Source organism: Cibotium barometz, chromosome 18 (assembly GCF_041138505.1).
Source record: "Cibotium barometz isolate CiBa-2024 chromosome 18, ASM4113850v1, whole genome shotgun sequence".
In the NCBI taxonomy this organism is placed as follows: domain Eukaryota; kingdom Viridiplantae; phylum Streptophyta; class Polypodiopsida; order Cyatheales; family Cibotiaceae; genus Cibotium; species Cibotium barometz.
Genome location: NC_141063.1, coordinates 36,325,378 through 36,469,556, shown reverse-complemented (window position 1 = coordinate 36,469,556; position 144,179 = coordinate 36,325,378). Strand labels below are relative to the sequence as shown.

The following is a 144,179-nucleotide window of genomic DNA, read 5'->3' as shown; positions in this document are numbered from 1 at the left end:
CCATGCTCAAAAAACGGGGACGATTCCACCATTTTGAATTTCTTAATGAATTTTTCTAACGAGGTCAAGATACTGAACTAACCTTCATCTGAATAAACCAGATAGAAGGGAAACTATTATAGACTTAACTTGAAGGAATCAACGCTTTTTTCCTAATTGAATTAGGCACAGCCATTGATCTATTCATTTGAGAAGTCTTCAGGTTATTATTTAACTATTCGAGTTCTAAGCGTATTCCTATTGATCAATTTTATTATTAAAACTCTACTGATTCCATCCGGCCCATGGGTTATTAGCCACCGCCCAACCACTAGAATTGGTAGAACCAGACAAGTACTCACCCATCCATAATTGAATGCCTTTCTTAACTTTTGCTTTAGAATACAAATACGCACACACTCCTCTTTGAACTTTAACTTTTAAAACAATCCATTGAAAACAATTAATTGTTATAGATGTCATAACTAAAAATTTCCATTCAATCCTTGTTTCTCACAAAACAGTATCACTCTGGACTCTCCGTTGAGACCAGCAGGTCAGCAACGCTATCCAGTAATAGATTACAATAATTCTCTCGTCATCATACATATATATATCTTCCACGAAATACGCATGGGTGTCCTAAGCACCGCGAGCCCGTGCATCGCCTGGTCAGAACCCTCCAGGATCCTCCTTAGGTGTCCTAGCACTTCACTCAGGGACCGCTTCATCGGCCCTCGCCCATCGTACCGGAAGCACACCATTTTACACCATACCCAGGCTGGTCAAGACCTGGGCAGGTTTTTATTGCGTGAGCCGTCCTTTGAACACTCCCCGCCAGCTATTGTAACCAAACTTCCCTTAGAAAAACACATATACCAAATGCTCCCTCCAGCATTCTGGCATAAGATAGTCCTTTAAGAAAACAGGGTTTCTATGCAAGTTTTCAGTTTTGATTTTCTTTTGAATACAATGAGTATATCTTAATTCCGTATCCCAAGACTTCTAGATCACAGGTCTGGATTTCCAAGCAGAATTCCTCGAATTCTGTAATCTTGATCCTCATATCAAAATCAAAGGTCTCAATTTAATTTCAGATTCGGTGGGTGATTTGATTGAATTTTCCTGAACTGGTCACATCGTCTTTTCTTGAAACTGACGAAGGAGATTAAGTCGAGGTCATAGTCTGATTCAGGGTTTGAGTATGGAAAGGTTCTCCCTGAACTATCTTTCTCGAAGGGTAATATTTCAATTACTACTTTACTGAATTTCATTCATTGAGTATTTTAATTGAATTCAAAACTAAACACGTATTCCTATGAGGAATAAATTAATCATTTGTCTAAAATTCCAACTTCGATAGATCTTTTGAATTTTCTCATTACCATCCTAGAGAATATGAAACAGTAGAATTTTCCTTCAGAGAGTATTTACTTATTCATTTACCAATATTCATGGGATTTAAACAATGATTAAAGAGAACTCTCATTTTGATTTAAAAAAATTCTATATGCATCTATTTATGCATAAAATCCAACTTCTATAGAAATAACACTTTTATATAAAAGAAAATCCTTTTATGCATCTATTTATGCATAAAAATCAATTTTGATGAAACTAACACTTTTATAATAATAAAAATTCTTTTATGCATCTATTTATGCATAAAAATCCATTTTGATGAAAGTAACACTTTTATAAAAAAATTCTTTTATGCATCTATTTATGCATAAAAATCAATATTGATGAAAGTAACACTTTTATAAATAAAAAAATTCTTTTATGCATCTATTTATGCATAAAAATCAATATTGGTGAAAGTAACACTTTTATAATAAAAAAATTCTTTTATGCATCTATTTATGCATAAAAATCAATATTGATGAAAGTAACACTTTTATAATTAAATAATAATAATCAATATGCATCTTTCTATGCATAGAATTCAAATCTAATAAAAATAACACTTTTGTAATAAAAATATTTCTACTATGCATTTTTCTATGCATAGAATGAAAATAACACTTTTAGAATACACAAACGATGGGGATTACTCTTTTTGAATAATAAAAGGTAATATTTATTTCACAAAATTTAAGAAAATTTTGCCATAACCTCCTTTGTATGGCTGACCATTTTTCAAATTTTCCTAATTTTATTTTACTTAAAAATTATCCTCAATTGGTTTAAAGCATCCTAAGCTAATCAAATTCCACTTTTAAAAGAGAAACAATATGAAAAGTTTAATTCAAACAATTTGATTACTTAACTAGGATAAAGAAGGGCTGAATTTAAGAATGAGAGAGGGGGAAAGCCTTTGTAGCAAGGCATAACATCACATTATCATTTTCAAGATAACAAAAAAATTAAAAAACCATTAAAAGAATAAGAAAAAGTAGGATTTCTAACTTACATGAAATTCTGGGAGCTTTCCTTTGGCTTGATGGTTTGAGGGTTCTACTCTTGCTTGCAACAAGAGTGGCTACCAATTCTTTAGAAGAGGGAATGGTCAAAAACTAATGATTATTAAGAAATTCACAGTTTTTGGCTCTGGGGAGGAGTAGAGTAACAGTGCATAAAACACTATTAAGCTTCAACAAAGGGGGAAGCTTCTATTTATAGGAAACAGTGAGCTTCTAACCAAGCAAACTGATTCTAGAATTTTCCAGATCAGTTTGGTCAATTTTTGACCATTTTTGGGTCAGTTTAGCTTACTTTTTGGAACTAGACTTGAATTAGGAGAGAGGAGAGATGAAACATCTCAATTTTTGGGAATTTAAAACTCCACCACACAAGGCGCCTCCTTCATGAGGGAGAATCCCCACTCTTGAGGTGTCAAAAATTTATTTTTTTAGTATTTCCTTTGGTCCTTAGTCCACTCTTAATCTTATGTGAGTATTTACTCATTTTTGGGGGGGATTTTCTTTATTTCTTCTATTTATCTCCTCCAGACATTTGGATGAATTTGATTAGCCCCTCAAAACCTTAATTTAAAATTTTCAGAACCCCTAAGATAAGGCCTTTTGATAGATTATAATTGATTTCTAATGCACCTTCTGAAAATCTTTTTGAGCTTCTGTTTTGGGGGAATTTATTTTAATAAGAAGAGATATTTTTCCATCCAAAAATATATAAAATTTGAATAACCTCTCTCTAGAATATTTTCTCTCTCTCAGCCAAAATAGGTAGAAACAGGATCTTTTATATATCTGAAGAGGGATTTGATTACAGGGGAAGATACTGGACATCTTGAGAGGCTGGGGAGGAATCTTACAATGGTCATAAAAGAAAATACCTGCATCTACAAGCCTTACACTCCTACCTTCATACTGTAGTTATCCAATGTGTGGCATTTTGTACGTGTGTTGGGCTACTGGTGGCTAAGCTCTGGGGGTCAATTCTATCACATGATCTACTTCCCGAATTGGAGGCATCTCTGTTAGCTCTGTTGGGAATAAATCATCATACTCACTTAACCATTCTGGTTCTTTAGCCTTTAACTTTGTGTCTATTGGATTCATTTTGACAACGTAAATGAGCTGCTTCTTTCTAAGTCCTTTCAGTAACTTAGAAGCTTTTACTAATTGCAGAACTAGGGATCCTTAAATTTCGGTTCCTTGAACTTTGTTTCTGTGAAGGTCACGGAAGGAAATGGTTCCATTATGACAGTGAATGTTAGCTTGATTTTTGTGGAGCCAATCCATTCCAAGGATCTCGTCACTCAAAAACTCCCAAAGGTAGGACTCTGAAACTGACAGTCAGTTACATTCCCATCTAGATTAAACTGAATACGATCTGTCTTATGGTGAGTGAAAAGGATCTTTCCACTGGCCAATTCAACTTGCATAGGTTTCCCTTATTTCTATTCTAAGACTAGCTTACGCAAGCATCCAGGGAAAATAAATGAATGAGTACTGCCTGAATCAATCAAAAGTTTGAATGACTTACCCTTATACTCAACTCGAGTATGGATGACAGAGAATTGACGATTTGGCCCTTGGTTCTCAATTGCGGCATAAATCTGACCTCTTTCCTCTTCCACTACATCTGCTATTGTAATTGCTTTGGCTGCTGCAAATTGGGGCAGAACTCTTTGTCTTTGGTTACCCCAGTTCTGGGAGGGAGTTCTGAGATTACTCTGAACAAAGGCAGATGGTTGAGCTAGATTCCTCGTGGGATTGCCCTGATTTTGTCGAGGTGGACCTTGATTTGACTGATACGAAGGGGTTGGTCTTTGCATTCTGGGTCCTTGACTTCTCTGATAGCTTCCGCCATTGAGACTAGTTTGGCATTTTTCACTAAAGTGTCCAATGGCTCGTTCATTCCTCGAATGAATTTGGCCATCAGCTGCTCTTCATCCAAAAGTGGAGAATATTTGAGGAGAAGGGAAAATGCCTGATGGTATTCTTCAATTGTTCGGCTATCCTGCTTCAACTCCAAGAACTCATTCATTTTGGTTTCCAGGAAGCCCGGGGGACAGAACCTTTTCCTGAGGTATGCTTTAAGATTTGACCAGGTCTGGGTATTTCGATCGAGATGGTTTGTCTCGCAATGGTTCCTCCATGCGACCCTGACTGTTTCCACAATTTTTAATCTAGCGAGAGCCATCTTGCTCCTCTCATTATAACCGGTTACATCAAAGTACTCTTCCATTGCCTCAATTTTCCCACTGTTTCTCCTAACTTCTCCCCTTCACCCTTAAATGGACCAGGTTGGGATCAGTGTAGGGCTTTATGAATGTCCGGATCTAACTCTTCATCATCGGTAAGAGGATCCAGCTGCCTAGCACGGGCCGTGTGCCTCATGATTCTGACAAAACGAGATTTTTGTCAACTTAACTTTGTCATCAGATTTATGACTTTTTTTTTGAGATTTATCTCTTAAACAATTAAATATTCCATCATAATTCTAGAAAACAAGATTCTCTCTGATAAATTTGTTAACCAATATTCACAACCACAAATCAATTGGAATCTTTTGCAAAACATCATTTATTATCAAAAGTTTCTGATATATACATAGAGCGTCTCAGCTCCAAAAGTCACTGCCTCAATTGCGTACGCATAAAAAGGCGATACTGCGATGGGGACATGCTATGATATACACAATCCATTCACTGATAAAGGTGCTGTAATTCTACTTCTAGGAATAAAGCGGCTTAGAAGAGTAAAAATTCGGCAAGAATTTCTAAAATTCTGGGACAAATGATTAAAGAGTTGGACATAATGAACAACTCCTAGCCTTATCAAGATCATGGCTAGTGAGATATTCTGCCTAAGTCTTTGAAGCTGATTGGTATTGACGTTAATACATCGTCCTCCAGAGAACCACATGTGCTGACGTCGCTCTACTGGATCAGGGAAGTATATTTCTTCAAAGTGACGAGCGAGCCTCACTCTGCTTTCTTAGGATGTAGCAGAGTTGACGAGATTTTCAAAGGCAAAGGCGATTATATCCTGACTCTGAGAAAGTCCAGGAATGCTAGACAGATTTGGGATATCCATCTAAAAATCCAATTCAATTTATGAATTCATCTCAAACATAATCTTAGCACAGTGAAAACATTTTTTTTCGCAGATTTACTTTAAAATTTTAGGTAATTTCTGCTGCTGTTACATAAGTTTACAACAGCGCTCTGATACTAGCTGTGAGATCCCACTGCTCCCTCCGCACACCGGATTCCCAGTTGCTAGCAGCGAAAGTAGCTTCGTCTTGCGCGGGGCAAGGTTTCCCACTTGGGGCCTCGCCCTCGAATGTCCGGACACGAGACTAGACTGGTGGTCATTCTGAAAACCGAAACCGGGAAAATTTCCCTTGTCTCCGAAAAACAGGGACGATTCCACCTTTTTTTATTTTCTTAACAAATTTTCTAGCGGGGTCAAGAGACTAAACTAACCTTCATCTGATTAAACCAGATAGAAGGAAAACTATTACAGACTTAACTTGAAGAAATCAACGCTTTTTTCCTAACTAAAATCAGGCACAGCCGTTGATCTATTCATTTGAGAAGTTTTCATGTTATTATTTAACTATTTGAGTTCTAAGTGTATTCCTATTATTCAATTTCATTATTAAAACTCTACTGATTCCAGCCTAACGGCCCATGGGTTAGCCACACCCACCAACCACTGGAATTGGTAAAACCAGACAATTACTCACCCACACATAATTGAATGTCTTTCTTAACTTTTGCTTTCGAATACAGATATGCACACACTCCTCTTTAAACTTTAACTTATAAAACAATCCATTGACAAACAGTTATTGATTACAGATGTCATAACTCAAAATTTCCATCCAATCATTTTTTCTTAAAAAAAAACAGTATCACTCTGGACTCTCTGTTGAGACCAACGCATAGGTGTCCTAGGCACCACGAGCCTGTGCATCGCTTGGTCAGAACCCACCAGGATCCTCCTTAGGTGTCCTGGCACTTCACTCAGGACCGCTTCGTCGGCCCTCGTCCATCGTACCAGAAGCACACCATTTTAACTGTACCGAGGCTAGTCAAGGCTTTGCCACGTGAGTTGTCCTTTGTGAGCAATCCCCGCCAGCTGTTGCAACCGAACTTCCCTTAGAAAAACACATATACCAAATGCTCCCTCCAGCATTCTGGCTTAAGACAGTCCTTTAAGAAAATAGGGTTTCTATGCAAGTTTTCAGTTTGATTTTCTTTTGAATACAATGAGTATATCTTAAATCAGTATCCCCAAAACTTCATAATCATAATACTGAAATTCAAAACAAAATTCCTCAAATTGTGCAACCTTGATCCTCGGTCAGTTCGAAGGGTCTTAACTTAGTTTCAGATTAGGTGGGAGATTTGAGTGTATTTTCTTGAACTGGTCACATCTTCTTTCCCCGAAACTGACGAAAGAGTTTGGTCTTGGTCATAGTCTGATTCTGGTTCGAGTCTGATAAGGTTCTTCCTGAACTATTTTTCTCAAAAAGGGGTGATATTTTAGTTACTATTTTACTGAATTTTCATTCATTGAATATTCACTTAACTTATTTATAAATTAATCACGAATTTTGATGAAGAATAATTTAATCATTTATCTGAATTTTTTACTTCGATAGATTTTCTGAATTTTCTCTTTACAATCCGAGTGAATATGGATGATAGAAATTTCCCTTTGAGAGTATTTACTTATTCATTTATCAATTATTCATGGAAATTAAACATAGAATTAAAGAGAATCTAATTTTGATATAAACAGTCTTTATGCATCTATTTATGCATAAAATCCAACTTCAATGGAATTAACACTTTTATATAAGAGAAAAATCCTTTTATGCATCTATTTATGCATAAAATCAATTTAATAGGAATTAACGCTTTTAAAATAAAAAGAATTTCTTTATGCATCTTTTTATGCATAGAAATTAAATCTAATGAAAATAACACTTTTATAATTAAAAAAATTCCATTATGCATCTTTCTATGTATATAAATTAAATTCAATGAAAATAACACTTTTATAATAAAAAATTTTCTATTATGCATCTTTCCATGCATAGAAATTGAATTCAATGAAAATAACTCTTTTATAATAATAAAAATTCTATTATGCATCCTTCCATGCATAGAAATTAAATCTAATGAAAATAACACTTTTATAATAAAAAAAATTCTATAATGCATCTTTCCATGCATAGAAATTAAATCTAATGAAAATAACACTTTTATAATAATAAAATTTTATATTATGCATCTTTCCATGCATAAAAATTAAATCTAATGAAAATAACTCTTTTCTAATAATAAAATTCCTATTATGCATCTTTCCATGCATAGAAATTAAATCTAATGAAAATAACACTTTTATAATAAAAAGTTTCCATTATGCATCTTTCCATGCATAGAAATTAATTTCAATAATTAATATCAATGATATCCATGCATATTCATAAGTGAATATGTACATGGAGTAGATAAAAATATTTCTTTTAGAATGCACAAGCGGTGGGGATTACTCTTTTAGAATAACACAGAAATAAACTTTATTTTCCACAAAATACAAGAAAATTTTGCCATAACCTCCTTTGTATGGCTGACCATTTCTCAATTTTTACATTCTATTTCCAATTTAAAATTAATCCCAATTTGAAGTAAAGACTCTAATCTACTCAATTTTCACTTTCTAAAGAGTAAACAATAAGAAAAGTTTAAATCAATTTATTTGTTACTCATTTTAGGATAAATAAAGGCTGAATTGTTAAGGAAGAGAAGGGGGTGGCCTTTTCATCAAGGCATAACATCAAGATTCACTTTAATCAACTTAAAAAAAGCAAAGAAATCAGAAAACCATAGATTAAAAATTAAAAGGTAGAACTTTTAGCTTACATGGAGTTTTGTGAGCTTTCCTTTGGCTTAAGGGATTGAGGGTTCTACTCTTGTTTGGATCAAGAGTGGCCACCAATTCTTTTGGAGAGGATTTAGTAAAAAACAATTGAATTATCAAGTGAATTCAATGTATTTGGCTCTGCGCGAAGGAGTAGAGTAACAGTGCATAAACACTATTAAGCTTTTACAAAGGGGAAGGCTTCTATTTATAGGCAAAAGTGAGCCTCAAACCAAGCAAACTGATTCTAGAATTTTCCAGATCAATTTGGTCAATTTTTGACCATTTTTTGGTCACTTCAGCTATGGAACTAGACTTGAAATAGGAGAAATCCCCACTTTGAGGTGTCAAAAATTCATTTTTTTAATGTTTCCTTTGGTCAACATTTGGATTAATCTTAGTGGTCCCTCAAAACCTTAATCCAAAATTTTTAAAAAATCTGGACTCTTAGGCTAAGGTCTTTTGAGCAGATTATGATTTATTTCTAATGCACCTTAGGAAATTCTTTTTAAACTTCTATTTCGAGAGAATTTATTTTAATAAGAAAAGATATTTTTCCATCCAAAGATATCTAAAAACTGAGTTACCTCTCTCTTGAACATTTTCTCTCTCTAGGCCAAAACAGGTAGAAACAAGATCTTTTATTATTCTGAAAAGGGGATTGATTATAGGGGAAGAAACTGGACATCTTGAGGGGCTGGGGAGGAATCTTACAACAACTCTTAAGAAAAGCTTGATTTGCATTATAAACACTTAATTTAGAAACTTCTCAAGCTTGAGAGAGATTGAGAAGCTTAATTTAGAAACTTCTCAAGCTTGAGAGGGGTTGAGAAGTGAAAACATTGAGAATAGTAGAGAAAAACCATAAAATTATACTTTACCTCTTGTTTTTACTTGTTTCTCTATCTTAGAAGAAGCCCCCAACCAATCAATTGGTTAGTGTGTTGAAAGGAAAGCTCCAAGGATGGTTGAAGAGAGAGAGAGAGAGAGAGAGAGAGAGAGGCTCCACTCTCTCCAAAAGTAGATGATTTTTAAGGGATAATAAAAAATATCATTATTTTAATGTAATACTGGCATGGTATAGTTCACATATTTTTTTACAAAAGACTAAGAATCTATTTATAGGTGAGGGAGGCCTCTAACCAAGTCCAACTAGGTTCTAGAATTTTCTAGGTTTAGTTTGGCTGAATTTGGGACAAGATTTGGCTCCCTTTTGATTTGGTTTGGTGGTTTGATCCAAGAGAGAGGACAAGATTTGGACCTAGTTTGGCTCCCTTTTGATTTGGTTTGATCCAAGAGAGAGGAGAGATAAAAATATCATAAATTTTTTGAGTTAAAAACTCCACCCCATGTGTGAAATAAGAGCCTCCTTGAAGTCCCCCCTTTTCCTTACCAAGGTGTCAAAAATGTATCATTATACCAAAATATCTCATTTTTTTAGTAATATCTCCTAGTTTTTAACTAATAAACCTTGTACTCAGTCAACTCTTCATCTTATGTGGGCATTTACTCATTTTTGGGTATTTTCTTTCATTCATTGGATTTATCTCCTCCCCACACTTTGATTGATCCTATTGGCCTATAGGAACCTTAATTGGACCATAATCCAAAAATTTATGAAAATCTAGACCCTTAGGCTAAGGTCCTTTATACACATTTTCAATTAATTTCAATTGCGCATTGGAAAGTTCTTTTTGAATTTTTGTTTCAGGGGAACCCATTTTTGACACTAGGAGGATTTTTATATCCAAAAATATCTCAAATTTGGACTATCTCTCTCTAGACATTTTCTCTCTCTAGGCCAAAACATGGTAAAACAAAATCTTTCTTCTATTTCAAAGAGGGGAATAATTTCAAGAACAGAAGGGGAGGTTCTTACACCTATACACCTCAAAAGCTGGAGAGAGGAATCTTACACTCCTAGTGTAAGGAGAATGAGGACTGTTTTGAGGACACCTGCATCATTGATCTAGGTGTATGCAGGTCTACGAGGGCTAGGTACCCTGTTTGACAGGTTGAGATATGATGGATATACAATCCATCATTATGCTTACATGGTTAAAGCAATACAGGAATTAGAGCCCACTTGTTTTGAGCAGGCATTTGGAAATAAGAAATGGGAAGATGCCATGAATGAGGAGATAGTAGCACTGGATACAAATACAACATGGGAGTTAGTGCTTTTTGGATGTAAGTGGGTATATAAAGTTAAGCATAATGCTGATGGTTCAGTGAGCAAGTGTAAGGCAAGATTGGTGGCCAAAGGCTATGCGCAGACTTATGGCATTGACTATGAAGAGATATTCAACCTAGTTGCAAGAACGACAATCGTGAGAGCTATCATTGCTATGACTGCAGCAAAGGGTTTCTCTTTACATCAGATGGATGTAAAGAATGCCTTCTTGCATGGTGATTTGCAAAGAAGTTTACATGAGGCAGCCACCAAGTTATGAGAGTGATGCACACCCAAATTTTGTGTGCATGTTACGCAAAGCTTGTATATGGCTTGAAGAAGGCACCTAGAGCATGGTCAAACAAGATTAGGGAGTATCTTGTTACCATTAGATTTTAGATATCCAATGCAAATTTTTCACTTTATGTGAAAAAGACAGACAGAGGGATCATGCTATTAGTCATCTACATGGATGACTTGATTATCACTGGTGATAGTGATGTGGACATACATGATGTCGGGAGGATTTTAAAGCAAAAGTTTGAGATAGAGGATTTGGGTGAGCTACGGTATTTCTTAGTCATAGAGGGGGTGATATCACCTCATGGCATTTGGTTATTACAGAGGTAATATGGCTTGGACATGTTATCCAAGTATGGCATGATAGGATGTAAGCCTATTTTAGTGCCATTGGAGCAAAACACAAAGCTAGCAGATACAGGTGAGTTTTTGGAGGACCCCACTACATACAAGCGCATAGTGGGTAGCTTGATCTACATGACCATTACTAGGCCAGACTTGAGTTATGCTATTGGACTTGTGAGTTAGCTTCTTCAGGCCCCTAGGAAGCCACACTTGGATGCGACTAGATAGATTCTCAAGTACATAAAGTCCATAATTGATTATGGACTTTTCTATGAGGCTGGTATAGAGATACAGCTACATGGGTACACAGATGCTGATTGGGCTAGTAGTGTTGCAGATAGGAGATCTACCAATGGTTTTATGTTCTCATTTGGGAGTGCTGCTATGAGTCGGAGTAGTAAGAAGTAGCCAATAGTATGCCTTGTTGAGCATAGAGGCAGAGTACAGGGGTGTTGCTATGGCAGCTTGTGAGGTAGCTTGGTTTTAGAAGCTACTTGGTGATATGGATGAGCTGGTGGATAGGGAAGTTGTCATTTATTGTGACAACATGAGTAGTATACAATTGGTAGTAACCCTATATACAATTGGTAATAACCCTGTATACAATTGGTAATAACCCTGTATACCATGCTAGAACGAAGCACATTAAGGTGCACTATCACTTTGTGAGGGAGAAGGTTCTAGAGCAGGTATACCACATGAGTAGTATACAATTGGTAATAACCCTGTATACCATGCTAGAACGAAGCACATTAAGGTGCACTATCACTTTGTGAGGGAGAAGGTTCTGGAGCAGGTGATGGAGATCTAGTATATGTCAGCACAGAGGATCTGGTGTGGCTGACGTCTTCACAAAGGCATTGGGCACAAAGAAGCTCCACAGATTTAGGAGCTTACTTGGAGTGCAGTAAATGGAGTTGAGCTCGAGGGGGAGTATTCATATATTGAGCTCAACTAGTGCTACAATGGACATTGATCACCCACCTGGGTGACACCTTCAACACTTATGTCACTTGGTTGGTGAGCTTATGGTCGATATGCCGCCAGTGGATGATAGGTGGTGTGACAACCACTTTGGAGTACTAGAGTTATGGCATAGTTATAGAGCCAGCTCATATAGTTGGGTTCATACCCGACCATTTTGTATGTTGTTGTAGGAGAGTACTTTCCCTTTATGTATGTACTCTTATCTTTTAGTTATATGGTTGTAGATAAGAGAAGAAGAAAGAAGAAAATTCATCCATCCTGAAAGATCCTTGCCCCCTCCACGCAACGAATTCGGGGGTGCTAGCAACGAAAGTAGCACTTCTTGCATGGCCTAGGATCCTTCACTCGGGGCCTCGCCCACGGATATCCAGTCAAGAGACTAATCCCTTGGTTCTTCAAAAACCGAACCTAGAGAAACTTCCCTCTACCGGAAAGCACAGGCGATTCCACCAGGATATTTGTACTCTAACGTAGTCAGGGTCATTATTGACCAAACTGATCCGACCGAACCTATGAGTCACTTGTCAAATCAAGGAAGAAACTTGCACTTGGATCATAGAAACCAACGCTTTTTTCCCCCATCAATTTTTCTCGACGACTATTTCCATATTCATTCTCAATTTCTCAAATGAATTATATTCATTATTCCTCTTTTGAATAAAAGAATTCATGGGATTTAAAGAAATCAATTCTACCCATATTTTCTCTTTTGATAAATAATCATAAATTGAATTATACTAAAAATTCCTCTTCTTCTCATTTAATTTCTTGGATCTCAAATACCATGAGAATTCCTCTTTTTGCATTTAATTAATTGCATTCCAATGTCATAGGTATTCCTCTTTTATCATCAAATATTTCACATAAAGTAAAAATAAAATATCCCTTAATTCAATATGCTAGGAATTTCTCTTTTTTCATCTAAATGATGGAATTCCAAATGTCATAGGAATTCCTCTTTTATTATTTAAAATAAAATAAATTTATCTAAAATTCATCTTTGAATTTAAATACAATACTCATTAATTCCAATATGCTAGGAATTTCTCTTTTCCCATCTAAATGATGGATTTCCAAATGTCATGGAAATTCCTCTTTTAACATTTAAATATTTCTCATAGATAAAATAAATTTATCTAAAATTCATCTTTGAATTTAAATACAATACTCATTAATTCCAATATGCTAGGAATTTCTCTTCCGCTCTAATACTAGCTGATAGATCCCTGCCCCCTCCATGCAACAGATTCGGGGGGTGCTAGAGGCGGAAGTAGCACTTCTTGTGTAGAGGGCAGGATCCCTCGCTCGGGGCCTCGCCCATGAATATCCAGTCAAGAGACTAATCCCTTGGTTCTTCAAAAACCGAACCCAAAAAACTCCCCCTACCGAAAAGCACAGGCGAGTCCACCAGGATATTTGTACTCTAACGTAGAAAGGGTCATTATACTGACCAAAATAATCCGACCAAACCTGTGAGTCACTTGGTCAGATCAAGGAAGAAACTTGCACTTGGATCATAGGAACTATTTCCATTTAATAGCTTTTTCTAGGTTGATCCCGATAATGGGACTTTTTCTAAATTTCTACCAATTACTTGGCCTAATTAAAGGTTCTTTTTCTTGACGACTATTTCCATATTCATTCTCAATTGAATTATATTCAATATTCCTCTTTTGAATAAAAGAATTTATGGGATTTACAGAAATCAATTCTACCCATATTTCCACTTTTGATAAATAATCATAAATTGAATTATACTAAAAATTCCTCTTCTCATTTAGCTTCTTGGATCTCAAATAACATGGGAATTCCTCTTTTTGCATTTAATTAATTGCATTCCAATGTCATGGGTATTCCTCTTTTATCATCAAATATTTCTCATAAAGTAATTTCATCTAAAATAAAATACCCATTAATTCAATATGCTAGGAATTTCTCTTTTTCCATCTAAATGATGGAATTCCAAATGTCATAGGAATTCCTCTTTTAACATTTAAATATTTCTCATAGATAAAAAAAATTAATCTAAAATTCATCTTTGAACTTAAATACAATACTCATTAGTTCCAATATGCTAGGAATTTCTCTTTTCCCATCTAAATGATGGAATTCCAAATGTCGTAGGAATTCCTCTTTTAACATTTAAATATTTCTCATAGATAAAATAAATTTATCTAAAATTCATCTTTGAATTTAAATACAATACTCATTAATTCCAAAATGCTAGGAATTTCTCTTTTTCCATCTAAATGATGGAATTCCAAATGTCATAGGAATTCCTCTTTTAACATTTAAATTTTTCTCGTAGATAAAATAAATTTATCTAAACTTCATCTTTGAATTTAATTAAAATACTCATAAATTCCAATATGCTAGGGATTTCTCTTTTCCCATCTCAATGATGGAATTCCAAATGTCATAGGAATTCCTCTTTTAACACTTAAATTTATCTATGTAAAAAGATAAATTTACCTAAAATACTTCTTTAATTTTTAAATAAAATATACATTATTTTAGCATCCCAAGTTTTCTCTTACTTCATTGGAATACATGGATTTCCATTGTCATGGTGGGGATTACTCTTTTAACATAAAAATGGATTACTAGAAATTCTTCTTTTTCCTAATTAACTATTTATGCATAAACATAAAAATCAAATTTTCCATGATTATAATGAGAATCATTCATAGGCCACTTCCTTGGTCCCTCATCCACCATACTAGAAGCTCACCATTTAAATCAAACTGAGGCTGGTCAAGACCTCAGCCGACCTTGCTACGTGAGACGTCCTCCATTGACTCTCCATCAGCTGTTGCAACTTTATCAGTTAGGTCACCATCACGACCTCATTCACAAGACGGTTAAAAATTCTTCCCCAGCATTTTTGACATAAAATAGTCATTTAAAAACAGGCCATAAATACAGTCTCTATAATGAACTCTCGTCTTTCACATTGTTCCACATCCGTCCACATTACTTAATCCATATCTAATTCATATGTATATCCATTCTCATCCAATCACATCATTTTCCATCTCATCCAATCACATCATATGTATACCCATTTTCATCCAATCACATCATATGTATACCCATTCTCATCCAATCACATCATATTCCATCTCATCACCCATTTCCTTATTTATTCTCGTCACATCTCATCCACTCGCATCAACCCATATTCACATCCCATCACACCTCAGTCATTTCACATCTATCTCAATTTACATCACATCTCATCTCATTAATTCTTATCCCGATTCACATCTCATTCATTCACTCACATCGATATCACATCCTTTCACATACACATCCACATCCATTCTTCCACATACATAACCACATCCATTCTTCCACATACACATCCACATCCATTCTTCCACATACACATCCACATTTATTCTTCCACATACATATCCACATCCATGTCATCTCAACACCTGTTAGTTGGTGAAATGGCCCGACAAAGTAGAATGGTTTTGCAACTTTGAATTGTGAAACCGCACCACATCTGACCACACCTAGTGCTTCTTGAAATTCAAACCTTGCTCTTTAAGCCACTGGTTACAAAGAAAAAACTAGTGTTGGACAAAGAGGGTATCATGTTGCTTATCATCGGAAATGTAGAAATTCATCTCCTTTGACAATACTATCTTCCTTACTACTACGCTGATACGTAATATGAACAACAATTGTGCACTGATATGTATGCCAATGCATGGATTGTATCTCATTTTTCTCTTTGAATGATTAGTTCTCGATAAAATCTACCTGATACAATGGTATATGAAGGAAAGATCTTTAAGCACTCTCTGTATTGATCAGCTTGCCATCTATAAGTGAAATTGTGCTTGATGAAGGTTTTAGTGTGGACCTGTATCATCTTTGTCAGCTCACTAAAAGCCACATGCTTGAGGAACAACACTTTCCATTTACTTTGACCATGCTTGTTTTGAACTTGAATGTTCTCAAAGAGTTAAACTAGAACTATCTTTGTTGTCTCCTCTTGTTCGGTGGATAGAAGCAAAGCTTTTTCATACCACATTCATTGCACTAGCACATAAGACACTTGCATTGGTGAAATCTTGAATCCCACTCCTTTGTACATACACATGATTCCCACAACTGTGTAATCCGAAAGAGTGCTCAACAGCAAGACATTTGGCCCCAACCACATATGATTTGCAAGCATTGCACTCACGTGTACATGAATTCCCATGAAAACCAAAAGCATTTGAGTGCATGGTATTAAATGCATCTTTTAAAAACATTAGTTGTATGTGGTACATACAACAACATGTGTTCTGGTCTTTCAACTTTTGTACAAACCACGGCTTGAGCTTCTCAAAGGACCCTTGCCCAATTTGCACATGTGGGTGTGTGTCTCTAAACTTTAAAAAATACTCTGTCTAAAAAATCCAAGAATCCAATAAAAAACTTACGATCATAACTTTAAAAGACACAAACAAAATCATTAAAAATACCATGCAAATTTATTCACAAGTATGAATTGCAAAAAGATAACTATCCATATATATATATATATATATATATATATATATATATATATATATATATATATATATATATATATATATATATATATATATATATATATATATATATATATATATATAAGCATAAGAAGACACATATAGCTATATACCATAGATTGTGCTATATAGTAGAGATAGAGTAAGACATATTTTTGAATATTTGTGCACTAATTATATATAGCACAGACAGAGTAAGATTAAAATATTAATAGTTATATAGCATAGCAAATACATATGCATGCTATATTTCTAATGTGTAGTTCATAGCACACATAAGTGTATGTTAATGTGCTATTTTGTTTATTCCAGTGCTATATATAGCAAAGGGACATTTATGGACTAGCTATATAGCACACACATAGTTGTATAGCAGAGACAAAGCTATATAGCATAGACAAGGTATTATTAAATATAATAGCTATATAGCACATACATATGCATGCTATATTTTTTAGGTGTATTCATAGAACATATTTCTATGTTATTAATATATACAGTTGTGCTATATAGCACAGATAATGCCATATAGCATAGACTAAGTTATTGTGCTATTAATATATACAGTTGTGCAATATAGCACAAATAATGCCTTATAGAATAGACTGAGTTACTATGCTATTAATATATATAGTTGTGCTATATAGCAAAAATAATGCCATATAGCACAAATTGAGTTATTAGCTCATTGGCAGTAATTATAACACCTGTATATTCAAAGTCAATATGCTATATAGCTAGTTTGTTTATTGTATAGCCCAGAGAGCAACATCATAGCTATATATAGGAGATGTCTCCTATATATCAAAAGGACATATACACCATAAAGGTTGTGCAATGAAGCAAATATTCATGCTATATATATTATGTAGTTCATAGCACATATTAACAAAAGTTTTTATGCTATATAGCACAAAACAGGGACATGCACCAATAGAGCTATTCCTCAATGTTTGTGCACTAGCTATATAGCACCGACAATGCTATATATGATACATAGAGCCAGATAACATAAGAAGAGCTTGATATCTCATAGGAAATACCATGTGGTATGTACAATATTGTGTGTGCAATGAATAACACTAAAGTATGGTATGAGATATGTTTATACCTGAGATTCATTAAGTAAGTGCACCGTATGCTCGATGTATTGCTTGTAGGCAAGTCGTTGTCTCGCGACAAATGTCTTTCTAATTTGGAGACACCCTGGTGTGCTCTGTCCAGAATCTAACAACTATCTCCTTCACTACATGAGATAAATCGCCCCATAAGTGGACTTTCTTTTACATAAGTCCAACACCAACATGCTTGAAGATATAGCATCACTCTCAACTCTACACAAAGCAGAATAAAGATTTCTTGGATGAATATTAAGAAGTCTTGTAGCTTGAGAAAGACTAAGTTCTCTCCCAGGGGTCTCATTAACATTAACCCATTGACAAACATGCTTAGCGTGCTGCGTTTCAAGAAAAGCGCATCATTAGATTTTGTATTCTTTAACACCTGTAAGGAGCTTCTAAATACAGAAACAATGCCCATAGACTGGAAAAGTATATCATCTTTGCATTGCAAAATGCGCTCATCATTTTGAATTTCCTACATTATTTCATTCTTGTCATATTTCCCATAATGACTCAACTTTGTCATATTTCCCATAATGACTCAACTTTGTCAAAATGTGCTCAACAACATTCTCTTTCAACATGAATTTAAGGAAGGTTATCTTGTACTTATGTATGCAGTAAAAAAGAATACATAAAAATTGAAACTGATGTGTATGGGACCTTTCCAAATTTCTGAATTTACAACCTCGGGTTCAGTGAGGCTAGAAACTTGGATGGAATTTCCTTTGATTCCTTCGTTGAAAGATCCCTGCCCCCCTCCACGCAACGGATTCTCAGGGGTGCTAGCAGACAGCGGAAGTAGCACTTCTTGCATGGGATAGGATCCCTCACTCGGGGCCTCACCCATGGATATTCAAACAAGAGACTAATCCCTTGGTTCTTCAAAAACCGAACCCGGAGAAACTTCCCCCTACCGGAAAGCACGGGCGATTCCTCCAGGATATTTGTACTCTAATGTAGTTAGGGTCATTACTAACCAAACTGATCCAACCAAACCTGTGAGGAGTCACTTGGTCAGATCAAGGAAGAAACTTGCACTTGGATCATAGAAACCAACGCTTTTTTTCCCATCGAGAGGCACAGCCGTTAATTCTTTTTCCATAGAACAATTACTATCCGAGATTTACTTCATCTATCGTACTATAACAAAATTGAGTCTCATTTTACGGATCCATCAGTCTAGCCTAACCCCAAAGTCCCATGGGTTAGCCAACCACCCAACCACTGTAGTGATGGGATCCAATTAGGAATTTGGTTAGGTTTTGTCTCGGGTACCAGGGAAAAGAGTTCCCAAGGCCCCTAGCTGGATATTCATGCAAATTTAACGACGCCAGTCACACCACTTACACACCCAACATGAAATTGCCTTTTTCACAGATTCAATCATGTAATGAAACCATAGTGTCATTGATCATAATCCTCCAGAATATCCGGTTGAATCCTAATTTTCAATCATTCCTTCATCGGTGTACCTATGGCATCATTGGCAACCAAAACGCTCACCACCTTTCCCTCAGCAGGGGCCTTTTCAATAGTTCCTAGCTCATAGTACCCAACAATATATTCACTTATAAAAATCAAGATGGAATCTCCATTGAAGATCAGCAAGATCAACCAACAGATCCATATAAAAGAGCCATGGACTCATCCATTGAGGACCAGCAAGGTCAATCAACCAGATCCATGCCCGGTTTCAGAAAACAACTCTTACTCCTTGTTCCAATATTTTTCCCGACAAACGTGTGGGTAACTTCGGCGACCCAGAGCCCGAGCACCATATGGTCAGCACCCTCTAGGATCCTTCGCAGGTCATTTAGCGCTTCACTCATAGGCCGCTTCCTTGGTCCCTCATCCACGTACCAAAAGCTCACCATTTAAATCAAACCGAGGCTGGTCAAGACCTCGGCCAAACCTTGCTATGCGAGACATCCTCCGGTGACTCTCCGCAGCTGTTGCAGCTTTATCAGTTAGGTCTCCACGACCTCATTCTCAAGACGGTCAAAATGCTTCCCCAGTATTATTGACATAAAATAGTCATTTAAAAACAGGTCATAAATACAGTTTCTATAATGAACTCTCACATTGTTCCACATCTGTCCACATTACTTAATCCATATCCAATTCATATGTATTCCTATTCTCATCCAATCATATCATTTTTCATATGTATTCCTATTCTCATCCAATCACATCATTTTTCATATGTATTCCTATTCTCATCCAATCACATCCAATCACATCCACTCACATCTACCCATATTCACATCCCATCATTTTTCATCTCATCACATCTTTCCTCGTTTATCCTCATCACATCTCATCCACTCGCATCTACCCATATTCACATCCCATCATTTTTCATCTCATCACATCTTTCCTCGTTTATCCTCATCACATCTCATCCACTCGCATCTACCCATATTCACATCCCATCAATTTTCATATTTATTCCTATTCTCATCCAATCATCATTTTTCATCTCATCACATCTTTCCTCGTTTATCCTCATCACATCTCATCCACTCGCATCTACCCATATTCACATTCCATCACACCTCATTCATTTACATCACATATCATTCATTCACATCTATCTTAATTTACATCACATCTCATCACATTCATTTCACATCTTATCTCATTCATTCTTATCCCGATTCACATCACATCACATCTCATCCATTCACATCCCATATCATTCATTTACATCCGATCCACATGACATCACATCTCATACATTCACATCCTGATTCACATCACATTACATCTCATCCATTCACTCACATCGATATCACATCCTTTCACATACACATCCACATCCATTCTTCCACATACACATCCACATCCATTCTTTCACATACATATACACATTCACATCCATTCTTTCACATACACATCCATATCCATTCTTTCACATACACATCCACTTTCATTCTTTCACATACACATCCACATCCATTCTTTCACATACACATCCACACATCCATTTCCATTACATCACATCTTATTTTCATCTTATCACATCCTGTCACATCTCATACACATCTTATCACATTCTATTTTCATCTTATTACATCCATTCACATCTTATCGCATCCTATTTACATCTTATCACATCCATTTCACATGCTATTCCCATTTAGTAGCTTTTTCTAGTTTGATCCCAATAATGGAACTTTTTCTAAATTTCTACCAATTGCTTGGCCTAATTAAAGGTTCCTTTTCTCGAACAACTATTTCTATAATTTCTCAATTGAATTATAGTCAATATTCCTCTTTTGAATAACAGAATTCATGGGATTTACAGAAATCAATTCTACCCATATTTCCACTTTTGATAAATAATCATAAATTGAATTATACTAAAAACTCCTCTTCTTTCCATTTAATTTCTTGGATCTCAAATACCATGGGAATTCCTCTTTTTTGTATTTAATTATTTGCATTTCGATGTCATGGAAATTTCTCTTTTATCATCAATATTTCTCATAATAAAATACCCATTAATTGAATATGCTAGAAATTTCTCTTTTCCTATCTAAATGATGGAGTTCCAAATGTCATAGGAATTCCTCTTGTACCATTTAAATATTTCTCATAGATAAAATAAATTTATCTAAAATTCATCTTTGAATTTAAATAAAATACCCATTAATTTCAATATGCTAAAAATTACACTTTTCTCATTTAAATAAAATACCCATTAATTTCAATATGCTAAAAATTACACTTTTCTCATTTAAATATTTGAATTCCAATATGGTGGGAATTCCTTTTTCATCATTTAAATTTATCTATGCAAAAAGATAAATTTAACTAAAATCCTTCTTTAATTTTTAAATAAAATATACATTATTTTAGCATCCCAATTTTTCTCTTACGTCATTGGAATACATGGATTTCCATTGTGATGGGGATTACTCTTTTAACATAAAAATGAAGTACTAGAAATTTCTCTTTTTCCTAATTAACTATTTATGCATAAACATAGAAATCTATTTTTCCATGATTATAATGAGAATCATTCAATTAATCTAGGATGATTAATCCTAGAATATGGTAGGAAGTCCTCTTTTCATATTATGAATGAAAATGATTTATGTGTTAATTTTTTAGAAATTTTACCATAGCTTCGCTGCTATTACTGATAATTCTCAATTATTTTGAAAACATAAAGTTTAGTAATATCATATGATAGAATAACCATTAATTGGATCAATATACAATTATGGACTTGTTTCCTAAATTTTCCATGAATTAAATAGCATAAAAGCATTAAAAAGCCACTTATTTGGCCTCGATTTGACAAGCATAGAAATTACTTTTAGATTAGAGAATTGATTCATGAGAAGCTTCATTTGAATATAGAATAGGTCATAGGAATGATCATTCTTTGGGGGGGAGAGAGAAATGTTTTAAAAAAACATTTAATTTAAGCATAAATGAAAATTTATGTGTTTTATCACTACAATTCGTTAAAGAACTTCAATTGTATTAAAAAGCCATTCAATTGAATGCTTCTCAAGCTTGAGAGGGGTTGAGAAGAGAGAACATTTGGAGATTTAAAAAAAAAGACCATAAACCACACTTTACCTCCTAGATTGCTTGATTCTTTAATCAATGTAGAGGACCCCAACCAATCAATTGGTTTGGTATGTTGATGAAGACTCCAAGGAAGATTGAAGAGAGAGAGAAACTCCAATCCCTCCAATTTGTAGAGGATTTTTAGAGGATAATAGAAAATATCATTATTTCAATATATACTAGCATGGTATAGTTCTCATATTTTTTTACAAAGGGGTAAGGATCTATTTATAGGTGAGGGAGGCCTCTAACCAAGTCCAACTAGTTTCTAGAATTTTCCAGGTTCAGTTTGGCTGAATTTTCCAGGTTCAGTTTGGACAAGATTTGGACCTAGTTTGGCTCCCTTTTGATTTGGTTTGATCCAGGAGAGAGGAGAGATAAAAATATCACAATATTTTTGAGTTTAAAACTCCACCACACATGTGAAATAGGCGCCTCCTTGAAGATCTCCCTTCTCCTTATTACCAAGGTGTCAAATTTGAATCATTATACCCAAAATATCTCATTTTTTTAGTAATATTCATAGTTTTTTACTAATAAACCTTGTACTCAGTCAACTCTTCATCTTAAGTGGGCATTTACTCATTTTTGGGTATTTTCTTTTATCAATTGGATTTATCTCCTCCCTGTTGAAATATACAAGTGAATAGGGTGTGTGCAGGAACAAGCCCTTGGTTAGAGGCTATAAAAAAAGGATGTGTAAATGTGAAAGAACCTGTGAAAAGGTGAGAAGAATCTACTGGGAGAGAATAAAGGGTAGCATGAGAAGATTTAGGAAGTGTGGAGATATTCTGGGAGATATTCTGGGAAGAGATGGAGAGAATCGGGGAAAAGAGGTGGAGTGAATCAAGGAGAAATTAGTGGGATTTGATGCTTGGATGTAAACTCTATAAATTGAGGCATTGCCCTAATGAGAACTTGCTGGTTTTTTATTATCCATGCCTACATTAAGCTATTTGTTAATTACTCACTAATCACGTCTTAATTATTTGCTAATCACTTTGTTAATGATGTTGATTCTAGTGTTTGATCCACCATAGCTCATCACATTGCTCTAATTTCAACATGGTATCAGAGCCATGCCTAGAATCCATCATTTTGTGAGCCCATTATCTTGCTAATTATTTTGCTAATTAGGATTAGTAGAAAATTATAAATTTTCCCTCTTTTTTCAACTAGCCTCTGTACCCCCAGCCAGTGGAGGAGCTCCCTCTCCTTACACACTCAACCATTGCCCAAACCCTTCTAGCCCAAGATAGCTAACCCATAGGAGCTCCAGCCAGTCAAGACAGATGCACAAACCGCCGAGTATAGCTACCGATTTTTGCTGATTTGCTAGCACCGTTTTTCTGGAGAAGAATGGAGATGTTGTCTTGCTCAGCTACAATTGTTGTAATTCCTCATAGCTCCAAGGGTTTTTTTTTAATTTTTGTAATTTTTTGCATAATTAGTGTAATTTGCATAATAAGTATTTTTAGCATAATTAGTATTTTTGTATAATTAGTTAAAAAAATAAAATAAAATAATAAATAAATAAATAAATAAAATAGGTATTTACACACATATTCATGTTAGTTGTATTTAGTGGTTAGGTAGGGTTTAAATATATATATATATATATATATATATAATTAAAAAAATTCAGAAACTGGACACTGTAACTTGCTAAAAATAGCATATGCATCTACGCTCGGGAACCATACTAGGGGGACATAACACTAGTGCACCATCTAGGGTAACCACTCAAGGGAGCAGCACTCAATCGGTTGTTGGCAACTTGGAGAGCATTCTCGAGACATCTTCGGAGTCTCAAACAGAGAGCCTCTCAAGAACTGAGAGTGATATTTCAATGGACGTAAACGAGTCATTTGGCATGAATAGACCATCCATACCCATTGGTATGGCAGATTCTGCTAATCCATTTGAAATCCCAGATGGGGAGTTGATTGACAACATGAGACTCCATTTCTTGTATACAAACGCGCATGGCGGTGAGATCTACAAAGATCCAATGAGCCGGTTTGTTGTTAAAATTGCAGACATTAATTCTGCGTTTGAACCAACACCATGGGTAAACTACCAAGACGATATGTACATGGGTAGAAATGGAGTACGCTACGAGGTCACCAAAAATCCTAAACAAGTGGATGCTTTGGGTGTACTTCAACCTAGCGCACAAGCAAAGCAGAAAAAGGAGCTTCCATCGGACCCAAATGTGCCAGGAACATCGCACAGACCTGGTACGCCCATTTCTTTACTTGAAGAATTGTTTTCCGACAGGAATTGGGAGGATAGAGAAAGAACGGGAAAAGAAAAAGAGGCAAAGAAAAACCCATGGGACATAGTAAAAGAAATTCCAGTAGTTAAAATCTATCAAGACGACCCAATTAAAGAGGTGTATAGGGATGTGGTAGAAACCTACTACGCAACCACTAAGCACCCGAGCTTGGAGCTTCCAGTCACGCATACAATAACTGTAGAGCATCTAGAAGGTTTCACTAAGCGTGTTCATGATAGATGGGGGAACGACTTTAGAACCCTTGAATGGCCAGAGGTTAGGGAAATGACATGGAAAGGAAGACCCCTTTTCACTGAGGTGTCTACCTTAGACACGGCACGTCTAGATGAATCTGCCTTTTGAGGAGAAACACTAGCACCACCATGGGCTAGAACCCCAAGTGTGGCTCGACCAGCACCTTCCATGCGAACAACTGCTAATAAAGGACCAGTCTTTCCAACGATTGATCCTATGAGGAGACCCGAGGCTATTAGAGAATCTAGGGAAGAAGAAAGACCACGAGCAAGTGGATATGTACCTCCAAGAGAACCCCATAGACCAAGTGAACTGACATTTGAAGAGCCTAGAGTTAGAGGCCGAGACTCATATAGGAGACATGATGATGAATATTCTAGAAAAGTGAGACCATCTGCGCTGCAAAAGCTTGTCAAGAAGTATGACGGATCCGGTGACCCATATGACCATATAGCAGCTTTTAAGCAACCTATACATGCGGAGCAAGTCACGGATACGCATATGCAAATCGAAGGATTTGGCTTGACGCTAGAGAGTAAGTCTTTATCATGGTTTCAGACTTTAGAGCCTGAGGCAAAGCGGTCTTTTGATGGGTTGGAAAAGAGCTTTATAGCTGCGTTTTCAAAAATGGAAATTAAGCACAATGCGGTAGCTCAAATTTACGCTTTTAAGCAAAAAGATCAAGAATCTGTGCGAGATTGTGTAAATAGGCTAAAGTAATACATCAATCGATGCCCTGACGATGAGAAGCCAAGCCAAGGGAGATTAATTTCTATCTTCCTGGAAGGCTTACGAAACAAGACGCTTCACGCTCACTTGTACGCAAAGAAGCATGTCATCTTCAATGAGTGTTGCATGGATGTTATGGATTACGATGACAACTTTGACATGACTGGAATGGGAAACCAAGATAGTCATTCGGATGATAAACATAGCTCTGGGAAGGGCTCTGACTCTAGTTAATCCAGATCAGATTGCTGAGATAGTATTGAAAAAGATGGGGCAATACTACAGACTTCCTGACCCCAACCATCATACATGCATACTGTACCTACAGGCCCCTATGTCTGTGGAGGATGTGGAGGTAGCCATAAAACCGAGTAGTGCCCAACCTTCTCACCATTGGTTGGCAACCAACAAAGAAGTGGTGCCAGCTTTGTAAATGGAACTACACACATGTGACTTCGGACTGCAATCACATTGCAAGGATACAAAGGGAACAAGCAGCCAACTCTGCACCTAGACAGCAAGTTGTGAACCATGAGAGAACCTTAGTTGCTCAAGAGCAAGCACGGCCGGTGCTAGGAGCTCAACCTCCTCCACCTGGCACAGCTTCCTTTAGATATGTGGAATATGAGAATCCTGAATTAGGAATGGAGATGGTTAGCTCTCAACCATACTACATTGAAATGGAGCATCCTCTTGTCGAACCCTACTTTGAGAACCCAACCGGACCAAGCCTAGTTCATGACTTTAATGGAGACCCAAGCTCTTTGATGCTTATAGGATCTCAGCCAACCAAGACTCAAGGTTATCCAGGACCATATCCTACAAAGAGACTATACCCCACGCAACAAACAGGACCATGCTACGAATGTGGTGGACCACATTGGGCGAGAGAATGTCCAAACAAGAAACGACCCCTCTTAGCTAACATAGACACAACATCTACGTTTCCACCTATAGAGAGGTTTTGCCAAGGGTGTAGCATTGACCATCTACCAAAGGATTGCTTGTTGAAGCTAAAGCACCCCTCAACTATGTTGAAGTGATTCCGTCACCCATGACATCTGAGGAGGAGAATGAACTAGTGTCGCTAAGAGTAGTGACTAGAGCCCAAGTGCAAAAGAATGTCAAAGAGGTTGTTGAGAAACCCTCTGAGATTAAGGTTCTATCCAAAGATGGAAAAGAGAGAAAGAAATCAACTCGACGTAAACCACGCAGCAAGGGGAGTAAGAAGTCGAAGGAGCAGAAGAGCTCTGATGGAGGAAACTCTATCCCAAAAGAGCTAGAAGGAATGTTGAAAACGAAACAAATCAGAGAGAAAACTCAAAATGAGCAAAAGGGAAAAGCACCCGAGTCTGAGGAAAGCTCAGGAGGATCAGTCCTTGTGGACAAGGTGTACGAGTCTTTAGATGCAGCGCTTCAAGCGTATAATAGTAGGATCACAGCTCTGACCGAGCTGCCTAAGAAGCTGCAAGAATATCCCAACCCTCGTGAAGAGATAATCAACTTGGCTATCCATAAGCAGTTGATTAGGGATACTCAGACTCTAATAGACAGCAAGACCTGCTTCTCTGAAGCCTAACTTAGAGACGATACCAGAAGCCATGCCAAGCATGGAAAAGGGAAGTGAAGTTGTATCTCTACATTTCCCAGAAATGCCTGAAGGAGATGATTTACCTCATACCAATGCAAACGAGTCAAAACCATTAACTACCGCGGATTTTGGAGATGAAATTCCTGAAATAGAGGAAGCAGTAGCAAGGGAGATGTGGGAAGCGGTGCAAAAACAAGTTGAGGATCTAGCATCTTCTGACAAGTCACCACCGTTCTCTATAGTAGAATTCTCGAATCAAAGGGTTCAAGAATTAGATGCTTTATCTCTACCAGATGATGCTCAGACTGTTGTCTCAGCTCGGAGCAACAAGGTCACATGCAAGACACTGCCCTTATATTTAGGACTATACGAAGCACATAGCCAAATCATGCGAGTACCATCAATGACACGACAACCTCATCAAGAACGAGACATAGGGAGTTTGCAAGCCTTAATGTCGGCACCAGTTACGTGTACCATTCCACTCACAGAGTTCTTAAAGCTTAGGCCAAGATTGTGGGGAGAAGTGGCTACACAATTAACTGAGCAAGGATTGTGGAACCAGAACATCCAGGTTAAGGAGTTGTTGAAGACAAAGGCTTCTGAGCTAATGCTTAAGCAAACAATTCCTGTTCTTGTGAACAAAGTTGGCAAGCATTGTGAAGACGACGAAGGAAATACTATGCTTCCTGTGGAGATCAACAAGATTGAATCTATAGCTGCAGGGGTGAGTATAGCAACAAAAACTGTATGGGAAATGTGGGGAAAACCTGCAATTAGAAGTACAAGGATGAGTTTGCAATTGGCAGACGGAAATCTAGAGAGTCCCATAGGATTGCTTGAGAACGTTATAATCAAGTCATGTGGCATTGAGTACAGACATACCTTTGCTATTGTAGACTTTGGCAAGAACCCAAATTACGAAGTGATCCTAAGAAGGCCATTCATGCGCCAATTCAAAATGATTCAAGACTGGGGTTACAATTACTTGTACCTCAGACATGAGAATGTAACCACGAGGGTGAATCTGAAAAACCATGCTTATCGAGATGTGATGCACTCTCCTATGGATGAGTTTGATTTCGCTTCTTCAGAAGCATCGGGAGCAACTATGTCTGAAGGAAGAGCTGATCTATGGATCTGTGGAGCATCTTGTCGAGACTTGCAACCTGGAAATGTTACCATAGACAAAAGTGTGACGGATGAGGCGTATATCCCTATACCTTTTCCTGAGAACTTGATAGACCCCTTAGAATGGAACCATGTTTTAGCTACCATAGACACTTGTGCATTGCCAAGGCAAACACAGTTCTGTGATCCAGATGGGTATGACATTATTCCCGTAAGAATGCTAAGACCAATCTATGCAGAGGAACCTCAAGAAGCCCCTGGGTATGAAGCAAACAAATCATTATTGCTAGGAGATATGGTATCTGTAGAGGAAGTATCCCCTCTTGAGTACAGCTCAGCTGATGAAGGAGATGAGGATAGATGCTTAGAATCCTCTGATGGGAAGGATTTTGATGACGATGCCATAGTCCCTGAATCAGAGTTAGAGAAGATAAGATTGTTGTTAAAGGGCAGAGAGGTCTTGTTGAGTATTCCTAGTGACAAACCGAAACGTAAGTTTTGCAAGAGTCACCGGAAGTTTCGCAAACAAAAAGTCAAGGAAAAGAGACAACAACAACAAAAAGAAAGAGAAGATGTGGATAAAGATGACTTTATTCCACCTCCAACCTTTGTAGGTAAGAACGAGTACTTGTACTACTTGGGAGAGCTGATGATTGCATCAAAGACGAGATGAAATGGAGATACAGCTTTCAATTAGTGCAAAAGCTAAACGAGAAGGAGAGTGACAACCCAAAGAAGAAGAGGAAACGGAAACTGAAGCTAAAATCTAAGGCTTCAGTGCATTCAGTCAAGACTGAACAAAGCACCATGACGAGAGTGGAGCATAAAGCTCTAGTGCAAGAACGGAAGAGAATGCTAAAAGCAACATGGTCTTCCATGAGTGATGACTCAAAGGAAGAAGAGGATACCACAAATATCCCCTCAAACTTCAAGAAATTCACCATACAAGATCGGAAAATAGTCTTGCAACAACCTATTCGACAGAAACCTGAGGAACCAGGAGTTTCCTATGATGGCCCTAAGGACGCCAAGAAAATAGACCTGGCAGAACCAAGCAAAGAGCCACGTAACGTGTGGATTGCCACAGACTTAACCCAAGCGGAGGAAGAATTGCTAATCTCTACTCTGAGAGAGTATCGAGACATATTTGCTTGGAGTTACAAAGACCTTAAGGGGGTTGATCCAAAGATCTGCCAACATACAATTCCCATGCGAGAGGATGCCAAGCCGTCCAAGCAGCGTCCTTACACGTATAACGATAATTTTGCCAAAAAGATCAAAGAAGAGATTGACAAGCTGTTAGCGGCTGAATTTATTTATGAGATTGAACATACAGAATGGGTTTCACCGATTGTGGTAGTACCTAAGAAGAACGAAAAACTACGAGTATGTGTCAATCTAAAGAAAGTAAATGCTGCTACTATCCGAGACCACTATCCGCTTCCACTCACTGATCATGTATTGGAGAGGGTAGCTGGTAAGAAGGCATACAGTTTTCTTGATGGATTTTCGGGCTATAACCAGGTATCTATTGATCCCAAGGATCAACACAAAACCACATTTGCTATAGAATGGGGATTGTTTGCATATAGAGTCATGCCTTTTGGTTTGACTAACGCTCCAGCCACCTTTCAGAGGTTGATGAGCCATGCATTCAAAGAATACCTGCGATTATTTCTTGAAATATTCATGGATGACTTGTGTGTGCATTCCATAAACAGAGAAGAACACATAGAGCATCTCAAAAAAAATCTTTGAGAAATGCAGAGTGTATCGCATATGCCTTAACCCTGATAAATGCAAGTTTATGGTTAGGCAAGGGAAGATTCTAGGCCACATTGTGTCTAGGAATGGTATATCCACGGCGGATGCGAAAAAGATAGCTGTTATTGTTGAGCTACCTAGACCTTACAATGCAAAAGGGGTACAAGTTTTCATGGGTCATTGCGGCTACTATCGTAGATTTATCTACATGTATGCTGAAATAGCACAGCCATTGTATGCACTCCTTGTTATATTTGAATGGACAGAGGATTGTGAAGAAGCCTTTGAAAAGCTGAAGAAAGCATTAGTGAGATGGCACCTATTCTCAGGTCGCCGGATTGGGATAATTTATTCCACGTACATATAGATGCTTTGGCTTTTGCGATTGGCTGTATTTAAGCTCAACCAGGCGAGAACAAAATGGACTTTCCAGTCTCATATGCTAGCCGCCAGTTGAATAGTGCTGAAAAGAATTACACCACCACGGAAAGAGAAGGCTTAGCTATGATCTATGCTGTGAAGAAGTTTCGGCATTACCTTTTGGCCAACAAATTTACATTCTTCGTAGATCATCAAGCTTTGCTTTACCTTGTGAACAAGCCATGTGCAACCGGAAGGATTGTACACTGGTTTGTTATTCTACTTGAATTTGAATTTGAAGTAGCGGTAAAGAAGGGAAAAATGCATCAGCGGGCTGATCATCTTTCCAGGATAACTTCGGGAGAAGCACCCATTGGTATAGATGATGATATTCCTGATGCTACTCTATTCTTGGTTGAGACATCACCAAGATTTTCAGAACCCATCATTCAAGTTTTAACGACAGGATTTGTTAACTCCATTAGTCCCACCAATGAAAAAATAATGACCTTAGAGCATTGTGCTCCTTATAACTTCTTTCTAGACGATTGTATAAATTAGGAAAAGATGGAATACTTCGTCTATGCCCTGACCCTGATCAATACGATGAGATTATCTCATATGTCCACGTGAGCTTAGGAGGCAAACATGTCTTTGGAAAGGATACGGTTAAAAGAGTTTTGTGGGAAGGATATTGGTGGCCAACACTTCATGCTGATACAGAAGAGTACGTACGGAATTGTAAAATTTGTCAACAAAGGAAACCCATTCCTCATGTGACTCTATTTTATATTTCAACAACACCCAATTGGAGTTCGTACATTGTGAAGTATTTGACGCAGGGTCATACGGACGATAAGATGCCTAGGCATAGAAAGAGAGCCATAGAGGTAGAAGCAGCGAGTTTTTAGATTATTGAAGGCCAGCTGTACAAAAGGGGCAAAGAGGTAAACCTACGGACTTGTGTTTGTGAGAGTGACTACCTTAGCGTATTGACTCATGCACATTCAGGAGTTGGGGGTGGACATTTCTGTGGAGAAACAACTGCCAAACTTATATTATGGTCAGGACTATGGTGGCCTACGCTTTTTCATGATGCAATAGAGTATGTCAAACGATGTGATCAATGTCAAAGAGCCAAACCTCCTACCAAGTATGAGGACATGCCATTGAGACCAATTATGGGGGTTAGAGCTTTTGCCAAATGGGAAATTGATTTTGTGGGGCCGATTAAACCACCAACACGCCATACACATGCTGAGTATATCATTGTAGCCACAGATTATCTTACGAAGTGGGTAGAAGCAAAAGCCACAGTAAAAAACGATGCGAGGACCACTGCAAAGTTTTTATACGAACATGTGTTTACACGCTACGGTTTACCTATTGAGATTGTGAGTGACCAAGGTGTGCATTTTATCAATGAAGTCATTACCTTTCTTTTGGAAGACTTTATGGTCATCCATAAGAGGTCAGCGCCTTATCACCCGTAAGCAAATGGTCAAGCTGAGAGCACAAACAAGACTCTTTGCACCGTGCTTACAAAGATTGTTGAGGGACATAGAACAGATTGGGAACAGAAACTTCACTCAGTTCTATGGGCTTACCGAATTGCTTACAAAACGTCCATAGGCACGACACCTTTCAATCTAGTTTTTGGATTGGACGCTATCCTTCCGATAGAATTTATTGTACCTACACTTCGAGGTGCAAAACAACTTGAGTGGATGGATCATGAATTCTCTACACGGATCGATGAATTGGAGAGGCTAGATGAAGACAGGCTATTGGCAATCATTGGCATGTATGCTGAAAAATGCCGCCAAAAGCGTTGGCATGATATGCATGTAAAGAAAGGTCGCTTCAGGAGAGGTGATCTAGTGTTGCTTTACACATTGAAGAAACAAAAACGCAAGCTGAAAATGCAAGGACTTGGTCCATTTGTAATCAACGAGCTTAGTGCGAGTGGTGCAGTAAGGTTGGAAACCTTAGATGGAGAGCCAATGACTAACTTCATCAATGGTAGCCGCTTGAAGCGCTATGAAGAACCTCTAACAGATTATATGCTAATACGCATACATGCTAGTCAGACACGTAAAAAAGCTCAAGCTTTGTTACAAAGTCAAGCAAAAGAAGAAGCTAAGGCAAGAGTAGCACTAGCACGAGAGTGCCGCAAGGCATCTATCATGGCCATCCACTTGAATGATGATGAAGACTTTGTAGATCCCTTTCATATTGAAGTAAGGATCCCTACTCAAAGAGCAATCTTTACAGCATCTGCACTTCTAGATTCGGGAGCTGACTGCAATGTTTTGTCTTATAAAGCGTGGACATCATTAGGCCAACCTTTGCTCACCAATGCATCATTGAACTTCCAGAGTTTCTCTGGTGATGAAACCCTAGCCCTAGGCAAGTGCTGTATTAATATGTCCATTCAGGATCAATCTATGCACGTGACTTTTTATGTTGCTAACAAGAGCCAAGCAGTGGTGGATGTTGTTCTAGGCAGATCATGGATTAGAACCACCAGATGCGGTATGGACTGGAACTCCCGACAATACACCTTGCTGGTAAATTCTACTCACCTTACAGGATCAAGTGCTTTGGCACTCCCATCTTTTCAAAAGGTGGAGGCCATCACCACTGTGATAGAGACAATCTCAAAAGATCCAATGATTTGGGTGAATAATGACAATGACAATACACAAGGATGGCATGTGCCAACATCTCTCTTATATGCACAAGGCTACGGAAGGGGGGAAGCACTTAGAATTCAAATCTGGTTACCTAAAGCAGCTCACAAGCCAAGACCCAATGCTGCCAGGGAACATCCAAGGAATACAAAGCTAAAGAGGAGGTTCACCAAAACCAACAGTTCCATCTCCAACAAGACCACTCAACAACGGTGGATCCCAAAGAAGGTTCTGCAAGTCCAAGGCTACTGCGAGGGTGCTACTACCTTGTGGCTACCAAAGAAGAATGCAGGGACTACTGCAGCAAAACATAATTATGTTCCTGAATCTACTCAAGAACAAAAGCAGTCAATACCACCTCACTTACAGAAACCAAATCAATACTGGAACCCACACCTTACCAAGCCTGAAAGAGTCCAGGTGGAAACACAAGCTGACGCGTCAAATCGGACATCATCAGAAGGTCTCGAACAGGAAGGGATACTCCAAACTGACATGGGAATAGGAAGGGATACTCCAAGAATTGTTTGCACTTGATTGCATGACTGTCAGTTGCGGTACTGAAGCGGAAGATGTAGTTTGGTGCTTGTATCTGTTTTATCCCGACAAAATAAACTAAACAGAAAGAAAATTAAAAAGATAAAAAATAAAAAACATTGGTACTAATCACCGGATTTGGCCGAGGGGAAAAACCCAATGGGAAAAAGTGCCCTGGCTTCTAGTTCTTATTAAGAGAGTACAAGTGCTAGTCTTGCACTGGGGGTGGATGTATGTCTGCATTCTCAGGTGGGTGGACATCAATAGCTTCAGGATGTAAAGATAACCCAGAACGTAATCCTACCCATGGAGAAGATGGCAAGGGAAGAAGTGCATCTTCACTAACATATGGTATGGGCACAGTAGGAAGGCTAAAGAGGCACCTATGGTTTTGAAACCGTTCTAAAGACTCACTCACATTGATCCAAAACTGACATGTAGATTCATGGGGAAGAAGAACCTGCAAAATCTTCCGTCTCTCCACTTGTAGCAAGAGTAGCATGATCCGTGTGTAGCTCAATCCAATGGGATTTGCATCCCTTTCGGAGCTAGGGATTCAACCCGTACCGGTGCACGGAAGCTTATCCACGAATGGAGAAAATGCTATGAACACCACTACCTTGACATAGACTTTACACACACAAGCTCAATCTTGCCATAGCTCATTCACTCATCATCCCACTCATTCATGCATCCAATACAAGAAGAAAGCTAAGCTAATGCATACACAAGCTCAAAGCATACTTCATTCTCAAGCACTTACTTCCCTAGCATGCACACAAACCTTGAAGCTTAATGGAACTTGAAATAAACATGCATTCTCATTCACTACTCAAGCAATGCCTTGTCCATGGATAAGCTACAAGCTATGGAGAAGCTTAAGCTTGAATCCACTACCACACAAAGCCTTAATAGAGAATCCACAAGCATCAACAAAGAAGCATGCACATTAGAGAATAGAGATGAGAAGAGAGAAAAACATCATCTCATTGCATTGAATTAGAAGAGCATTGCTCATACAATAGTGTAGATGGGGAGAGAGAAGAGCTTGCACCTCTATAAATAAGAGGGAGAGCTAGTCTCAAGAGAGCTCAAGCATGAGTTTAGCCCAATGTGTCCTAAGCTCTCAAATGAGCCACTATTTATACTAAAACTCCTAAAACTCCCAAAACTTCCCATCTGGGATTATTCTCAAGCCCACTCCCACACTCACCTACAACTTGGAACTCTTTACAAGAGCCCTAAATAAGAATGTCAAGTCTCTTGTTTTCCTGCTTGCATCTTTGTGTTGCATCCTTGCATTGATCACCATCGTCACGCAACAAATTTATTGGCAACTCATGTGCAAGCCCTACACTGATTTTGGGATTGAAAATCACTGGTTTTGAAGCCCTCACAAAACAGAGAAAAAGAGGTCAACTTTTGATGAAATTAAACCAAGTTTTTAGCAAAAATCATACCATTGATGGGTTGTACACTTGCATAGGAGTGTTGGGCATCTAAATGCAACATCAATTATCATTATAATCTCTCCAAATCCCTTCAGGAGCAGGCGGCGCAGACCTACAGCAGAAAATAGAGTTTTTTCATATATTTTTGATGCGAGGAGGTCAAATACTACTTGTGTGCTTGATAAATCCCAAAATTGCCTTAGCAATTGGTTGATGCATACACCTGAGAAGGAGGCTACATGATTTGTTGGAGCAATTATGCCTTATGGAACTGGAAATGAGCTGATTAAACAGGCTGTCTACTGTGTTCAGTGAAACAGAGTGATTAATCGACTAATTACTCTCTCATCTTAAACAATTGGTCTAATTCCTTTTACATGGAGTTAGTGGACATCATTGCTAAGATAATGAATGCCTGGTCTCTAAATTTGGACAAGTATTGAAGAAATTAGAGCCATTTTACTACTGGTTTTACTGGTTTTACTGGTTTTTTTGGTTTTTCTCAAAACAGAGAAGGGGGTTTGACAAAATTGGTATGTACGCATCTTGGATGGTGTTGATATGCAACATTGAGGTTGTTTAGGTGTCAATGCAAGTTATCCATACTTGATTGAACCACTACATTGCAATTTGGAGCCTTGGAAAGCGCATCAAAGCAAGGTATCTTGGACTGCGTAAACCAGTTTATTTTGGATGCATACAATTTGATTTTCTACATCAAAAGTGGAGTTTGTTGACTAATTTGGAGTATCTGGAACACTCATTAGAGTGTGGTTGAGCTGAGGAAGGCTCGTTTATAGATTTGGACGTATGCGGAAGGTGTATTTGCATTGAGCAAATATGTCGGATAATCCAGTACAAATTGTGGGTGAAAAGTTGGATAGGAAGAACTTCCAGGCATAGAAGTACAGGATCAAAAGTTTTCTAAAGGGAAAAGGTTTTTGGAATCTTATCACAGGTGCTGAGCCAGAGCCGGAACTACCCCGACAACCTACACAGCAAACAGGTTATAGCTCATAAGCAATGGTCAGCAGAAAGAGCATACAAAGTGTTGCATTATCTGTCTATATGTATTTCGGATGCTATACTCATACATATACATGATGCTGAGAATCCCAAGGATGCATGGGATACATTGTTGAGATATCGAGCTCTAGTGAGGCAGTGGACACTAATGACCCGCCTGGGGGATAGGCCCCACACTTACACCACTGGCATGGTTGGTGAGATCATGGGAGATATGCGGCCAGTGGGATGACAGGCTGTGTGACAGCCATTCTAGAGACTGGCATAGTTATAGCGCCAGCTCATTTAGTCGGGTTCACACTATAGAGAACCCGTGTATGTATTTGGTTGAGTACCTTTCATATTGTGTGTACTCTTATTCTTGTATATGGTGTGTTGAGTGTTGAGTAGAGATGAAGAAGATTTTCAGCCTCTCACCTTGTGTGTTCTCTATTAGGGTTTTGTGAGTGTGTGTGTGTGCTTGCAAGAGCTCAAGCTCTCTTCCCCCCTGCATCTTTTCATGGTATCAGAGCCTGGTTCGTGCTAAGGGCTGAGCTGCAAGCAAGAGAACCACAGGAAGCGGTACGAGGGTAAGAGCTTCAACTACTCTTCCCTATTGTGTTGGTGACTACACCCTTGTTGGGAGCTCTACGGGAGGCACCGGCAAACGGTCTCTGATTGAGGAGCTTTCTTCGCGGGAGTAAAGCTACAGGGCAACTATACAGTCCTTCGGACTAAAATTTTCAGGCCAAAAACGCGTTTCGGGCGCGTCTGGACCTCCGTTTTTCAGAAAGCAGGCGATTTCGAGCACTGCGGGTAAGTCATCGATTCTCTGCAGAACTCTGTTTTAAGAACTGCAGGAAGACAGATTGACTGTGCAGACACTGTGGGTGCTGCAAAGAGGTCTACAGTTGCCATTGGGTGTATGTATGCACATTGAAGTCACTGGTTGTGACATTTGAGAGTACTAGAGTACCGCTGTGCAAAAAATACAGCATTTGTGCAGAAAAACCAGAGTGCAGTTTCTGGTAAAATTGTGTGTTTGGCAAGATGTCTAATGATGGCATAACACAGATTGTGGCTAAGAAGCTGGATAAGAATAACTTCCATGCTTGGAGGTTCAGGTTGACGAATTTCCTGATGGGAAAAGGCTATTGGGACTACATAGAAGGTGAGCATGAAGAGGCACCGGAGATACCGGATATAAATCCGACTGCTGCAGATGTGAAAGAGTTTAAAGACTGGAATCAAGGAGCCAGGAAAGTAATGTATTGGCTTTCCATTAGTATACAGGACACCATGATTGGGCACATTCAGGATGCCAAGTCTCCCAAGGAGGCGTGGGACACCTTGGTAAAGCTTTATGAAACAAATACCAAGGCACGTAAGATACAGTTGAAGAATGAACTTCATACTGTGGAGAAAAAGAGCATGTCTGTGAATGACTATGCGCTGAAGATAAAGGGCATTGTGGAATCCCTTGCATCTATTGGTGTGTCAGTAGATGATGATGACAAGGTGGAAGTCTGTCTACGTGGTCTCGGGCCACAATACAAGGCGTTTAAGACGTCTATTCAGACTCGGGAAAACATTCCCAACTTTACAGATTTGGTGTCTATGCTGATTATCGAAGAGAAGAACTTGGGTGAAGACCAACAGTCTTCACAAAGCAAAAACAGTTCAGAGCAACAGGCCTTCTACACGAGTTCAGGAAGAGGACGAGGTAGAGGAGGCCGTGGACGCGGTCAAGGAGGTGGCCGAACAGGTAATCAGAATTATGGCCAGCAGCAGCAGCAGCAACAACAGTCCCAGAATCAACAACAACAACAACACGCAGGTGGAAGAGGCAAATTCAGAGGCAGGGGGAGTCAGAGGCCGTGGAAATTGGCAAAGGCAATACAATGATGCACGTGAATGCTATTATTGTGGTAAGACTGGACATGTGCAGGCAGAATGTTATAAGAAGCAGGCTGACATGCAAAATGGGAAAGTGCAGCAAAACAACTATGCATCCTCAAGCAGAAATAATGAGGATAATGAAAGGTTGTTTGTGATGCAGCATGTCGTGAATGCCATGTCTGAAAATGTTGATGCAGCACAAAAAGATAATGTATGGTATGTGGATTCAGGTGCTTCGAACCACATGACGAGTCATGGGGAGTGGTTCAAGGAGATGAAAAACCCGGAAAGACCAGGTTTTGTGGAAACAGGGGATGACACTGCTCATCCAATTGCCCACGTTGGAGATGTGCCATTGTCTATGCAGGATGGCAAAGTGAAGTACCTTGCAGATGTACTTCATGTACCAAACATAACAAAGAATCTGGTTTCAATTGGCCAGATGATTGAGCAGGGTTTGCAGGTTCGGTTTAACCCTGATGGATGTTATGTTGAAGATTTTAAAGACAAGTGCAGGTTGGTTGCAAAAGGCAACAGAGTGGGCAGAATGTTTACGTTGAATGTAGACATGCCTGAAATGAGTGCTGCAATGTTTGCAAATGGTTCAGGAGTTTTTGCAGACACAGACATATGGCATAAAAGAATTGGACATGTAAATGTGCAGAGATTGAAGTCTATGCAGACAAAAGGAATTGTGACAGGGCTGCCAAAATTTAAAGTGGAAGGTATGCAGAAAATATGTGAAGCATGCCAATTTGGGAAGCAAACAAAGCATGTGTTTCCACGTAACAGATATGTGAGCAGAAATGCACTAGATGTTGTGCATTCAGATGTATGGGGTCCTACGAAGACCATATCTATGGGAGGCTGCAGGTACTATGTGACTTTCATTGATGACCACACAAGGAAAGTGTGGGTATATTTCATGAAAGAGAAGAGTGAGGTGTTCACTCACTTCCAGAATTTCAGAGTTTTGGTTGAAAAGCAAACAGGAAAATATGTCAAGTGCCTAAGGTCAGATGGAGGGGGAGAGTACTTCTCCAATGAGTTCTCTGAATATTTGAAGAAGAATGGTATTCGGAGACAGTATACATGCAGATACACTCCGCAGCAAAATGGAGTTGCTGAGCGGAAAAACAGGCACATTGCTGAGATTGCGCGAGCATTGATGAAAGAGAAGAATATGCCGCATTGCTATTGGGCTGAGGCTGTTTCTACAGCAGTATACATCATGAACAGGACTCCAACTGCAACCATACATGATGTAACTCCAGAGGAGAGGTTTACTGGCAGAAAACCGAATTTGTCTCATCTGAAAGTTTTTGGATGCATTGCATATGTGCATGTGCCAGATGAGCTGAGAACTAAGCTGGATCCGAAAGCTGAAAAATGTGTGTTTATTGGATATTCCCTTGAGCAAAAGGGATACAGGTGTTATAACCCTGCTACACGTGAGTTGAGGGTAAGCAGGGATGTTGTCTTTGATGAGATGAGCAGCTGGTATGCTGCTGAAAAAGAAGCTGTTGGGGCTGATGTGAGTGGAAGTGTGGTTGCACAGAATGCAGGGCAGCAATCACAATCTTTGAGTGGACCAGGAGAGTCCTCATCTAGTGGGTCTATTGATAGACCATGGAGTGGCAGGCTGCGTCATAATACCAGTCCTGCAAATGTGATCAGTACATCACGTAAAGGAAAAGAGAAAGTGGTTGAGCCCCTTGGTATGCCTGACATTTCTGCAGGGCATTCTCATGTTGATGGAGAGTCTAGTGGCTCAGGTATGAGCCTTGATGAGGAGCTTGGGATCCCAGCTATGAGAACACCTGGTGTAAAGAAGGCTATGGAAGCCATGAATGAAAAGCTGCGAAGATCAGGGAGAGTGAAGAACCCTGTGCAGAGATTTACATATGATGGTTATGTGGCACATCACTATGCATATATGGCAAAAGTTGTGCAGGTTGTAGAACCCACATGCATTGATGAGGCTGTTGGAAATGTGTGTTGGGAGAAAGCTATGGATGAGGAGATGGATGCACTATATGGAAATGAGACTTGGGATTTAGTGCAATTGCCTGAAGGCAAGAAAGCCATTGGTGTACAAAGTTAAACATAACAGTGATGGAAGCATAAACAGGTACAAGGCTAGGTTGGTAGCCAAAGGATATGTGCAGACATATGGGATTGATTATGAGGAAACTTTCAGCCCAGTTGCCAAGATGGCAACGGTGAGAGTTGTGATAGCAGTGGCTGCGTCAAAGCAATGGTCTTTACATCAGATGGATGTAAAGAATGCATTCTTGCATGGGGATTTGCAAGAAGAGGTGTATATGTTGCAGCCACCTGGTTATGAGGATGTGGGTCACCCCGAGTATGTTTACAGGTTGAAGAAAGCCTTGTATGGCTTAAAGCAAGCACCAAGAGCATGGTCTGACAAGATTTCTGAATATCTTGTCACTATTGGCTTTCATGTAGCCAATGCAGATTTCTCATTGTATGTGAGACATGGTGATAGAGGGGTTGTGCTTGTTGTCATCTATGTAGATGACTTGATCATTACGGGGGACCATGATGCAGAGATCTTTGATGTAAAGATCTTGCTTAAACAGAAGTTTGAGATGAAGGATCTGGGGGAGCTCAGATATTTCTTGGGCATTGAGGTGATTAGGTCACCACATGGTATTGGATTACTGCAGAGACAGTATGGCTTGGACATGTTGTCCAAGTATGGTATGACAGGCTGTAAGCCTATTTCTGTGCCATTGGATCAGAATGGCAAGTTGAGTGCAGATTCAGGAGAGATCTTGGAGGATCCTATTATGTACAGACGCATAGTAGGAAGTTTGATCTACATGACGATCACCAGACCAGATTTGAGCTATGCTGTTGGGTTGGTGAGTCAGTTTATGCAGGTTCCACGGAAATCGCATTTGGATGCAGTGAGACGCATACTGAGGTATGTGAAGTCTACTTTGCATTGTGGACTATTCTATGAGACTGGGACAGAGATATGTGTACATGGGTACACAGATGCTGATTGGGCTGGTAGTATCTCAGACAGAAGATCTACCAGTGGATTCATGTTTTCTTTGGGGAGTGCTGCTGTGACTTGGAGCAGCAAGAAGCAGCCTACGGTTGCTCTATCGAGTACAGAGGCCGAGTACAGAGGAGCTGCTATGGCAGCATGTGAGGTAGCTTGGTTGAGAAAGCTACTTGGAGATTTGGGTCTATCAGTGGATAAACAAGTTGTCATTTTCTGTGACAACATTAGCAGCATACAGTTGGCCAGGAACCCAGTCTTTCATGCTCGTACGAAGCACATAGAGGTCCACTACCACTTCGTTAGAGAGAAGGTCTTGGCAGGAGACCTTGACCTTGTTTATGTCAGCACAGAGGATCAGGTAGCTGACATCTTCACCAAAGCATTGGGTACAGAGAAGCTCCGCAGATTCAGGGCTTCACTTGGTGTACATGAGATGGAGTTGAGCTCGAGGGGGAGTGTTGAGATATCGAGCTCTAGTGAGGCGGTGGACACTGATGACCCGCCTGGGGGATAGGCCCCACACTTACACCACTGGCATGGTTGGTGAGATCATGGGAGATATGCGGCCAGTGGGATGACAGGCTGTGTGACAGCCATTCTAGAGACTGGCATAGTTATAGCGCCAGCTCATTTAGTCGGGTTCACACTATAGAGAACCCGTGTATGTATTTGGTTGAGTACCTTTCATATTGTGTGTACTCTTATTCTTGTATATGGTGTGTTGAGTGTTGAGTAGAGATGAAGAAGATTTTCAGCCTCTCACCTTGTGTGTTCTCTATTAGGGTTTTGTGAGTGTGTGTGTGTGCTTGCAAGAGCTCAAGCTCTCTTCCCCCCTGCATCTTTTCATACATTGGTAAAGCTGTTTGATACAGACACTAGTGCTCGCAAGTCTCAGTTGCCGACAACAGATTCATAATGTGAAACGGAATAGAAGGAGCATCCATGATTATGTACAAGAGATAAAGAAGTATGCAGATGCATTGGCAACAATCAATGCCCACATGCCTGATGATGATTTGGTAGACATTACCTTGCGTGGTCTTGGCAAGGAGTATAAATCTTTTGATACATCTATCTCGGTTCGGAGTACAGGTTTACCAGACTTTGATGAGTTGGTTTCACTCTTGCTTGTTGAGAAAATCAAACTCAGTGATTCTTTTCATGATGCATCTACTAGCCATGATGATAATGGCAGAAATCAGGCTTTCTACTCACAAAGAGGATCTAGAGGCAGGGGGAGATTTGCATCACGTGGCTGTGGTAATGGTCGTGGATGGCAAGACAGGTCACCACAATAGAATTTTCAGCCTACATATGGTGCTAGAGGTGGTCGTGGATATGCGCCTCAGAGAGGTAGAGGTAATCCTCGTGGTAGAGGACATTGGCAAGGCCAACAAACATCTATGCAAGATGTGGAATGCCATTACTGTGGGAAATTTGGTTATATGGCATGTGATTGTTTCCGCAAACAAAATGATTTGAGAGGGGGTAGAGCACAACATGGTGGACATTATGCACAACATGGTGGAAATTATGCATCAAGCAGCAATGATGGCAGTGTAAATCACTTGTTTGCCATGAAACATGTGGGATCTATGATGTCGAATGCTGAAAATGATGACACTTGGTATATGGACTCTGGAGCATCAAACCATATGACTTGTCATGGTGAATGGTTTGAGCATATAAAGCCTATGGATGTGAAAGGCTATGTGGAGACAGGAGATGATACCCAACATGCCATTACACATGTTGGAAGTGTACCATTGGTTATGCACAATGGTGAAACAAAGTCTATGGCAGATGTCTTGTATGTACCTTCTATTACAAAAAGTTTGGCCTCAGTTAGTCAAATGGTGGAACAGGGTTTACAGGTTCGTTTCAACGAGCATGGTTGCTTTGTTGAGGATTTCAAAAATGGATGTAGAGTCATTGCCAAAGGCAAGAAAGAAGGTAGGTTATTTAAGCTAGATGCTGGGATTCCTGAGTTGAAATCAACCATGTTCTCTAAAAGCCAAAATGTGGTACAGGACATTGACATGTGGCATAAAAGGATTGGGTATGTGAATATACAAAGGTTAAAGAACATGCAGGCAAGAGGCATTGTTAGTGGGCTGCCTAGATTCAAGTATGATGGAAATATGCATGTTTGTGAAGCCTGTCAGTTTGGAAAGCAGGCGAGGTTGCGGTTTCCTAGAGAAGGCAACATGAGTAGCAAGCCACTTGAGATAGTACATAGCGATGTATGGGGTCTTGCACAAAACCCATCCATTAAACGTAGTTTATATTATGTGACATTCATTGATGATTTCAGCAGAATGACATGGATTTACTTTCTCAGAGAGAAAAGTGAAGTGTTGGGAAAGTTTATGGATTTCAAAGCTTTTGCAGAGAAGCAATATGGCTCTTAGATAAAATGTTTGAGGACAGATGGAGGTGGTGAATACACCTCACATGCTTTTGAGCATTTCTTGAGAAAGCATGGCATAAGAAGACAGTTAACTTGCAGGTATACACCTCAGCAAAATGGTGTTGCTGAGAGAAAGAATAGTCATTTGTGAAGTGGCCAGGGCGATGCTCAATGAAAAGAGCATGCCAGACTATTATTGGGCAGAAGCATGTGCTACTGCAGTGTATATACTTAATAAGACACCCACAGCAGCCATACATGGAAGTATGCCAGAGATGCGGCTTACAAGTTTTAGGCCAGACATTGGACACCTCAAAGTGTTTGGTTGCATAGCTTATGTACATGTGCCTAACGAGAGAAGGAGAAAGTTGGATCCTAAGGAAAAAAGTGTGTGTTTGTTGGTTATATGCACAGGATCGTAAGGCATACAAATGTTACAATCCACAAACTAGGCAAGTGGTTATCTCACGAGATGTGGTGTTTGATGAACTTGCTAGTTGGTACAAAGCAAAGGATGAGGGTGTCATTGACTCTCTTGATGCTAATGTGCATGTGAACTTGCCACAAGCAAGTTCTAGTTTTATCTCTATGTCTGGGCTAGCAGAGGCTGAGAGTAGCACTGTACGTCCATGGTCAAGACGCTTGAGGCATGAGAGTGTGAGCACTGGTAGTAGTGCTGTGGATAAAGGGAAAAAGAAAGTTGAAGAAATTGGAATTACAGGTTATGCGTCGTCAAGTTCAGAGAGTTTGGATGAGAAACTTGGCATACCTATTTTATGCACACCTGGTGCAAGGCAGGATAGATATGTGCCACCACATGCTAGAGTGACAGGTGTTCAGAGTGATTTGCATGCATTGCGGAGATCCCAAAGGGTCAGGTATCCAGTTGACAGGTTGACATATCATGATTTTGCTATGTATTACAGATATATGACCTCTTTGGTGAAGCATGTGGAACCTACATGCTATCCAGAAGCTATTGGGAAGCATGTATGGGAGAAGGCAATGGATGTTGAGATGGATGCTTTGGTTCATAATGAAACATGGGATTTGGCTGCATTACCACAAAACAAAAATGTCATTGGTTGCAAATGGTGGGTTTACAAAGTGAAATGCAAGTTAGATGGTTCCATTGAGCGACATAAAGCAAGATTGGTAGCTAAGGGTTATGCAGAAACCCAAGGCTTGGACTATGATGAAACATTTATTCCAGTGGCAAAGATGGGAACATTGAGAGCAGTCATTGCTATGGCTGCAGCAAATGGTTGGGAAATGCGTCAAATGGATGTGAAAAATGCATTTCTAAATGGTGATCTACAAGAAGAAGTTTATATGGCACAACCAGAAGGTTATGTACACCCAAGATATCCCACTCATGTATGCAGATTAAAGAAGGCATTATATAGTTTGAAGCAAGCACCTCGTGCTTGGAGTGATAAGATGAGCAGATATCTTATCTCCCTTGGATTTCAGGTTTCTACAGCAGATTCTTCACTCTATGTGAAGAAAACAGATCATGGGAGTGTCTTACTTGTCATCTATGTGGATGACTTGATTATCACAGGAGATCATGGTACAGATGTGATGCATGTCAAGAAAGCATTGAGTGGGCAGTTTGACATGAAAGACTTAGGTGAGTTGAGATACTTTCTTGGAATTGAAGTGATCAAAGACCATGCAGGTACATGGTTAGTGCAACGCCAATATGCATTGGATATGTTGGCAAAATATGGCATGATAGGGTGTAAGCCAATGAGTACACCTTTGGAGCAGAATGTGAAGTTGCGGGCTGATTTTGGTGAAGAGTTGGATGATCCATCTATGTACAGAAAGATGGTTGGTAGTCTCATTTACATGACTATCACACGCCCGGATTTGAGTTATGCTGTGGGGCTAGTAAGCCAATTTATGCAGAGCCCCAGAAAACCTCATTTGGATGCAGTGAGACGCATTATGTGATATGTAAAGACCACTGCACATTATAGTCTTCTTTATGAGAATGGTAAAGGCTTGGATATACATGGCTACACAGATGCAGATTGGGCAGGTAGCTCATATGATAGGAGGTATACTAGTGGTTATGCCTTTACACTTGGAAGTGCCGTGGTGAGTTGGAGTAGCAAGAAGCAACCTACTGGTGCTTTATCTAGTACAGAGGCTGAATACAGGGGTGTAGCCGTTGCTACATGTGAAGGAATATGGTTAAAAAGTCTCTTAGCTGATTTGGGTGAGCCTATTGATGGCAAAGTTGTCATTCATTGTGACAATATGAGTAGCATAGAATCCAGTGTTTCATGCGCGGACCAAACACATAGAGGTCCATTATCACTTTGTCAGAGAGAAGGTGCTGGATGGTACAGTGGATCTACAGTATGTGAAGACTGAAGAGTAGGTGGCTGATATCTTTACAAAGCCACTAAGCAAAAAAATAGGAGAAAGTAATGGGTGTGCCAACCAATTAGGGCCCCGACTTGGCTAATATATATAAATAGAAGGGGGGAGGGGATGGGGATGATTTTTACCCACGCCTACTTCTACACATCTCCCTAGGTTATTTTATTAAAAAATTTGTGATGTACTACTACAAGTTTGGCCCATCTAGCCTAACCTAGTACATATGTAAGTCAATTCTTGTCATCTTTAAGTACTCTATGTAATTCTAAAGCCTTGGGATCTCTAAGAAGGGGGTGTTTTTTTAATAAAAAGCTTGGAGGATCCTACAGTACTTCTCTACATCACATTTACATCCCCCAAACTCAAGAAAATGAAAGGTATTTATATCCATGTCAATTTTTATATATTTCATGCCTTATTTATTATTGAAGTTTGAAGTTAAATCTGATAATGTAAATCTTAGCATAGTTTTTATTAGGACCCAAATCTTTGCACAATCCCCAAGAACAGTGGAACAAAATTAATCTTAGTGCATACCTTTTGTAAATCTGACCTTAGATGAACCATATCATAGTCTTTTTTATTGATTTTTTATTCTAGATCAAATAGAGTGAATCCAAGCCAAGCTTAGGGTATTAATAGACATTTTTAAATTTACTTAATTAAAAAAAATAATACATTAATTTATTCAAACCTAGAGAGAGAATATAAAGTTTTATAGTAATATATGTGAAAATTTAATTTAGTTGACTATATATTATCATGCAAATCCAATTTATAGGTATTCTCTACATAATCAAGACCTCAATAAGGATAGTTACATTTTTCTAGAGAGAGAAAATCTAGTTTAAGTCTTGATTCTAGAGAGAGAAAAATTAAAAGATCAATTTTAGATTCAAATAAGAAACGAGCTTTCTAGAGTAATTTTATTAGGTTTAAATAACCTAGAGTTGAAGTTAAATGAATTCACAACCCATAGGAATATGAGAATTTTAGAGAGAGAATGTCTTAATACTGCCATGTTAGAGAGAGAAAGAAATGATGCAAATACATGTAACGTAGGTACACATTGCTATAGTAAGTTATGGTAAAAAATTAGGATCATCTTTACAAAAAAAAAAGATTGACCAAGTAGAGAGAGAAGACAGAAAATCTAGAGAGAGACTTAGTGTAAGTCCTAAGGGATAGTATGCAATTAGATTATATGAAATCTCATTAAGAAGAGTTAAAGGCAAATAAGAAAGAGGAGAGAGAAAGAAGAGGAAATAGGAGAATTTATGACTTATGTTTCATACACATGGAAAGATTAAGGTAGTAGATCAAATAGACAATCCACATGCCAAAACATGAGAATTTATGACTTATGTTTCATACACATGGAAAGATTATGACTTATGTTTCATACACATGGAAAGAGGAAATATGAGAATTTATGATTTATGTTTCATACACATGGAAATAGATCAAATAGACAATCCACATGCCAAAACATGCATTAGATCAACTACTAGCATCGTTATACATATGACTCATTGTTGAAAGTTACCAGTAGAAGAGATAAAATTATTTATGATAAGATTGAGCACTAGCAATTTGTATACTAAGATCAAGTAGTATGAATTGAGAGGAGCAAATCCTTGAATTCTGTTTTTCCTTACTAAGATAGACTGACGGGTTTTTATATCAAAGGATTACTAAAGTCTTAGAGATGATTTTGGGGAATTTTTGAAACCTTAAGGATGGATATGAGATGAAGTTGAAGGTCTAAGAAGGATGTGGGTTTCCATGACTTCTATCATGGGTAAGATCTAATCATATGTATGGATGTCAATGAGATATCCTATGATTCTAGAGCAAAAGGGATTACCATGTTGAAAAGCTTAGGGTTTGACATAATTAATGTTTATAAATCTTTTTCGTTCACTTTATATTATTTATGAATTGAGTCATTATTTGACTTGGCCGGTGGTACTGGGTGAATTCCACGCTAAAAATTGTGTAGTTTGTGGGTGCCACACGGGCTAGAATTCCATGTGAGTTGCACACCTGAGAGGTGGCTCATGTGATGGCGGTTGACATCGGGACTTTGAACCCTCACAGTTGGGTGTGGGTGAACTTCCGGTATGTCTAAGGGAGGAACGGGGTAGGTGGTCTCTATAGAAAAGGCATCATAGGGGAATCTATCCTCCATGATGTTGTGGCAGCATGCCATTCCAACCATTGGCAGGGAGTGGTACGATCTTGTAGCCATTAAAAGTGTTGAGAAGATGAGACCATTGGCGGGGAGTGGTACGATCTTGAAACCATCGAGGGTTGAGGATATGAGACCATTGGTGGGCTAGCCTCAGTAATTGAGGGATAAAAAATAAGAAGATCATTTTCTTTAATTTTGGATTTTGATATAATTGGTTTAAATATAAAGATTGTTGTTGTTATCACAATTGGTGTGTGTGTGTGTGGACAGGAAGCCTAGTCCTCCACACTCCACACAAAGAGCAAATCCACACCAAGAGCAACTCCTCCCACTATCACCTCCGAGCTCCATGAATTGCCGACCGAGGTGCCCACTAGATCGTTGACCTAGAAAGTCCATAGATAGACTAATCGAAGAGGAGCAAGCAATCCAGCAAGTGAGCCAAGTCAGTGATCCACACTAGATCATCGGTTTGCCAACTCCTCTCACCGATTCGCCATGTCATTTTCCAGGATTGATCCTATTTTAATCTAGTTGATCAGGCTAGACTAGCTGGTCATCACGCCGATCTACCATGTCATAGCAATCGATCTGCCACATCAGCAACAATAGCCCAAGCACTCGACCACATCATCAATGGCCCTTTTTTAAAAAAATCGTTTAGTATAGAAAAAATTTAGTTTGACGTGTAATTTTGCGTTTTACGGTGGTGTTACCTGAGGTGGCGAGACGAATGCAGGAGCACGCCACCACGGAGTAGAAACGCTTTACCCAAATTTCCTCAGAGTCTGCGAGCAATCTTCTCTTCGTTGGATCACCAAGTCATTCTGCATGTGAGATGCTTTATTTATTCCGTGTTCTTTCTATTTGGTCAGATGTAGATCAAGTTTTCCAGTTGGTGATGCTTGCCTCCGCCGACACAGTGTCTCCGCTACTACTGACACCGACACGCATGTATAAAACATGCACAACAACTGAATGGGGATTGTATAGAGCAGGAGTAGAAGGAAGGAAAGGGGGGGCAAAGGGAAAGGGAAGGAGGAGGCAGGGAGGGGATTGGGGAAGAAGAGGGGATTTTTTTTTTCATAGCCGTCTGCCCTTAGAGAGTCTTAAGAAGGTTGGAGGTCCTTGCATGTGAAATGCAGCTAGGTGGAGGAAGGTTGTGAGACAATGAGGCCAAGGGCTTCAAAAAGGTAGATTGGGTATCCTGGATGCTACGATCGTGGATGAAATCTGACTGTGTGGCATGGACAAGGTCAGGGAGGTGGCGTATGGGGCATCAACTGATCTCCTTGGGAGGATTTTGTAGGCTGTGCTAAGGAGGATAATAGGTCTCTTACCCCTCCTTGGGGATCAAGTGGATAAGACCTCACCAAGCCTCTCTAGATGAACTCCTATCCACATGACATCATTAAAGAGTGCCCGGAGGCCAGCCTTCACATGATCCTAATGATGCATAAAAAGGCAATCCTTTAAACCATCCTCTTCTGGGGGACTTCTGACAAGGAAGGGCCTCGAGGGCCAACTTCTAGGTCAATCTCCTTTGTCAAAAAGGGGGAATTGTTGCAAGGATGGTGACAGCACTTCCCTTGTGTGTTGCCAAACCCTCCAGCAGGCATGGTCCTAGGAAGGAGAGGGGGGTTGACAGAGAGACGAGCTCATGGTAGAAATCAATGGTGGTGGCGCAAAACTCTACCACCACCACTTATCCCCAAGGAGGGGGAGGAGACCTATTATCCTCCTCTGAACAGCCTACAAAATCCTCACCAAGCCTCTCTGGATGAACTCTTATCCACATGACCTCATTAAAGAGTGCCTGGAGGCTATGATGCATAAAAAGGGAGTTTGATAACCATCCTCTTCTGGGGGACTTCCGACGAGGAAGGGCCTCGAGAGCCAACTTCTAGGTCAATCTCCTTTTTTGAAAAGCGGGAATCCAAGAACTGTTGCAAGGCTGGTGACACCACTGCCCTTGTGTGGTGCGGCCCATTCCTCCACCAGCAGGCATGGTCTTGGGAAGGAGAGCGGGGTTGACAAAGACAAGCTCATGTTAGAAAACAGTGGTGGTGGTGAAGGGATCCGAAGTCTCCACGCCATTGGGGCCACACAAGCAGTGAACTTCATCCCTACAATGGTCATCTCTCCCTTGACCCTTTCTCCAGCCTGGGTCCAAAAGGAAGCTCTAGCATGGTAGGAGTAGTCTACCCTCCATGTCTCAATGGCTTCTAAGCCTCCATATGAGCACCAGCCTAGGCACCCTGGTGTTTGCTCCTGAAGCTAATGGGAGAGAAGAAAGACTATAGTGCGGGCTCCCTCTCTAGCTCTCTAAAGGTCCTTAGATACTCTTAAGCATCTACTAAAGAAAGCTATTGATCTCTTGAAAGGCCCCATCCAAGACTAAAGTCCCCCTCCTTGGGTGGAAAGCCAGATCTCCTTTGTCAGTGCAAAATTTGTCAGTGCAAACTGTTAACATTCTATATTCATTTCTTGTCTATACCATAGGGAGTGAGGGCTGTTATGTGGGAGTGCCCGCCCTTGTATTTTTATCTCCATTTCTCCCCTGTATTTTTTCTGTGTTTTAGGCCAGACAGGGGTGCTGTCCTACTAGCAGTCAGCATGGAGGAGCCTTGTCAGTTGGGCCTATCGTGGGCAGGTGTGTGCCCAAGTTGGCCACCCGACTTGGTCGTGGGCAATAGGGTGCCCAATCGGCCTGGCCGACCAGGGGCTATCGTGGATGGACCAAGTCGGCTTGTTGACAGGCTTGTACCCCCCCCCCCCCCCCCCCCCCCGAGCATACCATACAGTTGACACACCTGTACCAACCCTCTTTGCCTTCCAAGGGTACTATCCATCTTAGTCACGGATTCCCGAACCCCTGTCCAGTCCAGCAGTAGAGCAAGGCTAGACCAAACATGTGTCCATTCCTGTATCCTCTGCCTGCATGTGACCTATCTGCTGGCTAAACCAAAAACATGTTTCCTCAAGAAACCTACGACCTGTTTCCACATGAAACACTTAGGCCTGTTTCCCCTTGAAACCTTTTTCCTGTTTCCATATAGAATTCACATCACCATTCAACAACAATGCCAACAACGGCATACATCCAATTACTTGTTCCCTCATGAAACATCTGGAAACATAAATATGCCCATAACTGTAGGTCCCTCTGTTCCTTTCCAGCAGGAAGAAAACAATCTACTTCATGAGCATGCAGCCATGCGAGCTTGCATCACTCCCATGCCAAGAAACACATCTAAGTGACCTGGACTTGCAACCGAAAACCCAAGCACATAGCTGAATTTGTAGCCAACCAAAAGAGCCCATAAACGGTTTCAAAAATAGTCCTCTGGTCCTCCTGTAGTTCTACCCGCCCCCCTTCCAAACAAGAGAGAGAGAGAGAGAGAGAGAGAGAGAGAAGAGCATGTTCAACTCTGTGCGCTGGCCTGCAGTTTGCCCATCCCCCCTTCCAAAGGAGAGAGACAACGCAGTTCAGCCCTGCCTCCCTGCTGTCCTGCCCACCGACCTGTTGTTGAAAAGAGGGAGAAAGCGCGTGTGCCCTATTCAGTCCCACCTCCTATCGTACTACACCTCCTACACGCCAACCCATGAAAGAGAGGGAGGGCACCAGCCAGCCTTGCGCTTCTTGCCCCTGCAATCCTACATTTTTTGCAGCCTACACTAGTCGCCAGCTTGTTGTAAAGAGGGAGAGAGAGCTTGCTTCTCAGTTCAGCCCACGTGCAGGCCAACCTTGCCCTTAGAGAAAGCAAAAAAGCGCACACTTGAAGCTCCAGCCCTGCCCGCCTTGCTTTTCACCAAGAGAGAAGCATGTAGCTGCAGTGTGCCAGCCTTCCCAAGAAAAAGCACACCCACGTGCAGATGCAGTCGGTGCCTCCAAAAAGAGCATGGGCCCCCCATAATAGCATATGGGCCATGATCTCTCTATAAAGGGTATTATTTTATTTTTAAAGGTTTTAAACCCCTTTTCCACATGGGTTAAATAAAAATAACCTTGTTAAAACCTTGAGTCCTTTTTAACTCCCAAGCTGATGTCATTCAGCTCTGTCCACACCATGTCCCCGTGTACACCTACATATTGTCCAAAGAAAAACACAAGGTCGTGAGAGAGAGAGAGGGGGGGAGAGAGAGAGGAGGGAATAGGGATCTTGCACAGTACACCACATTGAGTGGGGAACAGGTCCCGCTCCCTTTCAGGAATTTATTTAGGAACAATCCACGGGAACGCTAGCCTGGATCAATACAATAAATGAATACATAATAGAGAGATATGCCGATGTAGGATATCCTAGTCGATGTTGATGTCGAGTGTAACTATTCCCTAATTTCTTGGGATTCATATTGTAAATTCTCTATTATCCATAGACATGGGTGTTGGACACTACATGTAGCCATGGAATGTTTATGGTTAAGCTTCCCATGTATGTGTATGCTAATTGAATCTACGAGATTTTGGCTGCATAGAAGCATGTTAAGCATTTGATGGATCTTGGAGAACCAAATGCAATACATAATGCCATGGATATTTGATGGATCTTGGAGAGCCAAATACCATAGCCCTTGTAAATATCAAGTACATATAAATAGATGGGGTTTCTTCCAAAATATGTGTTTAAATGCATACATTTGTGTGCATGGCTTATTCTTATTTGCGTGTATTGTTTTGTTTGCTTGAACAAAGCTTGTATTTTATTGCATGAGAAGCTCATGGATCTTGGGACGCCTAGATTGCACCCATGGGTTAGTATTTTGCATAACCTGTCTTCAATTAACTTGTATTGATGGATTTGTATAGGAATAATTGACATTTTAAAGGCAGCCCACTCTTATGCATGTTTTCTATCTCTATGCATGCATACATGCATGCATGTATGGTAGTCTAGCTAAGTATTGTTTTGATAAACTTCTTCTCCATGATGAGAAACCTCCATGCATGCGACATGCACATTCAGAAACCCTCATGCATGCGATAGAAACCCCCATACATGCGACATGCATAGTTAGAAACTCCCATACATGCGACATGCATAGTTAGAAATTCTCATGCATGCGATATGCATGGTCAGAAACCCCCATGCATACAACATGAAAAGCTTTTTGAGCTACATGCATGCATCATGCAATGCTTTTTCATGCACCTAAAAGTGTGCCATGCAAGCTTACTTTACTTAAAAGTAAATCATGCAAGCTCACTTTTCTCCAAAAAAGTCATGCAAGCACACTTTTCTCCACAAAAAAGTCATGCAAGCTAGTTAACTCAAAAGAAAAAGATAAAAAGTAAACTTTTCCTCCTCTTTTAGCTACACGAGTTCCTACTTTGCTAATAACCATTCTTTGATCCAAAAGTCTTGCACAAACCCCTCCCTACCACATCTTCTCACATGAGCAATAACCTCCACTCCTTCTCTTCATCTAGGCGCTTCCTTCTAGGCTGAATAAAACAGCCTCATTCAAGAGTACTTCTTGGCCTTTGTTTATTGCTCTATCTAATGCACTTATTCTAGAGTATTTTTCCAGCCATACCATAGTATTTTTATTTCCCCAAAACACTTAGAAGCTGGCTAAATTCTGATTTTCAAAATTGAAAGTCTCCATTCAAGCTAGAAGAAGAAGAAGAAGAAGACTAAATTCTGATTTTCAAAATTGAAAGTCTCCATTCAAGCTAGAAGAAGAAGAAGACTATTCCCAAGATTGAAGCTGTGGAAGAATCATCTTGGATCTGGTTGCTACAAGTTCTATGCGGGATAATCCTTGGGAAGTGTTGGGCATTCTCCTAAGGCTAGTTTTCAACCGCCGTTAGGTGGTTGATTTTATTGAAGTTAAGCTACATTTGTAGAAACTGGGATTGCTGGGTTATTGCTAACTTGTAGTTGGGCTACTTGTAGGCAAGTATAGTGTTTGTAAGTTGTTTTCATATTCAATCATTTTGGAAGAAACGATGGTGTATGGTTGGGCCAATCCACTCGTTTTATATACTTGTAAAATTCTTACTTCCTTAAGGTAATACATATGCTTCAAGGGGGGCAGGGGGAGGAGACCAGCCGATCGTTTGGTCCCTAGTGCAGTATCATTTCTTTTCAGTAGTTCCACATTGTATAATCAATTGTTATGGCTATATATGTGGGATATGGCAGTGATCAAAGGATGATAAATCTTGTGATTTCAATATTAAATTCTGTATAACCACGCCCCTGTTTGTGACATCGAGGCATGAGATCTCTGATGCCGTGCACACTACGGGGATGATCCACAAGTATCTCTCACCAGGCTAGTACCAAATCCAATATCCAAATCCAAATCCAATGAATCCAAGTCCAAATCAAATCCAAAACCAAGTCCAAATCATGTCTAAGTCCAGATCCATGTCCAAGCTATATGTCTAAGTTCCATGTTCATGTCCAAGTTCTCATGTTCATGTCCAAGTTCATATCTAAGTCCAAGTTCATATCCATGTCCAAGTTCCATGTTCATGTCCAAGTCCAAGTTCATATCTAAGTTAAAATAGTCCAAGTTCCCATGAGTAATCTCCACAACTCCTACAACATTGTCGATGAAGAAAACCATGGAAAATCTCTTTCTGGCAAGAAAACTAATATAAAACTTGATTTGATGGTTTTTGGGTGATAAAAATCTCCAAAAAGCAGTTTTTAGGGTTTTTGGAGCAGTTTTAGGGTTTCTGAAATTTTTGTCCATACATGTCCGTACAGCTTTATACATGCATCTGTATAGCCCATGCATATGCCCATACAAGTCTAGGGCTAACCGTACATCTGAAAAGCAAGTTGGAGAACGTGTTGATGGTGAAGAAGCTCCCCATGATCATAATGATGGTGAAGAAGCTCCCCATGATCATAATGATGTCCACACACACTCCACAATCTTCTTCAATCTTCAATGATCTTGTTCATGGTACTACAAGAGAAGTCCAATCCTTTTTATACTTGTAAGAGACCCTCCTTTTTGCCAAAAAGCCTTCATGCTTTTGCTTTGTCTTTTTATGGTTTGCTTTTCTCTTTTTGTCTTTGCTTTTGCTCTTTTTACTTTTATTAATAATATATTACTCAACTTTTGGTGCTTTGCTTTTCTAGCTTTAAGGCCTTGCAGCTGCTTTTTAAGAAAGCATCTTTTAGCTTTTTGGTCCGGCTCAGTCTCCTCTTTCCAAAGGTGCCCTTGGCTTGCAGTCAACCCTATTTGACTTTTTGCTTTTTCTTGCTTTTTTGACCAAGAATGGTGCTTTTTCTTAATCAAATCTTATGGACCTTGTCCCCATGTTTTCTTCCACCTATCTGATGTCTGAGCATGGGTTTCATTGTGTGAAATAGAGCTAGGAGGGCCAAATAGTTACACTATCACATGCCATAAATCCACGCATTGTCCACACATCAAAAATAGCACACAAAGTCAAAGAAATTCAAACATACATCAGTATGCAGAGCACAAGTAATGATCCTCCTGTTCATGGATTGTCCTGTCTGGTTTCATCGAAACTGTGTTGAGCTATCTGGCTCTCGAGGGACACCGCTTATACTATTGCTCAAGGCCATCTGGTCACTAGGACTGCCAGAGAATTCTTGCATAGTCATTTGGGTCATCTGATGATATTGACCGCCTGATTATGAAATCCAATATGGTTTTGGGCCATTTGGTCGCAGTGATCGCCCAATTGCAAAATCCAATACAATCATTTGGGCCATTTGGTCACATTGACCGCTTGACTCTGCGAAATCCAATACAATCATCTGAGCCATCGGGTTGCAATGATTGACTGCTCGCGACTGCAAAATCCAATACAGTCATCTGGGCCATTTGGTCGCAATGACCACCCGATTACGAAAGCCAATACAGTCATCTGGGCCATCTGGTCGCAATGATCACCCAACTACGAAATCCAATACAGTCATCTGAGCCATCTAGTCGCAATGACCGCCCAACTACGAAAGCCAATACAGTCATCTAGGCCATCTGGTCGCAATGACCGCCCAACTACGAAATCCAATACAGTCATCTAGGCCATCTGGTCGCAATGATTGCCCGACTGCGAAGTCTAATATATCTGGCATCGTTGCCGTCCAATGGGTCATGTGGCATCATTGCCTCTCCCATATACAAATGTTGCTCCTTGGGCTATTGGGCATTGTTAACACCCAAACTAGAGCATGTCCAAATAATTATTTTATAAGCAAAATAATGATCAATTCTAGCCCAATATGTATACAATGAAGAGGGCCAGAGGCACAATCCCTCCCTCTTGAATCTGTCTTGATCGCAAGATGTCCATATATGTACTTCAAATACATTTGGGGACGAACCATTTCCTCATAAGCTCATAGTATATCTCGATAGTCTTTGAAGTACCGCTTTGGCATCCATTTTGCATGCATTTCCAAGAGGAATTTTTTGACCACTGTCTTTCCTCTTTTTCTCATAGAATGGAACACAAACTGTTTTGGCTCTTCCTCCAAAACAGGCTTCTTTGGGGGTAACATGTACATGGTTTCAATAAACTGTCATGGAAGGCATTATGTATCCTCCAATGATCTGAAAGGTCTAACGATGACATACATGGTTGATCTTCTTGGTATCCTGAAAAAGGTCCAAATATCATCATTCTCTGACTTTGGCAATCCAAAGATAAAATCCATAGCAATACTCTCCCATAGAACATTGAATGGGTGCAATAGTCATGCTGGTGTTTGTCGATCAAACTTGACATTCTGACAAACTAAACATTCTCGAATCGTAAAGTTCAATGTCCTTTCTCATAGTAGGGCAATAGAAGTAGCTCTCCAAAGCTTAGTCAAGGTGTCTCTATGCCCCATGTAGGTGTTGAGATATCGAGCTCGTCTAGTGAGGCGGTGGACACTAATGACCCGCCTGGGGGATAGGCCCCACACTTACACCATTGGCATGGTTGGTGAGATCTTGGGTGATATGCGGCCAGTGGGATGACAGGCTATGTGACAGCCATTCTAGAGACTGGCATAGTTATAGCGCCAGCTCATTTAGTTGGGTTCACACTATAGAGAGCCCTTGTATGTATTGGTTGAGTACCTTTCATATTATGTGTACTCTTATCTTGTATATGGGTGTTGAGTGTTGAGTGAAGTAGAAGAAGATTTTCAGCCTCTCACCTTGTGTGTTCTCTATTAGGGTTTTGTGAGTGTGTGTGTGTGCTTGCAAGAGCTCAAGCTCTCTTCCCCCCTGCATCTTTTCATGGTATCAGAGCGTGGTTCGTGCTTAGGGCTGAGCTGCAAGCAAGAGAACCACAGGAAGCGGTACGAAGGTAAGAGCTTCAACTACTCTTCCCTATTTGTGTTGGTGACTACACCCTTGTTGGGAGCTCTACGGGAGGCACTGGCAAACGATCTCTGATTGAGGAGCTTTCTTCGCGGGAATAAAGCTATAGGGCAACTATACTGTCCTATTGGATGATAATTTTTGGGCCCAAAACGCATTTCGGGCGCGTCTTGACCTCCGTTTTTCAGAAAGCAGGCAATTTCGAGCATTGTGGGTAAGTCATCGATTCTCTGCAGAACTCTGTTTTAAGAACTGCAGGAAGACAGATTGACTGTGCAGACACTGTGGGTGCTGCAAAGAGGTCAACAGTTGCCATTGGGTATATGTATGCATATTGTAGTCACTAGTTGTGACATTTGAGAGTACTACAATATCGCTCTGCAGAAATATAGCAGTTTGTGCAGGACAAACCAGAGTGCTATTTCTGGTAAAATTGTGTGTCTGGCAAGATGTCAAATGATGGCATAACCCAGATTATGGCTGAGAAGCTTGATAAGAATAACTTCCATGCTTGGAGGTTCAGGTTGACGAATTTCCTGATGGGAAAGGGCTATTGGGACTACGTAGAAGGTGAGCATGAAGAGGCACCGGAGATACCGGCCGACTGCTGCAGATGTGAAAGAGTTTAAAGACTGGAACCAAGGAGCCAAGAAAGTTATGTATTGGCTCTCCATTAGTATACAGGACACCATGATTGGGCACATTCAGGATGCCAAGTCCCCCAAGGAGGTGTGGGACACCTTGGTAAAACTCTATGAAACAAATACCAAGGCACGTAAGATACAGTTGAAGAATGAACTTCATACTGTGGAGAAAAAGAACATGTCTGTGAATGACCATGCCTTGAAGATAAAGGGTATTGTGGAATCCCTTGCATCTATTGGTGTGTCAGTAGATGATGATAATAAGGTGGAAGTCTGTCTACGTGGTCTCGGGCCACAATACAAGGCGTTCAAGACGTCTATTCAGACTTGAGAAAACATTCCCAACTTTATAGATTTGGTGTCTATGCTGATTATAGATAGAAGAGAAGAGCTTGGGTGAAGACCAACAGTCTTCACAAAACAAAAACAGTTCAAAACAACAGGCCTTCTACACAAGTTCAGGAAGACGACGAGGTAGAGGAGGCCGTGGACGCGATCAAGGAGGTGGCCGAATAGGTAATCAGAATTATGGCCAGCAGCAGCAACAACAACAATCCCAGAATACACAACAATAACATCAACAACACACAGGTGGAAGAGGCAAATTCAGAGGCAGGGGGAGTCAAAGAGGACATGGAAATTGGCAAAGGCAATATAATGATGCACGTGAATGCTTTTATTGTGGTAAGCCTGGACATGTGCAGGAAGAATGTTATAAGAAGCAGGCTGACATGCAAAATGGAAAAGTGCAGCAGAACAACTATGCATCCTCAAGCAGAAACAATGAGGATAATGAAAGGTTGTTTGTTATGCAGCATGTCGTGAATGCCATGTCTGAAAATGTTGAAGCAGCACAAAAAGATGATGTATGGTATGTGGATTCAGGTGCTTCGAACCACATGACAAGTCATGGGGAGTGGTTCAAGGAGATGAAAAACCTTGAAAGACCAGGTTTTGTGGAAACAGGGGATGACACTGCTCATCCAATTGCCCATGTTGGAGATGTGCCATTGTCTATGCAGGATGGCAAAGTGAAGTACCTTGCAGATGTACTTCACGTTCCGAACATAACAAAGAATCTGGTTTCAGTTGGTCAGATGATTGAGCACGGTTTGCAGGTTTGGTTTAACCCTGATGGTTGTTATGTTGAAGACTTCAAAGACAAGTGCAGGTTGGTTGCAAAAGGCAACAGAGTGGGTAGAATGTTTACGTTGAATGTAGACATGCCTGAAATGAGTGCTGCGATGTTTGCAAAGGGTTCAGGAATTGTTGCAGACACAGACATTTTGCATAAAAGAATTGGACATGTGAATGTGCAGAGAATGAAGTCTATGCAGACTAAAGGAATTGTGACAGGGCTGCCAAAGTTTAAAGTGGAAGCTATGCAAAGAATATGTGAAGCATGCCAATTTGGAAAGCAATCAAAGCATGTATTTCCACATAACAGATATGTGAGCAGAAATGCACTAGATGTTGTGCATTCAGATGTATGGGGTCCTACCAAGACCATGTCTATGGGAGGCTGCAGGTATTATGTGACATTCATTGATGACCACACAAGGAAAGTGTGGGTATATTTCATGAAGGAGAAGAGTGAGGTGTTCACTCACTTTCAGAATTTCAGAGTTTTGGTTGAAAAGAAAACAGGGAAATATGTAAAGTACCTAAGGTCAGATGGCGGGGGAGAGTACTTCTCCAATGAGTTCTCTGAATTTTTGAAGAAGAATGGTATTCGGAGATAGTTTACATGCAGATACACTGCGCAGCAAAATGGAGTTGCTGAGCGAAAAAACAGGCACATTGTTGAGATTGCGCGAGCATTGATGGGCGAGCATTGATGGAAGAGAAGAATATGCCGCATAGCTATTGGACTGAGGCTGTTTCTACAACAGTATACATCATGAAGAGGACTCCAACTGCAGCCATACATGATGTAACTCCAGAGGAGAGGTTTACTGGCAGAAAACCCGATTTGTCTCATCTGAAAGTCTTTGGATGCATTGCATATGTGCATGTGCCAGATGAGCTGAGAACTAAGCTGGATCCAAAAGCAGAAAAATATGTGTTTATTGGATATTCCCTTGAGCAAAAGGGATACAAGTGTTATAACCCTGCTACACGTGAGTTGAGGGTAAGCAGGGATGTTGTTTTTGATGAGATGAGCAGCTGGTATGCTGCTGAAAAAGAAGCTGTTGGGGTTTATGTGAGTGGAAGTGTGGTTGCATAGAATGTAGGTCAGCAATCACAGTCTTTGAGTGGACCAGGAGAGTCCTCATCTATAGTGGGTCTGTTGATAGACCATGGAGTGGCAGGCTGCGTCATAATACCAGTCCTACAAATGTGATTAGTACATCACGTAAAGGAAAAGAGAAAGTGGTTGAGCCCCTTGGTATTCCTGACATTTCTACAGGGCATTCTCATGTTGATGGAGAGTCTAGTGGCTCAGATATGAGCCTTGATGAGGAGCTTGGGATCTCATCTATGAGAACACCTAGTGTAAAGAAGGCTATGGAAGCCATGAATGAAAAGCTGCGAAGATCTGGGAGAGTGAAAAACCCTGTGCAGAGGTTTACCTATGATGGTTATGTGGCACATCACTATGCATATATGGCAAAGGTTGTGCAGGTTGTAGAGCCCACATGCATTGATGAGGCTATTGGAAATGTGTGTTGGGAGAAAGCTATGGATGAGGAGATGGATGCACTATATGGAAATGAAACTTGGGATTTAGTGCAATTGCCTGAAGGCAAGAAAGCCATTGGATGCAAGTGGGTGTACAAAGTAAAACGTAACAGTGATGGAAGCATAAACAGGTATAAGGCTAGATTGGTAGCCAAAGGATATGTGCAGACATATGGGATTGATTATGAGGAAACTTTCAGCCCAGTTGCCAAGATGGCAATAGTGAGAGTTGTGATAGCAATGGCTGCGTCAAAGCAATGGTCTTTATATCAGATGGATGTAAAGAATGCATTCTTGCATGGGGATTTGCAAGAAGAGGTGTATATGTTGCAGCCACCTGTTTATGAGGATGTGAGTCACCCCGAGCATGTTTGCAGGTTAAAGAAAGCCTTGTATGGCTTAAAACAAGCACCAAGAGCATGGTCTGACAAGATTTCTGAATATCTTGTCACTATTGGCTTTCATGTAGCCAATGCAGATTTCTCGCTGTATGTGAGACATGGTGATAGAGGGGTTGTGCTTGTTGTCATCTATGTAGATGACTTGATCATTACGGGGGACCATGATGCAGAGATCTTTGATGTAAAGATCTTGCTTAGACAGAAGTTTGAGATGAAGGATCTGGGGGAGCTCAGATATTTCTTGGGCATTGAGGTGATTAGGTCACCATATGGTATTGGATTACTGCAGAGACAGTATGGCTTGGACATGTTGTCCAAGTATGGTATGACAGGCTGTAAGCCTATTTCCGTGCCATTGGATCAGAATGGCAAGTTGAGTGCAGATTCAGGAGAGATCTTGGAGGATCCTACTATGTATAGGTGCATAGAAGGAAGCTTGATCTATATGACGATCACCAGACCAAATTTGAGCTATGCTGTTGGGTTGGTGAGTCAGTTTATGCCGGTTCCACAGAAACCACATTTGGATGCATTGAGATGCATACTGAGGTATGTGAGGTCTACTTTGCATTGTGGACTATTTTATGAGACTGGGACAGAGATATGTGTACATGGGTACACATATGCTGATTGGGCTGGTAGTATCTCAGATAGAAGATCTACTAGTGGCTTCATGTTTTCTTTGGGGAGTGCTGCTGTGACTTGGAGCAGCAAGAAGCAGCCTACGGTTGCTCTATCCAGGCCGAGTACAGAGGAGCTGCTATGGCAGCATGTAAGGTAGCTTGGTTGAGAAAGCTACTTGTAGATTTGGGTCTATCAATGGATAGACAAGTTGTCATTTTCTGTGACAACATTAGCAGTATACAGTTGGCCAGGAACCCAGTTTTTTCATGCTCGCACGAAGCATATAGAGGTCCACTACCATTTTGTCAGAGAGAAGGTCTTGGCAGGCGACCTTGACCTTGTTTATGTCAGCCACACACGATCAGGTAGCTGACATCTTCACCAAAGAATTGGGTACAGAGAAGCTCTACAGATTCAGAGCTTCACTTGGTGTACATGAGATAGAGTTGAGCTCGAGGAGGAGTGTTGAGATATCGAGCTCGTCTAGTGAGTGAGGTGGTGGACACTGATGACCCGCCTGGGGGATAGGCCCCACACTTACACCACTGGCATGGTTGGTGAGATCTTGGGTGATATGCGGCCAATGGGATGACAGGCTATGTGATAGCCATTCTAGAGACTGGCATAGTTATAGCGCCAGCTCATTTAGTTGGGTTCACACTATAGAGAGCCCTTGTATGTATTGGTTGATTGCCTTTCATATTATGTGTACTCTTATCTTGTATATGGGTGTTGAGTGTTGAGTAAAGTAGAAGAAGATTTTCAGCCTCTCACCTTGTGTGTTCTCTATTAGGGTTTTGTGAGTGTGTGTGTGTGCTTGCAAGAGCTCAAGCTCTCTTCCCCCCTGCATCTTTTCAGTAGGGAGGATCATGGTACTCTTCCATTACTTTGGCCTCAATTCCTTGTGTCACACATAACGTGGATTTGCATCATAAGAAAACCCTACTTGATGACATAAAAAAATCACCAAATCTCTAATTTGCAATATGTTTCAAAACATCTTTAAAATCCTCTTTGGTAGCATAAGGATCCTTCATCAAAGTGAAATCCATATGGTAACCCATAGAAACCGCATAGCTCAAGGATCTTCGAGATAATGCATCTGCTTCCTTGTTGTCTTTGACATTCATAGGCCACAACATGGCTTGCTTGGTTCAAGGGTGCTCCAATGCAATCTCATCATGTTCAACCACAAAAAGGTCTAGAATAACCAGCACCGGTTCTTTGCTAGCATAAAGTCTCAATGCTTCAAAAGGATTCTGTTTCAGCTTTGGTCCACAAAGATTCCATGCCTTTCTTTGTTGAAATATGCAATGGGCTAAACACTACTGCAAACCACTTGTTGAACTTCCTAGCATGATGCCACTTTGATGATCTTCTGATCTCTCTAGCTTCTTTGCCTTCCTTTCCCTTACTTGTCCCGAGGAGGCTACATCTGAGAGAGGAGGCCTAGGAGTAGCCTCCCTGTATCCTCCATAAGAAATAGAACGGGTAGCTCTAGATCCTTCTACAATGGTGACTCCTTTGGCCTGAAGATAGGCTTTAGCAGCTTGAACTCCTTCGGCTTCAGTGGCTCGATCCTTGATGAAATTTGCAAACATTTGAGCCCTTCTTTGATCCTGTTCTCTCTTGGTACTCCAAGAAAGAAATTCTTTTCTCTGAGAGGTCGTCTGAACTGCTGAAAGTCATGGTACTCTTCTGATGTCATGGCCGCGGTTTCATGATAAATAGATTTATGGTCTTGGGTCCCATTTTGAAGTCTTGTATTGGAGTTTTTCCCTTCATTAGGTCCTTAGTCTCCCTTTTTTTCGACATGGCTCTGTCATTCGAAGAAACTTTCTTCAAGAGAAATCCAGCTCTGATACCACTCTAAGCCGTGCAGAGCGTGCAGTGACAGACACAACCACATGTCCAAGAGATAAAGATATAGAGAGAGGGAGGAGAGAAGGAAATAGGGATCTTGCACAATACACCACACTGAGTGGGGAACAGGTCCCGCCCCCTTTTAGGAATTTATTCAGAAAACAATTCACGGGCACACTGGCTAGGATCAATACAATCAATGAATACAAAAGCAAACAAATATGCCAATTAGAATCCCTAAGTCGAAGTCGGTGTCGAGGTACAAAATCTCTGATGCTGAGCATGCCACGGGGATGATCCACAAGAATCTTCACCGGGCTAGTACCAGGTCCAATATCGAGATCCAAATCCAAGTCCAAGTCTAGATCCAAATCCAAGTCCAAATCTAGATCCAATCCATTGATCAAGTCCAAGTTCTAGTTCCAATCCAATGATCAAGTCCAAGAGTCATCCCATGTATAATCTCCACAACTCCTATAGCCTTGTCAATGAAGAAAACCATGGAAAAGCTCTTTCTGTGGCAAGAAAACATAAAACCTGTTTTAATGGTTTTTGGGCGATAAAAACCTCCAAAAAGTAGTTTTTAGGATTTTTGGAGCAGTTTTAAGGTTTTTGAAATTTTCAGTCCGTACATGTCCGTACGGTTTTACGGATCCGTACAGTCGTACTACAGACAGGTGATGATGCGGCACTGTAGTTGATGGAGGTGCTCTGAATCAACGGGCAGCAATGAGAATTTCCATGATTTGATTCATGATGATGATGGAGAAGATGATCTCCAAGCTTTCAACGAAGATGGCAACACGATGAAGAGGATCTTCTTCAACTTGATGCTCAAGAGAGGCTCATGCTTCTCTTATACTTGGGGAATCCTTGCTTTTTGCCAAAAAGTGATGCTTTTGCTTTGCTTTTGCCTTTTACTTTGCTTTTGGTCATTTTAATAGTAACATATTACTCAACTTTAGTCAAAAGTTCTTGTTTTTCTTTTCTAGCTTCAGGGCCTTGTTTTTTTAGCCTTGGAGCTGCTTTTTGAAAAAGCGTGTAAGATTCCTCCCCAGCCTCTCAAAATGTCCAGCATCTTCTCCTGTAATCAATACCCTCTTCAGAAATATAAAAGATCTTGTCTCTGCCTGACTTAGAGAGAGAAAATACTCTAGAGAGAATATTCAGATTTTGAATATTTTTAGATAGAAAAAATTCTCATATTATTAAAATGAATTCCCCTGAAACAAAAATTCAGAAAGAACTTTCCAATGTGCAATTGGAATTAATTGGAAATGGGTATAAAGGACCTTAGCCTAAGGGTCTAGATTTTCAAAAATCTTGGATTATGGTCCAATTAAGGTTCTTATGGACCAATAAGATCAATCCATGTGTGGGGAGGAGATAAATCCAATTTTGTAAAAGAAGATACCCAAAAATGAGTAAATGCTCACATAAGGTGAAGAGTTGAATATGTACAAGGTTTATTAGTAAGAAACTAAGGATTACCTCTGCCAAAAAAACCAGTAGTAATTTTGCTCTAATTTCTTCAATATTTGTCCAAATTGAGCAACCAGTCATTCAATAGCTTAGCAATGATGTCCACTAACTCCATGTAAGAGGAATTTGTCCAATTGTTTAAGACCAAAGATTAATTGCTCGATTAAAATCACTATGTTTCTCTGCAACCAGTGGGACAGGCTTTTTAATCAGCTCATTCCCAGCTCAATTAGGCATAATTGATCAAACCAACCATGTAGCATCCTTCTCTAGTGTGTGTAGCACCTAATTGCTAAACCAATTTTGAAATATATCAAGCATCGGAGTTGATTTTGATCCTCCACTTTGCAAAATGGCTGAAATATGCTCTATTTCTGCTGTCCATTCAGCGCCGCCTGCTCCTGAGGGTTTTGGGAGTGCTTGAGTTGCTAATTGATGAGTGATATAAGTCCCCAACACACTTAGGTATGTGTGCAACCATTCAATCCTTTGATTTTTGCCAAAAACATGCTCCAAATGCATCAAATTTTGACTTGCTTTTCTCTGTTTTGTGAGAGCTCAAAAACCAAAATTTTTCACTCATTCAAATGCTTCCAAATTGCTCCAAAATCACAGTAGGGCTTGCATATGAGTTGCCAATACATTCCTCCTTGTCAGATACATGTGTTTTTACCAGATTTACATGTATTTCCACCATACATCAATGCTTCCAAGCTTTAATGGAAAGCTTTCAAAAATCAGAATTTCTCTTTGCTTTGAGTTGCTCTAATTTCTCTTTGCTTTGAGTTGCTCTAATTTGCTTTGTTTTTCCTTGAATCACCTGCAATCCGCTCAAGGATGTTTAAAAGACCTTACCTGGTAGGCCAAGCTCTCAGATCTGATAGTAATCGGTGTGCTCCAAGCTTCACAGCTCCAATGGCAAGCTTCACAGCTTCTTCTCCCTCTTCTCTCACTCACTCATAAACCCTAATAGACAGCACAAGGCTCTGATACCATGTTGAAAGAATGGTAGAGGGGGAGGAGACACACACAGGAGCAAACCCTAATGTATATTGCAAACCCTAACCATAGAGGGAAGCCATCTCCCTTCTCACACAATGCATAAAGCCATAATCCATAATACACACAACACACTAAAAGTTGTGTCCACACACATCTAACCCTAGCTAATGTCCACACACTATGACCAGCTGGACGCGGTCATTTATGTCTCACACATGTTCCTACCTAACATGCCAGCACATAGCATAGCTGGCTCACACTGACATCGAGCTTGAATCTCAACAGTACCAGGAACATTCCACGAGGAGATTCGATGGGGTATTGATAGTGGTATCAAAGCGTGCCTCGTGAGTGAACGAGCAAGTCGGTAGGTAGAGAAGATGAGGTCGAAGAAATGTATGTGTTTAAGAAGCTTGCTATTTTGTTTATGCATACTGTTGTTTTTTAGATTGTATGTTGTTTTTTTTTCATCGTAGGAACCCATGATGATGGGGATTGTGATCTAGAAAGGGTTGTTTTGCTTTGCAAGAAGAAGGCTGGATGTGTTTGTGCAGTCGCATGAACAGTTGTGTGAGAGAAAAAAAGCACGTTGGCTTTTGTTTGAAAGAGAAAGAGAGAGAGAGCGAGAGAAGCGATCGCTGGCTATGCGTAGTCGGGTGCTGGCCGGGTACTGCTGGTCACGTGCTATTGGCCGAGTATAATCGTTGCTACCGGCTATTGTAGACGCAAGTGAATAGGCGGCCAGGCTATGCAGGCGGCTAGGCCTACGTAGGCTGCCATGCTGGCAGGCGCCCAGGCCTATGCAGGCAGGCGTCCAGGACTACGCAGGCATGTGACCAGGCCTACACAGGGGCCACACCTACGTAGGCAGTCATGCGCAGGCGGCCACGCCTAGGCGCAGGCTGGCACAGGCAACCATGGACACCCGAGCGAAGGCGGCGCGCCAGCAGCAAGGCGACGGGAGCAACGCAAGCCGGCGGCGCTAATTCCAGGAGGGGAGAAAAAAAATAGTAAAAGCATTCACACCGAATTGGGCTTGCTTTCGTTTTTTTTTTTGGATTAAACTTTTTTTTTAAAGAGTTTAAAGATCCCCTTAAGGTTTAAAGGTGTTTTTTTTTAAGAAAACAGAATATATATATATATATATATATATAAAACACAAAAGCAAAAGCTCAAGTTGCTTTTGGGGAAGCTTATATAAACCCCTGAAGTGGGCTTCTTGTCACACATCTCTCACGTTTTCAAGCTCTCAAGCTCTCAAGTTCTCTAGCACTTTCTTATGCAAGATCGAATTTTTTCTCCACTTGCCCTCTTTAAGATGTCGACCCAAGAATCCGAGTTGGAGCCCCTTATCGAACGCGAAGCCTTGCCGGCTACGGAAGATACCAATGCCGATCTTTTTGACGATTATGTGTCAAAATCAGATTTCCCTGAGTTCAAAGTTGCTCTCGAAGCTTCTTCTTCGGAACATCAGGCACAAATCGCCATGCACATGGAGGCTTTGCTCTCGAAGCTTCTTCTTCGGAACATCAGGCACAAATCGCCATGCACATGGAGGCTTTGCAGAACTCCCTCTCTCTTTTGACCACTACCCTATCTACTCTTTCGGGTATGGATACCTTGGCCTCTGCTTTGGCCCCAACATTACTCCGGAATAGTTCGGGGGCGAGCAAAAGCAGCGTACCAAAAGGAGATCGTGGACACTTGGCTACATAAATGGCAAGTCCATTTTCAGTTTCATCCATATGACGATGGAAAAAAGATCCAGTTAGCAGTAGGTTTCCTCTCAGGCAAAGCTTTACTTTGGTGGAAGGAACTCAACCCTAAGCCAATGACTTGGGCACAATTCGAAGACGTCTTCAAGAAGGAATTCCTCAAGAAAGAGGATGATTATGATGTTCTTGCCCGGTTTATAGCTTTGACATGACCTCGCAGCACCTCACTTATGAGGTCTACCTCTAGAAGTTTAGGGACTTGCAGATGAAAGCTACAAAGATGGATCCCACAACTCTTTTGGGGTTCTTCGTAGTAGTCGGTTTACCAGAAATAACAAATGCAAAACTTTGGACGAGGCCATTCATTCAGCTCGTATCTATGATGATACAATGGTCTCTTCCATGTCTAAACCCATTACCGAGCAGGGGAACAGGCACAAAAGAAAGTTCTCCGCACCAATAGCTAACATGACTGAAGGAAAGTCTTCGGACCAACCTTCAAAGAATTCAAGTTCGACACCAACGAAGAAGAAACGTCTCCTTAGAGCTTTGAAGCTCAAGAAGGAGGGACATTGTTTCATCTGCGAAGAAAAAGGACACATGCGTAACGAGTGCCCGAAGCAAAAGGGTGCAAAGACCAACGTAGGACCCAAGCCAAAGACAGCTAACCAGTTGTCTTTGATAGGTACATCAGTTTACTGTACTTTATTGCCCTAGTACATGTTCTGATTGTCTGTTCAATTCTAAAGTTTTTGGCTTGCATGATCTTCTCCGAGTTTATGGAGAAGTGAATGGCCATAGAATCCACATTCTTCTAGACCCTGGCAGCTCACACAACTTTGTTAACTACAAACTTGTGCAGAAATTGAGTCTTGATACGTCACCCAGTGATCATACCTATGAGGTACGCCTACCTACGGGTCCGCAAGTATGGGATCGAAAGGTGGAGATGCTACCAATCCGGACTCAGGACTACAAAGATACTATGGAATGCTATATTATGTACCTAGAACATGTAGACTTGTTATTAGGGATTGAGTGGTTTAAGACTCTTCAAGTCCAGATAGATTAGTCTAGTCATATTTTTTCTTTTCAACATAGGAACACCCAATATAGTATCTTAGGTGATTGTATACATCCCTCTCAGGGACCTCTTGTAAATACAGTTTATTTTGAAAATATAATGGATTCTTCTTTGTATACTGCTTTCCACTTTCTTCATTTCTCATACCTTCCATGGATGTCAATGAATTAAGTGTATTTGAAAGCAAAGAATTACAGAAGATACTTGATTCGTTTCAAGATGTATTTCCTAAGGAACTGCCATCGGGTTTACCACCTAAAGGGCAGTAGATCATTGTATTGACCTGATCCCTGGTGCTCATCCTGTCAATATTCCACCTTACAGGATAAGCCAAGCTGAGGAAGATGAGTTGGCTAAACAACTCGAAGATTATTTGAGGATGGGCCAGAGCCATCCAAGTAAATCACCTTAGGGTGAACCTGTGTTTCTTAGGAGAAAGAAGGACAACATCTGGAGAATGTGTATAGATTACAAGAGATTTAAACAAGCTGACAATTAAGAACCGTTATCCTCTCCCTAGGTCAGATGACCTGATTGACCGGTTAGAGCGAAATAGTTCACGAAGATAGATTTACGTACTGGCTATCACCAGATACGTATTCATGAAAGGCATATTGAAAGAACCGCCTTTCGGACAGGTATGGCCATTACGAGTTTCTCATATTACCTTTTGGGTTAACCAATGCTCCAACCACTTTCCAACAAATGATGAACGATCTTTTTCATGAACATTTGGGAAAATTTGTGGTTGTGTTTCTGGATGATATTTTGATATATAGTCGTACTCTTGAGAATCATGTTAGACACCTCATGATTGTCTTATCTATTTTAAGACACAATCGACTATATGCTAAGTTAAGTAAATGTGAGTTTTTTATGACAGACATCATTTACTTGGGACATAAGATCACTCAAGATGGATTGAGCATTGACTATGACCGAGTTCAGAAGGTTCTGGACTGGCCTATACCGCGAACAGTGAAACAACTTCGTTCTTTTCTTGGTTTTGTTTTTCTTCGAAAATCTATGCGGGAGTACTCTCAGCTCACACTACCAAAATGACCGACTTGTTGAAAGGTCGTGGACGTAAGTCAAATCAGCCTATCACTTGGAATAACGATGTGGATATGGCCTTCAGACTTTTGAAAGATAAAGTCAAGGAAGCACCTATCTTAGCATTACCCGATCCTAGTCGGCCTTATATTCTTGAAACTAGTGACTATGCCGTCCGGGCTGCTGTATTTCAAGATGGTAGACCTGTTGCTTTTGAAAGTAAAAAGCTAGACGACACTCAATCTCGTTGGCCAACCCTTGAGAAGGAGCTTTATGCTGTGATTCATGCTCTCAAGGTTTGGAGACATTATTTATATGGCTCCAAGTTTGTGGTATTGACTGATCATCAGTTAATCAAATATGTGTGTGATGCAGATGATTTGAGAGGAAGGAAAGCTCGTTGGGCTGAGTTAATGCAAGATTTTGATTTTGAGATTCGTTATCGAAAAGGATCCATGAACACTGTCGCAGATGCGGTTAGTCGAATTAGAGAGGTGAATACTTTGTCGTTCACTGAGATTTCTACTGACTTATTTCAGTCATTGAGAGGGCTTTGCAGGACTGATAGTTATTTTGGTCCATTTTGGCAGAAGATCCAGGACGGGAGCTCGTTGATTGACCAAGACTTGATGACTGAACAGCCTACCATTCACACTACAGGAGGCCAGTGGATGATTCGGAATGGTTTACTATTCCATAATAATGACAAAATTTGTGTACCACACATCCTGGACATTAGGTCCAAGATTCTTAAGGAGTGTCACGACGCCCCTTCTGCTGGACACCGGCTGGATCTAGTGCAGATGTGCACCTGCTTTATGCAATCGAGGTCGGCAGCAGTCTCAAGGCCCGCAAGGGTAGCTTCGTGGCGGTATGGGACGTCCGCGAGGTAGAGATTGGTCGGTACGTCCATCTAGTTAGCTCAGCTCGTGGCTCGGTGGGGATAGCCAAGTTACTTACTCCTCAAGAAATCATAGATGTCGAAGACATGACATTTGTTCCACACGAACCTGAAAAGATTCTTGGATTTCGTGAAAGAAGATTGCGTAATACGCTTATCACATGGAATACAAGATCAAGTGGAAGGATCGTGTTGAGGAGGACGCTACATGGGAGACATTGACTACTCTTCAGAGAGATTACCCTGGCTTTTTAGTGAGCTCAGGAGTGAGCTCTTAGAGGAAGGGGAGTATGTCATGTGCACACTGTGTATCTACCGTGTGCTACACGCACACTGTGTATCTACCGTCGTGTGCTACACACACACAAGACTAGCTTCGAGGGTTGGGGAAGCTTGGAGCTAGGCAGGCTGATTGTGGCGAGCTGAGTTAGGGATAGACTAACGGGCGGGCACCCAAGTATGGACGAGTGGGCGCCCAAGTGTGAACGCCTGATGACCGTCCAAGAACCTATAAAAGGGTGGCGAAGGTTAGTCATTAGTCATATAGAGTCTCGCGTGTCTTTGTGAGAGCTCTATGGTTTGGAGCCTGGATCTAGTACAGATATGCACCTACTTATGCAGCCGAGGCCGACAGCAGTCTCAAGGCCCGCGAGGGTAGCTTTGTGGCGGTAGGTCGGTACGTCCATCTAGTTAGCTCAGCTCGTGGCTCGGTGGGGACAGCCAAGTCTGTGGGCTTGTCCACAGCTGTCATGGTTGGGAGGTGAGTCAAGCCTGCACCCCCTTCTTGTTTGTTTGGTTTGTTTGCAGGTTTCGAGTCTCGTACCAGGAGCGTTCCACGAGGAGATCCAATGGGGATTTGACAGATGCCCTGAACGACTTCATGACACACAGTCTGCCTTTGTAGAAAAGCGAACCATTGCGTATCAGAAAGTGGCATGGTCCTGTGGCATCCAATGCCTATTCCCATTGCGTACCAAATTTCTCGAAATCCGCGTACGCGTGCTTCATGTCATATAGTCCTGTACCAAAACAAGATCGAGTCTAGTGGTTTGAATTGTAGTCACCTATCCCTTCCTGCTCAACGCAACAGCCCCACTGGATTGGCCTTTCTTGGAAGGTACTCAATCATACCACCGAATTGTTGGAATACCTAACTCCAACGGTTTTGTCGATCACTCCACTGTGCACTTGGCATTGTCTAAATCCAGCGTAATGCCTGATGGTCAGTGCGAACCTCAAAGTCACGGCCATATAGAAAATGTTTCCAATGTTTCAAGGCCTGTATAACTGCTAGGAGTTCACGATCATAGACTGAGTAGTTTTTCTCTGCGGCGGGCAGTAACTTTTACGAGACATGTAAGCTACTGGATGACCATTCTGTTGCAATACACCTCCTATTGCGATGTTACTCGCATCGGTGATCACCTGAAATGGCTCGTCCCACGAGGCAAGTGCTAAACAAGGCGCTTCTGATAAAGCCACCTTGAGGTTCTTGAATGCCTCCAATGCTCTTGGAGTCATTCGAATCTTTTGCGTTCTTGTCTTCACTCCCTTTAGCAGATCGATGAGATCTGCCGAGAGGTCAGAAAACTTGTCGATGTGGGTGGAATATGCCTGGCATATACCCACAAATGATATGATGTCATAGGCTGTCTGAGGTACTTCCCAATTGACAATCTCGGCCACTTTAGCCGGATCAAGTCGAATGCCTTCAGCACTAATTATGTATCCCAAGTAATGCACCTAGAACAGATAAAATTTCGACTTCTTTTCATTGACGTAGAGCTCGTTGCTTTCCAACAACTTAAGGACTTTCTCCACATCAATGTCATGATGCTCAATCGTAGCTGAAAATACGAGTATGTCATCCTCCAGAAATATGAACACACACTTTCCAATCAAGTCCCGAAAAACACGCATCATCATGCGGTTAAATGTAGCTGGGGCGTTCGTCAAGCCAAATGGCATGACCACAAATTCATAGTGGGCCCGTTCTGTACGGAAGGCTGTCTTGGGGATGTCCCCCTCCACAATCCGCACCTGGTGGTACCCACTCTTTAAATCAAGTTTCGAGAACACCTTTGCTCCATTCAGCCTCTCGAGAATATAATCAATTCGAGGCATCGGGAATCTGCTCTTGATAGTCAGCTTGTTGAGTGCACGATAATCTACACACAAACGGGAAGACCCATCTTTCTTCTTGACAAATAAGATCGGTGCTGCAAATGGCGACACACTGGGGCGGATGAAGCCAGATTGCAACAATTCTTGGAGTTGGCGGTCCAACTCCGATTCCATTGCCTTGGAAAGGCGATACGAAAACTTGCTCGGGGGTTCCGAGCCTGGGAGGAGGTCAATCTTGTGGTCCTCTGGTCTGGACGGGGGGAGCTGGGGAGGGAGGCTGTCCCAAAGAAAAATCTTCTAGAACTTTTCATGGAGAACCGGGTACTTCTCGAAAGCACTGGCCCCACCGTCTGGGCTGTCTGGATGTAAATCATCGCACACTGTGCGCTTTTCTTGACTGCTCGCTTAGCCTGCAAGTGGCTTATGAGCAAAAAGTTCGGAATCCCTAGCTCACACTTAATGGTCACTGGGGCGTTTGACACATTCCGATTGATCTGGAATGTGGCTTGTCCCACGACATCTGGAAGAAACTTGTGAAACCACTGAATACCCAAAATTATATCTGCTCCTACAAGAGGGGCAACCATAAAATCATGCACAAATTCGATGCCCTGAATAACTAACTTAGCACCTAGAGCTTTATACTTGATGCTCGTTGTCATGCATGTGCTAAAACCCTCAACCTGTTTGTCCACCAAATTGAGATTGAAACGGGCATGCCTAGCGGCCTGTTCCGTGACCACATCCTCCATGCTGCCACACTGTCAAACAAGATAACAACTCTCTGGCCACCTATGTAGCCAAAGGACTTGAGCAATTCGTTGCGCTCATACTTCTGGTTATGGGCGCCCTTCTGCTTATCTTCGAGCTCCCGGCGGCTAATAATTGCTCCAACTGAAGCACCAGGGTTTGAAGAACTAGGGGTCGCTGGGGTTTGTGTGGGAACTGAGCTCACCACAGAAGCTATGGAGGCAGCGGCGGCGGGCTTTGGAGGCTTCTGTGGACAATCCCGAGAAATATGTCCTTTTGTATGACAAAAGAAACATCTACCCTCCTTCTTGTACTGAGAAAGCTCCTTAGCACTCAACTTGCCACCTGTCTTGCCTGCCTTCGCTTTCTGGTCTGAAGTAAGCTTAGATGCATTGTTCGAGTTCTTGGAGCCAGAGGCTCCTGGGCTGTGTCCTGGGGAAGACCCCGTCTGGTTCTGGCCTTTGCCCCCCGAGGCGGTAACCCTGGGAGAAGTTGGTTGGGAAGTCTTGGGCTTGCCACCATTATGTTTCATTTCTGCACTCTGCGCAAGCGGCGAGAGTGTGTCTTCAAAGGTGGCTGGCCTAAACATACGCACCTCCCATTGGATTTGTGTGTCAAGGCCATACAAAAACTGCCCTTTCTTGTCCATATCAGATAAGCCAGACATAAAGTCAAAATTCTATTAGCAAACTGAAGGATTGGTTGCGCATTCTAACGCGCTCCCCTGAACTCATCTTTGAGTCGCTCAAGGTAGTGGGGCGGTAGAAACCGCTGCTTAAGGTCACGGACAAACTCGTCCCACACATAAGCTGCCATACCTACTCTGAGTCCACCAAGGAATGGCCTCACCTTCCAAGTACCAACTAGCTACTCTGTCAGTATCTGTTTTTCTAACTGCGGCAAAGTAAGCTTCAAACTGATGTAACCATGAATAGAGAGTTGTGGGATTATCGAGTTTACCATTATACTTACTAAAGTTCATTTTCTCGGGAAAATGATTCGAGGGCGGTGTCAATCTAGCGTCCAATGCTACTAGGTAATGTTCGTGCTCCACGCGTCACATGGCTTTGTCTTCACGTTGTTGGAACTCCAATGCGGCTGTGACCCCGCGAAAGGGTCCATGTGTTGAGGATCTAGAATCTGGGATACGGAAGGAGAGGGAGTAGATGGAAAACGCGACGCTAGAGAACGGGTACGTTCTTCCAGAGCCAAGATCAGCGCCTTCTACTCGTCCAACTTGGTTGTCTGGTGTGTGATTGCTCGCATCATCTGCTGGAACATATCTGTAACACTCAAGCCTGGTGCCCTAGCGCGGCTGTCTGGTGTACTCTAGTCCCATGGTTCTTGGTCTCTCCCGTCGTCGAAGCTCGCCATAGCAGGAAAATGCACTTCCTTTCCGGAACGCAATCTGACCATCCACTATTTGTGTGGGAGACGTCCGGAGGCTGAAAACCAACCGTCCTTGAGGGACAGGAGTCACTCCAAAAGGGGTAGTCCACCTGTGTGTGAAAACCAACCACATGAGCGAGAAAAAATTTTGGTTTCTTTGCTGAATATTTGGACTTGAAGTAAGCTCTGATACCACTGTAACATGCGGAAGCTTCGGAGAAGAATCGGTAACTTCAATGCTAAAAAATCAGCACTCTTTTGGCGACGACGAAATTAACGTACAAACTGAATGAAAATGTGCAGAAAATAGAGAGAGAGAGAGAGAGAGAGAGAGAGAGAGAGAGAGAGAGAGAGAGACAGTATTGGGTCCCAAATATCCTCTGTAGGGCCCATGTTTTGGGTTCTGTTTTAAAGCATGTTCTTCTATCCATGTTGAGGTGTTGTCTTTTACATTCCTTTTGACTGTTTCTCGTGCCTTGACTTGTAAACGTGTAAGGACATTCAATGGCACTGTGGCCAGTTTCCCATTTTGTACACTTAAGATGTTAAAAGTTGTATTTTGTAAGACAAGTTGCATTGAAGCAACTCGTCTTGGGCAATCTTGGAACATGTGATCAATGCCACATCGTTCACACATTGGTCGCAAGATATCAATGACTATGGGGATGAAAGTATTCCAAACTATGCAATCTACCACCTTGTGAGGTCCACGACAATAGAAACATTGAAGTGTTCGATTAACTGCTTCCTAAGTAGTTTCTACCCTTTGGACTATTTTTGTTTAGTGCATGGGAGATGGAGGCTTTGAGTACATTGTGGATGAAGCGGGACATTTTTTCGTATCATGATCAAAGGTTTTACAATATATGTAGTATAGAAGAACAGGTGCCTTGTATGCACAATGAGGATTGGGATGGTCGTAGTGATTGCATTCAACACAAGGCATTTCGCTCCTCACTTTTAGAGGCATTAAGGATGTCTGGTTTTGAAGGTTTTTATCCTGTCTTATAGATGTCTGCTGTAATGTCTTAAGCAAGGCTGCATAAAATTCAGGGAATGCTAATTCCGAGATCGATCTTTTTTTTTTGCCATTTCTTCACTTGGTTTAGATGAGGAACACCTCATAACATGATCATCTTCTAGCATGTTGTCATCTAAATGTATTGCTTCTTTGCAACATTGATCGAATGTTTCCGGATTGGATACAATGATCAAGTTGTATAAGCTGTTATTCTTCAACCCATCATGAAACATCTCCTCTATTGAACATTATTTAATTTTTTCCATGACTAACAACGTGAGTCCAAGAGTTTTATCTCCGAAGGATAAAATCTCTAATGGATTCATTTGGTTGATGCTCAATTGAATAGAGTTCTGTTACTGCACTCCATCGATCACCTTGTCTAGAAAAGCCATGTATAAAGGCTGATTTCAAGGTTTTGAAGTTGGTCTTGATCGCCGGCATCAATGCGATGAACCATTGACTAGCTTTTCCCTCTAAGCATAAGTTCAACGCATGTACCTTAGTGGGGCAGTTGGGGTTTCCAAAGACTTCACATCTCTGTTCAAACATTTGAATAAATTGAACAGGGTCTGTTGTTCTGTCATATTTGCCTATAATTTTAAAAATTTGTACGGCCGTATTTCTGTACAAATCACTAAGGCCGTATGTAAGTGCCGTATGTAAGTGCTCTTGTTGGAAGAGACTCAATGAGTCCTTGGGCCACCCCCCTTCCTAGACTTTTTAGTATGTCCAAGGTGTGTGCATCCAGGAAAGGGTTGGTACTTATAGGACTTGTGGGAATGTTAGGCAAGGGACTAAAGCCCGGTGGGATCGAAGTCATAAGGGGTGTAAAACCCGATGACATGCTTGTTATAGGCATGGCCAATGGCATTGGGAGGTGAATTTGCAGTATAGATCTCAATGGCTCGAAGATGTCAGCCATTGGATTCAATCCTTGTGTGATCCCTAGCAATCCCTCCATTGTGGCCAGATCAAAGTGCCTAAATGCTCCTTAATGAGCAATCACATTTTTTTTTTTGCTTTTTATATTCTCCCACAGCCCGTTACAGCCTCAAGAGGCTTGGCGTACTCTTCGTTAGGTCAAACGGGTGTCTATTCGCCCCAATTAGCTTAGGCGCTGTACGCATGTGAACCTCCTCTTATATTTTTTCAGAAAAAGCGTATGCTAGGAACTTCCTAGATGGAAGAGGAGGTTCTAAAACCTATTTTCCATCACTGTCTCAAGACGAAAAAAATTTCAAGATTTTTTTCTCTGTTTCACAGCACGTTTTTGTTCCAAAAGGAATTTTAAAAAACTATGTATGAGAGAGTTGTAGTATTTTTGGAGTACTACAACTTTATTTCCCTGAGTTGTCCGTGATTTTGTCGTTTAGACCCTCAAAAAGTAGTTTGCATATGGCTTCTCGTCGTTTTCGCAGTTTTTACGATTTTTCGTGGTTTTTGGGCTGTTTTTTGCCTTGATTACTGGGTTGAATTTTTTTCGTCTCCTGCACTTTCATACCTGGACCTTTTCACGGCGTGAAACCATTTTTTAAATTTAAATTTAATTTATTTTTCCACAGCCTGCACTTTCACGGTCGGCACAGCGTGAAACCATTTTCTGCAGTTTCACGTTTTTTTTTAAAGTCTAGTGGGAAACACGAATTTCCCTTTTTTAGGGAGGAATATTTTTTTGAATTTAAAATGAAAGGTATATGGGTATTTTTCCAAAAAGGTAAGTAGGAATCAAAAGAGTCAACCTTTTAATGACACCGCTTACACTCTTCATAAATGACCCCCAAAATGGACAAATTGACAACTCATGAGCATCTACTCATTCAATGCTCATTAGCCTTAATGAGTTATGTAAAATAGTGATTAAGGATTAATCTAAGATTAATCCTTTCACTAATCTTTTCCTCTTTTACACTAATCAAGGACTCTAATTAACCATTAATGACACAATTGAGCACATCATTGGATTGAGCAAGGAAAAACTAATCTTTGTGCATCAACAATTGTGTAAATTAATCTAAATTAGGAGATTAATTAGACTCTTAATTATAGTCTCCTCTTTAAGGTAAAATTAAGCAAAGAGAATCAAATTTCTCCAATTGATCAAAAAATTGATGTGATTAGGTGTTTTGATGCATCTAGATGCTCTCAAAACACTCAAAATCCTCAACTTTGACTACTCATATAATCAATTTAGACCCCAATTAACATATTTTCTAAATTTTTAGCCTCTTGAACGAGATTAATCACCCTTAATGACAAAAACTAGTCCATTAAGAGAAATTAGTCAAATTCAAGGGTTTTTTGATGGTTTTAAGATTTTTTTTTTGAAATATTAAGCTACTCCTAATGCTTGCTAACACTCTAATCCAAACAATTTCAACAAAACATACACAATTAAACTAGAATTAATGATCTTAGATCTATGTTTAAACTAACGAGAGCTAATATTCACTAAGAATTGCATTCTTTGATGCAATGGATGTAAACTAAGACTAATACAAACTACGTGCAAGCCCTAAGAACATGACAACTCGTAAAAACAACAACAAAAACAATAAATTAATCTAAAATTTAAGCAAAAAGCATTCTTTTCAAAAATAAAAAAGAGAGCTATTCTACACCAAATCTCACACAAATCACCATCAATTCCACATCTTTTTCATGGGAAACCATTAATCAAGATAATGGGCAATGGGTTATGCGTAGATTAGAGAAAAAACGATGGAAAAAGCCAAGGGATGTTATGGCTCACCCCAACCCTCTTTGAAACACATCCAAAAAAAGATTACTTGGTGAACCGCAACTGTCGTGAGGATCTTTCCAACTGGCCGAGCTCATAACCCTTGAGGTCTCCAAGCTTTACAACTCCTTGAGAAGCAATTCCACCGCGTCTCCTGTGAGCATTGTCACACCGTCGCGTTGCACTACGGGTCCTTGTCTCTCCTCTCACGTCACTTCACTCACACACACACACTAGCATGCATTAGGGAGAGAGATTAGCAAGAGCAAGACTCAATTGCACAATGGGAGAATGTATTGTATTATGAGAGAAATTCACTTATGGACATGGCCATAAGTGTTTACACTCACTTAAACTATGGCCGGCCGGACACTTTAGGCTCATAAGAGGCCTAATGCTATTACAATGACTACTCTCATAATATATCCATGAAGTACATCACTTAGGACTTATCCTAACTTGCTACCACATGCTCTTGAAGCGGGAATCGCTATAAATACTCCGTCACACCATTATGGGGACGCTCGTCCAAGTTGTAGCTTTGGACACTATTGCTTTATATCTTGAATGTATGACCCTTTAGTGTATCTACCATGACTCCTTGATGTAAGATAATGGCGGTAGCTCTTGTTAATCCTAGATTTGGATTAACACCTGTTATACAAACCAAGTGGCTCTACAATATCCTTTTTTTTGGTCACCCATCTAATCGTGGTAAGTGGTAGCATTTCCAAAATGCTCAAACCATTCTAATTGAGGGAATTCCATTGAAAGGCTTTCAACAGACTTTTGGGTGTGTTTTGGGAAGTTGTGCTATTGCTCCTAATTAGCTAGAAGAGACAAAATTGCTTGAATTATCTGTGTTTATTGTGACATACTTCGTGAGAAAAAATGAAGAAACTGGTTTAAGGTGGAGTTGTATGTTTCATCTTGAACCGAACATAAATACGAGTTGGCATTAAACGACGTCACCTTAATCATATGGAAGTAAGCTACAAGTGAAGTGCCTACATACGAGGTACAATACCATGTAACAATACCCCAATGCAAAACAGGTAGAATTGTATGTCCCCTCTACCACCGAACAATACCCCAACGCAATGTGAATCAAATTTGACGGACTTGAAAGCGAGGAAAGAAATAGGTTGAAGTCCGTCTTGTTTTCCTCTCTTCTTTTCTGTCTACACAGAAGTTCCAAAAAGTTCTGCATCGCCCGCCTTCCACCATGTAAGTCCCCTCTCTCTCCCTCCCCTTTCTGTGTGTGTGTGTTTTTTTTTTCCATTTTCCAGTCATGTCTCTTCTATGATGTCTTCTACCGTAGCTTCCCTGCAGTTAATCCACTTTAGGGTTTCTCTGTTCACGGTGATGGAGGCTTTGAGTAATGAAAACCCTAAATCTGCCTTAGATGTGGCGCTTATGCCATTCAAGAAGAATATGGGGTACGGCCACCCATACATATAGGTTTCTAGGCCTGGTGTGTGTGTGTGCGCGCGCGCGCGCTTGTGGCGTTTATGCCATTCAAGGAGAATATGGACCACAGATGTAGGTGACGGCCAGCCTGGTGGAGTTTCTGCGAACCTTGCCTTACCTTTCAGTCAACAGCCAGGTGCCATTCTTAGAGTGCTCAAGCAGGTGTGCAAAACAATTGGCTCTTTGGAGGTACGTAGGATCAGTAGGAGCTACCTCAAGGTCCAAGGACCCAGATTCAAGATTTCTGCATTTTAACCTCTGCCGCTCGTTCAAAAATAAATAATCTAGCAGCTTGAAATCACGGCATTTATATTGTTTAAATCCCTCGTAGTTATCCGAAGGATAAGTCTCAGAATCTTCCTAGACACACCATGATTCATTTATTGTGATCTAACACAAACAACAGTTCTTAATATAAGCCTTCTTTACAAATTGCTGTGGGGAGACAATGAGGTGATAGCTCAAGTGGTAAAGGTGTTTGTCTAGGATCAGGAAGTCCTAGGAAGTTTTGGGTTCAAAACTCCACAAGGTGCTTCCTTGGCGGCATCGCTTGCGGGTGGATAAAAAAGCGCCTATGGGCGGATCTTGTGCATAAGGCTGGTTGGAATAAACAAATAAATTGTTGCGGTGAAAAATCTTGCATTTCAAAGCAACAATTCGGTACATATGGTATTTGAAGTCAAAAACTTAGCAATGGAAAGTGGAGCAGCTTGTGTGATGGAATTTCATGGAAAGAACAAGGACAAGACTGAGGCTTCATGTTATATTCTCCTTTTGACTCTCTCAACTTAGGATAGAGGAAGCGTAATCTTTTGTGGATTATTACAAGATGGGATGAAAGAGACCAAGGGTGTCCAAGAATGAGATAAAGACTCTTTGCTACACAACAATGTCTTAGAGTTTATGCATAATATTACAAGACAAGATGCTTGAGAGTGTGCACCCAATGATGCTTTTGTCAGAATATGCAGCGGAAATGATATCCAAACTTGGGTAGACAAGAGCAAGTAGACTGCAGAAAATAATCAGCACAAGAAACACTGAGAGATGTGTGTAAACTCTTCTCTATACACAAGATCCCGAAGATACTGAATGAGAAAGTGGAGGAGGATGGGGGGCAATATATACAAGCCCATGAGGGCAGTCGGCCAGCTCTAAAAGAGGCCCACGACTGGACAAAACCCACGACTGCTGAAAAATAGCAGTCGGCCAGCATCTGTTGCCCCATGCCTGCACAGAACAAGTCGGCCAGCACTCAGACAGCCCACGACTGCTACAGATGCAGTCGGCCAGCTTCAGAGTGCTCCTGGCATCAACTGGCAGCCCTCCAGCCACTAGAAAAAAATGGGAAAAATAGGGAAAAAATACGGGGAGTGTGGAAAAATGATATACGGGCGGGCACACCCACAACAGAGGCCCTGGTGTATACAACTGGACAGGAGATGACTTCTAACACCCCCTCTCAGCTCCTGGCTGTGTGACCAACCACTGGGAGCTGGGGTGCCGCCTGAGCAAATCCTGAGAGCGACTTCGTGAAGAGGTCCACCGTACTGTCCTCCGTCGAACAGAACTCCAGCAAGATGTCATCAGCAACGATCTGTTCACGAACAAAGTGCCTCTGGATGACCATGGGTTCCTCCAATGGAAGCCCAAACCTGCCATGCAACCTCCTCCTGCTGCTCCGTAGAACTGCTCCTGGGCTTGAAGTAGATCCCCTCGTGTCCGGATCTCCTCCCCAAACCGAGTCACTCCAACCGCGGAGTCGGACTCCATCCAACAATCCCCCTCCTGTGTAAAAGAGTCTCTGATCCTTCGCATGCCGCAGAAACCACAGGAAACGCGATCCTGCCTCCCAAAGAGACATCTGCAACCAAGAGCTCATCTGCCTCATCAGGAAGCTCCCGTCCAATCTGGTGTCCATCAACCAGATCAATGAACCATCCAGCTTCTGAGTCACAGAGACATCACACTGCTCACAAGGATCAACACCTGTTACGGTGCATAAACAAGTCCTGGAAACCTGATGAAACCTGTCAACCACCCCCTCTGAATCCGGAACCACAAAGCCTGGAGAAACCACCTCCTTCTGCAAGCAAACACCTGTCACCTGCCTGGCTTTCCGAAAGGTCCCCGTGGAAAGAACATCCTCAACTACTGGAAGTTCTATGTCCCGAACACGACGAGACATCAGAGCATAAGTGACCTGTTCAGCTTCCTCTGACTCACAAACACAAGAACTACCAACATCAGTACTGGAAAGTTCCTGCCAACTGCTGCCATCTACTGGCGAGCTATCCACCACCTGGTCTCGGAAAGCCCGCTCCTGCAGCGTATCCACACTTGAGTAGCCATGACCACAGTGCCACTCATCACAAACCTGAGGACCTGGGAGAGAGAGTGCTGAAAGCCTGTAAACTCCATTCTCCACTCCGCCTTCCCAAACCACTTGGCCTGTTGCTTTGTCCCGGAGAGCAACAAAATGCTCATCAAACTCCACCCGTACGCCAGTCTTGCACACCTGATGCACTGACAACAGATGAAAACCAAGTGTCGGAACATACAACACCTGGGAGGAATGCTTCCCCCCTCTGCCATCGGGAACTATCTCCATCCTGCCCTCACTGTGAACTGGGATAGTGGACGTATCCCTAGTAAGAATATGACCAGAAAGCCTGCAGAGATCCTGTAAACCGGAACGGGAAGGAGTCATGTGCCTGGAAGCACCACTATCGAGAATCCACTCCCGAGTATCCGTTGCGGAGAGTCCTCCAATCTCCTCCCTGCCTGAAGAAAATGAAGCATCGGTGTCCATCACCTCCAGGTGCACAAAAGCCGGAGTCTTCATGATTGCTGAGGAGTCTTCACCCTTCTCGGTCTTCCGCTTGGGACACTGCCTCCAGTAGTGGCCTTTCTCGCCACAATCATTACAGGTCCTCTCTGCCTTTAGTTTCTCGCGGTCAGCGTCGGACATCTTCTCAGAAGACTTCTCCGATGAAGCCTTCCCCTTGCCCGAGTTACGGCCTTTCGACCGTTGGCCAGTAAAGGCCTCCGAACCTCCACCTTGAGGAGGGTTCGTGAATCGTTCCTCTTGGTCCAAGACCATTGGCACAAGCTCCTCCCAAGTAATGGTGCTGAGCCTGCCACTCGTGATCAACGAGGAATAGAAAGCGGAATAGTGACCAGGCAAGTGGGAAAGTAACGTGATGGCCATATCTTCGGACGATATCTCTTTCCCAGCTTGAAGGACTTCCTGCTGAAGGGCCTGCAGCTTGTTAATGTGTTCCCGCATCGTCGAAGACTTTGCAGGGTTCATAACCCGCATCTGCACTTCCAAGGATATCCGCTTCATGGGTGACACCCTGTTGTACAAAGAAGCCAAGTGCTCCCATATGCCTCTCGCCAGCGTCATGTGCTTCACATGGTTGATCACCTGTGGTGTGCAATTGAGGAATATAAACGACCGGACCTTGGCGTTGACACGGTCCCACATGTGTGCCTGTGCCTCTCGGTCCTTCCTCGTCGATAAAACCTCCCCTTCCTCAGCTTCCGGCCTTGGCACCCCTTTGATAATAAAATCAGCAAGATCATATGACTCCAAAACTGACTCCATCATGACCTTCCAGATGCCATAATTGGACCCGTCCAACTGCCGATCCACTGGGAACGTGGGGAGAGTCGGAATCTTCACGTGCTTCTCAGCCATCTCGATTAAATCTGCCATCTCGGAGAGTAACCTGAAAGGGTGGGTGGGTGGGAAAAATCTGAAAATCAGAATATATGCAAGTGGCTGTCCAGCCCCTCTGCCCGCCTTCCTCTTGCACCTTCACTTCCCGTTCAGCCCGAAACAGTCCACCGATCAGCAACCTGTTGCTCCCCCTCTTGCTCAGAAAAACGCCCAAGATCTGCTAGAGCCTAGGGCTCTGATACCATGTCAGAATATGCAGCGGAAATGATATCCAAACTTGGGTAGACAAGAGCAAGTAGACTGCAGAAAATAATCAGCACAAGAAACACTGAGAGATGTGTGTAAACTCTTCTCTATACACAAGATCCCGAAGATACTGAATGAGAAAGTGGAGGAGGATGGGGGGCAATATATACAAGCCCATGAGGGCAGTCGGCCAGCTCTAAAAGAGGCCCACGACTGGACAAAACCCACGACTGCTGAAAAATAGCAGTCGGCCAGCATCTGGTGCCCCATGCCTGCACAAAACAAGTCGGCCAGCACTCAGACAGCCCACGACTGCTACAGATGCAGTCGGCCAGCTTCAGAGTGCTCCTGGCATCAACTGGCAGCCCTCCAGCCACTAGAAAAAAATGGGAAAAATAGGGAAAAAATACGGGGAGTGTGGAAAAATGATATACGGGCGGGCACACCCACAACAGAGGCCCTGGTGTATACAACTGGACAGGAGATGACTTCTAACAGCTTTGCCATGTCTTGCATCAAGGTTTGCGAATGATTATCTTTGTACAATTCTAGCTTGCCCACTAGTTGTAGATATTTACAACTTAGAATGCAAAAAGGATGTTTAGACATTATGATCCTATATATTAGCATCAAAAGTAAGAAAAATTGCCTTGTGCTTAAAGATGTCCATTGTTATGTCCCAACATGGCTAGGATTAGGGCTAGGGATGTGGACTAACCCTGGTTAGGTTCAGGGCTTAGTTGGGGCGTGGAGACTTGGAGGGTTCACATGTGGGTTAAGGGCATTGGTAGGATGAGGTCTAGATTGGCTTAGAGCTTATAATTGGCTGTCTCGGGCTAATAATGGCTAAAAGCTTATAAATAAAGCATGAAAGCTTATAAATAAAGTAAGGGCCAATAATATCTTGGTTATTGCTTTATAAGTGACCTTGGGGGAACTTCTGAGTATGTGGTAGAGAGGAGGACTAATAAGGCTGTGCAATGGCCATGGAGTTGCAAGGTGGGTGGCTTGGCCTAGTGGTATGGGACACTAGATTGGGGCCATTGGTACTAAGCAGGCTCATGGCAATTAGAACTTGGGCTCGGGTTGAGTCAAGAGGACTCTATGGTTGGGTGGTGAGTGAGTCGCTAGCCACAATCTATCGCGCTCATGTGATGCGTACGGTGTCAAAACTCATTAGGGTTTTGGTTCTAGGTCAGATGATCCCTGGGTGTGGTCTATGGAGACCTTACATTGGTATCAGAGTGTGGGTTTGACAAGATTGAACCCGAGGCATGGAAGTGGTACGTTACAGAACCCTCATGCGGGATAGTTTTCTTGCATCGATGTGTGGGAGAGACAAGGAAAAGCAAGATCCTTGAGCATGGATGTGCATAGTGTAGGAGAGAAGGTATACAAGCTACCATCATGTAGGGTGAGAATTGCTTGAGCACAAACCATGACACGGTTGGAAGTTTTTTGCTCCTTGCTTTTGCCATATTTTGTTGGTAGACAGGGATATGCAGAAAAGCAATGTGTATGTGGTTGTCACATGAGGAGAGGGAACAAGTGGGAGTGTGAAGCACATGAAGGGAGTGGAGATGCCATGAGGTAAGCAAGGGCGGCTACGAGGTTTGGCTCCTAGTGGTTAGGAGCCATGTAACATGACTACTATGCAGAGGCGTGCTTAATGATGATTAACGCAAAGCAATAAAGATTAACGCTAATCACATGCTCATGACATAGAGACGTAGAGAGAAGGAGAAGAGAAGGTCTTTACCTAACCTACTCCTACTATATATTACTGAATGAATGAGTAATTACAATGATTGTCATAGATCCAATGTAGATCTAGACTATGAATGTTATGAATGAACTTATGCTTACTGTTCTCCACTGTGTGTTAATGGAAAACATTGATTTGGAGATCTACTTGGTTGATCCAAACTGTTAGTTTGCTTGGTCTTGGCTCTGCAATCTCTGTCTTTGAATGATTATGAATGACCTATGACTTGCCTTTATATAGGAAAGTGATAGCAAGTCGTAATCAGGTCGGTTTTCACTTTTCAGGCCATAAAAATTCATCAAAAATGTCATAAAATATGTTCATATTGTGTCCATAATATGTCCGAACCATTGGTGCATGTCGTGGGCACCTCCGGGCACCTATAGGGCCACCAAATTGGCTCCAAATTGCCCATATACGACCTTAAACTTTGCCCTTAAGGTGGCTGTAAGGAATAATCATATCTACGTGGCACCGGATTAAGGTGTGCATGTGACAAGCTAGACCTCATGGCCATGGAGCTGCAAGGTGGGTGGTTTGGTCTAGTGGTATGGGATGCTAGGTTGGGGCCATCGTCACTGTAATGTGCGGAAGCTCTGAGTAGTCTTCTTTCAGTCCTAAGCACTGCATAGGAACACTTGATGCAGCATAGACAGAGAATAGAGAAAGAGAGATGGCTGTATATTGAGTATATTCATGGAGTACGAAAGGGTACAATGTCTGTGGCCTTAGGCCTTCCCAAAAGTTAAACAAAACCCTAATCTAAGACCCCACTCCATTGGGCAATGTGATGAATCAAATAATTGAGTGGCTTAGCTGTTAATAGGCCCAAGGTATGTCCAAGGAACTGACTGACCAGCAGTCAGCCAGTAGAAATACCAAATAATTCTATATGTTGCTGACATGCTCTTGAAACATTCCACTTTGGCCGATAGATCTTTGTCCACTTGGAAGTCTTTTGTGCACACCTAGACCCATGCTAAAGCCCTAACCTAGATGTGTATCTATTGCCTATCTGGATTAGCCTTGGATAAGGCATGTCCATGTGCATGCACATGACATCCCCTTCTGCCAAACTTCATGATGTGATTCTAATTTTTGGCCTTGGATGTCTGTCATCATCCCTTGTCTCCACATATGGACTCCCATACGTGTCATCCTTCCCGTCCTGGCAACCTTTTCACTGAAAACCTTCCCTTAGGTCTCAGAATCCACTCCAAGTATGTAGAGAGCTTGACATCTATTCCACTTTGTCCCCTTGCCTTCTTCCCTCTCCTTGAACACAAACATGAATCCTTCTTCTGAAAACCGATCTCGACACCCTTGGCTCCACCCCTCAGATGAACTTCATCCGTTGGTGTCACCAGCCTGGACATTTCCTAGTATGAAAGGGGTGTGGTGGTATCAAATCCCCACGGATCCCCTCGTGATCGATCTTGGTTCGAAACTCGAATCCTGCAAACAAACGAACAAACAAACAAGCAAGGGGGTGCAGGCCTGACTCACCTTCCAACCATGACAGCCGTGGGCGAGCCCACAGTCTTGGCTGTCCCCACCAAGCCACGAGCTGAGCTAACTAGGATGACGTACCGACCAATCTCCTCCTCGCGACGTCCCATACCGCCACGAAGCTGCCCCGGGCCTCGAGACTGCTGCCGGCCTCGGCTGCGTAAAGCAGGTGTACGTCTGCACTAGATCCAGGCTCCAAGACCATAGAGCTCTCACAAACTCACGAGATTCTTTATATCCCAATAACTAACCTTGGCCTCCCTTTTATAGGCTCTTGGCTGGTCATCGGGCGTCCACACTTGGCCGCCCGCCCGTCCATACTTGGGTGCCCGCCTGTTAGTATTTCCCTAACTCAGCTCGTCAATCAGCCTGCCTAGTTCCAAGCTTCCCCAAGCCTCGAAACTAGTCTTGCGTGCGTGTAGCACACGGTAGATACACACTGTGCACATGACATACTCCCCTTCCTCTAAGAGCTCACTCCTGAGCTCACTAAAAAGCCAGGGTAATCTCTCTGAAGAGTAGTCAATGTCTCCCATGTAGCGTCCTCCTCAACACGATCCTTCCACTTGATCTTGTATTCCGTGATAAGCGTATTACGCAATCTTCTTTCACGAAATCCAAGAATCTTTTCAGGTTCGTGCGGAACAAATGTCATATCCGCGACATCTATGATTTCTTGAGGAGTAACTAACTGATCTGCTCCACCCAGTACTTCCTTAAGTCTACTGACATGAAATACAGGATGGACTTTCACATGAGAAGGCAAATCCAATTCATATGCAACTGAACCAATCTGTCGTGTAACACGAAATGGTCCACAGTATCTAGGGGATAATTTCGGAGATCTACCTGTCCGTAAAGTCTCGGAATAATTGGGAACTCGCAAATACACCATCGTTCCTTCAGAGAACTCTCTAGGTGAACGATGTCTATTAGAATAAAACCTGTCTCGGTCTTGAGCACTTCTAATAGATTCCTTTGCAACTTGTAACATTTCCTGCATATCTTGCAAAAAATTACGTGCTGCATCATGCTGAAGTCCTGAGAATCCTACTGTAACAGGTGATCTTTGTTGAAAACCATACATAAGCATGAAAGGACTAAACTCTGTACTCGTATGCTTAGTACTGTTATATGCAAATTCTAACATAGGAAGATAATCCTCCCATGAACTCTGTCTTTTGGATACATATGCTCGAAGCATATCCTCCAAAATCTGATTCACTCTTTCAGTCTGGCCATCAGATTGAGGATGATCAGAGGAACTCAAATTCAAAGTTGTTTCCAACTTCTCAAAAACAAGTTTCCAAAAATCACTCGTAAGCTTAGAGTCCCTATCACTGACTATGTCCTGCGGTAACCCGTACAGTCTAAACAATTGCTCAATAAACTGCTGTGCTAATTGCGTAGCTGTAATAGTCTTCCGGGTTGGTAAAAATCTAGCCATTTTTGTCAAGCGATCTACCACAACCCAAATAGAATCGTGGCCTTGATGTGTTCTTGGCAATTCGGTAATAAAATCCATGGAAATACTTTCCCATTTATTACCTGGGATTTGCAAAGGATGCAACAACCCAGCCTGTCTAAAGCGTTCAGCTTTATTTGCCTGACAAATTTGACACTCGAGAACATAATCTTCTACATACCCTTTCATCTTTGGCCAATAAAAAGTGTGTTTCACTAACGATAGTGTCCTGTGTACCCAGGGTGTCCAACAGAAGGGGCGTCGTGACACTCCTTAAGAATCTTGGACCTAATGTCCGGGATCTGTGGTACACAAATTTTGTCATTACGAAATAGTAAACCATTCCGAATCATCCACTGGCCTCCTGCAGCCTGAATGGTAGACTGCTCAGTCATCGAGTCTTGGTCAATCAATGAGCTCCCGTCCTGGATCTTCTGCCAAAATGGACCAAAATAACTATCAGTCCTGCAAAGCCCTCTCAATGACTGAAATAAGTCAGTAGAAATCTCGGTGAACGACAAAGAATTCATCTCTCTAATCTGACTAAGCGCATCTGCAATACTATTCATGGACCCTTTCCGATAACGGATCTCAAAATCAAAATCTTGCATTAACTCTGCCCAAGATTTCCGAAGAAAAACAACAAAACTGAGAAAAGAACGAAGTTGTTTCACTGTTCGTGGTATAGGCCAGTCCAGAACCTTCTGAACTCGGTCATAGTCAATGCTCAATCCATCTCTAGTGATCTTGTGTCCCAAGTAAATGATGTCGGTCGTAAAGAACTCACATTTACTTAACTTAGCATATAGTCGATTCTGTCTTAAAATAGATAAGACAATCGTGAGGTGTTTGACATGATCCTCAAGAGTACGACTATAAATCAAAATATCATCCAGGAACACCACCATAAATTTTCCCAAATGTTCACGAAAAAGATCGTTCATCATTTGCTGGAAAGTGGCTGGAGCATTGGTTATAACCCAAAAGGTAATACGAGAAACTCGTAATGGCCATACCTAGTCCGAAAGGCGGTTCTTTCGACATGCCTTTCATGAATACGTATCTGGTGATAGCCAGTACGTAAATCTATCTTCGTGAAATATTTCGCTCTTGCTAACCGGTCAATCAGGTCATCTGATCTAGGGAGAGGATAACGGTTCTTAATTGTCAGCTTGTTCAATCTCTTGTAATCTATACACATTCGCCAGGTATTGTCCTTCTTTCTCCTAAGCAACACAGGTGCACCCCAAGGTGATTTACTTGGACGGATCTGGCCCATCCTCAAATAATCTTCGAGTTGTTTAGCCAACTCATTTTCCTCAGCTTGGCTTATCCTGTAAGGTGGAATACTGACAGGATGAGCACCAGGGATCAAGTCAATACGATGATCTATTGCCCGTTCAGGTGGTAAACCCGATGGCAGTTCCTTACGAATTACGTCTTGAAACGAATCAAGTATCTTTTGTAATTCTTTGCTTTCAAACACACTTAATTCATTTACATCCATGGAAGGGATGAGAAAAGAAGAAAGTGGTATCAAGACACAATGGAAAGCGGTATACAAAGAAGAATCCATTATATTTCCAAAATCAATTGTATTTACAAGAGGTCCCTGAGAGGGATGGATACAATCACCTAAAATACTATACTTGGTGTCCCTATGTTGAAAAGAAAAAATATGACTAGACCAATCTATCTGGACGTCAAGAGTCTTAAACCACTCAATCCCTAATAACAAGTCTACATTTACCATATGCATTACATAGCATTCCAGAGTATCTTTGTAGTCTTGAATCTGAATTGGAAGCATCTCGACCTTGCGATCCCAAACTTGCCTTCCCGCAGGTCCTCATAGGTATGGTCGCTGAGTGTCGTATCAAGACTCAATTTCTGCACAAGTTTGTAGTTAACAAAGTTGTGTGAACTGCCAGGGTCTAAAAGAATGTGAATCTTATGGCCATTCACTTCTCCATAAACTCGCAGAAGATCATGCAAGCCAAATACTTTAGAATGGAACAGACAATCAGAACAAGTACTAGGGCGAGAAAGTATAGTAATTGACGTACCTGTCAAAGACAACTGGTTAGCTGCCTTTGGCTTGGGTCCTGCGTTTGCCTTGGTACTCTTTTGCTTTGGGCACTCGTCACGCATGTGTCCTTTTTCTTCGCAGATAAAACAACGTCCTTCCTTCTTGAGCTTTAAAGCCCTAAGGAGTCGTTTCTTCTTCGCTGGTGTCGAACTGGAACTCTTCGAAGGTTGGTCTGAAGACTTTCCTTCTGTCGTGTTAGCCACAGGTGCGGAGAACTTTCTTTTATGCTTGTTCCCCTGCTCGGTAACGGGTTTCGACTTGGAAGAGACCATTGTATCATCATAGATACGAGCTGAATGAATGGCCTCGTCCAATGTTTTACATTTGTTATTTTTAACCTGTAATCGATACGAGTCTGGTAAACCAGCTACGAAAAACCCCAAAAGAGTAGTGGAATCCATCTTTGTAGCTTTCATCTGCAAGTCACGAAACTTCTGGAGGTAGACCTCATAAGTGAGGTGCTGCGAGGTCATGGTCAAAGCTGAAAACCGGGCAACAACATCATAATCATCCTCTTTCTTGAGGAATTCTTTCTTGAAAACGTCTTCAAATTGTGCCCAAGTCGTTGGCTTAGGGTTGAGTTCCTTCCACCAAAGCAAAGGTTTGCCGGACAGGAAACCTGCTGCTAACTGGATCCTCTTTCGATCATCATATGGATGAAACTGAAAGTGAACTTGCCACTTGTGTAGCCACGTGTCCACGATCTCCTTGTTGGTGCGCTGCTTTTGCTCGCCCCCGAACGATTCCGGAGTAATGTTGGGGCCTAAAGCTGAAGCCAAGGTATCCATACCCGAGAAAGTAGAGAGGGTAGTGGTCAATAGAGAAATGGAGTTCTGCAAAGCTTGCATCTGGGCTGCGATTTGTGCCTGACGTTCCGTCGAAGAAGCTTCGAGAGCTACTTTGAACTCTTTGAAATCTGATTTTGACACAAAATCGTCAAAGAGATCGGCATCGGTACCTTCCGTAGGCAAGCCTTCGCGTTCCACAAGGGGCTCCAACTCCGATTCTTGGGTTGACATCGTGAAGAGGGTATGTGGAGAGAAAATTCGATCTTTGCACAATGAAAGTGCGAGCGAACTTGAGAGCTTGAGAGCTTGAAAACTTGAGAGATGTGTGGCAAGAAGCCCACTTGAGGGGGTTTATAAGGGGTTCCAAAAAAACTAAAAGTCCCCAAAAGCTAACTTTGGCTTTTGCCTTTGCTTTTGTGTTTTTTTTTCTTGAATAAATAAATATATATGTATATATATATTAATATATATGTGTATATATATATATATATATATATATATATATATATATATATATTGTTGGGTCTATGAAAACTCGGTAGGGTTTTGGTTCTAGGTCAGATGATCCTTGGGTGTGGTCTATCGAGACCTTACATTGGTATCAGAGCGTGGATTTGACAAGATTGAACCCGAGACATGGAGGTGGTATGTGATAGAATCCTCATGCGGGCTACTTTTCCTGCATGGATGTGTGGGAGAGACAAGGAAAAGCAAGAGTCCTGAGCATGATGTGCATAGGGTAGGAGAGTAGGTATAAAAGCTACCTACATGTAGGCTGAGAATCGCTTGAGCACAAACCATGACACGGTCGGAAGTTTTTTGCCCCTTGCTTTTGCCATATTTTGTTGGTAGACAAGGACATATAGAAAAGCAACATGTATGTGGTTGCGTCACACGAAGAGAGGGAGCGGATGGGAGCGTGAAGCACATGAAGGGGGTGGAGTGTAACATGCGGAAGCTTCGGAGAAGAATCGGTAACTTAATGCTTAGAAATCAGCACTCTTTTCGCGACGGAATTAATGCACAAACTGAATGAAGATGTGCAGAAAATGGAGAGAGAGAGAGAGAGAGAGAGAGAGAGAGAGAGAGAGAAGAAAGAAAGAAAGAAAGATAGATTAACGTCTACGAGAGGCCAAAGTCGGCCTATGAGACAAAAAATAATACAACTGTGTTCTTCCAGTCATCGGAAGAAAAGAAAGAAAAGAAAAAGTGTGCATGTGTTTGGATACAACTGTGAATCATCATGGATCGGTGGAGCCCATATACAAACAATATAAGGGGGGGTGGGGATGTGGATGGAGTGCTAAGGCAAGATGCATCTCTATATGCTGAAGGGGTAGTACAAGCATGCTATGCAGATTTATGTCTAACTCCATCCAGTGCCATAAGAGAGAGAGGACATAGTATTGGGTCCCAAATACCCTCTGTAGACCACGGATGGTGTATTTGCTTTATTAGAATGATGTGAATCTGAAAAGAAAATACAAAAAACCTTGACCTTTCTTGGTTGGGAATTCCCTGCCCTTGACTTGCAGTCCTTCACCCCTTTGCTTAGCACCTTCTTGGCTTGTCTAGCCTCTTTATGCTTGAGCTCTTGGTGAGAAAATGAGATGAACAATTGGGATTATGGACTCTCCTATTTATACTACTCCATCTAGAGCAGTCGGCCAGTTCTAACCCAGGCGGCCAGCATAAAATACTCCCACGGCTGAGTTTTCAGCATTTAATGCTGAAATAAATCACATAAAATGCTGCGTTTTTTTCCCTAACTGGTTGGGCATCATGCGCCTGATTTTGGATGGCTGGACAAGGCTTTTGCAAACATCTTGAGGGCTGGGCAGCCTGTATGGGCTGCCCCATACCTGCCCTATAGCTACACAAAGGCTGCATCTCCTGAAATCTGCCTTTAGCTTGCCCCTAGGGCTGTCCTACAGCCCGTCCATGGCTGGTGGGTTTAGCGAGGGCCTTCCTGGCCCTCATGGGGGTGGTTCCACACTATCCCCATGCCCACACAAAGACCCGGGGTAGCCCTATGGGCTGGCCCCTTGTTCTAAACGCAAATCCTAACTAACTACTCAGTGATCTGGCGTCCGGTACCATACCAGATACACAGAATCACTGACATCATTCCAGAGGGAGACTCACAGCGCGGACTGGCACTATTTCATGTGCAGGACAATGCACACCTGACCTCGGACGACTGAAGTGCGGGATGCACGTGACATGGAGTCACCATGAGGTAAGTAGGGGTGGGTAGGAGCCAGCCAAGGGCAGGTAGAAAAGCAACGTGTGTGTGGTTGCATCGCACGAGGGGAGGGGGACCGGGGTGGTTGGGAGCCTAAAGCACATGAAGGGGGTGAATGGGAGTCTGAAGCACATGAAGGGGGTGGTCGCCATGAGGTAAGCATGGGCGGCTAGGAGTCCACCAAAAGCCAACCAAGGTGGCTAGACCTACCTGCCCAAGCCACCTCCATACAGTGAGCCTATGGTGGCCAAGAGGGGGGGCAGACTTGGCTCTGGGGGCCAAACGGCAGACGAGGTAAAGTTGGTCCATTTGCGCATAGGTCTCCACATGTCAATAGACATAGGCGTAGCCCATCATGGCGTGTAGGCCATGTAGTAGGGCCTGATCGTGCACGAACATAGTGCGCAAGGCAAAAGGTGAAGCGCGGGCTCGGACAACGAGCCTGTGCAGATCGTGTAGGCAGTTTGGACAGTGAGCAGAGGAGGGCTACGTATAAGTATGGTTGGGCACATGTGATTGTAGTGGGCTGTGTGGGAGAAGGAAGGCTAAAAGAGGCGTGAATGATTAAACAGGAAAAAGCATGAGTTAAAAAAAGCATAAGTGAGCTTTTTTTTTTTTGGTGGGTGAACACTAGTAGGACCAACCAGGGCACTTTTTACCCTCCATAAGGGGGGTTTTTTCAGCAAGAAGCAGCCAACAGTGACCACTTTGAGCTATGAAGCTGAGTACATGGCAGCTTTTACATCGACTGTTGAATGTGTTTGGCTTAGCCTCCTTATGGTTGATTTGGGTGTAGGACAGTGGTCCTCCACTATTTTCCAACAATCAAAGCGTAATGACAATTACGAGGAACCCGGTGTTTCATGTTAGCACTAAGCATATTGAGGTGCATTATCACTATGTGAGGGAAAGACTCTCTACAAGAGAGATCAACTTGGTATATGTGTCTACAGTGTACACATGATATCTTGGCATATTAGTTCATGAAGGCATTTCCTTGTGAAAAGTTCGAAGCTTTCCATAAAGCTTTGGGCTTGTTGTCTTTTGGGGATTGATCTACCATCCATGTACATGTTCACTTCATCACTCCTAGGGGGTGATTTGTTGCCAGATGCACGCGTATGGATGGGTGATTAGTAGGACCAGCCGGGGAGCTTTTTTACCCTCCATAAGAGGGGTTTTTTCCCCGAACTCTTATGCTTGTGAACTTGCCCTTATTTCACTTGTAATGTTTACTTATATTGTACTTTGGCAATACATCGGGGTTTGTGTCTTTCCTTGTACTCCCATGACTGGAGTCCTCTGTGGCTCTGTGTGTGTGTGGGTTCTTGTGCTTGGCTGCACCTTCTCTCCAAAGGGCAATCAATAACTATTTAAGTGACCTTGGGGGCACTTATGAGTTATTGAGGTATCCACGCGGTAGAGAGGTGTGAGAATACGCAGCGGAGATGATGACCAAATCTGGGAACACGAGTAAAAACGCAGGCAGAAAAACAGCACAAGAGAGAGAGAGATGTAGGCGTGTAACTCTGCTCTATATACACAAGAAGATCCCGAGAAATGATACAAATAAGGTATGGGGGCTGGGGTCCTATATATACATCCCATAGAGGGTAGTCGGCCAGCAGAAAGAATGCCCACGACTGATGAAAAGGTCCCACGACTACATAAATGCAGTCGGCCAGCAAACAGGTGCCCACGACTGATGAAATCCAGTAGGCCAGCAGCCCAGTAGCCCACGACTGATCAACACGGAGTCGGCCAGCATTGGGGTGCTCCTGGCATCACCTGGCAGTCCTCCCAAACCTCAGAAAAATGGGAAAAATAGGGGAAAAATGCGGGGAGTGAGGAAAAATGATAAAACACCTGATAAGGGCGGGCACACCCACAACAAAGGCCCTGGTGTATAAATCTAGACAGGAGATGACTTCTAACACCCCTCTCTGCTCCTGGCTGTGTAACCAACCATTGGGAGCTGGGGTGCCGCTTGAGCAAATCCTAAGAGAGTGACTTCGTGAAGAGGTCCACCGTACTGTCCTCCGTCGAATAGAACTCTAGCAAGATGTCATCAGCAACGATCTGTTCATGAACAAAGTGCCTCTGGATGACCATGGGTTCCTCCAGTGGAAGCCCAAACTTGCAATGTAACCTCCTCCTGCTCTGTAAAACTGCTCCTGGGCCATAAGTAGATCCCCTCGTGTCCGAATCTCCTCCCCAAACCGAGTCACTCCAACCGTGGAGTCGGACTCCATCCAACAATCCCCCTCCTGTGTACAAGAGTCCATGATCCTTCACATGCCGCAGAAACCACAGGAAACGCAATCCTGCCTCCCAAAGAGACATCTGCAACCATGAGCTCAACCGCCTCATCAGGAAGCTCCCGTCCAATCTGGTGTCCATCAACCAGATCCATGAACCATACAGCTTCTGAGTCACAGAGACATCACACTGCTCACAAGGATCACCACCTGTTACGGTGCACAAACAATACCTGGAAACTTGATGAAACCTGTCAACCACCCCCTCTGAATTCGGAACCACAAAGCCTGGAGAAACCACCTCCTTCTGCAAGTAAGCACCTGCCACCTGCCTGGCTTTCCAAAAGGTCCCCGTGGAGAGAACATCCTCAACTACTGGAAGTTCTATGTCCCGAACACTACGAGACATCAGAGCATAAGTGACCTGTTCAGCTTCCTCTGACTCACGAACACAAGAACTACCAACATTAGTACTGGAAAGTTCCTGCCAACTGCTGCCATCTACTGGCAAGCTATCCACCACCTGGTCTCGGAAAGCCCGCACCTGCAGCGTATCCACACTTAAGTGGCCATTACCAGACTGCCACTCATCACAAACCTGAGGACCTGGGAGAGAGAGTGCTGAAAGCCTGTAAACTCCATTCTCCACTCCGCCTTCCCAAACCACTTGGCCTGTTGCTTTGTCCCGGAGAGCAACAAAATGCTCATCAAACTCCACCCGTACGCCAGTCTTGCAAACCTGATGCACTGACAACAGATGAAAACCAAGTGCCGGAACATACAATACCTGGGAGGAATGCTTCCCCCCTCTGCCATCGGGAACTATCTCCATCCTGCCCTCACTATGAACTGGGATAGTGGACGTATCCCTAGTAAGAATATGACCAGAAAGCCTGCAGAGATCCTGTAAACCGGAACGGGAAGGAGTCATGTGCCTGGAAGCACCACTATCGAGAATCCACTCCCGAGTATCCGTTGCGGAGAGTCCTCCAATCTCCTCCTTGCCTGAAGAAAATGAAACATCGGTGTCCATCACCTCCAGGTGCACAAAAGCCGGAGTCTTCATGATTGCTGCTGAGGAATCTTCACCCTTCTCGGTCTTCCGCTTGGGACACTGCCTCCAATAGTGGCCTTTCTCGCCACAATCATTACAGGTCCTCTCTGCCTTCAGTTTCTCGCGGTCAGCGTCGGACTTCTTCTCAGAAGACTTCTCCGATGAAGCCTTCCCTTTGCCCGAGTTACGGCCTTTCGATCGTTGGCCAGTAAAGGCCTCCGAACCTCCACCCTGAGGAGGGTTCGTGAATCGTTCCTCCTGGTCCAGGACCATGGGCACAAGCTCCTCCCACGTGATGGTGCTGAGCCTGCCACTGGTAATCAACGACGAGTAGAATGCTGAGTACGAAGAGGGCAAATGTGACAGCAACGTGATGGCCATGTCCTCTGACGATATCTCCTTCCCAGCCTGAAGAACTTCCTGTTGAAGAGCCTGCAGCTTGTTAATATGCTCCCGCATCATCGACGACTTTGCAGGGCTCATAACCTGCATCTGTACTTCCAAGGAAATCCTCTTCATGGGCGATACCCTGTTGTAAAGTGAGGCCAAATGCTGCCATATATCTCTGGCCAGCGTCATGTGCTTTACATGATTGATTACCTGTGGTGTGCAGTTGAGGAAAATAAACGAACGGACCCTGGCGTTGACACGATCCCAGATCTGTGTCTGGGCCTCCCGGTCCTTTCGGGTTGATGGTAACTCCCCTTCCTCTACTTCCGGCCGTGGAACACCAACAACGACGAAATCGGCGAGGTCGTAAGACTCCAGAACAGATTCCATCATCACCTTCCATATGCCGTAGTTGCTCCCGTCCAACTGACGGTCCACCGGGAACGTGGGGAGTGTCGGGATCTTCACATGTCTCTCAGCCATCTCAAACAGATCTGCCATAGCGGGGATGTACTCTGAAAAGGGTGGGTGGGTGGGTGGGTGGGAACAAAGAAGAACTAAAAACCTGCAAGTGGCTGTCCAGCAAATCAGCCCGCCTTCCTCTTGCTTCTCCTCTTCCCGATCAGCCCAAAACAGTCCACCAATCAGCCACAAAACAGTCCCCCTCTTGCTCACACAAATCCCAAGACCTATCTAGAGCCTAGGGCTCTGATACCATGTCAGAATACGCAGCGGAGATGATGACCAAATCTGGGAACACGAGCAAAAAGGCAGGCAGAAAAACAGCACAAGAGAGAGAGAGATGTAGGCGTGTAACTCTGCTCTATATACACAAGAAGATCCCGAGAAATGATACAAATAAGGTATGGGGGCTGGGGTCCTATATATACATCCCATAGAGGGAAGTCGGCCAGCAGAAAGAATGCCCACGACTGATGAAAAGGTCCCACAACTGCAGTCGGCCAGCAAACAGGTGCCCATGACTGATGAAATCCAGTCGGCCAGCAGCCCAGTAGCCCATGACTGATCAACACGGAGTCGGCCAGCACTGGGGTGCTCCTGGCATCACCTGGCAGCCCTCCCAAACCTCAGAAAAATGGGAAAAATAGGGGAAAAATGCGGGGAGTGAGGAAAAATGATAAAACACCTGATAAGGGCGGGCACACCCACAACAAACGCCCTGGTGTATAAATCTAGACAGGAGATGACTTCTAACAAGAGGAGGGCTAATAATGGCTAAAAGCTTATAAGTAAAGCAAGGAAGCTTATAAATAAAGCAAGGGCATTCAATAGCGACCTTGGGGGCACTTATGAGTTATTGAGGTATCAATGCGGGGTGTGCAAGACCTCATGACCATGGAGCTGCAAGGTGGGTGGTTCAGCCTAGTGGTATGGGACGCTAGGTTGGGGCCATCAGTACCAAGCCGCGGCAAACAGACCTCTGGGTTAGGGGTGAGTCCGGAGGACTCTATGGTTGGGTGGTGAGTCGCTAGCCACAATCTATTGGGGTCATGTGATGCGTACGATGTCGGGACTATGAAACCTCGTTAGGGTTTCGGTTGTAGGTTAGATGATCCTTTGGTGTCGTCTATGGAGACATTACATCCACCATTAGATTTGTAGAGGGTGTGCTTTGTTGCTTGAATTGTTTAATTTAATGTTTACCCAGTCAAATTTGCACAAATCTAAGCAACCTGTAGACTTGCTGTCTGTTATCTTCTTTATCTCCTATATTGTCTATATATTGAAGTGGCACAAATATCATGATTCATGACTTGCATGTGAGATGAGAGAAATACATGTAACTGAATCTACTAACTTTGCAAGTTGTGTCAAGAAAACAGGATCATTAAGTTGCCAAGAGGAGGGGCTTCCTTCTTAGGAATGATACCTTTTGATGCTAGCCAAGTATAGGCGGAAAGCAAGTCATACAGAAACATCGATGTCAAAGTGGGTCAAAAGTCGGAGCAGAGGCACTTCTGACTTATGATTCTATGATCTTACATTAAACATATACTGAGCATATCAGAAAGATTATTTGCAACATGGGGAAAATTAAAATACTGCTGGAAGAGGTAGAAGACCAAGGCTAAGGCACAGTCGCATAAAAATGCGTTTGCTGTCTCAAAACCTCTTTTCCTGGATTCTTATGGCTCAATGCTCAAAACATGGATTGGGGGTTGATTTAAACAAGTCCATGGAAGCTTGCACAGGCTGCATCAGGTTGACCAAAAAATAAAACTTTTACTGTACTACGGTGTTCGCCTATGTGTGACTATCCCATGTCCACACTTAGGTAGGTGCTCCAGCACCTATCAGATATCCAGTCTCACACCTGCTGTCTGCAGGCAGCCCTTAGTTCTTGGCAGAGGCTGTTTACCCAGCTTCAGGAATGTGCCTGCTGCAACCTGCTGGCATGCATCTCAGTGTTGCAACTTGCAAACTTTGGCAAGTGTACTTTCATCTTATCCTAGTTGTACTCAGAGGTTGCATCTTAATGTAGACCTGTTTATGTTTATTTATTTTCAGCAGCTTATTTATTTCAGCAGCATATACATAAGTAGGCCAGGTATTTGTGTGTTTGAGTGAGTTGTGCAAGTCTTATCTCAAAAAAAGTGCAAGTGATCTCATAACTAGTATTGATAGGTGTGTGTTGTTTGGATTTGTACAGTTTTTTTTGTTGGAGCTGGTTAGAAGTTAATATCTTTCTTAAAAAAGATAAGTTAATAGCTTAGGAAGATGGGATACAGGGTTAATTTGGACTTTTGATGACATTGTAGGTCTGATGAATCTGGTGAGCTTGTGGATCCTAGAAAGGATCTGGACGAATGGTCCAAGCCAAAGTGTGTCAAGCAACTGATAAATTACCAAGTAAGCTCTACAATGTTTCATGGCTTCTTTTCGTAACTGATCATGAATGTTGGGAATCTCTATCGCAAACATTAGGCCTGCATTTTTTGGATGATCGGGTTGTGGGTGGGCTCAATTGCCGGTCCCTGACTCCGTCCGTTGTCAAATTCTCTGACAGAAGGAACTGGCAGACTGTTTTTATAAATGCCCCGTCATTGTCCCTTTTTTCATATCTTGGAGAACATCGTGATGATTTTTACAAGACCCATTCTTCCTCATGACTTCAAGCTTGAAATGATTGCGTGGATAGTAAATAGTTTTGGCTTGTTTAAGAGGATTAAGATGTCTTCTTGGATGTGGCTATTAACTCCTCTCTTTAAAGGATGTAAATGTGCCCTGTACTTCATACAGCTTCCCTCTGTTGATAACACACTTTCTCTTGCTCAACAATGTTTCTGTCATGGAGAGTTCTCCAAATCTTCGCACTCCAGCAACAACAACTCTAGCAAACAGCAAGTGGTATATGCATGCAGTGGTCATCACCAGGCCAGGTCAATCCCATATTCTACAAGAGAAGCAGGGCCCCACTTGCAGTGGGGGGCGGGGGTGGCGTGCATTCCTACCAAACATCCCACTCTCTTGGGACAACACATTGAGAGTTTCATCATAGTCCTATCAAACTGCTTCAAAACAAGAAACAACTAGGTGCCAAGGGTATTCACAGTAGCTAGCTAGAACCCTAGCATGCTTATGAAGGGCTACAAGCATAGCCTGGTTGCATAGTTGTCATGGTACAAAAATATGATACCGTACGGGAATTTATGGTATGATATGAAATTTTGGGATACCGTACGATAAAATATGTTAAAAGAAAACGAGAGAGGGAGAGAGGCTTGAATGAAAGTTGAGAGAGGGGCTTGAGAAGTTGAGGGAGAGAGAGGCGGGGAGAGAGAGAGAGAGGGGAGAGGGAGAGGCTTGAAAGTGGAGAGAGAGAGAGAGAGCGGCTTGATAGTTGAGAGAGAGAGAGAGAGAGAGAGAGAGAGAGAGAGAGAGGGAGGCTAGAGCTTCAAAGTTCAATTCATACTGTACGAGACCGTATAGAATCGTACCGTACGAACCTTACTGTACGAATAGGTTCGTACCAGTATGAGAAACAACTATGCTTGGACCAAGGTTCGAACCCTTGCACCTACATAAAATTATTTTCTTAAACGAAGTCATGTAAAGATTTTCAATACTAAATAATAGTTATGTTTTTGGGAATATTGGGTTTAGAAGTAAGAAAACAAGATTATAGACAACGTGGGGAGCTCTAAAGCCCACTTTCTGTTTAATTAGCAGCACATATATTATGGCCCCAATCAAGAGTACCTCCTTGAGTTATAATGAAAAGATTATTTTTTTCCTGTACAATACCTCATTCATGCCTTTTTGACTATAAGTGGCCTAACAAATAAGCCCCTATCTACCAGATTTTGAATCTAGTCTAGCTAAGGTCATGAAAAGTTTCGTTCTTTCCAAGAAGTAGTTATTACAAGAGTTACTTTCACCCTTGCCTGTGAATTAACTCTTGCATGTGTACAGCTGGTACACTAACAGAGTGCAAATTAGAGTGCAAATTCGCCGCAAGAACAGGGCGTCCAACAATGGAGATTTGAGAATGAGTGCCTAGTAGCAGCTGGCACCTCAAGTAGAACAACTGGTACGGATGGCAGGACAGCTGGTACAGCAGGTTCTTCAACAGGTACAGCACGGGATATAGCTGGAGCAGCAGGTACAATACTTGTTACAGCTGGTACAGCCAAGTACAATTGGGTTCAGTAAGTACAAAGGGAGGTATCGCAAGTACAAACTGGTACATCCGGGTACATGAGCAGGCAGTACAGGACCCTACAGATGATGACATTAGCATGCTTCAGGTCGTACAGGAATGCCATCAGCAAGTACAGGACAGATAGAAGCTTCACCAGGAGCAGTACGGGAACAGGTGCTGCAGGTGTACATGTAGCCACTGATGAACTATGGAATAGTACGGACAGTTGCGCTAGTTTTTTGAAGAAGAGAAGCTGGCGATGCTCGTCTCTGACCCCGGCTCGAAAAACAAAAAAGAAGCTGGCGATGCTAAAAATGGGAGACCCTACTTTTATGATTTTTAACCTTAGACTAAGGTTTGCCATATATTACATAGACATGCATGAAGGATAGTGTTCATACCTGACCATAAAAATTGCCTCTTCAAAAAAGCACAAGTCTTTTGTAGTCTGTGTCCAACGCTAGGATTATCATGACACTCATAAAGAAGTTGCGGCTGAGGTCATGATCCCTTGGGATGCATACGCTTCCCTTGTAGAGCAGATACTCATCCTCAATGGTGTATTACTTCCATTTGAGTCCTTCCTCAGCACCTTCCTGTGGTGCTTTCCCTTGAAAATGGTATTTATCCAGTCCTAAAAAGGGGAAATTTCTGGATTTTATTGGCTTTATTTCATGTTTTTTGTGTCTTGCTTCTGGCCGACTGTCCTTAACAGCAGCCCTCACACTATATATAGCATAGGCTCTTCATTCAGCTTCTTGTACCACTTAATAGACCATATCTCACCTGCTGGTTGTTGCTGTTGCTGGGGGTTGCACTACATCTGCTGCATCATCATTGCCTGTCAGCTCCAACACATCAGCGTTTTACTTCAGTTCATGGGACAACAACCACTCTCTGCTACATAGAGCACATCAGCGTTTCATATCAGCTCATGGGACAGCAGCCCTCTCTGCTACAGTAGAGCATACCAGCGTTTTATCCTCAGCTCATGGGACAGCAGCCCTCTCTGCCACACTTCAGCACCTCAGCGTTTTTATCTTCAGCTCATGGGACATCAGCCCACTCTTTGCTTATTTTCACCATTGACACCACTCGAGACGGCAGCCCTCTCTGCTTCTCTCTTCCGCTCAGGTATTGCAGCACCCTTGTCACCAGAGCTTGCGCCACTACACCACTTCCATCACTCGGGACGGCAGCCCCCTCTGCTACTCACCACCCCTCAGGTATTGCAGCACCGTTGTCACCAGAGTCTGCATCATCATCGACATCATCATCACGTCAGCTTTTGCTACCCACTACCACCTCGGAGTGCCTTTGCATCCACCAACGCGAGCCTTCGACATTGACCACCTCTCGGAGTGCTTTGCCGCACATGGATGCGAGCCTTCGTTATTGGCCGTGCTTGAGCTCCGACATTGTCTTTGCTTCTGCACCGTTCTTCTTCACAGGGTCTCCTCTGAAGAAGATAAGTTGATGAAGATGCAACCATGGACCCTCCAGCATCACGAATACTAGAATCACCTCGGAGAGAGCACCCGCCAATTGTGACACCCCCTGTGCAGCTCATAGTGTGTAAGAGTCTGAAGAAGATAAGTTGATGAAGATGCAACCATGGACCCTCCAGCATCACGAATACTAGAATCACCTCGGAGAGAGCACCCGCCAACTTGTTTTCTTGAAACAAAATGCCACCACGAACATCAAGGAACTTTACTTGGCTACGAATTCCCACACAAGTGTGCAGTGAACTCCAAGAATAGATGATGAGCTGCAGGACACATCACGCCCATAATCCCCAACAGTGGACGGAAAACACATTACGTCCCAAAAGCCTCGAACAATGAACTCGGAACAGATCCAGTTCATAATCTCTGCCACACAAAAGATAACCATGTCCTGTCAGATGTCTAATGCTTGGAACTCCAAATCATGGCTCCCATGCATGAGTAAGTGGAGGTGTAATCAGTCCCCTCTCTAGCCCACAAGCCTCCTTTGGCTGGAAGCACATGGGGGGAACTGCATGTATACTAGAGAAGTACACTATCTAGGTTCTTCTGAGCCAGAAGCGCCTTGGGAGCCCTAGAAGTGGTACAAGAAGAATTTGTATCATTGTCGTGTGTCGTGTCTTTGCCCTTTTTCTGAGATGAAGACTTGCCCTTGGTCTTGTCCTTCTTCTTGGACAAACAATCCTTGGATAGATGTCCTCTCTTCCCACAGGAGAAGCAACGACTTTGACCTTTCTTTTGTACTGAAGTAAGTGCTTGATTGGACTGTTAAGAAACACCTTTATCTTACCCTGAGAAACAAGGACGGACTCTTCCTCCAAGAGTAGGGAGCTAAGATCATCAAAATCCAATTGAGTGGTTGTGACTTGGCACTGCAAAGATTGAGAAATCACATCATAGTCCGGGGGAAGCTTGGTGAAGATAAGTGTAGCCAGCTGAACAGAGGACAAAGCAACACCCATAGCCAGTAACTGGTCATGGATAACCTTGGCCTTCATGAGGAACGACTGCATAGAAATGCCTGCAGGGAATAACAAACCATAGAGGTGCCCTTGCAAGGTAACTGCCCTCATCGACGAATCTTGAGTAAAGAGATCCTCCAATTTAGACCATACCTGATGAGCACTGGTGAGAGTTTGCACGGTTGGTGAGACCTCCTCTGTGATAGTCAGCACAAGCACTGAATGCGCCTTCGAATCTTGATTCTCCCAGTCTTGTAATTATGCAACGAATTCATCCTCTTGATCTTGAGTCCACCTCCTGGAGTTCTGAGGACTTCCTCTCAGTGCCCTGAACAATATCCCACAAATCCTTGTGGATGAACCAGATCCACATTTGTAGCTTCCAATGGGCATAGTTGGGTCCTTTCAACTTGTCATCCTTGTTCGTACAGGGGGGAGCCATATCCACAGTAATAAAGAACACAAATCTCAGCTCTCCAAGACTCCTCTCAAGTGCTTTCGAATGAAGCGAGGCTCCAGAACCAATCAGCCCCCTCTCAAACTTGCGAGAGACAAAGGCCGGACAGCAGCAAAACAATCCAAGAAACCACTGGGAACCTCCTACCAGAAGGGTAGGGACTCGTGGAGGAAGAAGGAGATGTAGTGCCACTTGTTTGGCAACACTACATGCAAGAAGCTCACCACAATTGATGCTGAAGTAGAAGACGCAGCCACAACTCCAAGAACTTGCCTTTGTAGGACAAAACACAGCCTGTAAGGCTGGCCGACAGCAAGGAGAGGACTGTGAAAGAAGATGTAGGCCCAGGTACAAGACCTATAAATGCTAGAAATTGATGTTTATTTCTGAAATTTGAGCACGAGGGAAGCCCGTAGGTGCTGTATGATGGTAAGAAGCAGTAGCAGCTCCTAATGACCTCAACTGAATGCTAAAAAATGAGATGAATTGGGGGGAAAGGGAGTAAGCCCTTATATATTCCCCCAGGATGCTGGTCGGCCAGCTGTAGCAGGCCGACAGCATGACAGTAGCATAAAATGCTACAAAAAATGCCTAAAAATACCAATAAATGGTAGAAAAATGCTGAATAATCTGTGCTAAGATATGCCAATGCACGGCCTCATAAATGGCCAATACAAGCATGAAAAAAGGTGATGTAGCCCCTCTGGAGATGATATAATCCAATACCTTCTCTTCAGCGCAAGAGGGGCAGTCCAAAACCAGCACGTTGAAGTAACACCTCCATAGTAGCTCTCGGAAGTGGTTTGGTGAAGAGATTAGCCACATTGTCCTTGGTAGAATAGTAGGCTAGTCGAAGAAGGCCGAACTCGATCTAGTCGCGTATCGTCCCCGAATCACAGGATTTTGTGCTAGAGCAATAGCACTTTGAGAATCCGAGAAAATAGTAACCGGGGAAGTGTTGGCATGGCACAAATGCTCCAGAACCTCAGTGGATGAGAGAAGGTAAGATTTATACTTAGTCTCGGTGGAAGAAGCAAAAACATTCCTCTACTTTTGAGACTTCCAAGAAACCAATCCAGTACCAAGCATGAATATCCAGATGTAGACCTCCGAGTATTAATGCAGCCTCTGCCCAATCAGAATCTGTGAAGCCAACCGAATCAGCACCACTGGAGTAGGTGATGCCATAATCTGAAGTACCTCGAAGATAACGAAGAACTCACAAAGGTGCCTGCCAATGTGACCTTCGAGTGGCTGATGAGAACTGGCTGAGAACACTTATAGCATAGGAGATGTCTGGATGGGTGTTGGCAAGGTAAAGCAATGAGCCAACAATCTGCTGGTACTCTGTGGAATCCACCAAGGGAGTATCATCCTCCTTGGATAATTGGCATTGGGATCCATGGGACAAGAGAGCGAGGTACAATCTGACAACGCATAAAGTGTGAGCATACTTCTTTTGAAAAATGAAGATACAGTCATCTTTCTGCCAAACCTCCAGCCCAAGAAAATAATGTAGAAGGCCAAGATCAGTCATCTCAAATGTCTCTGAAAGCTTGGACTGAACATGTGTGGCCAACCTAGTATCTGAGCCAGAAAGAATGAGGTCATCAACATACAAAACAATGACACAAATATCTCCATCAGAAAGAGGCACATAGAGATTGTTGTCAGCATATGCCCTCTCAAAGCCAAGAGATAACAAGAAGGCATCAATCTTCTAATACCAGGCACGGGGTGCTTGTTTGAGACCATAAAGAGCCTTCTGCAGAAGATAAACATGGGTGTCCTGTCCCTGAATCACAAAACTAGGAGGTTGCTCAACATAAACTTCCTTCTCTAAATCTCCATTCAGAAAAGAGGATTTGACATCCATCTGGAACTTGGGCCATCTGAAGTGTGCAGCCAGAGCCAAAACAATCCTGATGGTGGTATATACCTGGTTGTAGGAGCAAATGTGACATGTGAGGTCTTCGACCGTAGTAATCACAACCTTAGTCTAACTAAACTGCACTTAATGATGTTTAAGAGATAGACAAATATGTGTCAATGCAATGCAGCTATATTAGATGATGAATGCGGTTACAATGAGATTTGAATAGATCTATGAGGCTGAATATGCTGCCTATATGCTGAATGAACTGCTGTCCCACTGTCTTTCCCTTGTCTCCTGGGAAGGAAACGCTGAAGGGATGGCTTTGGGAGAGATGCGATGCTGATCTGATGATGAAACGCAAATGCTCTCCTGGTACCTGGGAAGGAAACGCTGAGGAGATAGATGCGTTTGCTGAATATGATGGACTGAATGCTGATGCGTTGCTGAATATGCTGCTCCCAAGGCTTCCTGGAGGAGAAACGCTGGAGAACACTCGGCTGAATGCTGGGATTTGAGATGTGATGAGGCGCTTCTATTTATATGAGGGAACATGTGCTGCTTGGCCAGCTTGGCTGCAGTCGGCCAGATGCAAAAAGCCCACGACTGAATATATAATGCCAAAAACTGGTCGGCTGGTGTATCCATGCTGTCGGCTGATGTAAACATGCTGTCGGCTACTGTAAATAACCTGTCGGCTGGTCATAACAGGTCCTGACCTGAAGTAATAAATGCCCTAAATGCTCTTAATGACTCATGTGCTGATGTTGGTGAGAAAACACCCCCATATGATGCTCATACTGATATATGCCTGGATGAATATCCTGATTAAATGCCTGATAAATCCTGATGATGCTTATGATGCTAAAATGATGCCATGTCACTGTACACCTGAATGGTGTGCACGTGACATTCCCCGCTGCTAAACTGTTGCTGGGTGGTATACCTGGCAACCTTCGACTCCTCTGGGGATCCTTCTCCTCCGAACCACTGCCCCCTTCTGTCTTCTACTGCCGGGACTGAGGTCGTCTGCAGGAGTGAAATCCTCTGAGCCAAGACTCTATGTACTGCGGGAACTGAACGGCAAATGCTGCAAAAACTGCTTGGGAATACCTGAGTCACCCCTGACCTGCTTGTGGAAACCTTTCACCTACCATCTCCGTCGTTCCTGAAGCTCTGAACCTCTCGAGGCGATGTTGGAGCAAACTTCCGTCTTCTGTGGAAGAGAAACCCCCTTGCTGCTGCCGGTTGAAGCCCAAAACTTATGTCCTCCTTTGATGATGGATGTCATTCTTCCCCAGAGAGTTCATGGGTAAACATGTATGCCTTGCAGATGCAAGACTGACTGCTATGATGATGACTATGCAAGCCATGTGCAACCCTATATGCTGTGCAAGAATGCAGATGGATGGGTTACTAATGCATACCTAAGGGAAAATCCCTAAGGGTGGCCTGCAAGATTTTGAGAACTGGGTTTAACTGTGCGGAAGCGATTATCATGATGTCTGACTGAATGACTGATGGAATGAACATGCTCTAAGGCTGGTTACCCTGTAACGCTCTGATACCAATGTGACATGTGAGGTCTTCGACCGTAGTAATCACAACCTTAGTCTAACTAAACTGCACTTAATGATGTTTAAGAGATAGACAAATATGTGTCAATGCAATGCAGCTATATTAGATGATGAATGCGGTTACAATGAGATCTGAATAGATCTATGAGGCTGAATATGCTGCCTATATGCTGAATATACTGATATGCTGAATGAACTGCTGTCCCACTGTCTTTCCCTTGTCTCCTGGGAAGGAAACGCTGAAGGGATGGCTTTGGGACAGATGCGATGCTGATCTGATGATGAAACGCAAATGCTCTCCTGGTACCTGGGAAGGAAACGCTGAGGAGATAGATGCGTTTGCTGAATATGATGGACTGAATGCTGATGCGTTGCTGAATATGTTGCTCCCAAGGCTTCCTGGAGGAGAAACGCTGGAGAACACTCGGCTGAATGCTGGGATTTGAGATGTGATGAGGCGCTTCTATTTATATGAGGGAACATGTGCTGCTTGGCCAGCTTGGCTGCAGTCGGCCAGATGCAAAAAGCCCACGACTGAATATATAATGCCAAAAACTGGTCGGCTGGTGTATCCATGCTGTCGGCTGATGTAAACATGCTGTCGGCTACTGTAAATAACGTGTCGGCTGGTCATAACAGGTCCTGACCTGAAGTAATAAATGCCCTAAATGCTCTTAATGACTCATGTGCTGATGTTGGTGAGAAAACACCCCCATATGATGCTCATACTGATATATGCCTGGATGAATATCCTGATTAAATGCCTGATAAATCCTGATGATGCTTATGATGCTAAAATGATGCCATGTCACTGTACACCTGAATGGTGTGCACGTGACAGCAAATGTCTCATCAAAGTCTTCACTTGCCTTCTGAGCATATCCTCCTGCAACAAGGTGGGATTTGTACTTGTCCAAAGTACCATCTGCATGAAACTTGACTTTGAAAATCCATTTCACACCAACAACACGACGATGTAAAGGCCGTGGTACCAAAGACCAAGTGTTATTCCTCTCAATAGAGGCCATCTCTGCTTCCATGGCTTGCCGCCACTATGGCTGTGAAAGAGCCTCCTCTAGACTCTCAGGCTCATCAATCTCCTAGAGAGAACTCATGAGAGCATAATTCACTGTGTGATAAGATATGGAAGCCTGAGATGAACTGTGAGGTCCAGGGGTGGTGGTAGAGATTTGGTTATGGAGCTGTGCATCAGTGAGACCAGAATCTCTAAAGAGTTGCTGAACCCACAGAGGTAGGCCAACCTTCCTCTCAAAGTGTGAAGAAGAAGATCCAACTACAGTAGAGGACTCATCCGATGCTGCTGGAAGTGGTGATGAGGTAAGCATTGGTGAGGGTAATCCCAGAGTCAAAGCAGGACTCATAGAGGGATTGGGAGCTGCAGAAGCTGATGCAACGGGAATGGGTGACTGTAAAGGAGCAGTTGGCACGGGGTTGCAGCAGGGGGAGGAGGAGGAGCTGGACATGGAAGATGTAAAAGATCACTAGCATCTGCCGTGAATGGATCATCCAGAAAGTCGAAAGATGCATTAGGTGGAGAGGAATCAGTTCCAAACAAGCTCTCATCAAACCGTGCATCACAAGAAATGATGATGTCAACAACCTAGCTCCAATCTTCGGGTTGCTCGATGAGTGGCCTCCTCTGGAAATGCATCTCGATGATGCTTGCCCATCATGCAGGATGAGCAGATGTGTGAGAGACTTGAGTTGAGGTAGTCCGTTGTCAACTTGCTTAGAAGGGAACTTCTGTAAGGCAACAATGGGTACATGACCGAAGCAAGAATGCCATAGAGAAGTATCTGCCTCAGAAACCAAAGCCAACACGGGTGAGAAAAGATGATGAATATGGGAATCAATGTGAGGGATGTGGGAAGAAAAATTGATGATCTTGTAGAGACCCCGTCATGGACTCCATTGGCAACAACTGAGAGAGTCTTCCTGTTGATACAAGAAACCTTCTTTGAAGAAAGGGGCTGAAAAAAAATCAGCACGTCCTCTCAGGCTGTGCACAGCAAGAAGAAAGGGAGGGAGGGTGGGAAACTAAAAGGAGAGGAAGAAGATCTCTCCAAGATGTAGTTCCCTGTCCTAAGCACCTAGAAGGCGGCTTCAACAATCAGAAAAATCAGCAATCTTTGCTGAAAATTCAGAAATACAACAGTCCCAAGTGTCAGATGAAGAAAACGCAGCACTCTTGAGGAAGCCTCTGCTCCCGGAAGAAAACGCAGCACCTTCTACAGTAAAATCTGCAAAAAACGCAGCAAACTGTCGAAGCCTCTGCTTCAAAACAAAAACGCAGCTTTCTTCTGCTCTTTAAAAAAGAGTTACTTTCATCATTATTGATTTTTATGCATAAAAGGATGCGTAAAAGAAATTTTTTATTGTGAAAGTGTTACTTTCACTAATATCGAGTTTTATGCAAAAAAAAATGATGCATAAAAGAATTTTTATATCAAGATAAGAGTTCTCTTAATCCTATGACTAATTCCCATGAATATTGGTAAATGATTAGTTTTAAATTTAGTAAAGTAGTGATAGCTCAAGAAGAACCGTCTTAAAAACTTGAATCAGACTTTGACCAAGACGTAATTCCTTCGTCAGTTTCAAGAAATGACGATGTGACCAGTTCCTGAATCTATACTCAAAGAAAGTGAAGCAAATATGAAACACAAATGTAGGCCCAGGTACAAGACTTGTAAATGTTGGAAACTGATGTTTATTGCTGAAATCTGAGCATGAGGAAAGCCCGTAGGTGCTGTACAATGGTAGGAAGCAGTAGTAGTTGCTAATGACCTCAACTAAATGCTAAAAAATGAGATGAATTGGGGGAAAGGGAGTCGGCCCTTATATATTCCCCTAGGATGTTGGTTGGCCAGCTGTAGCAGGCGGACAGTATGACAGTAGCATAAAATACTACAAAAAATGCCTAAAAATATAAAAAAAGGTAGAAAAATGCTGAATAATCTCTGCTAAGATATGCCAATGCACGGCCTCATAAATGGCCAATACAAGCATGAAAAAAGGTGATGTAGACCCTCTGGAGATTATATAATCCAACAGACTGGCTGGACCAAAAAACGCAGCCACACTCTTCGTAGTTTGCCTTTGAAGATCAAAACGCTGCGTGGAGGGCTGGTCGACATCAGCAAGAGGGTTGGACAAGAAAACGCAACAGGGTAATGAACTACAACCACTGTAGGAGACTGGGCTGCTGCAGCCGAAGAAGTCATGGAAGCAAAACGCATAGCAAGATAGAAAACGGGGAGTATTGTGCAAGAAGGATGGAGCAGCCTAAACCTAAGTGAATGATACCATGTTGGAGAATGCAGAGGCGGAAGCATAAACTGAACGAGAGAGAGTAGTGAGAGCTTGTGGACAAGATCACCTTATACAATGGCAATAGCCAGGAAGAGATGTTGAACAATGTGCAAGGGAATGGATGAATACAAGTGAATATGAGAGGCCCCTTTTATAGTGAAGGAAGGAGGCTGGCCAACTCCAGGAAGAGCTGGCCGACTGCTCAAGACATCCTAAAATAGGAGAAAAATAGATAAAATACTCAATAAATAGGATAAACGTCGTAACACTGAGATCAATGTTGCATAGAAACGCGTTTCGTACAAGTTTGAAAAGCACGAAACGTTTCGTCTTGTACGAAACACGTTTTTTATTCATCCTGAATATTTTAATACCCTACAGTCCGTCACATCACATCGTTTCGTACCTTTTTCGTGCGCGTTTCCCAGTGGCGGCCGCCTGTACTTTTTCGCCGTTTTGTGTACCAACTTGCCATCGAATCAATGCCTGTGTCAGCCCGCCTGCTCCTTGGTGTCCTTGGGCCTTGTGGAGGTCTTCTAAAGGGGTAATGTCATGTTTTGCTTTATGTTGGTTTTCTCTGCACAACTCACAAAGTAGCACGTTTTGTTCTCTTCCATCAATATTTATGGCATATCTTCCTCCCCTTGCTCTATTGAGGCCTAAGGCTACCTACCTTCTCTTCCCCTTGCTCTATTGTTGGCCAAGATTAAATTCATGGATCATAAAATGAGATTACTTTATGTTGTGTGTCGCACTTGCAGGGCCAACAATCTGCATTTATCCCCGCCCTGTAGGATGCCTCGAACAGGTGATTCTCTTTGGAACAATGTCACCTTTGAGTCTAGATATGGTGGCTCGGGCTGCGGAAAGTGGAAATGCAACTTTTGTGCAGATAAGCACCATGGCAGTGTCACCAGGTTGAAGGCACATTTGTCACAAACAAAGGGTTTTGGCATTGGGCCATGTAAGCATGTGCCACAAGAAATCTATGATAGCCTAAAGGCTTGGAAGGCCATGCAGCTAGGTATCCCCCTTAAGGATATCCCGAATCTCGGAGAGCCTAAAGCACGTCAAAGTGTCTCCACCAAGAGGACTCGCACTATCAGAGAGGAAGATACTAGTGGTGATGTTGCAGGTGGTTCTAGCTCGGCACCTCGAGCCAAAAGAACTAGTCTTCCAGTGTTCAAGAAAGGACATGTGCAGGTAGGGATGTAGAAGGCTGCCATGAAAGAGGCAACGAGGGAGTTGATGAAGTTGTTTATTCAATGTGGATTATCCTTCCACATTGTCAGGACTCCTCGATGGAAGAAGGCAATGAGAGCTATCTCCCGCATTGGGTGTGAGTGGGATGGCCCCTCCTATGAAAACATTGCGCACTACTGAGCTTCGCAAGGAGCAACTGGCTGTGGAGATATGGAGATGGAGCCTATCAAGGCCACTTGGGCAAAGTATGGTTGTACTTTGCTTTGTGATGGATGGATAGATGTGCGGAAGAGAAATGTGTACAACATTTTTGTGTCCTCTTGCAAAGACACAATGTTCATTCATGCCATAGATGCATCGGTGCCAGGGATAGTGGTTACAGGGGAGTTCATTATGTCCCACATGTGACAGGCAATCAATGAAATTGGCTCCGATAACATTGTGCAGGTGATCACGGACAATGGGTCCAATTATGTATCCATGGGCAGGATGTTAGAGGAGGATGAAACCGGCCTGACGGGCGGTGAAACAAACACTCGCACATAAAACACTTCAACGCCATTGAGGACCTAGAAAAAGAAAACAAACAGGGAGAGCTAGAGTGCTCCTGCAAACAGTACACGGACACCGATTGGCCCCAAAACGCAGTGGCGCCCCTTGCGGTATTTCTTTAATTGATTATAAGAGCTTTGATTACAATATAAGGCTGGGAACTCAGCCGACACAGTAGAACTCCTGAAGCCTGCAAAGAACTTGCATCATGGTTTCAAATCCACACGGCATCCCCAAACAAGTCCAGCCATTATTCATATCAAAAGGCTCTCTCACATTGAGTCTGCATACAGAAGCTCTCTCCCATGATCAAGGCTGCCACAACCATCCATAGCCTCTCACACTATGAACAGCATCACACCCTGACACATCTAGTGCTTCTGCATCACAACACAGACTCCCAAACTGTCTCTCAAAAGAGAACTCGTATCACAGCACAGCATACCATACAGTCGACACACCTGTACCAACCCTCTCTACCTTCCAAGGGTACTATCCATCTCTATCATGGATTCCCTGACCCCTGTCCAATCAGTAGCAAGGCTGTACCAAACATGTGTCCACTTCTGTGACCGTTGCCTGCATGTGACCTATCTCCTAGAGAACCATAAACATGTTTCCTCGAGAAACCTACGACCTGTTTCCACATGAAACCCTTAGGCTTGTTTCCTTTTGAAACTTCTGTCCTGTTTCCATACAGAACCATTCATGGCCATTGGCACCATTCAACAACAGTGCCAACAACGGCATACATCTAGTTACCTGTTCCCTCATGAAACATCTGGAAACATAGAGATGCCCATGACTGTAGGTCCCTCTGTTCCTTTCTAGCAGGAAGAAAACAATCTGCTCCATGAGCACGCAGCCATGCGAGCTTGCATCACTCCCATGCCAAGAAACATAACCAAGTGACCTGTACTTGCAGCCGGAAACCCAAGTACATAGCTGAATTTGCAGCCAAGCAAAAACAGCCCATAAACAGTTTCAAAACAGTCCAAAACCTTGCCTTGTTTCCACCCTCCAAACTGCCAAACCCTTCCTCTCACAAAGGGCCAGAGAAACAACTCCGAGACAGTCACAAGCCAGTGAGAAGAGAGACAAAGGGAGGAGAAAATAAACAGTAGCCGGTTGTCTCTACACAGTAACAGTCCACCGCCTTCCACTTGCTCCTCCTACTTGATGATTGAGGATGTGGGGAAGCTTGATGGCAAAGTCCCATAAGATCTCCTCGTAGAACGCTCCTGGTACAAGACTCCAAACTTGCAAACAAACAAATAAACAAGAAGGGGGTGCAAGCCTGACTCACCTCCCAACCATGACAGCCGTGGGCATGCCCAGAGTCTTGGCTGTCCCCACCAAGCCACGAGTTGAGCTAACTAGGTTGACATACCGACCAGTCTCTACCTCGCGACGTCCCATACCGCCACGAAGCTACCCTTGCGGGCCTTGAGATTGTTGCCGGCCTCCGGTGCATAAAGCAAGTGCACGTCTGCACTAGATCCAGGCTCCAGACCACACAGCTCTCACAAATCTCGCGAGACTCTATATGACTAATGACTAACCTTGGCCACCCTTTTATAGGCTCTTGGCCGGTCATCGGGTGTCCACACTTGGACGCCCGCCCGTCCATACTTGGGTGCCCGCTCGTTAGGCTATCCCTAACTCAGCTCGCCAATCAGCCTGCCTAGCTCCAAGCTTCCCCAAACCTCGAAGCTAGTCTTGTGTGTGTGTAGCACACGGTAGATACACACTGTGCACATGACATACTCCCCTAATACGAAATGGTCCATAGTATCTAGGAGATAATTTTGGAGATCGACCTGTCCGTAAAGTCTCGGAATCTTTCGAAACTTGCAAATACACCATCATTCCTTCAGAGAACTCTCTGGGTGAACGATGTCTATTAGAATAAAATATGTCTCGGTCTTGAGCACTTCTAATAGAGTCCTTCGCAACTTGTAACATTTCTTAGACATCGGGCATCCAAGAATGGCCCTAGGGCCATTCTTTTCATACACAATTGGTGGAAAAATGGCCCAAGATACATAAGCATGAAAGGACTAAAACCAATTTCTTTGCCCGTGCAGAGAAATGTGCAAAGGAATGCCAACAACAGAACAGCCCAAAAGGCGGGTTTAGCTGCTAGTTTACCTGTACTTGTATGCTTAGTACTGTTATAAGCAAATTCCAACATAGGAAGATAATCCTTCCATGAACTCTGTCTTTTGGATACATATGTCCGAAGCATATCCTCCAAAATCTGATTCACTCTTTCAATCTGGCCATCAGATTGAGGATGATCTGAGGAACTCAAATTCAAAGTTGTTTTCAACTTCTCAAAAACAAGTTTCCAAAACAAGTCCCTATCACTGACTATGTCCTGCGGTAACCCGTACAGTCTAAACAATTGCTCGATAAACTGCCGTGCTAATTGCGTAGCTGTAATAATCTTCCGGGTCAGTAAAAATCTAGTCATTTTTGTCAAGCGATCTACCACAACCCAAATAGAATCATGGCCTTGATGTGTTCTTGGCAATTCGGTAATAAAATCCATGGAAATACTTTCCCATTTATTACCTGGGATTTGCAAAGTATGCAACAACCCAGCTTGTCTAAAGTGTTCAGCTTTATTTACCTGACAAATTTGACACTTGAGAACATAATCTTCTACATACCCTTTTATCTTTGGCCAATAAAAAGTGTGTTTCACTAACGATAGCGTCCTGTGTACCCCAGGGTGTCCAACAGAAGGGGTGTCGTGACACTCCTTAAGAATCTTGGACCTAATGATCAGGATCTGTGGTACACAAATTTTTTCATTACGGAATAGTAAACCATTCCGAATCATCCACCACTGGCCTCCTGTAGCCTGAATGGTAGATTGCTCAGTCATTGAGTCTTGGTCAATCAATGAGCTCCCGTCCTGGATCTTCTGCCAAAATGGACCAAAATAACTATCAGTCCTGCAAAGCCCTCTCAATGACTGAAATAAGTCAGTAGAAATCTCGGTGAACGACAAAGTATTCACCTCTCTAATTCGACTAACCGCATCTACGACACTGTTCATGGATCCTTTCCGATAACGAATCTCAAAATCAAAATCTTGCATTAACTCAGCCCAACGAGCTTTCCTTTCTCTCAAATCATCCGCATCACACACATATTTGATTGATTGATGATCAGTCAATACCACAAACTTGGAGCCATATAAATAATGTCTGCAAACCTTGAGAGCATGAATCACAGCATAAAGCTCCTTCTCAAGGGTTGGCCAACGAGATTGAGTGTCGTCTAGCTTTTTACTTTCAAAAGCAACAGGTCTACCATCTTGAAATAGAGCAGCCCCGACGGCATAGTCACTGGCATCAGTTTCAAGAACATAAGGCCAACTAGGATCGGGTAATGCTAAGATAGGTGCTCCCATGACTTTATCTTTCAAAAGTCTGAAGGCCATATCCAAATCGTTATTCCAAGTGATAGGCTGATTTGACTTACGTCCACGACCTTTCAACAAGTCGGTCATCGGTAGTGTGAGCTGAGAGTACTTCCGCACAGATTTCCGAAGAAAAACAACAAAACCGAGAAAAGGACGAAGTTGTTTCACTGTTCGCGGTATAGGCCAGTCCAGAATCTTCTGAACTTAGTCATAGTCAATGCTCAATCCATCTCTAGTGATCTTGTGTCCCAAGTAAATGATGTTTATCTCCGTGAAATATTTCGCTCCTGCAAAATGGTCAATCAGGTCATCTGATCTAGGGAGAGGATAACGGTTCTTAATTGTCAGGTTGTTCAATCTCTTGTAATCTATACACATTCTCCAGGTGTTGTCCTTCTTTCTCCTAAGCAACACAGGTGCACCCCAAGGTGATTTACTTGGACGGATCTGGTCTATCCTTAAATAATCTTCGAGTTGTTTAGCCAACTCATCTTTCTCAGCTTGGCTCATCCTGTAAGGTGGAATACTGATAGGATGAGCACCAGGGATCAAGTCAATACGATGATCTATTGTCCTTTCAGGTGGTAAACCTGTTGGCAGCTCCTTAGGAAATACATCTTGAAACGAATCAAGTATCTTCTGTAATTCTTTGCTTTCAAACACACTTAATTCATTGACATCCATGGAAGGTATGAGAAAGTGGAATCAATACACAATGAAAAGCGGTATACAAAGAAGAATCCATTATATTTCCAAAATCAATTGTATTTACAAGAGGTCCTTGAGAGGGATGTATACAATCACCTAAGATACTATACTGGGTGTTCCCATGTTGAAAAGAAAAAATATGACTAGACCAATCTATCTGGACTTTAAGAGTCTTAAACCACTCAATCCCTAATAACAAGTCTACATTTTCTAGGTGCATAACATAGCATTCCAGAGTATCTTTGTAGTCCTGAATCTGGATTGGTAGCATCTCCACCTTTCGATCCCATACTTGCCTTCCCGCGCAGGTAAGCGTACCTCATAGGTATGATCGCTAGGGGTCGTATCAAGACTCAATTTCTACACAAGTTTGTAGTTAACAAAATTGTGTGAGCTGCCAGGGTCTAGAAGAATGTGGATTCTATGGCCATTCACTTCTCCATAAACTTGGAGAAGTTCATGCAAGCCAAAAACGTTAGTTGAACAGACAATCAGAACATGAACTAAGGCGAGAAAGTACAGTAACTGACGTACCTGTCAAAGACAACTGGTTAGTTGCCTTTGGCTTGGGTCTTGCGTTGGTCTTTGCACCCTTTTGTTTCGGGCACTCATTACGCATGTGTCCTTTTTCTTCGTAGATGAAACGTCCCTCCTTCTTGAGCTTCAAAGCTTTAAGGAGTCGTTTCTTCTTCGCTGGTGTCGAACTTGAATTCTTCGAAGGTTGGTTCGAAGACTTTTCTACAGTCGTGTTAGCCGTAGGTGTGGAGAACTTTCTTTTATGCTTGTTCCCCTGCTCGGTAACGGTTTTAGACTTGGAAGAGACCATTGTATTGTCATGGATACGAGCTGAATGAATGGCTTCATCCAATGTTTTGCATTTGTTTTTTTTAACCTGTAAACGGTATGAGTCTGGTAAACTAGTTACGAAGAACCCGAAAAGAGTAGTGGGGTCCATCTTTGTAGCTTTCATCTGCAAGTCCCTAAACTTCTGGAGGTAGACCTCATAAGTGAGGTGCTGCGAGGTCATGGTCAAAGCTGTAAACCGGGCAACAACATCATAATCATCCTCTTTCTTGAGGAATTCCTTCTTGAAAACGTCTTCAAATTGTGCCCAAGTCATTGGCTTAGGGTTGAGTTCTTTCCACCAAAGCAAAGCTTTGCCTGAGAGGAAACCTACTGCTAACTGGATCTTTTTTCCATCATCATATGGATGAAACTGAAAATGGACCTGCCACTTATGTAGCCAAGTGTCCACGATCTCCTTGGTACGCTGCTTTTGCTCGCCCCCGAACGGTTCCGGAGTAATGTTGGGGCCTAAAGCAGAGGCCAAGGTATCCATACCCGAAAGAGTAGATAGGGTAGTGGTCAAGAGAGAGATGGAGTTCTGCAAAGCTTGCATCTGGGCGGCGATTTGTGCGTGACGTTCTGAAGAAGAAGCTTCGAGAGCTACTTTGAACTCTTGGAAATCTGATTTTGACACATAATCGTCAAAAAGATCGGCATCGGTATCTTCCATAGCCGGCAAGCCTTCGTGTTCGACAAGGGGCTCCAACTCGGATTCTTGGGTCGACATCTTGAAGAGGGCAAGTGGAGAGAAAATTCGATCTTGCACAAGAAAAGTGCTAGAGAACTTGAGAGCTTGAGAGCTTGAAAACTTGAGAGATGTGTGGCAAGAAGCCCACTTAAAGGGTTTATATAACCTTCCCCAAAAGCATTTTGAGCTTTTGCTTTTGTGTGTTTTTAAAATATATATATATATATATATATATATATATATATATATATATATATATATATATATATATATATATATATAATATGGATATATATATTTTGCTTTCTTAAAAAAAACACACCTTTAAACCTTAGAGGGAGCCTTTAAACTCTTAAAAAAAAAGTTTAATCTAAAAAAAAACGAAATAGCCCAAATCGGCGTTTCAATGCTTTTTTGGTTTTCCCTCCCTCCTCCTTGGAATTAGCGCCGCCAGCCTGTCTTCGTCACCTGCGCTACTGCTGTCACGGATCTAGCTACAGGCGCTTTTGTTTCTGCCGGCGCCGCCTACACTCAAGTATGCGTGGTTGTCTGCTCCGTCGCCGACCGTGGTTGTCGGTGCTTTCGCTTCTGCCTGTGCTTGCGCCAGCCTCGCATAGGCCTGGCCACAGGCCGGCGTAGGCTTGTCAGCGTGGCCTAGGCGCCTGCCTACGTAGGTGTAGGCGCTTGCCTACGTAGGCATAGCCGCCTTAATGCGTGTGCCTCCAACAGCCGGTAGCCCACGACCAGCACGCGACTGCCAACGATCACCTTCTTCGCAGCTCTCTCTCTCTCTCTCTCTCTCTCTCTCTCTCTCTCTCGCTTTCAACCAAAAGCAAACATGCGTTTTTTTTTCTGTTTTCTCTCAACAGTTCGTGCGACTGCACAAACACCGAATCTAGCCTTCTTCTTGCAAAACAAAGCAACCCTACTAGACCACCTTCTCCATCACGGGTTCTTTGATGAAAAAGCACATACTATCTGAAAAAACAGCAGCATGCTTAAACAAAACAGCAAGCTTCTTGGACACATACCTTTCTTCGACCTCATCTTCTCTACCTACCGACTTGCTCGTTCACGAGGCACGCTCTGATACCAATGTCAAAACCCCATAGGATCTCCTCGTAGAACGCTCCTGGTACAAGACTCGAAACTTGCAAACAAACAAATAAACAAGAAGGGGATGCAGGCCTAGCTCACCTCCCAACCATGACAGTCGTGGGCATGCCCGCAGTCTTGGCTGTCCCCGCCGAGCCACGAGCTGAGCTAACTAGGTTGACATACCGACCAGTCTCTACCTCGCGACGTCCCATACCGCCACGAAGCTACCCTTGCGGGCCTCGAGATTGTTGCCGGCCTCGGTTGCATAAAGCAGGTGTACGTCTGCACTAGATCCAGGCTCCAGACCATAGAGCTCTCACAAATCTCGCGAGACTCTATATGACTAATGACTAACCTTGGCCACCTCTTTATAGGCTCTTGGTCGATCATCGGGTGTCCACACTTGGGCGCCCGCCCGTCCATACTTGGGTGTCCGCCCGTTAGTCTATCCCTAACTCAGCTCGCTAATCAGCTTGCCTAGCTCCAAGCTTCCCCAAACCTCGAAGCTAGTCTTGTGTGCGTGTAGCACACGGTAGATACAGACTGTGCACATGACACTTGATTGGGTTAGCCATGTATTTTCAGCTGCATCTAGCACGGTGAACTTTGTCACAAAGAGGCCAAAGGTTTTGAGCTTGTAAAGCCCTCCAAAACTCGGTTTGCATGTATGTTTATTGTGGTGGAGAGACTAGTGAGAGTGCGACATGGCTTATTGCGCATTGTTGTGTGTCGTGAATGGACTTCATGGGAGGACAAAGACAAGCCCAAGGCTGTAGCATTCTCTCGTATGGTCACGAGAGATACTTGGTGGCAGGATGCAGAGGGACTTGTGAAGGCACTTCAACCCATGTATAGTGTCCTTCGGCTCACAGACATGGAGGGGAGTACCATTGGGTTGCTTTATGAATTCATGGACATAATTGGTGAAGCTCTCAATGATTGCACTACCTTGTCGCCTGACAGGTGCTCACCCTTGGGCTTTAACTTTAGTCTTTGAGTCTCTCTCTTGAGTCTTCCTATAAGTTATTTTATAAATCTTGATCTCTTATGTATGTCACATGTAGAGTTCAAGATATTAAGGAGATCTGGAATCGGCATTGGGATTGGTTTCATAGGCCAATCCATGTTGTTGCTCACATTTTGCATCCCCTTTGGAGGAATGAGGAGCTAGAGTCAAGATGGACCGAGTACATTACCAAGTTGGTGGGACTGGGAGGTGATATCCAGCTTAAGAGAAAGCTCGAGGATGAGCTTCTCATTTACCGCAACGGTAGCCATATGTTTGGGCGAGTTACTGCATTGCTCAAGGAGACACAGTTGGAGCCAGTGTCTTGGTGGGAGAAAAATACGGTATTGGGACACCCAACTTGGCAAGGTTCTTGATTCTTGAATCTTGTATGGTTGTCTCCTATTCTTTCAAAATCTACATTCAAATGCTACTCTCTTTTTGACTCTAACTTAACATTCTTTTTTGTACAATGTAGAGACGGATTGCATTGAGAGTTCTCTTCCAGGATTGCAGTTCAGGGCCTTGTGAGAGGAACTGGAGTACATGGGCTCTTTTTCACACGAAAAAGAGAAACAGACTCTCCACAGCACAATTGGAGAGGCTTGTCTTTTGTCATTGCAATCTTCGATTGCTAGAGCAAAAGGGTCATCCCATTGAGCCTCGCCAAGTGAATCCAGATAAGATTTTGATATCATGAAGTGCAAGGAGATTCCTGACATTCCTTTCCTGATATCATGAAGTGCAAGGAGATTCCTGACATTCCTTTCCTCAGGAGGAGAGAGACATCTATTCTATGCTCTATGAGGAGATCATGGCTCCGGCTCGCACTACACGATCTTCTCGAGAGGCTAGTACTAGTGGTGCACCTGCACCTCTAGAGGATGAGGCATTTGAGGACTCGGCTACTGGCAGTGACCTTGAGAGTGAGGCTGCAGAGGCAGAAGATGCAGATGAGCATGAGGATGAGAATGCAGATGCGGATGCGGATGAGGATGAGGATGTGCAGATAGCAGCTAGCTGCCAGCATCATTTTATTTGGACATGTTATTTAGTTTGAACTTTGGACATGTTATTTATTTTGATCTTGGATTTTGAGTCATGACTCATCACCCACGTGGTGATCCCTTATGATTTCTGTTTAGTCATCACCCACGTGATTTGTGATATCATCATATCTTACATGTTTTTGTTTTTATTGAAATGAATTCAATGTGGTCTCTTATAAGTTATGTCAATAGTTTTTTCTTTTGTATATTTCAAGTTAAAAATATACATGCTTTTTCTATTTTGTATGAAACCTTTTTGTACCCGTTTCTTACCTTTTATGAAACGTTTCAAAACTTATGAAACCCGTTTCATACCTGCCGTTTCAGAAACGCCTGGCAACACTGATTGAGATGCATAATTCTAACACCTTTTGTACATATTTTCACTCACTGTCATATTTACACTCACTCACCCATTTCATGCTGTGCTGTTTTGCTCTGATCTCTCGTACATCTGGTCCTTTCGTCCTTTTGCCCTCACACTGGATGCAATTTCAGCAGGATTAGCATCCATCTTCGATGCTTCTCCTATGGGGCCCCTTGTTTTAATTGCTCTCCAAACCTCAGAGTAGAGTGCATCATGCTCACATCTATCCGTAATGTAGTCTAGGAACTTATTATGAAATTGAGTAAAACTCAATTCATTTATGTCTCATGAGTGATGTAGTGGAAGACTTAAAACATAGATTAATGCTAAGCACGGGAGATTAATGTTAATCTTCTTGATCTTGCAAATGTGCAGAAGACGAGAGATGTACCCCTAATCTTGTATAGTGCAAAACATGAATATTTACAATAATGATCTTGGATCTTGACTTAGATCTTGCTTATGCATACCTATCTACTAATGCATATGAAAGATTACCAGTTGTCCTCCACTTGTGCATGCTCTAACACACATGAGGGTTGCCTGGTCTTGTTGCTCCACATCTTATGTGGTGAGCCAGATGCCTTGGTTGCTGTTGCCCTATTGAGAATTACAGGTTGATCATGGTTGGTGTGAGCAACTCTAAGATTAAGTTTATTAATTCTCAAATCTTAGTATTAGGTCCGAGTGGTGATAAGCTCAAGATAGTGTTCATGCAAAGGCATAGAGTGGTTCGAGGAGTCTTTTTCTCTTCATCATGAGCTGATGAGAGATGTTGCTCTATAAATAGAGAAAGTTCCTTGTAATTTGTAAGGCACGTTTTCAGGTCACAACCATAGTTGTTTCTCGTACTGGTACGAACCCATTTGTACCGTACGGTTCGTACGGTACAGCATCGTACGAAATCGTACGACACACACACACACACACACACACACACACACACACACACACATATTCCCCAATCTCCCCCCACCTCGAGAATTTCAAATGCTAAAAAAATATAGAAATCTTGCTTAACGAAGATCCCAAATGCTCGCAATACTTCGCAACTTTTGTGTCCACTCATTATTCCATATGGGGTTGCTGAGAGACCTAAAAAATCTGGCAAGGTAGACTGGATGAGAGAATCTTGCTACATCACTTGGAGATCCTTGGTATAGGTAGGCTAGACAGTCAAATTCTCAAGTTATGTACAAGGGAGAAGATTTGGACATGGCCATTTTGATCTAGAAGCAGTCCCTAAACCTATTACCCTGGATGCATTGCACGTATTTGTGCAAGGACGGTCCCTTAGTCATAAACGCTACACTGGGAGACCTTTGGTATTGCATTAACCATGTAGGTTCTTTTTTGGAGACAATTGGGAGATCCAACAAGGAGAGAGACATTTCCATGTTCTGTGTAAGTGTTAAAAAAAAACCGTATTTTATTGTACGGTATCCGAAAATTTCATACCGTACGATATTGTATCGTACGGTATTGTATTTTCGTGCCGTGACAACTATGAGGTTAACTATGTGATTAAGCTTTGTGAAACCATCGTGTTCATCTTTATGCTTGCGTAAGCTTCTCTTCTTGTATATGTATGAGAAAGAAGTCTTTGCAGGGTCGTTTGTATGAATCTAAGCGAGAGAGTTATTCAAGCTCCTCAAATTTTAACTTGGTATCAGAGCGACCTTCCTTGGCTGGGTTGGGCCGTGTTTTTGAAAGAAAGTTGCTGTAGCACGTTTCCGTCCATTGCTATGTCTGTCGCCATCCATAGTTCTGTCATCATCGTTGGCTGCCTCAAGCGACTGCTGTTTGTGGTGGTTTTGCTTGGTGGCTAGGCTATATTTAAGTGATTTGGTAGGTTGTATAGTGAATGAGCTCAAGAAGCTCAGCTGTAGAGAGTTAGGGTTTCATGTGGGAGACACACACAGAGAAGAAGGGAGAGAGAGAGAGACATGTGGGGATAAGTCAACTCACAAGTATATGAGTGTGTGACTCCCCTATCACACATGTATATTTGCTCTAGTACACATAGTGCACTTAGTACATTAAAAGTACTAAGTGTACTATGTACTATAAAACTTATGGGCTTGTACACACTACAAGGGTGGGCATAATGCCTTTACCCCAACAACCCCCCACTTAAAGGCAATATGCCCTTAAATGAAGGAAAAGAAAAAAACAGCATGTACATGATAATATACAAGGCCATATCAAGGCTGAAACTGGCCTCATTCAATGCCCATCAAGTGTCTGCAAACAATGAGCAAACCGCTCTGGAGGCAAACTCTTTGTCAACAGATCAGCCGGGTTGTCATCCGTATGAATCTTGACAAGTTGAATCAGCTTGTCCTCTATCACCTCTCTGATGAAGTGATACTTCACATCCACATGCTTCGTCTTTGCATGAAAGATAGGGTTCTTTGCTGGATGGCACTCTGACTGTCACAATGCAACAATGGAATATCCCCTGTATAACCCAAATCAACCACTAACCGAGATAGCCATAATGCCTCCTTGCAAGCCTCTGTGGTTGCAATATACTCGGCCTCTGTAGTAGATAAGGCAGTGCACTTCTGCATCCTGGATATCCATAACACAGCACCTCCTGTGAATGTAAACACATAACCGGTAGTAGACTTTCGGTTATCTGGATGACCGGCATAATCCGAATCCGTGTAACCATGCACTAATGCATCCTGTTTGCCAAAGCAGATGCACATATCCTGTGTGCCCTTCAGGTATCTCATGACACCTTTCACTGCTTCCCAATGCTTCTTGCCAGGGTTGGCCATGTATCTAGTAACCACTCCCACTGCAAATGCAATGTCCGGCCTGGTAGCAACCATGGCATACATGAGACTGCCACAAGCTGAAGCATACGGAATCTTGGCCATATCAGCCCTGTCACTATCCGACTATGGGCTGTCCATAGCATTGAGTTTCACATATGGAGGCAAAGGAGTACTAGTCTTCTTCCCCCCTTCCATATTGAACCTCTGCAAAACTTTGCCAATGTATTCCTTCTGAGACAAATACAACACATGCTGATTTTTGTCCCGAAGTATCCGCATACCCAAAATGTGATTTGCATCACCCAAATCCTTCATATCAAAGGTCTGATGCAGCCTCTTCTTCAAGGCATCCATCTCTTTACGAGATTTCCCGGCAATCAACATATCATCAACATACAAGATGAGGATCAATAGACTGCCATCCAAAGCTTTCTTGGTGTATAAGCAGTGATCTATGTCACTCCTCCTGAAATCCTAGGATTTCAGGAATGTATCAAATTTATGATACCATTCCCTTGGTGCGTGTTTGAGCCCATAGAGACTCTTTTTCAGCTTGCATACAAGCTTCTCCTTTCCATTCACTGCATAACCCTTTGGCTGTTGCATATATATCTCCTCATGGAGATCACCGTGAAGAAAAGCAGTCTTCACATCCAACTGAATCAAATCCAGATCATCATGAGCAACCAAAGCTAATACAGCTCTAAGTGTGGTCATTTTGACCACTGGAGAAAAGATCTCATCAAAGTCCACACCATATTCCTGCTTGAAGCCCTTAGCCACTAACCTGGCTTTGTATCTTGGCTTTGCATCAGGTTCGACTTTGAGCCTGTAAACCCACTTGCATGGAAAAACCTTCTTGCCTGTAGGCAAATGCACCAACTTCCATGTTCCATTTTTGTGCAGAGAATCCATCTCTGACTTCATAGCACGCTCCCAAAGAGCCTTGTCTGCCCTCTGTAAAGCCTCCTTATAACATGAGGGCTCCCCACAGTCAGTGAGCATCAAGTAGTCAATTCCTGGAACAAACCTGTCAGGGGGTCTGGAGGGTCTTGTGGACCTCCGTCCCCAATGATCATCATTTGCAAGTTGCTGTCCAGCTTGCATATCACCTATTGGTGGCTCCTGTTCCATGCCATAAGGTTGAAAGATCATGCCCGGTATCTCCTCTAACTTCGGGATATCCATAGGAATATCTTTTGCCATCTCTAGCTGTCCATTTGGACCATTTTCAGCACCATTTAAGGGCTGGTTTTGTTGCTATAATGGTTGATTTACAGCCCTTGGTTGTTGTCCATGATGTCCATCATCATCAAAGATGACTCTGCCAGGCTCCTGTTGCCTTGCAGGCTCCTTATACATGCATGTTTCATAAAAAATGACATCATTGCTGCGTATAATCTTTCTATTCACTGGATCCCAAAGTCTATACCATAGTTACCAGGGGACGGGGACGGGGGGGTGGGGACGGCACTCTAGCAGAAGAGGGTGGAGAGAGCTTAGAGGGTAGAGTAGGAGAAGAAGTAGAGGGAAGATTGAAGTCGTCTAGTAGGAGAGGGTGGAGAGGAAGGTGGTGGAGTAGGAGAGGGAGATAGTGGAGAGGAAAGCTTGAGTAGGAGAGGGAGATGGTGGAGAGGAACTCAAGTCTTGGAAGGCTTGAGTAGAAGAGGAGTAGCTTGCAGCCCATTATATAGTATATGGCAGCTGGCTCTCTCTCTCTCTCTCTCTCAAACTCTCAAACGGTCAGCCGCCAACGGCTAATAGCCGTTATTTGAAAAAAAAAAGACTGGAAATGTAGCCGTTGCAGCTGTCCCCGTCCCTGAATGACAACGTCCCCCCGTTCCCACATTGGGGGACGGGCGTCCCCTGGTCACGTCCCGTCCGTACCATCCCCCTGGCCGTCCCTTGGCCGTTACGCAAGTGTCCTTGCTTGGGACGGCGTTCCCACGTCCCACGTGGGCGTCCCGCCGTCCCCCTGTCACTATGGTCTATACCCCATTTCACCTCTGTCACCATATCCTAGGAATATGCATTTGTGAGGCTTAGGATCAAGTTTGGTGCGTATTTCCCTGCGTATGTGCACGTACGCAACGCAACCAAACACTCTCAAGTGCTTGTAGGACGGAGGCTTCCCTGTCCATACTTCCTCTAGCACTTTCCCACCAAGCCTCGTGTTAGGTGACCTGCTTATAAGATGAACGGCTGTCATAACAGCTTCAGCCCAAAAACCATGAGGTAACGCAGCATGTGACAACATAGAACGGACCTTCTCCTGAATGGTCCTGTTCATCCTCTCTGCTGTCCCGTTTTGTGGAGGATCATAAGGAGAAGAGAGCTCCCTCTTGCTGCCTTTAGCATCACAAAAGTCCTGAAATTGTTTGGACATATACTCTCCACCATTGTCGGAACGCAAAGCCTTCAGTGTTTTGCCAGTTTGATTCTCAACATGAGCAACAAACTTCTCAAACACTGAGAATGTATCACTCTTCAAACGAAGAGGATAAACCCACACCTTGTGTGTGGCATCATCAATAAAAGACACAAAATATTTTGCCCCTCCCAAAGAAAGCTGAGGCATTTCACATACATCTGTATGCACAAGCTCTAACTGAGCATTTTTCTGTCCAAGAGCTTTCTTGTGGGGGCACTGGAGTTGCCTGCCATATCAATGCTCACAAAACTGAAAACTTGAGAACTTTAGAGAAGGCAAGTAACCAAAACGAGACAATTGCTCCATTCCTTTGACACTCATGTGTCCCAACCGGCTATGCCACATAGAGATTTCCGGCAGCTCGGTTGCATTTACATTAGCATGGTGACAAACATTAGCATGCATCAAGTAAAGAGTGTCCACGTTAGAGCCTCTGGCAACAACCAGTGAGCCCTTACTAATCTTTCACTTTCCACCTCCAAATGTGGTAACATAACCAGCATCATCAAGCTGTCCAGTAGAAAACAGGTTCTTCTTGATCTCAGGCACATGCCTGGCATCATGGAGCATAAGCTGTGAGCCATCTGAAAACACAAGCCTCACATCGCCTCTACCAAGAATCTGGCATGCATGGTTGTCACCCAAATAAATTACTCCTTCATTGCCAGCAGTATACCTGACAAACAAGTCTCTGCAACCTGTGACATGAAAGGAAGCACCTGAATCAATGATCCACGAGTACATACCATGACCATCTCCTGCATGGAGTGAATGGGCATCAAGTGAAGACATGAATAGGACTTCATCCTCACTGTCACCTGCATGTGACACATTGACTTCTTCAATCTTGACTCCACTTTTGCCCTTTGGCTTTGCATCTTTGGCTTCATCTTTGTCTTTGTCTTTTCCTTTGCCCTTTTCCTTTTGATCATTCTTCCATTTGTAGCATTGCTTTTTGAAATGTCCCTTCTTGCCACAATAATGGCATTCCAAGTCCTTTTTGGAGCGGGACTTGCTCCTTCCCCGTTCTTGGCTTTTACCCCTTTGCTGGGATCTCCCACGTGCATTCATTGCATTGGACTTTCCAACAGAGTTGTTCTTCCTGTTCATCTCCTCTTGAAGGAGAGCACCCTCCACATCTGCATATGACAGCATAGCATTTGAATTGCTAGTGGCTGTCCTGAATGTGTCCCAACTCTCTGGCAAAGTGCATAAGAGAAAGGTGGCTTTGAACTCATCGTCCATTGCCAACTTTTGATTGATGACCTGGCTGACAACACCATTAAACTCATTTAGATGGGCTGTCATAGACGCCCCTTCCTTCATTTGAAGACCTATGAGTTTCTTCAACCAATACGCTTTGCTTGAGGCACTTTGCTGGGCATACAAGTCCTGCAATCTTTGCCACATTCCCCAAGCTGTCTTCTCTTCACGTATGCTGAAAAGTAAAGAGTCTGACACAGACAACATGATGGTGGATCTTGCCAGCTCATCCATATCTTCCCATTCTTCAGCAGTAAGAGAAGCGGGCATTACACCTCTTTCTTTGATGGGCTTGTGCTGCTTCTTCTGGAGCAATACATTATAGCACTGGGTTTGCCAAATGTCATAATTATGTGAGCCTTCAAGCTTCTTGATGTGAAGCAATGAAGAGCTCTCACGTGTGGTTGCCATAGCAATATGCAACCTTTGACACAGTCAATGCTTGACTCCTTGCAAGATGTGCAAACACTGCACTAAAGCACACAAAGTGCTCACAGTCGTTCTCCCAAAGCTTATCTCCCACTGCGGAAGCACGAATGCAACTCTCCTCCCACTGAATGTGATAAAATCACCAAAATCTGGTTGCTGCAGATTTATGACAGCACCTTAGATGTGCTCTGTTCCCCTTCCAAAATGTTGTACAACAGTACTAAGTGCTCACCAATGATGTACCAAATCTGTACCGGCAAGTACAACAGCTGAAAATGAGCCTTTTCCTCACTCAAATCAATGTACAGCCATGCCAAAACTCGTACAAAGTTGTACCAAATTTGTACCAACAAGTACAGTAGCAATAAATGCTCTCCTGGCTGTCCAAATGAGTGAAAATCAGACCTTGACAGTCCCCACCACTGCATACAACAGTCCCGGACGACAGGCATCAACACATTGCCCAAAACATCAAATGCCAGTGCCTGCATGCAAATCAACCCAATTGGCACAAAAGCCCTTTGATTTGCACTCCAATTTCCTGCAATTTAGTCCCGAATGTGAGATTGCTCACATCATACAGCATGTATGAATGCCCAATGGCACAATTACATCAAAAGCCCCAAATGTTAACACCCAATTTTCTGCCAATTGACCCGGAATGTGACCAATGTCACCCAATGTTGCCAATTGTGCTCAAATCTGAGCCATTAGGACCTGTACCTGCCCAATTGATGATAATGGACTTGCAAATCCCAAAAAATTGAAGCAAATACCTCTGAAATTTTTTATTTCTGTTGTAGAAAGGGGGGGGGGCGTCGTATTTGCTGACTTGTGTGCTGATGCTGTGCAGGTACGGATGCTGTATTCGTGCAGGTGGGCGGTACCTCGCGACTTTACCCTGTTTGACGTTGCAGACAACAGCGGCAATCCAGTGGTACCGACCTCCCCATTGCAGTAAGGCGGGAAGCACCTTGCTGGGAACGATGCCTAAGACGGCATGCACAACCTCCAGGAATGCTGCTAGTTGCAGAAGGCGAATGAGGTCCCCCGCAGTATCAAAGGCTCCGTCGATGGACTGCTTGCGCGCGGCCTGCAGCCAAATGCCTGCGCAACATTGTAAGCCGTGAGGTAGAGCACGACTATGCTGTTACGCGCCATCCTGGACAGTCTGGAGTTGGGTTCGATGGATTCGAAGACTTCGACTGCTTCAGCCACAGCACTGGCTCGCGGTAGTAAGGGGCGGTTCCCATGCGAGCGAAAGGGTCCCCTGGAAGGGCTCCTGCAGTTTTTTGCTGCTGTTGTGGTGCAGTTGCGCCGCTTGCGAAGGGGTCGTACCACCTGATACCCAGTCGCTGAAGCGAAGGGGCTGCAACACGCGACAGTGTGAGGATGAGAGAGGCGTTACCCTCTCTTCATGCTGGCTTCTCTCCTCGCGTTTCAGCTGCCCGTGGCTCTGATACCAGTTGAATGAGCTCAAGAAGCTCAGTTGTAGAGAGTTAGGGTTTCATGTGGGAGACACACACAGAGAAGAAGGGAGAGAGAGAGAGACATGTGGGGATAAGTCAACTCACAAGTATATGAGTGTGTGACTCCCCTATCACACATGTATATTTGCTCTAGTACACATAGTGCACTTAGTACATTAAAAGTACTAAGTGTACTATGTACTATAAAACTTATGGGCTTGTACACACTACAAGGGTGGGCATAATGCCTTTACCCCAACATATAGGCTCATTAAGGCACATTTGTGTGATGTTTGCAATTGGTTGGGTACTAGTGTGCAACAAAACATTGTACAACCGGTGTAATAAACCTGTGTGTATGTGAAAGCATGGGAAGAAGCAACCATGTGTGTCATGCAAAAGTGGGCATGTGTGCCTAATTTTGGTGGATCAGCAGTGAGTTGATTGACTTTGGCTACATAGTGGCTTCTTTGTGATGTTCTTTCATCTTTGTGATGGTGTTTTTTGACTGAGTGAGAGTTTAAATTTTGTAAGCAAGTGGGAGCGTATCGACACGTGTTGTGATCTTGGTGGTTTCTTCACTGCTGTAGTTTATGTGACACATCGTTTACCTGATATCATGTGCACATGTTCCAGTGGGGTGACGTGGACATGTCCTTGAATTTAGGCATCTTCTTGGATTCATCTAGGTATACCTTTATGCTGTATTAGCGGACATGCAAATTTCACATTGTGAAGTTTTTGTTCAAGTTGCAGCCAGTTGATATTGTGTTAATTCTTTCTATTTTTAGTGGTGCATATGCCCTATCAACTACCTTTTTGTTGTAATAATTCTTTCGATTCGTTATGATCCTTAGTGCTAGGCTTCATTATGGCTGAGTTTGTCCTGTATGTCCGGAGCTTTGACAAAAACTCACTACACAGAACTTTGTATAAATGTATGCTCTTGTGTGCGTGGAGTGTGTGTGTATATTAATACCAAGTTCTACACCTACTATTGGGCACTGATGACGTTAGCGGGGATGTCGTAGCATCTAGTCTATACTATGCATGATGGAGTTGGTGGTTTATTTTCTTGTGGATGACTACCGTGAGGTTAAATTGCACTTTCTTATAAGGTGAATTTTGCCATGTTCTTGGATTCATCTAGGTATATATGTCCTTGATGGGAATGAGCTAGGATTAATCATGGAGGATCATAGTGAATTAGAGCCATGGTTTAATATAAAGACGATGACTAATGAGATATGATTAAGAACTTCACATTAGCATAATGAGAGCAAGATGGTGATAATGACATGCCTATTGGGCATTATATTCATGCCTCTTATATAGGCTTGTGGATACAAGGATTAGATCAATGTTAAGCATGATTAGGTGCTAAAAGTGCTCCCCTTGATTTGTGGATCTAGATGCCATTTTCATGTACTCCAAGTCAACATTGGTGGCTAGTATTGAAGGTGCTTGTCCACTTGCATAGATGTGGATGTTCTTGATGTTTTACTGGCTTTTACATTGCTTGGATTTACTCTAATGTGCAGTCTTTTTAGGCTCGTTATTACAAGCTTTCATTTCTAAGGTTTTAGGCTTTACACCATGGGCATTTCAATGGCTCCCTCTAAGATGGGTGTCACTTGATTTTTTCCACCAATCTCCCCCTCAAGTGATATCCATCCCTTTGGCACATATGGATTTAACCTATTTTTGTTTTACATAAATTTTCACCATCTTAGCTTGGGTAGGAAGTGGGGATGGCCATATGGCCTTTGGTGATTAGAATGTCCAATCATCATGTTACCCAACCCCATGGATCTCCTAAACACAAAACACAAGCGATTAGTACAAACACCCTAAGAGGGTTGCAAGCTAGCTCACCTCCCAATCGTAGGTTCTATGCTTCGAACCACCCTCGAGCTAGGGGCTAAGGTATGACTCCCTCTGATCCGTGCTAGTTTGCTCCATAGAGGCCTTTGGCATGCCGATCTATGCTCTGCCACATGTGTGGCCAGAGTCTTGGTGGAACTCCGACCTAACGAGAATAACCCTTGTTTCACTTATATAGTGTCCACTGTTGCTATAAATAACCATCTTGTTATAAACAGCTAGTACACATGGATTTATTAATTGTAACATGCGGAAGCTTCGGGGGAGATCGGTAACTTCAATGCTCAGAAAAACAACACACTTGTCGCGACGAAAATTAACGCACAGAACTGAATGTAAATGTGCAGAAAAATAGAGAGAGAGAGAGAGAGAGAGGGAGAAGAGGACATAGTATTGGGTCCCGAATACTCTCTGTAGGGCCCCCACCACGAATGGTGTATTTGCTTTTATTAGAATGATGCAAAATTGAAATAAAAGATTGAACCTGAACCTTCGTGGCTGAGATAGATCTCTGCCCTTGACCTTCAATCCTTCACCCCTTCTGCGTTAGCTTGTCCTAGGCTGTCCCAGCACTTGGTGAATTATGAGATGAATGGACTGAAATATGCAATGGGTATTTATACCCTTCAGTGATGCTAGTCGGCTGGATAAAAGCCAGTCGGCTGTCTGAAAAATACTCCACGACCAGAAAATCAGCATTAAATGCAAGAATTCCTGCGCATAACCTAAATGAGCTGCTGGCCATGAGGCGCTTCACATTCTGGCTGCTGGGCAGCCTGTGTGGGCTGCCCCACACCTGGCCTACAGTCCTCTAGGGCTGTGTACCATGTCGGCTGCCTGTCCAGGAGCCCTAGGGCTGTCCTACAGCCCTTCCATGGCCATCCCATGGCTGGTGGGCACAGCCAAGGCCTTCCTGGCCCCTATGGGGGTGGTTCTACACCTCCCCCATGCCCATATTTGTCCTTGGGGTAGCCCTATGGGCTAGCCCCTTTTCCTATATGCAAACCCTAATTGTCTACACAGTGATCTGGCATCCAGTATCATACCATATACACAAAACCACTGACATCATTCCAGAGGGAGACTCACAGCGCGGACTGGCACTGTTTCATGTGGAGGACAATGCACACCTGACCTCGGACGACTGGAATGGAACCCTAGCTGACTCGTCCCGGACTGGGCTTACATGAGACTAGTTTTCCATCCCAGGTCCCGCACCTTCTGTACAGATATGTCTACGTGGCATCCAAGTGGGGGATGCACATGACATTAATAATAACCTTAGCCGCCCATATTAGCTTGCTTTCTCCTAATCCTAGGGCTCCCCTAACCTTGTCAGATTACACCACTAATCTTGAGGATTAGTACTAGATACGTAACATACTTCCCCTCCTAAGACGTTTGCACTGTTGGAAATAAAATCTGGAAACCTATGATGTAAACTAGCAACTGTCTCCCAAGTTGAGTCCTCCTCTGTGTCTTCCCTATCTTTCCACTTAATTTTTTACTCAGGGTTTCTAAGTTGCCTTTCCTTGAAGTCAATCGCTGTTTTTGGCTCATATGGAACATAAGACAAGTCCTCAACCTCAACAAGCTCCTAAGGAGTCCAACTCTCAGCATCTCTTTCAGTCTACTGACAGAGACAAAGTGTGTCTTAAACACATACTGGAAATCAGCCCATGTTGGCTTCACTCGGCGGTCCTTGTACTTATGGTGGAGCATATTTTATATTACGTTGTGAGCATTAGTTGACTTCGACAGACCAAAAAAAGCGGTCCACCTTCCAAGCCAGCTATTGAAGTAAAGTTTCTCACACTTTTTCCTTTTATCAGAGAAAGGTTTCGATTGGAAGGAAACTTGGAGATGAGGAGGATTACGCCCAACTCCTAGGCTACAGTTAACCTAACTTGAAGGTCTTAACCCTGATTAGCCTTGGGACGTAACAGCCCCCTTGGGCACCTTGCCCGAGACTTTTGCCCTTTTGTTGGGGGCACCAAAGACCCCCATGCCCCCCTTTTTGGGTGGCCCAAGGGCTGTCTTGTAGCCTTCTAAGGCACATACTTAGAGCCTTTAGAGACCATTATACTCATTTAGATGACCAAAAACATAATGATTCATGAGTTTGAAAGCTTGAAACGTTGAAAGTCCAAAGCATAAACTCCTAAGATGCAAAGTCTCAAGAGTCAATAGTGAAGTTTGAAGAACATAAATTTAGAACTAATTTCTAATAATCCAGATCCCAAAACATAATACTTCAATGTTTGAACTATAAACTCAAATCACAAAAATATATCAAAGCTTAAAAAAGAGTATGGTCATTGGTGGCAGCTTTATAATGTCATGAAGCACCCATGTGCTCATAACTTGGTCTCCCACGTGTAATGTGTCCTCATACAAGTAACACACAAACGTGTCATTGCAATACTTGCAAACTATGCATTTTGTACCGAAAGTACCATATCTATGAATTAGAATGGTGTCTTTCCATACATCATGGGTATAATCACTGGAATTATGGCCTGGCGTTGTGCGAAATCAAGAAAAATAGGGAGATGTTGAAAATTTTGGAGAGATTGAACTTGGAGGAGAGCAAAGGGGGAAGAAGAAAACTGAAGAAACAAGAGCCAAGGGGCGCAAAAGAAGCAAAGGGGTGCAAGGATGAGCAATGGGCTGCAAAAGAACTCTAAAATAGGCAAGAAGAGGCATAGGGTTAGAATCAATCAAATGGGCACAAAAAAATAAATTCTTTGACTGTATAAAATTCAGGCGAAACTGTTTTTTTGAGAGGTTTCACAGGTTTTTAGAAACATTTCGTCCTAGAAATGTTTCGGATGTTTCGTAGGCGTGAACATGTTTTTTTGTTTCTATTGCAAGGTCCCAACCCGGTTCTCACTGTTGTCTGGGAGCTTGGAAAGTTGCATCCCAAGTTGCAAGCCAACCCTTTCCAACCCCTTGAAAACAAGGTTAGAAAGTGTTGGTTGGAGAGTTGGGAAAGGCCTCATTGATAAACACCCACATCTTGTATGCTTGGCCTTAGGAAAATAATGCCCTGCTAATTTTCTCATTATGCGCGGTTGGAGAGTTGGGAAAGGCGGCATTGATAGACTTTCACATCCTGCATGCTAAGCCTTAGGAAAATAATGCCCTGCCTAATTCTCATTATGTGCATTCATGCCACTGTCATCACGGCGTGCCTTTAACTGGCTTTTTCTCATGCAACCTTGCACACTCATAACTGATCTTGCTTTCGCATTTGTGGTATTTATTATATGCAATTAATCCCTATGACATGGTGTTGGAATTCCTTTTTTTTTTCTGTTTTCAAATGTTTTTTTTTTTTTGGGGGGGGGGGGGGGGGTAGCAATTCTGTTGGGACATTTTGACAACTATGGCACGTTGGTAAACCAAATATATGCATGCTCTCTTTGCTGCTCCCTTCTGGTTTTCATCCTTTTTTGGTTGAGCTTAGGCTAATGTCTTGGATTTATCTCCATTCCTCTCTTATAGATTGTCGAGTGCACGGTAAGGTACTCTGAATTTCAGTAGTATGCATGCAATCGTTTGATGTTATCAATGTACAGGAATGCTAACAATGGCTGGGCAGTTGCAGATAGTAAAATCATAAATGGAAGCAGGCAGCAGAATTGTAAATTTTGTTATTACATAATCCTTCACAGAGGGTTACTAAAACCAATCTTACCAGCTAAACTGTGCATAAAGATACTAACGTGGCACATCCTGTTGTAGGAAGTTGTGTGACATTTTGTAATGTGTCATCTGGTGGCTTGTGTCAGGCTTGTGTGAAGCGGGTTGAAGATGATACAACTGGGCATAAACATTGTACCGGCCAATATTTTGACTACTGGGCTTGCATTGACAAAATTGTAAGTCAGATTTCTGTGTTCATGCCATTTTCTGTTGGTGCTTCCTCCACACAGACACATACACATACACATACACACATGCATGCACACGCTCCCTTGCTTTTTAACACATGCGTGCATGCGCCAGCCGTTGTGCCCGCCTCCCTTCCAGTGCGCGCATGAAGAGAGAGAGAGAGAGAGAGAGAGAGAGAGAGAGAGAGAGTGATTCTTACTCTGAAATTTTCAGGTGGCACCGAAGCTCTTCAATTCCACAAAGTGAAGTAAAGAAGCTGTTGTAGTGCTGAAATGACTCGGTAGACACTTCATTCTACTTGAAATAAACTGGACTTTTTTTTATTTTTACCTCCCTTGGCAGAGTGCCATGTTTCAGAACTCGTAACCTTATCGGTTGCCATAACAAATTTTCCTTGGAATTGTGATACCATTTAATGTTGACAAATTTTCTTACTCGTGACAAGAATATAGACTAGGGAGATAGTCTACTTTTGTATGGTCAGCCACTTTTGTCCTTGCCACTCCTAGTCTATCTTGTTTCAAGAATATTGTTTTTTCTTCCAAGGTGTTAGGGTTTGAACTCATGACCTCTTAGGTGGGCAAGAGCCTGCCTATGTTTCAAGAATGTGTGCTCAAGAGTTCTAAAAATTTAAGAAGTTCAAGTTTGACTATGTAGGGTGGGTGGGGGTGCCCATCCCCTCCCCCTTTTTGTGGTGAAAAATCCAAGTGTATCCGGAAGGTTGCTTGATGGGGAGATGAGCCTAGACACGATGGGCCTTTTTGAAATAGGTATTAAACTTGCAAGAGAAGGGTGGGAGACTCAAAATAAGTTTAGGACACTCATAAACCATCAGAGTAAAAGGTACGTGAAGGAGGAAAAAAATCTCGTTGGCTAAACTATAATCATTGAATTGTTAATTATTGAGCCAGCTATACGTCCCAAACAATTGCGTCATTGCTTTGCTTTGTTTGCTTTCATTGGATGGAGATAGAGTGAAACAATGCCTTATTCATGAGCAACTTTGTAAGACAAATTGACTTTCTTACACTTGGCTTGCAACGTGGGTGATGGGGTGTGTATGATTTGTCACTCAATGTTGAGTGGTGATGTTGCACTCAACATTAAGGACGTGTTGCATGATGATGATGTGGTACTATGAGGACAGACAAGGTACTCAACATTGCATGTGTGAACTACGTTTGTGTGGGGAGCTAACCAAGCCTTGTGCGAGCACTTACCTAGAAGAGCAAGCAAGGGGGGTATCAACATCAAGATCCTACTTACCCTACTCCTATGGTCTCTCTTTCTCACTCCTTATTCTAAATAGCGGCTAGTCCGTCCTTGGAGGCTTATTGCATATGTGCTCATGGTCTTTGGGTGAATCAAAGTGTTGAGTTTCTTTGGCTTTCTTACACTTTGCTTGCAACTTGGGTTGTGGGGAGTGTGTATGAATGCTGGTGTCGCCCAAAGTTGTGATGATGTGACACGAGGAGTGGGTGCATGATGATGTGGCACTCAACATTGCATGATAATGCAGTACTCAACATTGCATGCCTTGGACATTTCATGAGGATGTGGTACTCAACATCGAACCAAGTTTGTGTGGAGAGCGAGCAAATCACGCCTCTCTCTCTCTCTCTCTCTCTCTTTTCTCCTTCATTGTTTAGACTATAGAAGATTACAAACAATTGAGATTTGTCTATCATTAGATTCTCATGACCATTTTCATAATCCCACTTTTCAGCCCCACTACCTCTTTGCTATCTCCTCTTCTTCTCATAAGCCCATCTCTCTCCTCTTCCAATGTGCACTTCCTTCCCATGCTAAGTCTCACTCACCATTGCATGGACTTGGATATAAAGAACATGTATTTCAACACGTCCTTACAGAGATTTAGAAAGTTGCAATCTCGAGCGGTGCATATGGATGCCATGACATTGTGTGGGTTCTTTATCCATGTGGGACTGGCACAGGAACACCAACTCTAGGTGAAGAATAATAATAGCAAAACACTAGAGGATGCCATCAAGTATGCTAGGATTTTTAAGGAGATAATGGCCGGTTAGGCTCATAGGAACTTCTCTCACAAAACTCAAACCAAAGAAACCTTTGAGCAACCTTCCAAGTGTAAAAGAAAGTTTAAGTTTGAGAAGGCTCCATAGAACCAAACCTAGGATTCGGGTGAACCCAATCTGATGAAGGATTACAAGCACAAGCAGACCCTTCAGAACATTAGGGAGGGCATGTATTTCTTGCAGTCATAAGGGTCATATAAAAAGGTGAATTGTGTAAAGGCAAAGAGCAAGGCAACTCATTTGATCGAAGTAACAGGTAACCCTCAAATTTCTTTCGTGGATACTATTGTTTTAGGTCAGAGTGTTTGCATGGAATGTATTTTCAACATGGCAACCTTCGGACCTAAGTACTTGATACGTATGTATGGGTTGGTGTTAGGGGAGACTGTGCAAATCTCTTTTGACCATGGTAGCACTTCCAACTTCGTTAATGCTAAACTTGTGTAAAAGGTGGGAGTAAAGATGCAACCAAGTGATCACGTGTATCGTGTGAACTTGCGGCGGGACATGGTGACATGCATGTGTCTTAGTTTACTGATCTATTCAAAGTTATACAAAGGTCATATTTTTTTCTTTGTAATGGAAGATGCTCCAATGTGTTTGAAGGGTGATTTTGTGGTCCCACCCTCTATTTTATAAATTCAGCAAGACTTTGTAATATAATGTAATATTTTTCTATGAAGTGTTTCAATGTGTTTTGTGCCCTTTCATTATGTTAATTGTGGTTAGCAACGATTAATTTAGATATTTAGAGGGGACTCTGGATTAAAAAGCATCAATGCGAGGATTCCCAGATGCTTTGTCTGCTGAGTTAGTTTTTTGGTCTTCTGATTGGATGGTTGGTTGATCATAGGAATGTTTGGATCCAAGGGTCTTAGCCTGTGAGTATTGTATCTTATAGAGCCAACTGGGGGAGGATAAGCTTGCATGACAATATTCAGAATATCTCAAGATTGGGAGAGATCGCAAGGTATATTTTCCTATGGGAGCTCCATTAGATGAGAGTTTTGGATGTGTGGATATGAATGACTAGCTCAAAGGGGAGAGAGAGGAAGCTCTTTGTAAGTACAAAGAAGAAAGTATAAATGAGAAGAAACCCTAAACAACGGATGTGGTTGCTTGTATACTAGCTAACCCTAAGGTGTTCATTCACACGTGGATGGCCTTGGAAAAAAACCTCATGGGATAAAAGTGCCCATGGCATCAATGCATGGCCTCTCATTGTCGTATTACCATAAATATCTAACACAAAGGGGAGATAGATGAAGCTCTTTGCAAGTACAAAGGAGGAAGTACAAATGAGCAGCAATCCTAAATAATGGATGTGGTTGCTTATATACTAGCTAACCCTAAGGTGCCCTTTCACACTTGGATGGCCATGGGAAAAAACTTGATGGGATAAAAGTGCCCATGGCATCAGTGCATGGCCTCTCACTGTAGTACTACCATAAATATCTAACACACTTAGCGCGAGAGGAGTTAGCTAAAGCAAAGGAAGCCCAATAAGGAGCTAGAAAGCTAAAATGGTAGTCCAAGAGAAAAAAGATGAAGAGAAGAGCCATCTAGAGAATTAGGAAACCCTCTCGATATGGAGATAGACAAAGCCAATACTCTTACCATTGAGACAAATAGGCATGAACATTTTTACTAAGAAAAATACCAAGCTCATGTGTTGGAAAGCATGGTGCCAGGATCATAGAGTGAGAGTGGAGATGGAGATGGAAGGAGAGAGATTGTACATGAACACAATGATTGTATAATAATACTCAGACCATGTACAATGTATTTATAGGCACTAAAGCCTTTATCTTTAGAGGTGGTTCACACCTAATGCGTTCACACCAAAACAACCTAGATATAGCCTACACCACTAAGGTGCACACCCCCCCCTAGAATGAAGGTGATGAGACCCGAAGCAATCAACCTCCAACTCCGTCACATCATTGGCAAAGAGGTGACTTAGCCATGCACATGTCTTGTGCCATAACTAATCGTTCAATTAGCTTATGACCGAAGCTAAGTTTATTACTTAGTCACTCCCCCACTCCTAAGAATACATCTTTGCCTTTTATAGCATCAAGGCTTTACATCAACTCCAAAAGACAATCCAAAATATTCAGATTTTGGGGGACAACCGGGCAGAGAACCCTTGACTCATACAAAACAGGAAATCAAAAGGTAGATAAAAGTAAGAAACTAGGAAGCTTTGAAACTTTTAATTGAGCATATGTTGATGAAGTCCTTTTACGTCGTCGTTTCCAACCTTCCAACACTTGATGAGCAAGTGTGGGACGTACACTTGCAAGAAACAAATGCGTTGTGATGGTGCGTGTAGTACCAAACGGTTACAATCCTCATAGGCATAAAAGCCAGGGAAGAGGACCCGAGAAAAGGGAAGAGTTTCTCCATGATACCTTATCTCAGATGATATGATCAATGTATAACTTGTTGATATGTGCAAGATCTTCTTGCAAAGATAGGGGGAGCACCAAATAACAGTAAAAGTTTTGATGACCTTCCTTTTACTTTAGCATACACCACCCAATGTGGAGTCTGTGAGAGGACCCTACAATTGCACTCATGTGCTTGGTGATGTTAAAAGAAGTTGCTGCAGAAGGGTGGCACGCCTGCCTAAGAAAGGCACTGCAAGAAACGGGCTGCTATACTGAGAAGCAGCTCTGCTGTCAAACATAAAACACAGCCAAAGCTATTGTGGAGGAAAACACAACCTCTAGAAGACACCGAGGAATGCTAACAGGCGGCACAAGTTGGTGAAATTTTCCTGATGATGAAGCTTACTATTTTGAGATGAAGTGTCGATCTGATCTGAAGATCCTACTGCTACTGTCTACAGGGTGCTTTGTTCCTGCTTTCAATGACGTGTAGCCCCAATGGCCGTAACGGCACGACGACAATCCACGCAGAGGCAGAGACTGCTGGTAGGCGGTGGTCGTTGGCTAGCGTCTGTGACGCAGAGACGGAGACAATTGATGCCATAACACGACGAGTAGAAGGTGCTGCATGGCGAGTAGAAGAAAAAAACGTAGCAAGGTGACTGAAGCCGTGGTGGTGGTGGTCATAGGCGATAGGTAGGCTGCTAAAGAAAACATAGGTGGCTGGTGATTACTTAAACAAAAAAAAACGCATATAACATTAAAAAACAAAATGCAAGATGGCAGTTAGCATGCTGAGAAATAACGCATGAAAAAAACACAAGCATATCAGGATTATGGCTTAGAAGCAACAGATGAAAGCTTTAAGGCATGAGCATGTATAGATTAACGCGCATGTGCATGTATAGATTAACGCCCATGAAAATCATTAGCAAGCATGATGACGACGATGATTAGATAGATATAAGCATGGTGGGAAGGAAGGATCAAGGTGGAGTTGGTGGCTTTGATGCCATGATGGAAAGTATGGTAATAAGATCACAGGGTGAGAGTGGAGATGGAGATGGAAGCTCAAGCCATGGTGATTGGTGAGACCACGGGGGGAGAGAGAGAGAGAGAGAGAGAGAGAGAGAGATGCTAGAGAGCTCAAGTGAGAGAGAGAGATTGCACATGACCATAATGATTGTATTATGAATGATAATACTCACACCATGTACAATGTATTTATAGGAACTAAGGCCCTTATCTTTCACCCTTAGTTAGAGATGGTTCACACCTAATGTGTTCACACCAAAACAAGCTAGATATAGCCTGCACCACTAAGGCTAAGATAATTCTAACAATGGCCACAATAAGGACTTTTCATGAGCTCATGTGTTTGATCCATTAGCTAGAGTGACTTTTTGAAGAATTGAGTATATCTCCACTAGTCATTAGTCATGGCCCATAAGCTTGATTAAGCTTTTCCTAATCTTTCCTAGATTTGAGCACCATCTCATTTGGCATCTTTTCCGACTTCTTCTAGGCACCTACTTTTATGGGATGGTCATTCCACATATTCCTTCATCTTTGGACTCCCTTTGACCCTTTGAACCATAGTCCATGACTTATGTAACTCATATAAATTGATCTATCCACAGGTGCCTCATAGGTTACAATGTTGGCTTAGAGCCTGTAGTTTTACACAAGGATAGGAATACAATAAGTGTGTTTAAACACAAGGTGAGGGGGTGCCCTCTTCCATTAACTAGAAGAGTCTTTCTAATGATTGGCCTCCTTCTTGGGAAGCCCCTTCATTTGGCTCTTCTTTCGTCTTTCTGATGATTGGCCTCCTTCTTAGGGAGTCCCTTCATTTGGCTCTTCTTTTGTCATGCTGTTTGATTAAGTGTTCTTTGGAGTCTTCCTCTTGCTCCAACAATCTTTCTCAATGTTTTCCTCTTGCTCCAACAATCTTTTCAATCTTTCTCTATGTGGCCTGGCTTGCCACAAAAGTTGCACTTTACTCTAGCTCTTGGTTTCTCCTCGTAGTGTGATGATGGATTGGCCATATTCTTCAAGGTATCTACCAATGGGTTGAATGCTATTGAGGATTGCTATGGCATCCTTCTCTTCTACTGGAGATTCAACACATGCAATTTGTTGCATAACTATTTTTATTTTATTTAAATGTCCTCCAAATAGCTTCTCTAGCTCATCCTATGATCCTTTAGAGTTATTTTTTGATGCAATGTGATGGATGAAACTATCTCCTAGCCCTAATGCAATGATGGCTAGAGCTCTCTTATCTCTTCCTAGCCAAAACCTTTTTTCTTCCCCTTCTAATATTGAACATTTCTCCCTTCCACTTACTATCCCCCAAAGCCCATCTTTTATGA

General features: G+C 42.5%; 1 protein-coding gene across 1 annotated transcript; it reads left to right on the top strand.

Annotated features, from left to right (window-relative positions):
• Positions 1–79,979: 79,979 nt before the first annotated feature.
• On the top strand, positions 79,980–137,894 carry LOC147629263 (cytochrome b-c1 complex subunit 6-1, mitochondrial-like). The gene is made up of 4 exons (XM_086812526.1): positions 79,980–80,132; positions 100,650–100,740; positions 137,252–137,341; positions 137,568–137,894. Coding segments are annotated over exons 1-4 (216 nt in total). The 5' UTR covers positions 79,980–80,130; the 3' UTR covers positions 137,601–137,894.
• Positions 137,895–144,179: the final 6,285 nt, after the last annotated feature.

Coding starts and splice junctions, on each gene's coding strand:
- LOC147629263 (XM_086812526.1), top strand. Junction 100,741..137,251: donor AGCAACTGATAAATTACCAA/GTAAGCTCTACA, acceptor GGCTTGTGTCAG/GCTTGTGTGAAGCGGGTTGA. Junction 137,342..137,567: donor GGGCTTGCATTGACAAAATT/GTAAGTCAGATT, acceptor TGAAATTTTCAG/GTGGCACCGAAGCTCTTCAA.